This window comes from Quercus lobata, chromosome 2 (genome assembly GCF_001633185.2).
Source record: "Quercus lobata isolate SW786 chromosome 2, ValleyOak3.0 Primary Assembly, whole genome shotgun sequence".
In the NCBI taxonomy this organism is placed as follows: Eukaryota; Viridiplantae; Streptophyta; class Magnoliopsida; order Fagales; family Fagaceae; genus Quercus; species Quercus lobata.
Window position 1 is genome coordinate 80,457,493 of NC_044905.1, and position 144,179 is coordinate 80,601,671.

Genomic DNA, 144,179 nt, shown 5'->3' on the forward strand with positions numbered 1-144,179 from the left:
GAAGAAAATCAATAGAAACACTATATTGCAAGTCAGTAGCAAAATCAACATTATTGAAAACTCAACAACTATACAATACATCTATCATTTCTTACAGCTCAATAATTGGGCTCACCTATGGAAATAACAAGATTTGGAGGAGATACAGAGACCACTGGAAGACACCTACAACTAGCTCTAAAGGCCAACCATGACATCACAACTATTGCCTAATTCTCTCAATGTATCACTAGTACGTGAAAGAGGGATTGAATAGGAAGCCCACAAAAGTCACTGCCAATCTTAGTCATTTCATCCAGCACAAAGTAAACTTTGTGGAAAATATACTTTATGATGAATCGGCTCCAGCTGAAGAATATCTCATTGTTAGGATCCCGGTGAGCTCTCATATTTGGGATCCCGGGGGTTCCTATCGCAGAAGAAGAAGAAACCTGGAGGGAAAGCAGAATATTGCTTATGAAGGCACACGGGACCTAAATGTAGCCTACAAGAGGATCTCAGACCACCATCTTACATGATAGCCCAGGAAGAGATCCTGGAGGAACCTGGGGATACGATGAGTCAGAATTTCCCATCTCCAGGATCCCGAGGGGTTCCCATCCTAGAAGAAGGAAGCAATGCCCATGGTTTGAGGGATCCCTTGGACAGAAAAAGAAAGAAGGAGGAAGGCTAATATACTGTTTACGAAGATCCTAGAGAAACTTACAGATATGGAAAGGAAGACATAAATCCTACCAAAGGAAAAACTAGAAGAGGTGAACTTGGGGGCTAACGCAAGGAACTCAGGGCCCATCCTAATCAGCAGTCAATACAGAGAAAAAGAGCAACTGGTGGAGCTATTGAAAAAAATATGAAGATTTATTGGCGTGAACTCCTTCAAATTAAATAAGGCACGTCCAAAGGATAAATTTCCTTAGCCTAACATTGATCTCCTCATAGATCTAACTAAGGCAACAACAATATCAACCATGAAGAGGCATACCACGATCAGGGAACTCAAGAGCTTCTTAGAAAGAGTTTCTTACATTAGGAAGTTCACACCAAGACCGACCTTGGTCATTAGTGGACTATCCAAACTGTTGAAAAAGGGGAATATTTTCATATGGGGAGTTGAGCAACCAAATGTCTTTCATAAAACTTCAACAGATCATGAGTCATTTGCCTACCATATGGGTACTATCCATGGCAAAATCACTATTGTTATACCTGGGATCTTGATCCCAAGCATACAAAGCATTGAAGGACACTGAAATGAGGTATCCCAACATAGAAAGGGCGTATATGGCAGTTATGCATCTCAACAACTGAATCATTACTTTTCATCCCACCAAATCCTGTTGGTGACAAGCTCTCATCCAATAAAAACCCTCTTCAATCAGCCCTTGCAATCTTGAAGAGTAGCCAGGTGGTTAATATTAATTTCTCAATACAACATAGGTCTGAAGGATCCCCAGAGCTATCAAGAGCTAAGCTGTAACAAACTCACTGACCCAGTTCCCCGAAGAAGAGAAATACCTATTAAGTGAGAAGATCTCTAAAAAAGTAGTAGTGGTAGAGATCCTTGTAAAGAAACAGACTATGAGGTTTGTGAAGACAACCTTCAACGAGCATGCCTAGAGGAAGTCATCCTCTTCCAGGATCCCCGTACGAAGATTCCCGTACGAAGATCCCCCACTTGAAGAAAACACCATGACAGAATCATCTTGGTGGAGCTCCTGGCTATCAGTCTACCATTGAGAGCAACCTTAGATGACTCATAAAAGAAGATTCTTTACATAAAGAATTTGTTCGCAACCAAGAAAGGATATTTTAGAAGATCCTCAGAGAAGAAAACAAATCCTCATCCCTTTAAAGAAAAGAAAAGAAATCAGTTTAGTAAGCCCACTTGAAAATGAGGGGCTACGAAGGAACTTTTTTTCTGAAGATTGAAAAATTCAATGGTCATGAACAAATTTTCCAAGTGGCATGGCCTAGGACTTGGGAGAAGGCAAATTTTCCATGTACCTAGCCTAGGACTTGAGCAAAATAGAAATTTTCCAAGTAGCATGGCCTAGGACTTGGGAAAAGGAAAATTTTCCATGTACCTAGCCCAGGACTTGAGCAAAACACAAATTTTCCAAGTGGCATGGCCTAGGACTTGGGAAAAGGCAAATTTTCCATGTACCTAGCCCAGGACTTGAGCAAAATAGAAATTTTCCAAGTGGCATGGCCTAGGACTTGGGAAAAGGCAAATTTTCCATGTACCTAGCCCAGGACTTGAGCAAAACACAAATTTTCCAAGTGGCATGGCCTAGGACTTGGGAAAAGGCAAATTTTCCATGTGCCTAGCCCAGAACTTGAGCAGAACAGAATTTTTCCAAGTGGCATGGCCTAGGACTTGGTAAGAGCAAACTTTCCATGTACCTAGCCCAAGACTTAACCAAAATAGACTTTCCCAAGTGACATGGCCTAGGACTTGGGAAAGGGCAAATTTTCCATGTACCTAGCCCAGGACTTAATCAAAATAGAATTTTTTCCAAGTGGCATGGCCTAGAACTTGGTAAGAGCAAACTTTTCATGTACCTAGCCCAGGACTTGAACAAAACAGAATTTTTCAAGCAACATGGCCTAGGACTTGGTAATAGCAAATTTTTCCATGTACCTGGCCCAAGACTTGGCCTAGAACAATTTTTCTAAATACATGGCCCAGAAATTGGCCGAGAACAAAAGTTTCCAAGTACGACCAAGAAAATGGTCAAAAGCAAAAGTTTATGGGTACAAGCTGTAGCACATACCAGTGCAGATTGTAAGCATATCCTAGAATTGCTAGCAAAAAACGTTAGTGCTAGAAATATACTTTTAGTATCAAATGCGATACCAATATAATTTGGTTATACATATATATCTGCATATATTATTGATAGTTTGACAAAGTTGAATTATTGAATACCAATCTACAGCCTAATTCTAATATGAAGGTGAATTCTAATCTTTCACAACATGTTAGTACATCCCATGAAAGAAGTGTAGCAATTCCTTTGGAGTTTCCCTCAAAGAATTATTTGATCTACACATTGATTCTACAAACCAGAAAAGTGTCCAAAAACAATTTATTTTCTCGCGCGTGGGCTACAGGTAACCCACGAGCTCGGGGGGCTAATGTTGAAGGCCAAAATTTCACAAGAATGCCCATTCCATGAAAAAGTAAAGAAGGCCCAATTCAAGCAGCAAGAAGAATCAACATTAAGGCCCAATTTATATTCAGATTTCCAGCAAAAAGGTCATCAAAAAGTCCAGCAAAATTCAGTGAAAGAACTGGGCCGGGATACCCAGAGGCTGCCAGAGGCCCGAGATCCTCAGAGGCCCGGGATCCTCAGGTAATGCAGGACAGCTACTGTAGAATTGAGACAACTCAAGAAAGGTACCACGAAATACAAGAAATGAAGAACAGAGATGTCCTTCTCAAGTACCCACTGGTGCAGCAAAGAATCAGAAAGTATAAAGCAAACATTCATGAACAAATGAGCTGTATCACAAGGAACCAAGAATGAGAAAATCATACGAAGAAGCAACTGGAAGAGAACTTTCAACCCAGCAGTAAAAGATTCCAACTATTTGGGAATAACGACAAAAAGGAAATAACACCGACAGCTAATTCTGAAAAATGAGAAAACTTGAAAGAAGAGAGATTGAAGGCTAATTGCTGAGGACGTCCCGGAATGGAAAGTCAGCAAATGACTTTTAGAGAAACAGCAATGAAAGATGAAAACCATGAGAAAAAAGGGAAGAGACCAGCCCATAAGAAAATGACACAGCACGAGCTCTGAGGGGCAAAAGAGAGAAATCACTAGTACCTCAGAGCCCTAGAAAGCACGCTATAAAAGGAAGAGAAAACCCATGTTGAAAGGGGAGGATTTTCAGTAGGAAGAATATCATAACAGAGTCATTAGAACTCTGTAAAATTTAAGAAAAACAGAGGAATGTCTCCCGGTATCCCAGAAACAGCCACTATAGCACATACTTGGATTCAAAAGGATTCAAACTTTGCAAGTCTTAGAGGCTTGAATAGCCATCAAAGTCTGTAATTTTTGAACTTATTTGAACCTTGTATCACGTCTTAGTGAGCACATTTGTAATCCACAATCAAGAAAAATAATGAAATATCTCATATTGATTTGAGAATTTCTAACAATTACTTTGCATATTTCTTTACTGCTTCTTGCTGCTCAATACATATATATTCTTGCTTGTAAAGCTGAGTCCCTGCCCAAGCAAAGCCACTCAGACTTGAGTTCCAAATCCCACAAGTCTTGTGCAAAAGCATAAGTCTGTGAGAATTGGGGCCAGGATCCTCGTGGCTGAATCATTCTCATGAAATTCATTTACATATATGTATATGTATTAATATATATATATATATCCTAATCTAAGAAACTAACAATTATTTGAAGATATGTGCATTGTATAGTTGTTCTTGTGTAGGACCTATAGAGGTAAAAGGAAAGGACAAAACTCCATTGCATAACAAGCATGGAGAAAGATTGTATAGTGCAGAGAACCAGAGATTCTGGGTTCTTACAGGCCTAATACGCCCCGGGATCCCACGACAGTACGTCCCGGGATCCCACGACAGTACGCCCGGGGTACCAAGTGAAGGAATTCTTTAAAATGTTTATACGATAAAAGATAAGCTTTAAATATTATATTTCAATCTCTTTCTCATTGTGAATATTATGAACATCTATTTTACTTATTTTGTAAGAGTAAAGGGTCATTTTATGATACTAAAACACTTATAATGGTATTTTATTACTTAGGAGGAATCGCATTTTCGCCTTGAGGAGATTTATGTGACTTGCGCACAACTTGGTTCGTAATCAGCCCCCATTTAGCTACGGTGAACCAAGCCCAGTCCACCAAAACACAACTATTTGGCCCAGGATCCTTGGGCCTGTGTGCTAAAGAAAAAAGCACTCTCACACACTACAATTATCTCTCTTTTATCACACATCATCTCTGTTTGTGCAAGTACCTTTTTAATTGCCCAACGCACGCTCTTGACGCTTTGACACCCGAGACACACCTTTATTAAATTTCTGCGGCTCCATGTTCTCCACGTTCTATGGTGCGATGTGGATCCAACGGTTGGGGATTTTATTGGAACTCGAGCGAGAATTTTCCCGCTTGTCCCTCTCTCTCTGATACAAATACTGTTGATCGCTTCATTCACTTCACTTGTGCACTCATTCACTTCACTTGTGCCCTCACAAATATCAAGAGCCAGTCCGAAGAGAGTTTTCTTCTTTGCGTAAGTCTTTTTAAACCTTTCTATTTACTTTTCCTTCTACTTTTCTTTTCTCTGTGTCCTATTCTCCTCGGCCTTCTTAGTTTCCCCTTTACCATCTTAATACCCCCAACCCTCCTTTAAATATAGGTAGATTCGCTTACTTGGTAGACTTCGCAAAGAGTATAGAGAACTTTAAAGCTTAATATAGAATCCCGCCAAGAGTCTCCATTAGGTACTGTAAGGAAGGGGACTGGCATACTGATAGGCAGGAGGGAGAAGTGGTCATCCCTATGATTGCCTTTTTAGAGGGAGGGATGAGGATCCCTATGGGCACAGTCACTGGGGATTACCTAAGGGCTCACAGATTAGCTCCCACCCAATGTGCCTCGAATATGTTTAAGATTTTAGGAAGCGTAGACACCCTTAATGAGAAAATGGGCTTAAACATTACCCACCATGATGTCAAATGGGTCTATAACCTCCAGCACCTAAAAAGGCAGGGTTACTACCTAAAAACTAGGTACCCTGAGGTTAGGCTCATTTCATGCCTCCTTGACTCCAATAAAGGCATAAACAAAGATTTCCTGATCGTTTCAAGAGAGTGGCACGATGGCCTCCCCTGCTCAACGAGAGAGGGGAAACCCGGTAGGGTTTTAGGTCTAGGTTTATTACTTGAAAATCACCTCTTTTTCCCTTGACATGTTCTGTTCCCATTTGTTGAGATTGTTTATAAGGTTAAGGTTATACTTTGTTGAGATTGTGGACTTAATGGGTTTAACCTATCTTATTGTTGATCATGTGAGATGTGGTAACTATGCTACCACTCATGCAAATAACTAAATGGAGCTATATCTCATTGTCATGTTGGCTAAGTGTTAAATGAAACATAAGCTATATTGGGATCCATATAAACATCACAAGTATGAAAGAAAAGCTTACAATTATCATTAAGCCAAGCCTCTGAAAAAGGCAAATACATTATAAAAGGGTGAATGGATTACAAAGCTTGGAAACAAAAACAACAGTTAAAAAAAAAAAAAAAGAAAGACAACCTATGGCTTCATTTTTATTACAAGTTTGTCCTTTGGAATCTTGGAAGGTTGGGTAGAGGCCGCCTTGGAGGATGCTGGACCTTTACCTTTAAGGTCTTCCTTGGTTGGTATAGGGAGAGTTGCTAGCATAATCTCCATATTGTGGGAAGCCTCTTTCTCCTTGGATGGGTCCTTAGGGGTAGCTCGGGGCTAGATGGCATCATGGGCCACTTCCTTGGTCATCTCGGCTGGCTTCTCAGCAACCTCAGGCAGCTCTGCCTCCTTGGATGGGCTTTGGACTGAAGGAAGAGTTTTGGCTAGGTTCTCCTTGCTAGCATCTGCCTCCTTAGAGGTAGTGTCAGCCTTGGAGCTCGAGGAGCCTGAAGCGCGAATGGCTGGAGGATAGTACACACTTTCTGCTCTCTTAAGGGTAGAGGAGGCCTTAACCCAACTTGGTTGAGGGCCTCGTTCCACACTTAAAGGCAGTAGTACCTACACACCTCCGAGACCTCAGCCCTAAGGGCTTCTTCAGTCTCTGCCATTTCCACTTCATACCCATCTTGCTCTGCTTGATCCTTGGCCTTCTCGACCTCCTCCAGTTTCTTTGACAGAGTTTTTATTTAATCTCTGGCGGCAGCGAGATCAGCCTCGGCTTGGCGAAGTTGCTTGTGCTGGGCTTCAGCCTGCTTCTCTGCCCCATATAAGGCTGCCTCAGCACTTTTCCTGTCCCTTTCAGCCTTGGTCAACTTAGTGGTTAGCTCTTGGGACTTTTTATCATCCACCCTAAAAGCCTCCACGGCGGCAATGCATTTGGCCTCCTCGCCCTTCGTCATTCAATGGGAGTTGTTCACTATCTCCTCAACCCTGTGCACGGATTGGACAACCTTTCAAGGAAGGAGAAGTACGAAGGTTAGGGAAAACAAATATAAATGAGTATAAAAATAAAAAAGCATAAGTATGAGTATATAAATAAAAATAAATAATAATAAAATGAAAGAGGGGAAAGGGAGCAATTAGTGAGCTTACCAGGGTGAGGTCTCTCTTTAAATTGAGGAAGACCTCGTGCTTTCTCATTGACCTTATGTCAGCCATGTCTTCGGGTAGCAGTAAGGCCTGCTTCACTGCATCGGCCATGTATTTGGCCCTTCCTTGCTGAAAATTTTTGATTGAGGCATCAACAGGCAAGGGAGCTCCATCTAGCACCAGGATAGGCGTGTAGGTGGGGGCCCCAACTTGAGAGTCACCTCTCTTATCTGCTAAGGTTTGTGCTACCCTGGCTTGCTTAGCTCCCTTCTGGAGCTCGACCTCCTTAGGGAAGGGGTCTTTCCCTCCTTCCACCACTTCATGACTCTTTTGATCCATTTTCCTTTTGTGATTGGCAGGGTCAGATCGGAAAGGTCGAGTGGGGGGGGGGGGGGGGGGGGGGGGAAGTTTGGCCTTAGTAGTCTTCTTTAGCACCTTGCTCCCAGATTGAGACTCCATAACCTCTAGAAGACCAGTCCTGGGCTTGTGTTGTATCCCCATGGCTTTAGGAATGGAGGAATCTCCTTGTATCTAGCTTACTTCAGCAGAAGGTAGGTGACTGAAGTCACTAGTGGAAGCCTCTGGAGATTGAGGTTGATTGAACACCTCAAAATCGTCCTCGGAATAAAAAATTTCAACTACTTTTTCTTCTTCTTCTTCCCCTTTGGTGGTTGGTTGTGAGGGGGTCGCTTCGTCCTCGGCCTTGCACTGAAAGAATGGTTGGTTGGATGAGAGCGGAGCGTAGCCTAGGATTAGGTGTGCTGCTCTTAGTTGGCCGTCACTGTGAACGAACACTTCAGCCTTCAGTATCTTGTCTAAGCTCGACTGGTTGACAAGATTGAAGTTGGGAACCGCGGCATGCTTATCTGCAAAACCATTAGGAAAAAAAAAAACACACCATCAGCAAAAAAGGGGCACAAATCAAAGGAAAAAAATTTTCAATTGCAAGCATAAACATAAACAAATGGGAATAGAACATGTCAAGGGAAAAAGAGATGATTTTCAAGTAAAAAACATAGACCTAAAACCCCACCTGGTTTCCCCACCTGGTTTACACCTTGGGCTTTGTGGTTTGGGTTATCCTCCACCACACTTAAATTAGGCAATTGATTTCCCAAAAAGCCCTTAGTTCCGTCCTGGTCAGTTCCAAACTTAATGGGAGTCTTGTTTCATCCATTTTTTGCCGGACCTCGTCTCCTAATAACTAACATCCATGGACCGAAGCCACCATCTGTTTGTTCTTCCTGAGCCCTCTCTTCATGATGCAATGATTCACCTTCTTCCCTAGGTGTCGAAGTTTGCTTGACCTTATAACAACACTGCTCTTGCTTATGGCCTAACCTTCCACAACAAAAGCAAAGCATCAATATACCCTCATACAAAACCTGTTGCTTAATACAGCCAACTCTTATCCATTTTATCAAGGGTTTCTCAAGGTTTATTTGAACACACAACCTTGCATGGCTACCTCTAGATTCTGTAGCTGTGTAAGCATCAATGCGGAGCACCGGCCCAATTGCCTCGCCTATTTCTTTGAGCACTTCCCGATCATAAAACTCAATGGGCAACTCAGGTAATCTAACCCACACTGCCACTGAGGAAAACTTTGCCTCTGAAGCTTTAAAATATGGCTCCCAAGGCCTAATTGTAAGGAAGTGTTCCCCCACAAACCAAGGTCCACCTCGAAGAACTTTGTCATAGTCCTCCATGCTGCTGAATTTTATCAAGAAAAAATCTTTTCCCAAGTTCACACAGTCCATACAGGCAGATGGTCTCCATAAAGCATTGATCTTGAAAGTAAGGTAGTTGAAACCCACTGTCCTACCAAAAACTTTCACTATCAAAGCCTTCAACCAAGGCTCCCTAATCCGTGACTTTGTTTCCTTGGATAATCTCACTTCAGCCATACCTTCAGTAAGTGGTTCAACATCCTCATCCAATTCATACTCCTCTTCACTGTTTCTCTCAAACTTAAATGCTTGTTCATATGCACCAGGAATTTCTCCTACAAGGCTATCTCTGTAACTGATCTGTACACGGGGTTGGGAGAACTGCCTAGCTCCAAGATTTTCCTTGAATTTCTTAACACTCCGGCCAAGCTCATCTTCTTCTTCACTGGATCGTGGTGGGTCTGAACAGTACTCTACTTCCATCACAACTTTTTCTTTGCGTGAACAGTAAACTTTTTGACTATGGAGTTAACTCAACATATTCTAACATTAAGAAAGAACTTGTTTTCTGTAAAAATAGGTAAGTGTGAGTTGTAAAGCCTATGAGGGTTAGGTGACATGAGAATTTAGTAAGAATCTGTATGCATACGTGAATGCCTTTTATATTTTGTAGATACACTACAAGAAAACTATCTTTTTTTTTCTTTTTCTTTTTTGATAAGACAAGAAAACTATCTTAGAATAAAGTAAATGTCAACTCATGCTTTTCACTAACAAACATGAACTGCACAGCTGCTGCACTAGTATTGGAACAACATAGTAGTATAGTGCATTCATAAGGAAACAACATTATCGCAGTATAATCATCCTATTCATATATAATATTTAGATACTTTAGAAATATCTATCTTACGATGATAATAGCATAAATGTTCGTTATATGATATCTTTGCTTAACCTTTTTGATAAGCAATAGCATGTAAGCTTAGTGAGAGCTCCAATCAAACATCCAACAATCTCCAGAGTGTCAAAGATTCTCAGTATTTCATCGCAACCTATAAGTTATGACTCATCAACCATGAGGGTGATTAGCTTTACCTTAAGTTAGTCTTGTGCCAAACAATAGCGAGTACAACTTTTTTTCTGAGGCTTTAGTGGCCAAAACACTATTTCCATGGAAACCAAACCAGTATATATTGTTAATTTCCTCTTCCTATCAAATCTATACTTATTTTTTTCAAATATTTTAGATGTAACATAGCATATCGACAACATTCTTAATTTATCGTTTTCTTAAAATTTTTAATTATTTTATATAATTGAAATGCGCACAATTTAGGTACGGATGTACAGTCTCACTGTTCTCGTCATCTAAGCCAAAGATTACAACTTAATAATAACAATTTCGATCTCATCAATCTTGCAGCCTGAACTCTCACAGGATCAAAGAAATCCTAACCCACCTTAAAGAGATTCCCAAAACACAATTACACATCTGATCTAATAACATAATGCACCAATCCAAAGAAAAAACATTCAAAAACAAAGCAACTACAGTATTTTTTTTCTTTTTTCTTTTTCTTTTTTTGAGAAGAAGAGAAGAACATGCATGGCACTGGCAGTTACTGCAATACTTTAAGAAACAAGAAATTGTACAAAAACATGGCAGTTAGACTAACGTCTATAAAAACATAGAATAAGGCCATATCAAAATTTTCTATAATAGATAATAGATATCATACTAGATATTATTCATGTCAAATTTCAGCACAACCCAGCCTCCTAGTCTCAAAATAAACTTCCACAGTATTCTATAAGCATAATATTCCCCTGCAGCTCAGCCCTATTACAAAAATTATTTGAACCTTTTAACTTAAATAACTTGCAATTTTACGAACATACTTCACAGCATATATAATATTTCCCAGTGAATTCTCAATACCATATTATTTTTTAAATTTCCCATTAGGTGGCAGACTATAATACGCCCTTGAAATATTTAGGCCCTAAAAGAAAAATTATTCTCCATTATGTAGCAGTCCATTTGCTGTAAAACTTGATTCACCTTATTGAAACATGAGATATGACACCCGCCAACTAGGTGTATGATATGTTTTTTCCAAGCCAATCCATTTATAATTGTGCATGCAAACAAATACAAAAAAATTATTGGGTATACACGTGTGAGTGAATTTCTACATTAACTAATGATGAAAATAATGAGTGGTTAATATAATAATAGAATTGAACACATACACATTAGGCTTAAGCCTTTTGGGTTAAATTGTATCTCTATATGTTATAATAATTATTCAAGTAATCTCCCCAAAGTGTTTATCTCTCCAACAAAAATTACACAACTAAATTTTTTTTTAATTGATAATAATTACACAATTCATTCTAGCAACCTAATCATAGAATAGACAATAATTCAAGAATTTTAATCATAAAATGGACATATTGTCAAAATAACAGCTGGTATACAATTTGTCTTTCACTATAAGAAAAATCATGTATTGCAATCCATTAACCAAGAAAGCATATAATTCATTACTACAATATGTTATAAAATTCATACCACATTCAAGCCTCCTCAGCCGCTGTGCTAACATCCTCAACCTTTCCAGATTCTTTTAAAACACTTCACGTCCCCAAATGCACGTCCCCAAATGTCAAACATAACCACCACTCTAGCATCCAAAACCCTCCTAAGCCAAGAGCCTTATAGCTTTATTGGTTGGTATTTTCTACTATTTTCAAATGAGACATCCAAAATTCAAGTCTCTCATTCTCCTAGACATTGAATTATATTTTGATATCTATTTGTTCATAATCGGCCCACCAGACTGAGAGCACATTCTTCCAATATTTCAGCTCTGCCTTACCTCGCAACTGCAATCTAAACTTCTTCATCCTTGGTTAGGCGCATGTGCTTTATCCCTTCTATTAGATCTTGTTCCATCCTAGCTTGAGCATATCAGTTGACCATCAGAATAGGATAACAAGCAACCTAATCTGGGCCAAAGAAAAAGGACTCCTATGCTTTGAGAGAGAGAAGATCTCCTACGTTTCTAGAGAGAGGAAGACTCGAGAGACTCAAGAGAGGAAACCTCAAAGAGAAGACCCAAATATGCAACACGTAACATAATTGATTCAAATTCTTGTATGTATCATTAGGGTCCTATTAACACCTTAACAGGTTCCCTAAGGGCATTTGTTAATGGATTATTTTTTTTAAAAAAAATTTAATATTATTTTTATGGAAAATATAAAAAGCAATTAAATAAAAAGTTTCTAAAAATAGTTCATAAACCAATGCCATTAAGGCATTTGTTAATTTTTTCCATTAACGTGATAAATTGATAATTCATTATACAATTTATATAAATTTATATGATATAAATGATTTTATTGCATATTCTTGGGAAACTAACATTTACATAAGATCTATTTGGTAAGTAAGAAGTGTAACAACCGCAATCCATAATCCAGAGATTTGTGAGTATACCTGACCTATTATACCAAGTTCAACTAAATACTAACATTAACCAAAACAAATTTGTAGACAAGTACTCTATTCTTTCCTAATAAAAACAAAACATCTAAAATGTTACATCCCTAAGTAGATATACCAAGTTCAACTAAATATTAACCAAAACAAATTTGTAGACAAGTACTCTATTCTTTCCTAATAAAAACAAAACATCTAAAATGTTACATCCCTAAGTAGATAGGAAATCATCAAGGACTGAATCTTCTCCATGAATATCTCCATGTAACGTACAAATATTTTCTTTCTAAATTTCAGCAATATGCAACAAAATTCTAACTCATCAAAAAAAAAAAAAAAAAAAAAAAAAACCACCACCGACAACAACAACAAAATATCAAGGGTTTAACATGTTCCAACAAACTAGAGACGCAAAAAATACATCTGTGCTAAATAGGAATCAAGTGCATCTTGGTTTTATACAAAATGCCTCACAAATCTAAAAAATAAAGATAAAGGGAATTACAGATCCTCTTGTCATCTCTATCGCCGTCATTGCTTTCAAGAAAAGAACACTAGTTCCTTAAAAATAGACAAGGGTGAGTGCTAAGCCTGTTAGGGTTAGGTGACAGGAGAATTTTTAGTAAGATTGTATTTATACATTAAAGCTTTTTATATTCTGTGGATACACTACAAGAAAACTTTCTTAGAATAAAGAAAATCTCAATTCATGCTTTTTCACAAACAAACATGTACTGCAATACTTGGAACAACAAAGTTCAGTCATAAGAAAATAAAACTAATACACTATAGCAGTATAATCATTTAATCCATACTTCTAGATACTTTAGAATATTTCTCTCATTATTATAATAACATAAATGTTCGTCACATAATATCTTTGGTTAACCTTTTTGATAAGCATGTAAGCTTAGCGAGAGTTCTAACTCTCTAGATCAAGAATCCAACATTCTCCACAGTTCCGGTATTCTTGGTATTTCATCATAACTCATCACAATCCGTAGGTAACTCATCAACAATGGGAGTGATTGGCTTTAACTTAAGCTGGCCTTGTGCCAAACAAGCATGAGTATAACTTTCCTTCTCACGCTCAGTGGCCAAAACATTATTTCCATGGAAGACCATTATTGTTAGCCCTTACCGGCTAAATTCACAGCATGCCACCACAAATGCTCATTTATACTCTCAAATCCATAAAATTTCAAATATTTTAGATGTAATTTAGCACCTCCACAACATTCTTAATATGGCATTCTCTTAAAACATGTAATTATTCTTACATAATTAAAATGTATAAAACATTAGTACGGTTCCTTAGGTGTTGTATTTTAAGTTCTCCAATTAAATTCAACCATGTTGTTGCATTGACTAATACAACAAGATAGTGTTATCTTTTCCCATGGAAAAATAAATTCAACCATATAACTTATTGACCAATGCAACTACATGATTGATTTAATTGGACCTAAGGTACTGTACTTAAGGAACTGTAACTAAGTCTCAACCAATTGAAATAATATAATCATATTTCAAAAGCTTAGGGAAATGCTTCAGTTGAGAAATTTGAGAAATATAATTGTAGATAACAATTCAATATATAATTAATTTGTAATAAAATCTCATGATCTAACAAATGACTCATATCACAAGTCCCTTACATGAAAACCAGCAGGATTAAGATCTTAGCCCTGAAGGAGCTCAAGTCTCAATGTTCTCGTCATTTAAGACAAGGATTACAACTTAATACTAGCAATTTTAATCTCATAAATCTCGCAACCTAAACTCTCATAGGAACAAAGAAATCCTAACACCACCTTTAAGAGATTCCCAAAACACAGTTACACACATCAAATGACATAATGCACCAATCCAAAAATAAATAAATAATAAAACACTCACAAATAAAGTAACTACAATATGTATTCTAAAAAACAAGAAATTGTAGGAAAAACATGGCAATTAGTCAATTAGACTAATGTCTTTCTTTCAAGTATAAAAACTTTGAACAAGGCCACAACAAAGTTTTCTCTAATAGATATCATAGTTCATACTGATATTACTCATATCAAATTTCAGCCCAGCCCATTAACCCCAATCTCAAAATAAATTCCACAATATTCTATAAGCATATTATTCCCCTGCAGCTCAGCACTATTACAAAAGTTATTTGAACCTCTTAACTTAAATCACCTGCAATACTAACGTACTTCACAGTATTCATACTATTTAACAGTGAATTTTCAATACCATATTATTTTTCAGATTTTATTAGAGTCCCGTAAGGTAGCAGACTAAAATATGCCCATGACATAAAACTTGATTCACATTATTTCAACATGAGATATGACACCCACAAGCTATAATGTGTGTTTGGGATTAGTTTTTATATACAACTTTTTAAAACTTCACTTTTTCTTACTTTTTCTCACTTTGTTAAAGTACCGAAAAAAAAAGGCTTTTGCAAAAAACTAAATAAGCTATTTTAGAAAATTAATTGTGGATATGAATTTATACCAGAAAATTACACAATTCAATCTAGTAACATAACATTAGACTAGACAAAAATTAATCAAGCTTTTTAAATCACAGAAAGGACATGTCAACATAAGAACTGGTATGCGATTTGTCTTTCACTATAAAAAAATCATGTAATGCAACCCATTAATCAAAAAAGCAAATAACTACACTCTGTTATAAACTTTATATCACATTCAAGCTTCCTCAGTTTGGGAAAAACTGTTTGCTTCAACCACTTGCTTTTTGTCTTACCTTTTACCAAATAAGCACCAGAACTAGCTTTTCTGAGTGTGTTTGGAAAGTGAGGAAAGTTGAAACTTGTTAGAGTTTTTTGTTTATTTTTATTATTATTTGTAGGTCTTATTATTTTATACAATTTATGGATTCTATTGTATTATTCAATAAGTTTTTTAACTTTTAGCTTTATTTTTTACAGTATTTTCAATAAAAAAAATTTCAGTATCAACTAAATAAGATATTTTCAAATGACAAATTTTATAATAATTAAACATAAAACAAAAAAAAAAACAAAAAATTTCTATGTTGTTGATGTGTAAGAAGCAGTTATTACATTCATGACTACGTCACCTTAAACAAACATTTAACACTAAAGAAGTCGTGAAAAAAAAAAAAAAAAAAAACTAAACACAAAGACAAACATCAGATGAATTTACTAATACATGTGTTAAGCAACTACCATTAGAACCGTGCAAAAGATTTCAGATTTTTTATCTTACCTCTTCAAAATTTGATGATAAAGTTCGTGGGTCTTGGTGTACGGCCACGTGGTTTGTTCTATCTAAATTTTGTTCTTATTGAGATTGATTGTTGACAGGTGAGTTGTAAAGTCCAGAACGGTGGACGGATATGGTGGCGGAGGGTGGAGAAGTGGAGTCGTTTGCATTGTCCTCTCAGTGTTCGACGAAATGACTGTTTGGGATTTGAGAAGATGAAGAGGAAAAGAAACGTGCTATGGTATGGAAAGCTAACAAGTCGAATGCGGTGGTAGTAGAGAATCGACTACAAGAAGCTAAAGCGACACTTCGAGTATTGCCTGCGTAAACATTCATAAGCGTGAAATCAAACAGCAAGATGGGGATGTAGCTCAGATGGTAGAGCGCTCGCTTAGCATGCGAGAGGTACGGGGATCGATACCCCGCATCTCCACTTTTTATTCTTCCTAAATTGCATTTGTCCTGTAGGTGTTCGATGAAAGAACTGTTCGGGCTTTGGGACGATGAAGAAGAGGAAAAGAAACGAGGTGAATGTGATGGTGCGGAGTAGCGGTAAGCATTGGAGAGTCGACGACAAGAAGTGGGAGCTTGGAGCAGTAGACGTCTCAACATTTTTGTGATTTGTGATCTCTGTGTGTCTCCTGTATGAGCTTCAGAGGGACTGGTATAAACTGTGACTTCAAATGAATTGAAAATTGTAATAAAATTGATTACAAGGGTTCAATGAAACTATGTGATGGGGATGTAGCTCAGATGGTAGAGCGCTCGCTTAGCATGCGAGAGGTACGGGGATCGATACCCCGCATCTCCATTTCTTCTTCCCTTGTTTTTATTTCCGCGTTAATTGATCCGAATAAACTGAAGCCATCAAAAGCAACCAGCTCTCTTCACGCGTGCCATAAAGCCTTTTTTTTATTTATTTATTTTTTATCGTGTCCTCATTTTCATTCATTTTAATTTTAGGTTTATACGTTTTCTCATTAATATTAAGTATTTAAAAATATTAATACAATTAGGAGTATCACAAGACTAGCTTCAAAAAAAAAAAACAAATATTACACGTTTATTAAAAAAAAGAAAACTTGTTTTTTATTTTATATATATAATTTTTATTTTAAGATTCTAATTTATAAATAGGTAAATTAATTTGAAAATCAATAGGAGATAGATCATATTTTTTAGATAATGTTTTAGTAGGAGTTAGAGTTGTACTTTTACCGGATTATCCTTTAACTTTGTCTCTACATAAACATAGAGGTATATAAATATTTTTGAACCAAAAAAAATAAGAACCCTAAAGATGAGAAACCTTTAAATAGCAGTATAAATACTAAGCTTCTCAACCTATGGTTGAAACTGGGCCTACGTATTAGCTATTTCCTATTCCTCTCCTAGTCTTTCTATGTTAAATGGCCCAAGGCCATAATAGACCAAATCAATCATGAGCCCAGGAAGTATTCCCTTCTGCTTTGTTGTTTACTCGTCTTGCTTCTAATATTTAACATTGACAGGTGCACCTGTTCATCAGCTTTGGACCTAGGCAAATTGGGCCTAGCCGAACTTGTTGATCATCTTTGGACCTCTTCATCGTATAACACAAAGCTGGCCCTGTTTTATTTCTCAAAAAAAAAAAAAAAAAAAAAAAACTGGCCCTGTTTCATTTACATAAGCTTTTTTTGGTAAGAAGTGTCACAACATCCAGAGATTTGTGAGTATACCTGACCTATTATACCAAGTTCAATTGAAAGAATTTAGTTATTCACTTCATTGCTATATCCATTCAGTTAACTTTCTCATACATCGCACAAAACCCACAAATTACACACCCGATTCTAAGATTACCACAATTTAGCACCATTTATAACTCTAAAAACCAAATTAAAAACATACTGTAAATGTTAGAATAATGATACAAATATTGACTTTCAAAATTTATGGACAATAATAAATCAACCAAAAATACGGAAGAATCATATTATATATAATCTGATTCTATAATATGATTGCTTCTAAACTAGAGACCCAAAAAATGCATCTATGCTTAATAGGAATAAAGTGCATGCATCTTGGTTTTTATACAAAATACCTCAAAAATCTAAAAGACAAAGATAAAGGAAATTACAGATCCTCTTGTCATCTCTATAACTGTCATTGCTTTCAAGAGAAGAACACTATCCCAGTATTACTATAAAAATAGACAAGGGTGAGTGTAACCTTGTTAGGGTTAGGTGACAGGAGAATTTTTAGTAAGATTGTATTTATACATTAAATCCTTTCATATTCTGTGGATACACTACAAGAAAACTTTCTTAGAATAAAGTAAATCTCAACTCATGCTTTTCACAGATCGACAAACATGTACTGCAATACTTGGAACAACATCGTAGTCATAAGAAAATAACACTATAGCAGTATAATCATTTAATTCATACTTCTAGATATTTTAGAATATTTCTCTCATGATTATAATAACATAAATCTTCGTCACATCTTTGGTGAACCTTTTTGATAAGCATGTAAGCTTAATGAGAGTTCTAACTCTAGATCAAGCATCCAACATTCTCCACAGTGCCGGTATTCTTGGTATTTCATCATATTCATAACTCATCACAATCCATAGGTTATAACTCATCGACCTTGGGAGTGATTGGCTTTACGGCTTTACCTTAAAGCTGGCCTTGTGCCAAACAAGCATAAGTTTCCATCTCTCACGCTCAGTGGCCAAAACATTATTTCCATGGAAGAACATTATCGTCAGTCACATTAATAGGAGATTTAACTGTTAGCTACGTAAATATGAGATTTATGCTAATTGACAAAATCCATTAAGATAAAAGTCCAACTTGGTAGGAGCTGAGCTAGGATTAGTAGGTTCTATTGTAAATAGATATTTGGGATAGGTTAAGATCTTTGTACTTGCAACCTCAATTGATTAGTGGAGATTTTTTAGGAGTGGTGACTTACATAATCACCTGTTAAGGTTTTTCCTATGAAGGTTTTTCCATTTGTAGCCATACTATCATGTTAAATTTATTTTCCACTATACTTAACTTACTCTAGATTGGTGATGTGATTGTGCCTTTAACCTGACTTTGAATGTAATTAAATTAATTAGGCAACTAGAGTAATTGGTTAATTGAATTGGGACCAAATTATAACTGACTAATATTTTCATGCATATTAAACCTTCATGTAATTGTATGGCAATATTTTATTTGAGATGAGGGTTCAAATGCTGGGATTAGATTTACTGCTTGAAGAATCTCGGTTGAGCGATATTAGGCTGTCAGGCAACATGTCAGACGAAGTGCAGATTTTGAAAATCAATTGGCAGCGAGTCTCACCCTACCCTTGGTAGACATTTCGGTCTAGCAAAATCTTCAAAACTTGAAAGAATTAAGTTGATGAATCCTATGATATCAGTGGGCTGAAAATCTCGGGCCTTGATGAGTTTGTGACTGCATCCTGAGAAAACAAACAGAAAAATCAGAGAAGACCGGTGGAAGCCGGCCAAGAACCCTCAGATGGTAAAGTTAGCCTTTTTTGTGATTCCCAGTAAATTGGAAGTCTCAGAATCAGAATCCCTTACTCTTTCGTTGGCGAGCATTTATATAGCGTGCGGGGAGCGGTTACTTGTTTGGTAACCGTTCCTATTGTTGAGGAATCCAAAAGGCTCGGAGGTAACTTCCATAACTGCTGTGGAAGTTAGATTATTCAAGTCTGCATTTCACAACGGTTGGACTTGACTAGCGACGGTACGTTTTCTCTCACACCTGGTGGAGACATGTTCGTAGTGTAGTAACCTCGTATGTCCTTTAAGGACGGACGGACGAGGTTGAACTTAGGCGAGGATTTCCCTTCTTCCTGTCTTTTCCTTGGACGACGCCTATGGACGAGAAAAGACTTGGAACGAATTTTCGTTGCACATCAGTTGCCCCCTCGTCCATATGGGTCGTCTAAGCAGGGAGGGATAACTTGGCGTCACTTCGCTAAATGCGTGTGCGTCGAGGTGCCACGTGTCACCTTTTTATTGGCGATGAGTCTAGTCGATTCATTTTTTTTGAGGTGAACGCCACGTGTCATCTCCTAATTGGTTGTGTCGTTTTATATGCCCAGGTCAATCTCCTATAAATAAAGGAATTCCTCCGTTGCCCTCTACATTTCTGAGATTTTCCTTCTTTGACATTCCTCGTCTAGAGCCTCGTCTAGGAATTTCCTCGCGTCCATAGCCTTCATTCGTCTTAGAGCCAGGTATTCCTTCTTCTCTCGTCTTTTAGGTTTCTCTTTGGTCTTTTCAAAAAATGTCGTCTAGTGATAGTCTAGAGAAGGTCATAGACGAGTATCAATATGAAAGTAGTACAAGTTCTAGTGGCTCTAGTAGTAGTGATGGGGGGAACTCCACGGATGAGGAATACGTTTCTGGCGTCCCTGGATTTCCCTTAGAGGCCATACAACAAGAGCTTAGGAAGGCCTTGGGGTCCCAAGCAGGCACCTCATCCAACGTCCCTCCGTCCGTCCCTTTGGATGAGGAGGAGGTAACCGTGTTCAGTTGTGCGATAGATATCCATTCCAAAACAGACGAGCAAAGACTAAGTAATCTAAGGACATGGTACCAGATCCCAAACGAGCTTAACCCTAGGTTGCCCGTCCGTGGAGAATGGTGCTGTGATCCTCATTTTGGGATAGGTGTCTATGAAGCTTATCTTCTGGGGGGTTTGAGATTTCCTTTAAATGCTTTCATTAGGGAATTATTAGTTAGGCTAGGTTTAGGAGTATGTCAATTCAATCCAAATGCATGGAGATTAGTTATCTCTATGCAAGTTCTATGGAGGGAGGTGTTTGGGGGGGACTGTCCTCTTACGGTGGACGAGTTCCTCTATTGCTATAAACCCTCAAAAATTCACCAATCCCTTGGCTTTTACCAGTTCATTGCCAGGGGCAAAGATTGTAGAATGATTAAGTCCTTACCCTCGTCTGACAGAAAATGGAAGACGGAGTTTTTCTTCGTCTCCGGCTCCCGGGCTGGGAATCCTTCAGATGTTGGTCGGGACACATTTGGCCATTATACTGGGGACCTAAGGAACCTTCGTCTTGAGGGTAAGTCCCTCTTTTTATTATTCTTTTTATTATTATTATTATTATTATTATTATTATTATATTCTAACTCGTTCTTTTACAGCTGTTGGATGACCTTCTCTTAGCAAGTTTTACCGTGACCACGTCCACAGAGCTCGTCTACATGCAAATAGGAATTTTCATTCTCTAGTGACGCTTAGACGACTTGCTAAGTGGGGATTAGGCCCTAGTCCTTCTGAAGAGGCACTTGCACACGAGATAACAGTGAGGAGAAGTAAGTTTTAAACTTAGAACGTCTCTTACACACCTTTCCTCTTTGCTTTAGTTCTAAAAACTTCTTCTTCTTCTTTTTTTTTTTTTTTTAGGAATGGCAACAATGAAAGGAAACAAAGGAAAAGAGGTTACAGGTGAGGGGGATCGTCCTAAGGCTGGGGACGCTCGTCCTGAGATTATATCCCAGACTCGTCCGTCTGTTGGGGACAAGAGGAAGTCCCTACCAAAAAATTTGGACTTGGGGAGTCTCTCCAGTCGTCGTGACAAAAGGGTTAAGCATGCATCGTCCAAGGTAACCAAGCCTAACCTTCCTTAGTCCAATCCTACCATCCAAATAATTGATGTGGATGTGTCTCCACCTGTTGAGACTACCTCGTCCAAGACCCCTCCTAGGACGATCACATCTGTCTCGTCTCAGCCTCCTTCGAAGGTATCCTCGAACATTATTGAAAACGAGGATTTGGCTTGGGAACGCTTCAGGGAAGCTGTGAAGGACGAAGACATAAATGCCTGTTATGACGTGTCCTTGAAAGATTTTGAACATTCAGGTGTTCATGATCTCTTTAAGGTAACTTTACTCTTCTCGTCTTTATTATTTAATAATTTTTTGGCCGTCTAACCAAGCATTTTTCTCTTGCAGGCCATGTCTAAATTCATCGCAGCGTCTAGGCAGGCCACTGAGTTGGACAAGACGAGGATCTTACTAGAGACGACTATAAAAAATGTGAGGGATGAGAGTAAGAAATGGGCTGGGATAGCTGTTGAGGCTAAGGAGAAGGCAACAGAGCATCAAAACTTAATCATGGAGTTGAGAGCTGATATAGTGGAGAAAGATACTCGTCTTGATCATATTCAAAAGAAGAACGACGAGTTGAATACTCTTCTCTCCAAGGCTAAAGAAGATGCCATTGCGGAGTTCAAGGCGTCCAAAGAATTTACGGACTTATTGGATCGCAACTACACAGCAGGTTTTGAGGATTTCAGGTTGGACGCTGTTGAAAACTTCCCTGAAGTAGACTTCAACTCCATCAAGCTTAATTTAAATGTTGCTACCAGTTCTCTTCTCCAAACCAGCTCCGAGAACGTTAACATTGAGGACGATGCCTCTACTCAGCCGTCCAATGCCCCCCTGCTTAAGAACAAGTTTTTACAAAACTTTATATTTTTCCTTTTTTGTTTGATCCTTTGTTTTGGGATCTTTTGATGTAACTCAAATACATTAAACTCGTCCATGGTTTTAGGACGAGTTATTAAACTTGTTCTTCATAAGGGTGTTTGGACGTTGGTTGTCCGCCCTTAAAACAATTGAATGGATGCAATTATTTTTCTTTCATATATGTATGGACGAAACTTTTCATTTTCATATGCAAGATTTCATGCTTGACTCGTCCATATTTCATATATGTACTTAACCATTTTTATTGGAATTTCACCAAATGTAATTTGTTTATAAAATGGTAATTACTCGTCCTTGGACTAAGCTGATTTTTGTTTGATGACATGCACCCTGCTCGTCCACGGACTGGGTTTTGGCTTAAAACACTCGTCTATGGACTTTATCGTCCATGGTCTGGACGTGCATTATGACACTCGTCTATGTATTTTATCGTCCATAGTCTGGATGTGCATTATGCTTTACTTCACCCATTATGTAGACGAGTATGCCTTGGGCTCGGCTTGCTCAAGTTATAGGCTTTACCTCGTCCTTTGATCTGGACGAGGGTGCCTTGATCTTGCTTTACCCTTATGGACGAATACGCCTTAGGCTCGCTCAAGGTATTGGCTTTACATCATCCTTTGTTTTGGACGAGGGTGCCTTAATTTTGCTTCACCCTTAGGAAAGCTTAGGCGTTACATCTCTGCGTCCAAAGAATTCATTCGTCTTACTAAAAATTAAAAAATTTTGTTCTTAGCTACCTTGTAGGTTAGCTTTGAACGAGAATAGCATGGAGATTTGAAATTCACACAACATTTTGTACATAACATAAATATCGTTTACAGATAAGGCACATACATGCTAATGCCTTTTTATTTAATAAGTACAAACTCCATAACTTCGTCCACAATCACAACAAATAACCACAACACAAATAACAAAGCAGTAGTATTAAACACAAACAGCATTAAACATAAGTAGAATGGCAAACTCCAAGCTCGTCCATAGTGATACTCATTGTCACGCCCCAAACCCGATACTCAGATTTGTGACCATGACCGGCATGCTAATATCAAGCCTAAACCTGATATTAACAAGAACCAACTTAACTTTTACAAATCTTTTTCAAAAGCTTTCTTCTTTCTTTTCAATCCTTGTTTCTTTACTTGAATTATAATTTTTCACTTGATAGTCAGAGCATCTACACTGCACTCGAAATATAACATAATCCACCAATCATTTAATTTCCACACTTTCACATAATACATCTCTTAATACTTTAAGGCACATAACTTTCATTAGATCCTAAAATACACAATGCTACAAATCTGATCATCATATTGCTAAATTTAGGATCTATACATATAAAACTAAAACCAACTCCTTCCAAAACTCGACTAAGGCTCCCTCTGCTCCAAAATAAAACCTGCTAACTTAAAGAGTGGAAGGGGTGAGCTACACAGTTTAGTAAAGGTAAGATATATGAGAATTCAATAAGGATGCATGTAAATCAAATCATTTCATTCTATGAATATTTGAACAAGAGAACATCTTTTCATACATAGTATTTTATACTATTCATAATAATAGCTTATACGCTCTTCATAGAAAAATAACTGTTCTCCTTTTTCTTATCAGATTAATATTACCAAAACCTTTCAGATTAAACTTCTTTCATTTTCTACAAAGTCACCATATATATATATATATATTCTCATTACAAAATAATCATTTTAACTTAAATCAGATAATCGGTAACTTTGTATTAAACTAGAAACATCTTGACCAATAAGAAAACCTTTCTTTATAAACCACTTTCTGAAAAATATTATAACTTTCATCGTCATAAAACTTAACATTTCATAAAGAACAGGTATCTAATAACTTTTAAACATAACTTGTACTTTCATCAGAAACTTTACCTTTATAGCATAACAGAACTTCAGAAACTTTTATCTTTAATGAACACCTTTTCTTTTCATTAGAAACTTTTTCTTGCCATGAGAGTTTTCACTTTTCACAATGCATTTAAACAAAATAATTCTCTCATGATTAATAACATAACATAGCTGTTCATAACATATTGGTTAGTCCATGTCTGATAAGCTGTACAGAGAAGGCCTCATCACATTTGGGTGACCTCGTGTGCATGATATTGTCCTCTTTGAGAGGCCAGATGGCACATCTCCTCAAGGTTTTATTCCTCCCCGCCATCCGTACACATTGGGGAGAAGGCCTTATTCAGATTAGAGTTACGGGCAACCCCATTTCCTCTACTTTAAATGGCCTAGAGTTACGGGCAGCCCCATTTCCTCTACTTTAAATGGCCAAACATATAACATTTTTCCATGGAAAGCCAGTAATTAACCCCTACTAGTTGAGTTCAGATTACCAGAGGACATAACCCGAAAACATTTCATACTTTACATCATACTGAAATTTCTTATCTTGCATAACATTTCATAATAATAGCATTTCCATTCTTTTCTTTAAACATCATGTTCGTGGAACCAATAATAGCATCAATATGTTTAAATCCTATACATAAGTTTTCGAAAGCTCACGAACATATCTTTGTCAAAATAATGAATATATGCCATATCTCTAATCAAAAATATTTTAATGCATAATATACTTTAAAATAACCTCATGACTTACCAAATACCCATATAACTTATCCCTTACCTGAAAGCAGCGGAACCGAGAGCCTAAAGTCGAAGGAGCTTAAACCTGGGGAACTGGTAACACCTAAACCAAATATCAAAACTTATTACTATCCATAATTCCTTATCATAAACTTCACATTTATCTCAAAGCCTATCTCTTAGAATCAAGGAAGTCCTAATCCCACCTCAAAGAGGTTCCCACAAATACAAAATACATTCATCAGACAACATGATGTACTAAATCATAGAGAAACCAATTCATAAAATTTATATATGATTCTAACATACCAAAGGATGAGCATATTAAATTATAGCTCAAAACGTTCACCCTAACTTTGGAATTAAATCCTCAAAGTTAGGCATGTCCCTTACTGTTTACTGTTTTATTCCAGCAGCGCATGCCTCATTTGTAAAATACAAATGGGCTGTTCATGCATATCCAATTGTCATGGAAATTTACAGAACTACTCCCCTGTATGTCCAATATATACCATAAAAATTTCGGAGCCAAAGCTAAACCCATGATTTACAAAAAAATCACGCAAGACAGCATACTCAAATCTGTCCTGACAGAATTTCATGTAACTTATAAATTAAACCATTATTTTTATATTAATCCAAATGCTGTGAGACCAATTCAATGACAACCACAAGTGTCTTAGGTTTCATAGGAATTATCCCTAGCATCCAAATTCACTATATACAATTTAATACATAATTTAACATGCATGAACACAGAATCTGTCACAGTGACAGCTTTGCAATGTTTTATCGTAAATACACAAGCAATTATCAAACGATGGTATTTTCATATGGGAGTTTTTATACACTCATAAGACATGTTATAAAACACTTACATATAGTCATTTAACCATTTAGAGCAAAAATACACACAACAAAAATCCCAGCAGCAGCATCAACAATACTCATCCTAACTTTTTCTTACTTCCTTAATCATACAAAATCATTAATTAATAAAAACCCTAATCTACCTTCAACAAATCACCAACACAATTTCAAGGCTTCTTAAAACAGCATATATATATATATATATATATATGTAGACTTACATGAAAGGATTTCCCTTTCCTAGTGGCTAGACCAAAAAGTATGAGAGGTAGAGAGCTTGAGAGAGTTGAAAGAAGCTTCCTTCTTGCTGCTGGACTTGTAGGTGTGGAAGGGAGAAAATAATTGAGAGCTTTTCCTTCTTTTGGTGTTGGATCTGTAGGAATGAAAGAAGGAGAGAGCTCTTAACTATTCTAGTTGCTTTTAACAGATTAGAAAGAAGAAAAAATGATGAAGCCTTATCTCTCTTTTAATTTGTTGACCTATGGACTTGACAAAGTGATGGAGATCAAGGCACCGCTTCGAAGGATCTCGTTCAAGTACCAATTGGGCCGGTTACAAGAGCACGAGCAAAGAAGTTCAAGGATGTACTCAACGGACTCATCCAAGAGTTATGGGCTCAAGCAAATTCGTGGAGGCCCATTGAGCATGATCCACGTGGGCAACAAAAAATCGTCACCTTGATTCAAGTTCTAGAAGGATCCGATCAAGGCTAAGAATTGGCATGAAATATTTCGGGTCTATGTAAAAAACGTTGTTCTAGGTTTAGGTGATTTATTTCCTTGTTTTTAGGTGCATTTAATGCTTTTTAGGTCAAACTTTATTCCTAATATGGTTAGGTATCAATTAGGAGTTATTTTAGAATATATTTTCTTGTCTGTCAAGTTTTAAGGAGCCCTTAAATAGTCATCTAAGTCTATAAACGTTTTTCAGATATTATTGATAAAACTTGTGAGGTTTATTCTCTTTGGTTCTTTGAAGAACTACTCAAACTTATCAGGAATTCCCGTAGCGTTCATCTCGACTTATCAAACAGAGTTTCCACCACCGTTTGTGGCGTCTTCCTTATACCGAGATTCTTGTTTGTCATAAACAATGGGTCGAGGTCTCCCATTTGAATCTGTCCATAGAACGATCTTGAGTTCCCTTTCGTTGTTGGGTCTCGTTATTCTTGACGGGGTTCACATCATTTGGTATCAGAGCAAGGTTTCTAGTTCAGGTTTGCCTATCCTTTAACATATTTATCTCTTCTTAGCTGAATTTCCTTTACCCTATCTATTCAATTTTTGTTTGTCTTGTTGATGTCTAAACTATTGGTCTGGTCTCACATCTCTTAGTTATTTCGAAATCTTATTTCATTATTCTCAAAAGCTAGTTGCTAATTATAAAAAATAAATAAATAAATAAAAATACTCGAAGAAGAAGACAGAAAGGAGTCCCAAAAAAAAAAAAATTTCACTATTCTGTGCTTCCAAAATTCCAAAACTGCCATATTCCTTCTAATTCTAATCTGAAAATTTCCATATTCCTTACGTTCAAATCTAAGATTCCTTGATTAGTTCTTGGTGAATTGTTGCTGGAAATTTTGAGTTGTTTGTTTAGTTTCAAAAGAACTGAAAGAGAATTATCGAGTGGAAAAAGGCAAGAGTGGTGAGAACATTAGAGGGTAAAAGCCATATTATTTTGAGTGAAACACGAGTGGAGAGTGATCCACATTCTTGAGTGTAAACACGTAAGGAAGTGATTCGTGAGGTTCCTTTTTTTTTTCTTTTTTTTTCTTTATTCTAACCTTTGTTTTGCAGCAATCATGTCTCACGATAGTGGTAAGAGCATTGCTGAAGATGATACAAAATTGGCTGATCCGAAAATGTTTTTGGAGGCCATGATGAGTGAGATGAGGCGTGTGATGAAGATGGAGATGGCACAGGTTCACGAACGGATAGATCAAATGGAGAATAGACGTGAGGAGCAACCACAAAACGGTCGTAATTTGTGTAGAAGGGAAAGAGTTCCACTGAGGGAGGAGGATGAAGAGCGTTATGGGTCTGGTTTTGATGAAGAAGAAGATCGGGATTCCATTGTTAGCAATAGGAGACCTGGAGGAAGATTTAGAGAAGCTAGGAATCGCGAAGATAACAACTTGGGTGGTATTAAGATGAAGATTCCGTCCTTTCAAGGTAGGTTTGATCCTAAGGCATATCTTGAGTGGGAAAAGAAGATGGAGTTCATGTTTGATTGCCACAATTACTCCGAGACAAAGAAGGTAAAATTAGCCGTGATTGAATTTTCTGAATATGCTATTACTTGGTGGGATCAGCTTGTGATAAACAGGAGGCGGAATAGAGAACACCCAATAGACACATGGGAGGAGATGAAAGTAGTGATGAGAAAGCGATTCGTTCCAAGTTACTACTACTGAGAGTTGTACAAAAAGCTACAAGGTCTTAGACAAGCGAGTCGAAGCGTAGAGGATTACTACAAGGAGATGGAGATTGCTATGATCCGCACTAATGTAGAGGAGGATCGGGAGGCTACAATGGCTAGATTTTTGTTTGGCTTAAACCGGGAGATCCATGATAAGGTAGAGATGCAGCATTATGTGGAATTGGAAGATATGGTGCATATGGCTATCAAAGTGGAACAACAACTCAAGAGAGGGAATGGGACACGTGCAGGCCATAACTCTAGTTCTACCTCTTGGAAATCGAGTCATGCTAAGCCACTGGACAAGTCACAAACGCCCAAACTCGAGCCCAAGTCCTCGACCACCAGCCACGTTCCTCAAGGTAAAACCGAAGCCTCTACCTCTAGGAATCGTGATATTAAACGTTTTAGATGTCAAGGCGGGGGCCACATAGCAAGTCAATGTCCAAACAAGCAAGTCATGGTGTTGCAAGCCAATGGTGAAATTGTGACCGATGATGAAGATTTCGACACCGACGACATGCCGCCATTAGAGGATATTTCCGAGGAGGAGTATTTAGCCCCTGGCGCATTGACATTGGTAGCGAGGAGAGCATTGAGCTTGCAAGCAAAAGGAGTTGATGAAATACAGCGGGAGAACATCTTTCACACTAGGTGCTACGTTAAAGACAAGGTATGTAGTGTGATTATTGATGGTGGTAGTTGTACTAATGTTGCAAGCACAATTATGGTGGAGAAATTGGGATTGCCCATGGTAAAGCACCCTAGACCGTACAAGTTGCAATGGCTAAATGATAGTGGTGAGATCAGGGTGAACAAGCAAGTGTTAGTTGCATTTCGAATCGGTAAATACGAAGATGAAGTGTTGTGTGATGTAGTACCGATGCAAGCGGGACACTTATTGCTAGGGCGTCCATGGCAATTCGATAGGCAAGTGAAGCATGATGGCTTTACGAACAAGTACTCTTTTGTACTTAATCAACAAGTACTCTTTTGTACTTAATCAACGATCAATCACTCTTGTACCATTGACACCGCAGCAAGTATACAAGGATCAAGTAAGATTACAAAAGGAGAGTGATCAAAAGAAAGAGAGTGAGCAAAAGAAAAAGAGAGAAAATCAGAGAGAGGTCGAGAAAAATGAGGGAGAAAAAGAAAATCAAAATTCGGCCCTTGAGAGAAAATCAGAGAGAAAACAAAAGAATTTCTATGCAAAAGTGAGTGAGATCAAGCGAGCAATATTTTCAAATAAGCTGATGATTGTACTTTTGTACAAAGAGGCACTTTTAAACACTAACGAACTTGACCTTGCTTTGCCTAGTTCTATTGTTTCTCTTTTGCAGGAGTACGAGGATGTCTTCCCCGAGAAAACACCACATGGGTTACCTCCAATCCGAGGGATTGAACATCAAATTGATTTTGTTCCCGATACAACCATTCCAAACCGACCAGCTTATAGGAGCAATCCTGAGGAGACAAAGGAGCTTCAACAGCAGGTAAGTGAATTGTTGGAGAAAGGGCACGTGAGGGAGAGCATGAGCCCATGTGCAGTTCCGGTCTTACTTGTACCTAAGAAGGATGGGATGTGGAGAATATGCGTTGATTGCCGAGCCATCAACAACATAACAGTAAAGTATCGTCATCCTATCCCACGCTTAGATGATATGTTAGATGAGTTGTATGGTTCTTGCATATTTTCTAAGATTGATTTAAAAAGTGGTTATCATCAAATTAGGATAAAAGAAGGAGATGAATGGAAAACCGCCTTTAAAACAAAATATGGTTTGTATGAATGGTAAGTTATGCCTTTTGGTTTGACTAATGATCCGAGCACTTTTATGAGACTTATGAACCATGTTTTGCGTGCATTTATAGGCAGATTTGTTGTTGTCTATTTTGATAATATACTCATTTATAGCAAAAACATAGATGATCATGTATTACATTTGAAATCCGTTTTAGATGTGTTAAGGAAAGAAAGGTTGTTTGCTAATTTAAAGAAGTGCACTTTTTTCACCGATAAGCTTGTATTTTTGGGATTTGTTATTAATGCGCAAGGTATACAGGTTGATGAAGAGAAGGTACGTACAATCCAAGATTGGCCGAGTCCCACAAGTGTAGGTAATGTTCGTAGTTTTCATGGACTTGCTAGTTTCTACCGGCAATTCGTGAAGGACTTCAGTAGCTTAGCCGCACCACTTACCGAACTGATCAAGAAGAACGTTGGATTTCGATGGAGAGGAGAACAAGAGAAGGCATTTCAATTAATCAAAGAGAAGCTGACTAACGCACCTTTGTTGTCTTTGCCCAACTTTTCTAAAACGTTTGAAATTAAATGTGATGCTTAAGGTATTGGTATAGGAGCCGTTCTTATGCAAGAAGGATGACCAATTGCTTACTTCAGCGAGAAACTCAGCGGGGCAGCCTTAAACTACCCAACTTATGACAAGGAGTTGTATGCATTGGTTCGGGCTTTAGAGACGTGGCAGCACTACCTATGGCCTAAGGAGTTCGTGATTCACACCGATCATGAGTCCTTGAAACACTTGAAGGGCCAACACAAGCTAAACAAAAGGCATGCGCGATGGGTGGACTTCATAGAGACGTTTCCATACGTCATTCAGTACAAGCAAGGTAAGGAGAATGTAGTTGCCGATGCACTTTCTCGCAAGTATGCCTTACTCTCCACACTTGATGCAAAATTGCTTGGTTTTGAACACATTAAAAAATTATATGCTGAAGACCACGAATTTTGTGAGGAATATCGAGCTTGTGAGAAAATCGCCTCTAGTAAGTTCTTTAAGTTTGATGGATTCCTATTTCAAGAAAATAAACTATGCGTGCCTAATTGTTCTATGAGGAAGTTATTAGTGCAGGAATCACATGGTGGGGGATTAATGGGATATTTTAGAGTTGCAAAGACTTTAGCTATTTTGCAGGAACACTTCTATTGGCCTCACATGAAACGAGATGTCGAACGGATTTGTAGTAGATGTGTCATATGTAGGCAAGCTAAATCCAAAATGCAACCCAACGGTTTGTATACTCCTTTACCAATTCCTAGTGAGCCTTGGATTGATATTTCAATGGATTTTGTGTTAGGATTGCCTAGGACTAAACGTGGAAGAGATTCAATTTTTGTGGTCGTGGATAGATTTTCTAAAATGGCACATTTTATTCCATGTCACAAAACGGATGACGCTTCACATGTTGCTGATTTGTTCTTTAGAGAGATTGTGAGATTACATGGCATGCCTAGGACAATTGTTTCGGATAGAGATGCTAAGTTCTTAAGCTATTTTTGGAAGACTTTGTGGTGTAAGCTAGGTACTAAGCTATTGTTTTCCACTACTTGTCATCCACAAACTGATGGTTAAACTGAAATAGTAAATAGGACTTTGTCTACTCTATTGAGGGCAATCATTAGAAAGAACATCAAAACATGGGAAGAATGTTTACCACATGTTGAGTTTGCATATAATAGAGATGTTCATTCTGCTACCAAATTTTCGCCATTTGAAATTGTGTATGGGTTTAATCCATTAACTCCATTGGATTTATCTCCTTTACCTTTGACGGAGCACGTTAATTTAGATGGCAAAAAGAAAGCTGACTTTGTGAAGCAGATTCATGAGAAAGCAAGACTCAACATTGAGCGAAGAACAGAGCAATATGCCACACAAGCCAACGAGGGATGTCGCAAACTGGTTTTTGAACCCGGAGATTGGGTTTGGCTGCATATGAGAAAAGAAAGATTCCCGGCAAAAAGATGTTCTAAATTGCTCCCAAGAGGAGATGGTCCCTTCCAAGTCCTCGAGCGTATCAATGACAACGCTTACAAGCTAGATTTACCTGGTGAGTACGATGTAAGTGCCACTTTTAATGTTACTGATTTAAGTCCTTTTGATGTAGGTGATGATTTGAGGGCAAATCCTTTTCAAGAGGAGGGGAATGATGGAGATCAAGGCACCGCTTTGAAGGATCTTGTTCAAGTACCAATTGGGCCGGTTACGAGAGCACGAGCAAAGAAGTTCAAGGATGTACTCAACGGACTCATCCAAGAGTTATGGGCTCAAGCAAATTCGTGGAGGCCCATTGAGCATGATCTACGTAGGCAACAAAAAATCGTCACCTTGATTCATGTTCTAGAAGGATTCAGTCAAGGCTAAGAATTGATATGAAATATTTTGGGTCTATGTAAAAAACGTTATTCTAGGTTTAAGTGATTTATTTCCTTGTTTTTAGGTGCATTTAATGCTTTTTAGGTCAAACTTTATTCCTAATATGATTAGGTATCAATTAGGAGTTATTTTAGAATATATTTTCTTGTCTGTCAAGTTTTAAGGAGCCTTTAAATAGTCATCTAAGTCTGTAAACGTTTTTCAGATATTATTGATAAAACTTGTGAGGTTTATTCTCTTTAGTTCTTTGAAGAACTACTCTAACTTATCGGGAATTCCCGTGACGTTCATCTCTACTTATCATACGGAGTTTCCACCACCGTTTGTGGCGTCTTCCTTATACCGAGGTTCTTGTTTGTCATAAACAACGGGTCGAGGTCTCCCATTTGAATCTGTCCATAGAACGATCTTGGGTTCCCTTTCGTTGTTGGGTCTCGTTATTCTTGATGGGGTTCACATCACAAAGTGGACCTAAGAGAGCTTCCTAGCTCTTTCCTTGAGAGAAAAAGAGAGCAAAGTGAGCTTAAATTTTTGATTTGTGTGTGTACCTGTGGAAAATGAGAGCAAGAGAGCTTATGGGGTGTCCTAGAGCTTGAGAAAGTCAAAGAAGAGATAAAGGTGCAACCAATAAGAACAAAGAAGGAAGAAAACAAAGAAGTAAAGCAAGAATGACCAAGGGAATTTCTGGTGCAGCCAAGAAGTCCAGCAAAATAACTTGGGTGATTCACGTGTATTGCTAGGAAAGAAAGGATAACTTACCTTTTCAACTTTCTTGCATTCACACTCACTTTTCTACAAAATAATATCACTTTGCATACACACACACACACACACACACACACACATATATATATATATAATATATATCCTTACCTTTATATACTTAAATAAACACCAACAATTATATATCTAATAACTTAAACCACTTAATATAATTTTGTACATACTTAGTATATATTTAAAATACCGATAGCAATTCAGTTATGTATAATCTTTACAATGCTAATCTAGGCTCACTTTTACTGATAGTACCTCTTCAGGTGCTCCACGTTCCAAGGATGTTCCAATTTTCTCCTGTCCAGGGCCTCCAAGTAGTAGGATCCTTGCCTTTTAAAGTTGATGACTCTATAGGGTCCTTCCCAATTGGGGCCCAATTTCCCATGAGCTGGGTTTTTGGTTGCCAAAGAGACCTTTCTCAGGACGAGATCTCCTATGTTAAAACGTCTTGGCTTCACCATTGCATCATATTGCCTAGCCATGAGGTTCTTGTACTTCGCTGCCCTGTGCTCTGCATCTGCCCTCACCTCGTCTATAAGATCGAGGTTCAAACGGAGTTGCTCCTCGTTATCCTTATCCTGATATGACATCACCCTATGGTTAGCCATATGCACTTCCGCAGGTATGACTGCTTCACTTCCATAGGCTAGCTTAAAAGGTGTCTCCCCTGCAGGGGTCCTCACCGTCGTCTTGTACGCCCATAGGACACCAGGTAGCTCATCTGGCCATACTCCCTTTGCCCTCTCAAGACGAGTTTTGATGATTTTCAGCAAGGATCGGTTTGCAACCTCGACCTGACCGTTAGCTTGTGGGTGGGCGGGGGAGGAATAATGATTTTGGATTCCAAAGTGTTGACAGAAGTCCCTGAAAAGGGAGTTGTCGAACTGCCGCCCGTTGTCAGATACTAGTACTTTGGGTACCCCAAACCTACATACTATGTTCTTCCAGACGAAGTTCTTTACATTCTGTTGTGTGATGCTTGCCAAGGGTTCTGCTTCCACCCACTTAGTGAAATAGTCAATCCCTACCACTAAGAATTTCATCTGTCTAGTTCCGAGTGGAAAATGACCCAGGATATCTAGGCCCCATTGAGCAAAGGGCCACGAGGCCATCATTGGGGTGAGATACTCTGATGGTTGTCTAGAGACATTACTAAATCGTTGGCATTTGTCACATACCTTGACATAAGCTTTTACATCCACTTAGACAGTTGGCCAATAGTACCCTGCACGAACGACTTTGTGAATGAGCGATCTGGTTCCCGAATGATTTCCACAAGCTCTTTCATGAACTTCCCTCAGCACATAGTTCACCTCATCTGGAGCCAAACACCTGAGATAAGGTTGAGAAAAGCCTCTCTTGTATAGAACTTCGTCCATAAGGACATACCTGGCTACTCTTATCCTGAGTTTTCTAGCCTCATCCTTTCCTTCTAGAAGTCTTCCGTCCTTCAGGTACGACACGATTGGGGTCATCCAATTTTCTTCATTCCCTATTTGCTGCACTTCCGGGAGATCTATACTTGGGACGTACTGAATTTCATCAAACTCGTCCATTGCTCCGGTTGCTGAGGCTTTTTTCGCTAAGGTATCTGCTTCTGCATTCTCCTCCCTCGGGATTTGAATGAAGTTAGCTTCCTTGAATTTCTTCACAAGCCATAACACCTTTTCCAAGTTTTTTTTTTCATTCGTCCTTCCTTCGCCTCATATGTCCCATTTATTTGGCCCATGACCAACAGAGAATCTCCCAGGACGAGTATTGACTTCGCTTCCACAGACTTAGCCAGTTCTAAACCTTTGAGCAGGGCTTCATACTCAACTTCATTGTTGGTTGGTCAGTATTGCAGACGGACACTATGCTTCAGCTTATCTCCTTCAGGGGATTGCAAAACCACCCCTATTCCTCCTGCATGTTGCGTGGACGAGCCATCCACATGGACGACCCATTTTTTATTCTCCATTGCCTCTACATCATCGCATCTTGGTGTGAACTCCGCAATAAAGTCTGCCAGGGCTTGAGCCTTTATAGTATGTCTTAGTTGGTATCGGATGTCAAACTCACTAAGTTCGACAGCCCACTAGATCAAACGTCCTGCGGCTTCCAACTTGTTCATGGCTTTCTTAAGCGGGTGATCTGTCATAACATTGATTACATAGGCTTAGAAGTAGTGTCTCAGCTTCCTGGAAGCTGTGATAAGTGCGAAGTTAGCGGATATCGTCCTTCCGCCCCCCTCAATGCCCTACTAGTGTAGTATACTGGCTTCTGCATTTTTGCTTCCTCTCTTATCAATGCTGAGCTCACTGCATGTGGGGTCACCGCCAAGTATAAAAAAAATTCTTCTCCCATCACGGACAGACTCAGCAGTGGAGGCGTAACGAGCTACATCTTCAAGTCTTGGAAGGCTCTTTGGCACTCGTCCGTCCACTCAAATGCTTTCTTTAGAACCTTGAAAAATGGTAAACACTTGTCAGTAGCTTTAGAAACAAACCTGTTGAGAGCGGCAACTCGCCCTGTAAGAGACTGGACTTCTTTGATACTCTGCGGAGGCTTCATATCTAGAATTGCTTTAATCTTTTCCGGGTTTGCCTCGATCTCTCTGTGTGAAACCATGAATCTAAGAAATTTCCCTGACGCTACTCCGAAAGCACACTTGCTGGGGTTCAACTTCATACTGTACCGCTTGAGTGTATTAAAGGTTTCTTGTAGGTCGTCCAGATGTTTACACTCGTCCAAGCTTTTTACCAACATGTCATCCACATACACTTCTACATTTCGCCTAATCTGAGGACGGAACATGTGATTGACCAGTCGTTGGTATGTTGCTCCAGCGTTTTTCAAGCCAAAGGGCATTACTTCATAACAGAATAAGCCTTGACTAGTAACGAAGGATGTCTTCTCCTGGCCGGCCTCGTCCATCCGTATTTGGTTGTATCCTGAGAAAGCATCCATAAAACTAAGTAATTTGTCGCCTGCGGTAGAGTCCACCAGTTGATCAATGCATGGTAATGGATAGCTGTCCTTGGGGTAAGCCTTGTTTAGATTAGTAAAATCTACACACATCCTCCACTTGCCATTCGCCTTTTTTACCATTACTACGTTGGCCAACCAATCTGGATAGTACACTTCTCGTATAAACTTCACCTCCATCAACTTCTGAACTTCGTCTTTAATAGCATTGTCTCTCTCAGGGGCAAACACCCTTTTCTTTTGTCGCACTGGCTTTAAGGAAGGACATACGTTCAAACGGTGAGAGATGACATTAGGATCTATACCCGGCATATCCTCATGACTCCAAGCAAATACATCTATGTTTTTCCCCAAAAACTGGACGAGGTCCTCCTTAATCCTTCCTTCTAGATCTGCCCCAACCCTGGTACACCTCTCAGGGTTATTTTCATCTAAGGAAATATCTTCTAACAATTCAATGGGTTCTACCACAACCCTCTTTTCTTCAATATTCATGGTCTGAACTTGCTCGTCCATGGCCAACATGGCCAGCTAACATTCTTTTGCTGCTAGTTGGTCTTCTTGTACTTGTCCTACTCCATAGTCTGTTGGAAACTTGACCGACAGGTGGTAGGTGGATGTAACTGCCTTCCAACTGTTTAAAGTTGGCCTTCCAAGTATGGCGTTATAAGAAGACGAACAGTCTACCACAAGAAAGTTCACGTTCTTGGTGATTTGCTGTGGATATGCCCCCACTACCACTGGCAATGTAATAGTACCCACGGGCTGCACCTTCATTCCACCAAAACCTACCAGGGGGGAATTCACTGGACAAAGACGGTCTCGTCCTAGCCTCATCTGCTGAAAAGCTGGAAAATACAAAATATCTGCTGAGCTTCCATTATCCACTAGCACCCTTCTGGTTGTGTAGTCAACAATGAGCAAGGTAATGATGATAGCATCGTCGTGAGGATGGTGAATTCTTTCAGCTTCATCTTCAGTGAACGTGATTGCTTGTTCATCCGTGGTCCTTTCTCTGGGTGACCGTCCAGAGAGTTGGACGCTCTGCACCACCTTCAGGTATGTTTTCTTGGACTTGGACTACTGGCCTGTAGAGCTTCCTCCTATAATAACTCTGATTTCTCTGAAAGGTGGTCGTGACAACTCTTCGACTTTTCCCTTGAATTTCTCGTCCTTGTGGTCTCGTCCAAGGAAACTCCTCAATTTTCCCTGCCTTATAAGATTCTCAATCTGCTGCTTTAGGTCAAAACACTCGTCTGTATCATGCCCATGGTCTCTATGGAAGCGACAATACTTATTCCTATTGTGCTTATTAGGATCTCCCTTCATTTTCTCTGGCCACTTCAAGGAAGGATCATCCTTGATTTGCATTAGGACTTGCTCGAGTGGCACGTTCAATGGTGTATACTGTTGACTTCGTACTGAGGAGCCCGCCTTCTTATCTCGATCCTTCTTGTCTTTCGTTCGCCCCTTTTTAGGACGAGGACCTTGTTCTGAATGGCGAGTGGGGTTAGCTTCCATTTTCTCAACTCTTTTCCTCTTCTTGGCTATGATAGCATCTTCTACATTCATAAAGTTCTTGGCTGAATGAACGAGTTTAGCCATGGTTTGAGGCTCCTACTCATATAACTTGTGGATGAACAAGTCAGAATGAACCCTATTGTGGAAAGCCGCCAAAAGGAGCTTGTCATCCATCTCGTCCACTGCTAAGGCTTCCCTGTTGAACCGCATGATGAAGGACCGCAAACCTTCATTCTCTCCTTGTTCTATGGTTAGCAAACTAGACGAGGAACGCTTGTGCCTCTGTCCTCCGATGAAATTGTTGACAAATAACTTGCTTAACTCCTCGAAGGACGTTACTGTGCTTGGAGGTATTTTGCTAAACCACACTCGTGCGGGTCCTTTAAGGGTAGTAGGGAAAGCTCTGCACATTATTTCATCCGAAACCCCTTGAAGGTGCATGGTAGTTTTGAAGGTGGCAATGTGGTCAAACGGATCCCGTGTCCCATCATATGAATCTAAGGAAGGCATCTTGAACTTGGGTGGCAAAGGGTGAGCATTGATGGAAGCCACAAAAGGGGAATCAGTTATGTGAACCAAGTCTTTTACAGGGTTCGTCCTCTTCATACTCTCCTTCATCTCATCCATAGTTTTTCTCATTTGGTCCATTTCCCTTTCCAAGTGAGGCACCCTCCTTGAAGTGGTACCCCTTAACTGGCTTTCAAATTCAACATTCCTCCCATCTTAACTCTGGGCCTGTCCTTCAGTGTTCCCATCGCAACGCTGCCTCCTTATATTAAGTTCTTTAACCAACTCCTGGTTTTGGTGGGTTAACTCTGCCATAGTGGCGGCCATGGATTGCACGTGTTGGATAGAAGGTGGTTGCACGGTAGGCACTGATTGACGGTCGCCCCTTCTTTCTTGAGGGCCTGGGCTAGTAGCCCTTGACCTTGTCCGAACCATTTCAGCCCTTTGTCGAAGAAAGAAATCGCAGAATCCAACGATGAAGTTCAAATGTTAGAAATTCTTCCCCACAGATGGTGCCAACTGATGAATCCTATGATATCAGTGGGCTGAAAGTCTCGGGCATTGATGAGTTTGTGACTAAATCCTGAGAAAACAAACAGAAAAATCAAAGGAGACCAGTGGAAGCCGGCCAAGAACCCTCAGATGGTAAAGTTAGCCTTTTTTGTGATTCCCAGTAAATTGGAAGTCTCAAAATCAGAATCCCTTACTCTTTCGTTGGCGAGAGTTTATATAGAGTGCGGGGAGCGGTTACTTGTTTGGTAACCGTTCCTATTGTTGAGGAATCCAAAAGCCTCAAAGGTAACTTCCATAACTGCTGTGGAAGTTAGATTATTCAAGTCTACATTTCACAACGGTTGGACTTGATTAGCGACGGTACGTTTTCTCTCACACCTAGTGGAGACATGTTCGAAGTGTAGTAACCTCATCCGTCCTTTAAGGACGGACGGACGAGGTTGAACTTAGGCGAGGATTTCCCTTCTTCCTGTCTTTTCCTTGGACGACGCCTATGGATGAGAAAAGACTTAGAACGAATTTTTGTTGCACATCATAAGTTATTCACTTCATTGCCATATCCATCCAGTTAACTTTCTCATACATCTCACAAAACCCACAAATTACACACCCGATTCTAAGATTACCATAATTTAGCACTATTTATAACTCTAATAACCAAATTAAAAACATACTGTAAATATTAGAATAATGATACAAATGTTGACATTCAAAATTTATGGACAGTAATAAATCAACCAAAAATACGGAAGAATCATATATATATATATATATATATATATATAATCTGATTCTATAATATGATTGCTTCTAAACCTTTCGTTCTATTCCTATTAGATACAGCGGTTAACAACACAATTATCAGATCAGCACTATTATTTATTTATTTTTTATTATTTTTATTAAGAGAATCGCCATTCCCACAAACTATCAGATCAGCACAGCTATAAGTAATTTTGCTTTCAACTGTAAGTCAAGCTATTAAGATTATCGTGCCTATCTTACGTGGAGTTGGAAAGCGGACGCAAAAACAAAAGAGAATGGGGAAGAAGAAGAAGAAGAAGAAGAAGAAATTTAATTCGAATGTTGTAAAGTGACAGCAATTATTCTATTATTATTTATTGCTTAATTACCAGCTCCCTTGAAGGTTATTTTCGTTTGAAACTTGAAATATCGTCTTTGGCTGAGACGGAAGGACACAACTCAACGTAGTTATGTCTTATGTAGGAGTTTGGGTGAGTTTGGTTCAGCTTTTTGAAAAAGTGCATAATGAAAAAGTGGAGTTTTGTAAAGTGCATAATGAAAAAGTGGAGTTTCAAAAAGCTGAGTGTTTGGTAAAAACTGTTAAAAAGTGCATAATGAAAAAGCTGAGTGTTTGGTAAAAACTGTTAAAAGTGGCTTTTTGAGGGGTAAATGACCAAAAAGGACAATGTATATATAAGGGAATTTATTTCATACTTTTTTTTTTTATGTGAGTTTGTTTCATACTTAAATCAATTATTTCATCATACTTAAATTAATTTTTCTCTTTCTAAAAAAAATATTTTTTTCTCACCAATATTAGCTAATAATAACCTACCACTTAAGATTTATTATGAAAGTATTGTAAAAATATTGTGATAAAAATTGATACTAATTTTAATTTTAACATACTATTAAAATTATTTTTTTCTCTTTCTAAAAAAATTATTTTTTTCTCACCAATATTAGCTAATAATAACCTACCTTAAAATTTATTGTAAAAATATTGTGATATAATTTTTTTTCTCTCCCCCACACACACACACACGGGCTCTCCTTCCCTTCTTCTTTTTTTTTTTTTTTTCCCCTCTTTTTTTCTCCTCCACCCACGTACCCACACTCTTTTCTTTTGTTTTTTCCTTCTTTTGTTTTTTCCTTCATTCCTCTTTTATTCCTACCACACCAGCACTATCCAGAACATTCATTCCACAGCTCTTTCATCTTTTTTTTTCCTCTTAAGCACTTCAGTCCAGAACAGTCGCTCTCTTTCTTCTTTTTTTTTTTTTTTTTTCCTCTTAGCACTTCAGGCCAGAACAGTCGCTCTCCTTCTTCTTCTTCTTCTTTTTTTTTTTTTTTTTGTTCTCTTAGCACTTCAAAACGAATGAAGGAACCAGCTCTCCTTCTTCTTTTTCTATTTTTTTTTCTTGTTCTTGGATCATCGGGAAGATTGGATGATCGGGAAGATTGGATGGTCGGTAAATCTCTCCCTCCCCTTTTTTTTTCGTCAGTCTTTTTGATCCGCCAGAGGGTCTTGATCTGCTGTTGTTCTAATTTTCTTGTTGTTGTTGTTGATCTGCTGTTGATCCGAAAGAGTTGTTGCTCTAATTTTTTTTTTTTTTTCTGTTCTTGATCTGCTGCTTCCGAAAGAGCTGTTCTATTTTTTTCTTTTTTTCTGTTCTTGATCTACTGTTTCCGAAAGAGTTGATGTTCTAATTGTATGGGTATTTCCGTAATTCTACCGTAGCAACGGTAACCATCCAAAACGCGCACTGCGCGTTTTCATTTATGGACCCTCAGAGGTCCATAAAATTTTTCGCGTTTGTCTGCGTTTTTGCTCTATGCCCAAAACGCAACTTTTTGATAAAAGTTGCATTTTGGGCTTAACCAAACGCAAATTTAGGACTGGCTTTTTTCAAAAAGCGCTTTTTGAGCTGAAAATGTGGAACCAAACGGGCACTTTGTATGGGATCCCAATCCGTTGTAAAGAAAGGTCTGAGACGGACTTGCAGTCGTCCTTCCCTTTTTTTTTTTTTTTTTTTTTTTTTTTTTTTTTTTTTTTTTAAGAATATTCACATCAGTTCAATCTATTTTTTTCTATTTTATGTAATTACTTTTCAAAAATATTCACATTAAACTATCTATTATAAACTCTATTTTATTATAATATTAATTTTTTTTTTCACACACAATAATAATTATCCATTCTTTTTCTTCATTCTTAAAGTAATTAAAGAAAGAATAAAAAATTAAATGCAAAATGAATAGTTCCAATGCAAATTTACATAGTTACTATAACTATGAATGAAATTTACATAATTATACATGTGTGTGTGTGTGTCTTAGATCCAAATTTGCATGCATATTTTGGAGATGGATTTTTGTGTCTTAAATCCTAACTTGATATCACTAAGATCTTAAAAGTATATCATTTAGTATGAATATTTATGTACATATTTATGTGTATATTTGTGTGAGTCTTAGTGCTAGACCCAAAGAAAATGTATGTAGGAATTTCCATCTTGGGTGGAGGATCAATTGAAGTTTTTGATTTGGATGATGAGCAATCAAAGAGGAAAGTGAACGGTTCAAATAGAAGCACCAAAACATCAAGGGAGAATCCAGAGGGAAGTTATCTTAGCAGGTTGCAATATACTACGCACGAGGATTAAGATGTGAGAAAGTTTCAAGTTATCTATTCAGCAAAGGATTATTTGTTTTCTAATTATCTGTTTTGTGTTATTTTACAAGGTGAACATGTATTATCAACTTATGTTCAAAATGTAATACCGGCTTTCTAATTATTTGTTCATGAGTAAGCTACAAACACAAATGTTCTAACTTTGTATTAGCTTGAACCACATAACATGTTTAAGCATTTCAACTAGCAACTTTATGGACGCTATCCTACCCAAAAAAAAAAGCCCTTAATGGACACTAAAACATGTTCTATAAGTCAAATAAATCATAAACCCATGCATCACACGAGTTAGTGATTAGTCTATATATATTTAAAAGCTTAAACGTAACATTTATTATTACTATACTCCAGTTGAGCCACATTAGCAACCACATCATTATCATTTTCTTGTTTCCAATATTTCTTATATATTTTTTTTAAATATTTTCTCATTTAAGATGACTTAAAAACTCCATTATTTAAAAATTAAAATATCTTTTAACCATTATTTTTATTATTAATTTTCCAAAACTCTCCCTCCCTTTTACCTCTTCATCTCCCCACTACTTTCTACCTTAAAATCATTATTTCTCTATCCTTTTATCTTCCTTTGTTTTGACTCTTCTTATTCTCAACATCTTACTATAAATTTGACATTTTCTTTTTCATTCTATGCATAGTTTTCTCACACAAAAAATGTTACTTCTCTCTCTCTCTCTCAATTTGTTTTTCATTTTGTGTTTGATTTTTTTTTTATTGCATCCATACTTTAGGTTGATGAATTTTTGTGTTAATTAGAATTCTACTTTGGGTCGATACAATTTAGTTTTGTGTTTTAAGTTGTTATCCTTTTTATACTCTTTGATTAAATATTATCCTACTGCATTATACATATAGTTTATAATAATATAATGTTATTATATTACGTAGAATGACTTGGATAATTTGATATTTATTGTTATATATTTTATTTTTACTCTATATCTTCTCATCTTATTTTATTCAACATTTAAATTCAGTCACATCCTACATACTATTAAATTATGCAGCACAAATCAAGAAAATGGCTAGACACAAACTTGCCTTCATTTACCATACATTGGGGGAATCAAAATATTTGTGTGATAAAAGGTCATATAAATTATAATTTAGATAGCACTCTTTGAATGTGTCTAGGCCTATAGATTGAGCAATTTGTAGACTTAGAAGGCTATTAAGAATGGACTTTTTGAATTAGACTAAAAAAATATGGACTATTATACATCATTTAGATAAAAAAATTTATCATAGATACATTAATTTTTTTTTGCCACAAATTTAAATCACGCAAACTTAATAATTTTATATTATGTGTTAACAACATCTCTGCTTCTTCTTCTTCTTCTCAAAAATATTATGTATCATCTTTAAAGTATGCCAACAATATTGATCTTATAGGAAAAGTTACATAAAATATAGAGAAAAAAATATTTTATATTACAATCTACTAAAAATGCTTTTTAAATATTTGAATCTTTCTATTTTTCATATCACTAACATGTTTTACAATTACCACATGTGGTAACTTAAGTCTTAATATTCTTAAGTTTTTTCCACAAAAAGAAAAAAAAATTAAAAAAAAAAAAGTTTTCACAAAAGAGGAGTTCATGTAAAGTTTTTTGCAAAATGAAATATTTGTTTTGTAGGCCACCAAACTTGATAATTTACAAATGAGGGAACCACTACTCGCAACAATATTTGCATAGTTATATAGTTCCAGCTAAAGCAATCGAGCATACTTTTAGTCTCCAAAAAACACATATCTACCAGTGGTTAAACGTTTATTTTGGATAGTTTTAACTTTTCATATAATTTTACCTTTACATATTCATCTATTTTAATTTAGATTTTTTTCAAAAAAAAAAAAAAACTTTAATTTAGATATTTATAAGTAAACAATGAATTAATGATTCATGAATAATCAAAATATATATATATATATATATATTATTGTGGGGCCCAATAATTTATGGGCCAGGCCCACTTGCTCATGGGGAGTCCAAAGGCCCAAGCCGAAAAAGGTTGTGGCCCGAGCTCAAAAATATAAGGCAAAAAAAATGACCCGGAGATGCAGCCGAGGACAGTTTAGTCCTCGGCAGACCCAAACCTCCATTGAGAAAAGGGGTATGGGAACAAATTTGTAAAGGAGATCTAAAATATCTTGGGAAAGTTATCCTTACTACCCTTCCCAGATAAGACTCTGCACCTAACAGAGCCGTATTCTTCAGCTTTATCAACCATCCCCAACAATTCTGGGATTAGACTGATGGGACAAATATCAGTCTTGTAAAGGTTGACCCTACACGTGGACGAAGGACAGCGAACGCAGGCTAGTATAAAAGAAAAGGTAAGTGAACCTGGAAAGGGGGCTCCGTCCCATCTCCAAAAAAAAGACTCCATGGGTAAAGATACCTGAAGAACACATGCACTGCAGCTAAAAAACCCACCGTTGGGTAACCGGGGTAAGACCTTAATGGTCCTCGGATCAAGTCCGAGGAGTCCAACCCCCTAGGATGCGACGTTGTAGAGCTTAAATGTTCAAACCCAACTCCTTTTTCTACATGAATTCCTCTAAAATCAAGACCGGAACATTGCCCCATGACCAAAGGCAAGCTTTTCAAGCCCACTCTCTACAAATCATATTGTGAGGGATCTTTCATGTGCGAGCCCAACATCCTTATTGGGCCCCAAAAGAATCGTGTCCCTACAATTGGCACCGTCTGTGGGAAGGCTTGTGCGTTGGCGCGAGTGGCGGTGGAGTCGACTCTCTAGCAGGCAGAGGTTCGTGAGGTTTCCTACGTCTCCGGCAACACACAGCTGTTGCTCCGACATAAACTTCTGCTAGGGGCTACGCCTTGCGGTGCCAACGGCGCGGGCAGCTCTAGGGGCTTTTAGCCACAAACCAGCTCTCCCCGCCCTGGTCTAGGGGCTTACATTCGAAATATAAACGAATGTAAAAAGAAAAAATCACAAGTTTTGGACAGAACCAAGGCCTTGCATAGTCCTTGGACTCAAGCCTATGGGGAAACCAAGTACAGAAAAGAAATCTCACAAGTTTTGGATAGAACCAAGGCCTTGCATGGTCCTCGGACTCAAGCCTATGGGGAAACCAAGTACAAAAAAGAAAAATTACAAGTTTTGGACAGAACCAAGGCCTTGCATGGTCCTCGGACTCAAGCCTATGGGGAAACCAAGTACAGAAAAGAAATCTCACAAGTTTTGGACAGAACCAAGGCCTTGCATGGTCCTCGGACTCAAGCCTATGGGGAAATCAAAGTACAAAAAAGAAAATTAACAAGTTTTGGACAGAACCAAGGCCTTGCATGGTCCTCGGACTCAAGCCTATGGGGAAACCAAGTACAAAAAAGAAAAATTACAAGTTTTGGACAGAACCAAGGCCTTGCATGGTCCTCGGACTCAAGCCTATGGGGAAACCAAGTACAAAAAGAAATCTCACAAGTTTTGGACAGAACCAAGGCCTTGCATGGTCCTCGGACTCAAGCCTATGGGGAAACCAAGTACAAAAAAGAAAAATTACAAGTTTTGGACAGAACCAAGGCCTTGCATGGTCCTCGGACTCAAGCCTATGGGGAAACCAAGTACAAAAAAGAAATCTTACAAGTTTTGGACAGAACCAAGGCCTTGCATGGTCCTCGGACTCAAGCCTATGGGGAAACCAAGTACAAAAAAGAAATATTACAAGTTTTGGAACAGAACCAAGGCCTTGCATGGTCCTCGGACTCAAGCCTATGGGGAAACCAAGTACCTCAACCAAAAGTTTACAAGTTTTGGACAGAACCAAGGCCTTGTATGGTCCTCGGACTCAAGCCTATGGGGAAACCAAGTACAAAAAAGAAATATTACAAGTTTTGGAAGAACCAAGGCCTTGCATGGTCCTCGAACTCAAGCCTATGGGGAAACCAGTACAAAAAAGAAAATTACAAGCAGAACCAAGGCCCTCGGACTCAAGCCTATGGAAAACCAAGTACAAAAAAGAAAAATTACAAGTTTTGGACAGAACCAAGGCCTTGTATGGTCCTCAGACTCAAGCCTATGGGGAAACCAAGTACAAAAAAGAAATATTACAAGTTTTGGACAGAACCAAGGCCTTGCATGGTCCTCGGACTCAAGCCTATGGGGAAACCAAGTACAAAAAAGAAATCTTACAAGTTTTGGACAGAACCAAGGCCTTGCATGGTCTTCAGACTCAAGCCTATGGGGAAACCAAGTACAAAAAAGAAATCTCACAAGTTTTGGACAGATCAAGGCATTGCATGGTCCTCGGGCTCAAGCCTATGGGGAAACCAAGTACTTGTAAAGAAAAACTACATTACATGGACTTTAGGATTTAGCCGAGGAAAACTCTCCACTAACAATTGGGTTAGTTCCTAAATTGCGAGGATTCTCAAGTTTGCTTTCGGATCTGCAGCACCAAAGGGATCGATGCAATACAGTGCAATATGTCGCCTGAAAAACAATCTGAGTTCTCTACTGCTCAGTCAACTCCTCGGATGGATTATTTAGAGATTATCATTCTCGGACGGTATTCTCGCACTTATCACAGAATATTCAATTGTTACCTCGGTTAGTTTCCTAAGTTTAACTTACTATGAATTGTCGTCGTAATGCCTGGTAGTGTTGGTAAATTAGAATTAGTTGGATTATGTTTCAAGGTTTCCCACTCTAAGTATCACTGAAGAAACACACACATGGAGCATACCCTTTCACAAAGTAGTGTTGCAAAAAGAGTAGTATTCAAAACAAGTAAATAAATTTCCCTTTTTACTAAAACAAAGAAATAGTACAGCGTACAATGAAAAGCTGGAATCAGCTTATGTCAAAGCTCACTACATAATTGAAAAGGAAGATACAAGAGAATAAGACAAAGCCGAGGAGGCGGTACAGACGAGAGGTTGACTTCTAAAGCTAACCACATAATCGAAAGGAAAGATACAAGAGAATAAGATAAAACAGAGGAGGTAGCACAGAGGAGAGGTTGGCTACTGCTTCAAGACCTTGTTCTTCCTCAATGCTTTTGCATGCCCATAACTCAGGCAGCAAAAGAACCCAACTTGAGCCTCACACCGCTGAAGGAAAGGTGCAGGGAGCCGGAAGTTGAGGAGCCTTCACCAAAAATTTGCCTGCAACAAGGCAGAGGTGCTGATGGCGGAGAATCTTTCTTCTGACACACCAAAATTATGGCATGAACAGAACCTGCTTCGGATTTTGACTAAAAGAGGGAGAAACGCCCTTTCCCCTCTGTCGAAACGGAATGTTCCCTTGAATTTATGCCTCCTTTGCCCGTACCTCACTATTTTGAGTCTCAGGAGGACACGGTGCCTTTGTGGCGGAGAGAGTTCCTTTTCCCCAACCCTCGCCTCAAACATGATGTACTAAGGGAGGAAACTGAAGGGTTTGTGTGTATGTAAAGCAAACTTTCTCTCCTATTTATTTAAAAAGATAAGGTGGTGGCATTTAATTCACGCAGCGTCCCAAGGAACGCTACAGACAAAATGTCTCCGGCTCGATTTCCAACGCCGTCTGCAACCCTGAGATTAAAGGAGTCTCGTGAAGGCGCACCTCGAATACTGGGACGCTAAAAAATACCGCGTGACCTAAGACTACGGAAACACCTCTTAATTTGTGGGCCCAGTAAATTCGCGGCCCAGGCCCGTTCTGCATGGGGGCCCAGGGACAGAACCAAGGCCTTGCATGGTCCTCGGACTCAAGCCTATGGGGAAACCAAGTAAAAAAAAAAAAAAAATCTTACAAGTTTTGGACAGAACCAAGGCCTTGCATGGTCCTCAGACTCAAGCCCATGGGGAAACCAAGTAAAAAAAAAAAAAAGAGAAAAATTACAAGTTTTGTGCAGAACCAAGGCCTTGCATGGTCCTCGGACTCAAGCCTATGGGGAAACCAACTGCTCGGATGGGGAAAGTCCCCGGCTCAAATACTGTAAAATGTTAAAGCCAATAAAAGTGTTAGGATGATGGTGGGGCACTCCACTATTCGGTAGCCTAAGGGGGCTGTTCATTTTTGCGGGTGATATGTCTTCGAATGATTACTTCCTACACCGCATAGAGCATCCAATTCTGATCTCAGCATTGTTTCGGGCAAGTATCGTTATTCACAGGTACGCATTGCTATGTCAAGCAATTCTGTTAAAGTTATGGTGACATCTTTTTATTAGCAAGTATTTTGGCCTTAGTTGTCGTCGATTCAAATGCTATATTATTGTGCCGAGCAGCGTTTGCAAATTTGTAAAAACATAGAGACAGAACATGCGAAGTAAAATAACAACAATTTTTATTAATATGAAAAATTATTACAACGTACAAAGAGGGGCTCAAACAAGCCTATACAAAAGGTGAGCTGCCGAAGCAACACTAACATCCGCAGCACAAATAAGTAAACAGTCAGGTGTCTTTTAAACTCGTCTTCAAAGTCTCTCCAATCTCTGCATCAGTATTGCTCATATTGAAAGAAGAACCTTCTTTGGAAAAAGATGAAGGAGAAGGAAGAAGAAGATGAAGGAGAAGGAAGAAGAGGATGGAGGAGATGAATGAGGAAGATGGAGGAGATGAATGAGGAAGATGGAGGACATGAGTAAAAGAAGGAGGAGAAGAAGAGGGAAGAGATGAAAAAAAAGAAAAATGAGCAAAAGAGGGAGAAGTGAAAGCACCAGGATGGATCTGGTGCTGGGAAGACTAAGAAAGGGAGGCGGAGGGGGCCACCAGTGAACAAAGAGAGGAAGAAGCAGAGGCGCTTAGTCCCTGCCTCGTTCCTGACTCCTAACACACTGGGGCCATATTAGGTATGCTCGTAAGAGAGCGGTTGGTTATGATGATGGGAATTCTCGACTCAGTCACGCCGAAAGTTTGACGTGATGAGCCCCTGCTTCGGATTTTGGCTGAAAGGAAGGGGGGACAAATCTTAAGTCTCTGCCATCCTTGCCCTGACCGAGCCATTTCGAGCTTCGTTAGGACATGGCGTTTCTGGGAGGGGAATGGCTTTTTCATTGCTTACTACTATGGTGAATGTATTTCAGGTTAAGGTATAACCGAAGAGTAAAAGTAAACTCCGGAAGGAATCTAAGGGTTTCAAATTTTGGGGGGATTAAAGGGATTCATCTGTGGGAGAAACAATTCTTGTTTCTCCTCTTTATATAGGGGACGAAGAGGAGAATACTTAATGTGTTCAGATCCCCAAGGAAATCTGCAAACAAGAATACAGTCGTTTCGTTCCCCCACGCCATCAATAACCGTTAAATCTGGGAGGTCTCGTGAAGGGAAGATATTAAAGACGCACTTTGGATAACCAAACGGCATAGGCGCATCATGAAGAAATTAAGAGGAGCATCTTGTAGACCGGTACACTTCCTGGGCAGGTGAAGAGTCGCCAGCGTCAGTCAAAGGCTGAATTAAGTGAGTCGTAATAAAGGCTTGGTATTACCAAAACACCCCACTCCAACCAAGATGTTGGACAGCAGGGTTTTGAGGGGCTATTGTGGGGCCCAATAATTTATGGGCCAGGCCCACTTGCTCATGGGGAGTCCAAAGGCCCAAGCCGAAAAAGGTTGTGGCCCGAGCTCAAAAATATAAGGCAAAAAAAATGGCCCGGAGATGCAGCCGAGGACAGTTTAGTCCTCGGCAGACCCAAACCTCCATTGAGAAAAGGGGTATGGGAACAAATTTGTAAAGGAGATCTAAAATATCTTGGGAAAGTTATCCTTACTACCCTTCCCAGATAAGACTCTGCACCTAACAGAGCCGTATTCTTCGGCTTTATCAACCATCCCCAACAATTCTGGGATTAGACTGATGGGACAAATATCAGTTTTGTAAAGGTTGACCCTACACGTGGACGAAGGACAGTGAACGCAGGCTAGTATAAAAGAAAAAGTAAGTGAACCTGGAAAGAAGGCTCCGTTCCATCTCCAAAAAAAAGACTCAATGGGTAAAGATACCTGAAGAACACATGCACTGCAGCTAAAAAACCCACCATTGGGTAACCGGGGTAAGACCTTAATGGTCCTCGGATCAAGTCCGAGGAGTCCAACCCCCTAGGATGCGACGCTGTAGAGCTTAAATGTTCAAACCCAACTCCTTTTTCTACATGAATTCCTCTAAAATCAAGACCGGAACATTGCCCCATGACCAAAGGCAAGCTTTTCAAGCCCACTCTCTACAAATCATATTGTGAGGGATCTTTCATGTGCGAGCCCAACATCCTTATTGGGCCCCAAAAGAATCGTGTCCCTACAATTATCTATACATATTTATCTTGTGCAATTGTAACTTTATATATAATTTTGCATTTATATATTCATCTACTTTAATTTAGATGTTTATAACTTAATAATGAAATCTTTAAAAACGGTAATTAAAATAATCATATTTCTACAATTCAAAAAGTCACAATTTCTTTTTTTCAAAAAAATGCCTTTCACATTTCCTTGGAATTATTTTAAATTTTTTTTAAAAAAAAAAAAAAACTTTGACATACCACTAATGTAACCACTTCATACATTAAAAAAATCCAAGGCTCATTATTACTTTTGTTAATATATTATGGATATATTAATTGATTGAGACCAAACTAGAGAAATATCTATCATATTTCCTTTAAAAACCAAAACAAAAAAAAAAAAAAACAAAAAAACAAAAAAAAACCTTTGACATACCACTAACATTAACGTAACTTCATCTATAACTATCTAAGACATCTATGATAACCATAAAATTTACAACTAGCAAGGGAACATACAAAGTAATAAAGAATAAATGAAAGAAGAAAAAAGAAATAAAATCAAACATCAATTAATAACCGTTATTTGGAAAATAAAAAGGTGGTCAAGAGGAGTAAGAAATAAAATAGAAATGACTATACAAAGGACATTGAAAACTTTATAGTGCAATAAAATCAACTCTTACATTCACTCAATTAAATAAATATCAACAATTAAATATAATAATACAAAATTTAAACTTAAAACTAATCAAACTCTAACTAGGAAAATTATATAATTTCAAAAAAAAAAAACTAGGAAAATTATATTTCCTATCATAACTAAAAATGAGATGTTCTTCAATAATTTAGAAATTATATTAAAAATAAAGTTGAAAAATTTTATAATCTCATTTTTTGACAATTCATTTAACCTTTCATATATATATATATATATATATAAGTACAGTACCTTAGATGCTATTCTTTAAGTTCCCCTCTTAAGATTTAGTCATATGGCTATTTAACTAAAAAACACACTTCCATCTCATGAGAAAAAAATCCACATGGCAAAATTTTAGAAAGGAAACCTCAAGAACAATATCTAAGTACTATACCTAAGTCTTACTCTATATATATATACATAATTTTCATACATCTTGACTTAAAAAAAAAAAAAAAAAAAATCTAATGAACAATTCTATCTCTTATTTAATGTCTATGTTATGCAAATCATCAATCAATAAATATATGATAATGGTAAAAAAATGTTATAGATAAGACAAGATTATGAAAAATATGATAAAACTATTATTTAAAAATAATTAAAAAAAAATTTTGTAAACTCTAGAGACTAAAATAGTATTTTATCTAAAAAATTATCGCGCATAACGCGCGGATCTGCGACTAATTAAAATAATAAAGAAGAGGCCCCACATGCTTGTTGAGATTCTTTTGTAGTTTTTTCTAACAAAAAAAAAAAAAAAATCATTTGTAGTTTAGGTGGAGGAGATGGTTATCCACCAATAAGAAGAGAAAATACAAAATATTTTTTCCACTCACATGAAAGTGGGTCCCGAACACCTTATACGACCTCCAATAGGAGGGGGATTAGACTTTAGAGAGGCAGGAATTCTCTCAAAAAAGGGGCCACTGTTGATACTGAATGGGGGATTAGACTTTAGAGTTATCTGATTGATACTGAATAGGGGCCACTGTTGCAATATGCCTATTACGATTTTCTCGGTTGTCCATTAAGATTGTATACTTTTTTGGATAATCAGTCCAATAAGGTTACTGTCCACGAAAGTCACATGGAATTGGTTTTCTCCTCTTAACAGTGGCCTTGCCGCTAAAGGAACAGTTTATTTAATTTTTTCTCTAGTGTACTTATAAGTTCATAATAAATTAACACTAAGGTTGACACCGACAATCCGAGAAACCATGAATTCGGCTATAAATAAGCACTAGCGAAATTAGTTATTTTAATTTTAAAGCACCAAAACATGAATCTGAGAAATATTTCTGAGGCATTTATCCATTTTACTGTCACGTATTTGGTCCCAGTTTTATCGTTATTTGATCCAAGACCTCGACGGCCAACCCCACCTTCCGATGAAGTTGTGGACCTAGAAGCACCTGCATTTGCACGTGCTCATCCAGATAGGGTTGACGGACAAGCCCTTGGCGAACCAGCTTTGGACCCAGAAGCACAAGCCCAGCCACCTGTATTGGTAGCTGAGCACCGCAAAAAGGACTGGAACAATGCTATGGTTGCCTTTTGCTTGGCTTCGTCCATGGCTATTGCACTACAACCAGTTCAAGATCACTCTCAACTCCAATCATCGCTCCCCTTGCTCGCTCTACCACTTCTACTCGGCTTTACTTCTTTCTTCCTTAGCGTATTCATCGATCCCAAGTTTGTGGTAACAGTCCGAGTGCTCCAGAAATTTGGCCAACTCTTCACCGTCACAGTGTTTTTTATGGCAGTTACCTTTCGATTTCCATTTTACTTCAAATGTACTAGCTGGGCTCTCTATTTCATTTCCTTCCTCGCCGTTTTCATCAGCAGTTGCTTTTAGCCTTCAAATGCAATTTACTTCAAATTGCATATTACATCTTAAAGTTTGAGGTTGTTTGAATCTTATATCTAAAGTTTGAAAATCTAAATTTTAAGCTATAAAGTTTACATTTGTTAGCAAAACTAGCGTCTCTATTAGTGGACTCGCTTAAGTGGCAAAAAAAATTACACATCAGACTCCATCGTGTTACTTGACGGCCACATAGGTGAATTTATTACCACTCCATCGTGTTACTTGACGGCCACATAGGTAAATTTATTACCAAAATGACTATTTTTGCTAATGGATGTAAACTTTAAGGTATAAATTTAAATTTTAAGTATAAAATCTAAATAATTTCAAACATTAAGGATTTACCTTTGTAATTTACCCATACCTTATTGTTGAAAGAAAAGTGAAATACTAAAAGCTACAGGTTAGTGAAAGTACTAATATATTGTGCTCTAAAAATACAGGTTAGTGAATATACTAATATATTGTGCTCTAAAAATAGAAATGTAAAAAATTTGGTAATGGCAGCTGGCAGCTATCTTCCAAGTGCAAACAATTCCTGTTACCACCCTCAGTCGAAGAAGTAGAAGCTTTGGCAGCTTGTCTTGATGCCCAGTTTGGTTTGGAAATCAGGTTAGACACTATTTTTTTTTTTTTTTTTTTTTTGAGAGGTAAGTTAGTTAAGTTAGAACATGGAAAATCTAGTGTACTAACAGGTCTAATATCACTAACGGTATACTAACAAAACGGCCTAAGTCTTGTTAGTCTAGCGGAAGCTTAATCAGGTTAGACTCAGGATTTAAGTTGAGGGAGCAAAATTTATATATAAGCCTGTGACACAGATATCCAGGTTATGGTTTTTAAAAATTGGACTGTACAAAGAACAAAAAAAAAAAAAAAAAAATGGTTCCTAGCTCTTTGAAAGACTAAATGAAGTGTGTGTTTGTTTACATCTAATAATGTGCAATTATTATATCACTGCGTTATTCATGTTTAAATTTACCATACAATAATACTTATTTTATAATTATGTCCACATTTATATTTATATATATATATATATATATATAAAAGATGGATTCAAGTTACACCATTTGTAGACCGTAGATTTATAATTGACATAATGGTTAAAAAAAATAGCATTAAATGCTAATTAACTTACACCTCATTCACTTAATTAATAGCAATTTTGTTTCTCTCTTCTTAGTATTTAAAACCTTTTACATATATTCCTTTTTTTGCCAATGACTTTACAAATATATTTGCAATACTTTTTTTTTTTTTGGTTTAGTTTGTACTACTCTTCTTTTTTTCTTTTTTTTTTCTTTTCTTCTTCTTTTAAGCCAATCATACTCTTATAGTCTTATCACACAAATGGTATACAAACAAGTGAGAACAAATATGATGACCATTAATTGCCATTTGTGGGCCTTCAATGATTTTAATTTTTTCTTCCAAACTTGTTTCTTAATTTTGTCATCCTCAAGAAAAATCCTATAAAAATATTCTAATGGGTTTACTTTTATGAGGTTAGATAAATCCTATAAAAACTTATTATTATTATTATTATTATTATTATTATAAAAGTTGGACATGTTAGAATGTCTTATAGGATTAAGAAAGTTGAATAATATAAAAATCATGCAAACACACATATCATGTGATGGCGTGTTGCCAATTTTTAAAAGTTGTGCATGGTAGACACGGCCAATATATCCTCCGTTTGAGCTTTGAAAAGCCAAAATTAATTAAAAAGAAGAAAAAAAAAGTATTGCAAATATATTTGTAAAGTCATTGGCAAAAAAAGGAATATATGAAAAAGGTTTTAAATAATAAATAAGAAGAGAGAAACAAAATTGCTATTAATTAAGTGAATGAGGTGTAAGTCAATTAACATTTAATGCTATTTTTTTAATCATTAGATCAATTACAAATTTACGGTCTACAAATGATGCAACTTGAACCTCTCTCTCTCTCTTTATATATATATATATATATATATATATATATATATTTTTTTTTTTTTTTTTTTTTATTGTACATTGAGATGATTACAATGAACCATCAGCTCCAGAATTTTTGTTCAGGGAAGTCAATAAGAAACATAAATTATACAAAATTTATTTAAAAAAACACTATAAGTTCATTTGACATATTTTTTTTCTAATACAATAACATATTAATTATTGTTATAAGTGAACTTTAATTTATTAGTTTTTTTTTTTTACTCTTTACCAATTTTTTATGAATTTGCAATTCATTTTGATAAATTATTTTATATTTTCTTTACAACTCTTCATTTAAGGTACTGACCCAACCACGTAGCAACAATCACGCCCATGCACTTCGGTCAAAGACTCAAAAAAGCAAAAGACAAAACTCATAACTCAATACTTTACATCAAACACTACAAAAACTTAATGGTACAGATGCATAGAAGGAGACGGTCACAGCACTATAACCTCCACACCCCCCCCCCCAACACACACACACACACACCGTGATTTAGTGAAAGAAGTCTATCAAAACACAATAAACACACTCTTACAGTGATTGAAAGAGAGATGAAAATACCAGATCAAGCAGTAGTGGCAGCAGATCAGGGATAGTCCAAGTGTTGGCGATGCGGCGGCAGATCTGAGTAAGATGGCGGCAGATTGTTTGTGGGTGAAGTGGCTACCTTTTTTCTTTGGTTTTGGAGAGTGAAGAGGGATAGTGGGAGAAGACTACATTTTTCCCTCTTAGGTTTGGTTTAGCCCTTTTTTTATGAATTTTTTTAATTTGATTTATGGGCTTTTTTTTTTCCTGAGATTAAAGACCAAAAATTTTTTGTTGGACTCGTTTATTTTATTTTTATTTTTTGGAGTTTAAAGCTGAATTCAACTGGGCTTTCAAGGTGTGCAAATGTTTATAGTAAGGGGTTCAAAACATTTTTTTTTTTTTGGGTCAGGGGGTTCATTTGAACCCCCTGACTACAACATAGCGCCGCCCCTATGAACCATGCATATATTATTTGAGTAGTTCTACATACACAAACTTTTTATAATATTTTTACAAATTATTAATGTGGCAAATTTTACTAATTTTCATTTAGACTCATCATTGACATCACTGTTTTTGTTACCAATAATTACTTATCATATCAACAGTTTGTAAACTATTTTGTAAAAAAAGTTGTAGCTCTAACATTTTTCTATTCTAATATCATATCCCTCTCCTACAACGTGGTTACGTACATGCGGATGCAACACTCCACTAGTGTCTTTACCTATTTATGAGACACACTTTATAGTCTATGGCACTCAAACATAAATAAACCTAGTAGAAATAATTTTTGGTAGCTCTCTTGCTAGACGGAAGAGATGCACTGAAGTTTTTGTGCAAGGCATGCTAGTGAAGGACTTGAGGTTGCTCCTTGAATAGCTTAGAGACCAAGAAACAAGGTGGCATTTAAGTTAGCTAAATTTCATGAAGTATGACTTAGTGAGTGTTTAGATTGCGCTGAAACAGAGAGCACGTCTACGTTTGTGTGTTTTGTTGAAAAAATGTGGGTCTCACAGCACTGTTCACAGACCCATAAAAGTCATCCAAATATAGATTTCAATATAAATTTGGGTCCCACAGCACTATTCACACATTTAAAAATTATTTTGCTACAGTGTTTTTAGTTTTCAGCAATAAGCGGTATCCAAACAGACCCTTAGGAGGGCTTTTCGATAAATGCAATTCCTCAGCGGTTAAGGGAGTTAGTCTCGATTTATTAGTTCAATCATCTAATTGGATTAAGATTGCTATTTTATCCCAAAAAATACGTTGGTAGGAGTTGTAATAACTAGCAGGGATAGCCAAATCCATTGAGTAATGGATACCCAATCCTAAACAACCCAAAAGTTCTGGGTAATACTCACAATGGCGGAGCCAAGAATTTATCTTTGGGGGGGCTATATATAATTTTTTTTTTTGATGTGTGTATGAAATGTAAAATAGTAATGCACAATACTTCATAACTCAATATGTGCTATAAACAAAAGTGTATTTAATTAAAATTAAACCATCATGAGAAAAGATTGATAACACGATTTAATATCTTTAAGCAACTATGAAACGTTAATATAGTAATATATACTGTATATTTTAATCAACTAATCAAGTACATTTATAATTTATAATGCCATTCGGTATAAAATATATTGATTATTATAATAATAAATAATATATTATAAGGAATATAAAAAAGAAATCAAATGAAAAGTAAAGTTAAAAAAAAAAATCAAAAGAAAGCAAATACAAAGTACCTAGGAAAGAGTTAAAAACAAAGAGTCAGCCGTTTAGCTAGGGGGCACAAAGCACTGTGTAATTAGGGGATGAGGGGTCCACGGAAGTTTCAATCTTTCACTCTTTCTTGTCAAGTTTAGTCACACAGTACAAAACTTTTACTTTTTATATTGTAAACAAACTACAGCAATAGTGGGAGGGAAGAGGAAAGAATTGAAAAGAAAAAAAGAAGAAGAAGAAGGCAAACGCCAAGTCGCCAACAGAGACAAAGAGAGAGAGAGAGAGAGAGAGAGAGAGAGAGAGAGAGAGAGAGAGAGAGAGAGAGAGAGTCACTTGTGTGAGGCAAAATGTTTCTGCAACTGTATGTGGGGACTTGGTGGTGCAGCACATCAACAAAGCTTTTGACTTTTCAATTTTTTTTACTGTTGTGGTACAAGTAAGCTCTAGATGTGTTGGGATGAAAATTAGAATTTTTTTCCCTTTTATTTATCGAGGTAATTGTTAAAATACTTATGTGTTCATTTTAAAGATGCTAAATGTTTAATTATTGTAATTTATTGACATATATATTTATGGATTGTATTTTATTTAAATGAAAATTATGTTTTTTTAAGACTTTCTTAAATATGTATATTATAAGTATGGGGGGCCAAAATGATATGGTTATTTAAAAATTTTCAAGTGGCTCCGCCATTGAATACTCGGTTTATCATGGATAAATGATAATTGGGTTGAGTTTGGATATTACCCAAAATTATCAGGTAGGGTATTAATATTACCCGAACCCGACCCATAATAAAAAAATAGAAAATAAAAATAAAAACCCTTAAATCAAGCATTTCAAGAATTTTAGCCCCCTTCAGCAACTTCACAACTTCATCTCTCTCCACAGAGCTCTCCTTCACCCAAAAATATTTCACTATTTTTTTGATATTATCAAGGATTTCAGAATTTTGAATGCGGGTGGCATGTGAATTGTGATTGTAGAATTTTGATTTTTGCATAGTTTCCTCTACTCATTACTTAGTCTCAGTAGATCGATGTAACTGTTTTAATTCGGTTAGGTATTTTTCACCATATTGTCATGCATGATGAATTGGCTTCTAGTTTTATGGAACAGAGAATCTGGGTTTATGGGTAATGGATGCAACTTTGAAAGCATTTTTTTAAAAATCATTTTTAAAAAAATGTGGTGTTGAATCTACTAATGTTCAGATTTTTCATTATTCTAAATTATTCTATTTTGAATAAATACCTGCTTTTATCTGAATAAATGAGAACAAATTATCCTTTTCTATATAAATAAAAAATAAAATGATAGCTTGTGGACTATGGAAAACTTGGAATAAAGTGCAAATCAAAGTGACAAAACATTTGTATCATACATGGCTTGAATACTCAAATGGCATTCTTTTGTGCATAAAGGGGGAGGGGGAAGGGGGAGAGACAAAACCAAGAATTTTGTCCTAGAATGAAGAGTGGTGCAGCAAGCACACTCTAAGCAAAAGTAGTGGCCGGGCAACCAACGGGTTAGTGGGTAATCCTGGAGAGATGCCCACAAGAAACCAAAAACAGTTGGTGGAGTCTTAGGGACTAAAGGGAGAAATCCCATGGAATTAAGCAATATAAAAGGATGGGAGGTAGCAATGAATAGGGGGAACCTATGGAGAGGAGAGTAAGAAGAAAAATAAGAATCAGAGAACAAAAGAAAAGAAAGCGAAGTGGTAAAAAGAAAAAGGGAAGAGGGAAAATACGGCAGCAATAGAGGCATGCATTAATAGACCATCTTTTCTCTCCCTCTTGACATTCTCATCCTCTGAAACTCTGTAAATTGGAACCCAAAACCATTTAGGCCCTTTCTCCAACACAAGTAACTTCAATGGTAGAAATATGTAACGAGGTTACCTGTGTTGGCGTTTGGTTCCCTTCTTGGACCTGTTCCTGCTGAATGACTCGACTTAGGAGTGGGAGAGCAAGCTAACACTATCACACTTAGTATTGTAGTCATTCCCTCACTGTGGAATATTTTAGCTTATTTGATATTCCCGCCGTTATTCATTCTACTGCAGTATTTTCGAATTATTAATTATTCTGCTGTAACATCCTTACTCTATTTGATGTATCAATTGTTCTTTTATATTATTTTTTATTTGATTGGTGGTTATAGTTGTCCTGTGGTAGTTTCTTTTATTATACTTTATTATAAAAGTCGTTTTGCTGTTGTATCTTCTGTTGTGTTCGCTATAACAGTTATTTTGCTATGACTACATCTACCGCGTCCAACTTGCCGTACCATTTCCGTGTTGTCTAAGTATTGGGCATGCTTAGGTTGCACACAAGTTGTCCTGCAGGGTAACCGCATGAGGCCAGTCCCAACTCACCCATTAACTCATAAGCCTTGGTGTAGTAGACGGGCTTTGGCCCATTAACGTGAAAATGCCCCCACAAGTATTAACAAACTATGAACAAACAAAAATACACAAAATAATTGTTTCTTAATATATTACAACACATTTATTGTTACTCAAATTAATTATGGCTGCTAGGTAAAAAAGAATACAAGAAAATAAAAAATCCAAAGTCAATTGTTGCTAAGATTAAGATTGTTGTTAAGAATTATTATTACTAAATTAATTATTTATGTCTAAAAAAGCTCTCTGTCTCTTTAATATAAAGATGCTAAACTAAAGACAAACGCTCATCTAATTTTATCGAATATTCAACAAGTTAACAGCCATTAAATAAGGCAATGAAATTCGAATGCTAAACCAACCATTAGCAAACAATAACAACTACGTTTATTTAACTATTCTAGTCTCGTGAGTTCCAGTTAGCTCAACTGATAAAGTCTATGATGGTTGTATAAGAGATCTGGGGTTCAATTCCCGCCTACACCAAAAACTGATTGGTGTCTTAGTCTGATAATAAAAAGCTATCATCAGGAGTGGATGCCATAAGTTAAAACTCTCTCAAAAAAAAAAAAAAAACTATTCTAGTCTCTAGTCTAGTTACTTTATTTACTCTCTAAAGTGACCTAACCAACTATAATTGAAGGCTTTTTTAAAAAAAAAAAAAGGGGGGGGGGGGGGGTTTGGGGGAGGGGGTGGGGGATGTGGGAGAACGATTTTAACTAAATGAATCAAATGAGTTTGGTAAATCTTTTGTAAATGTTTGAGCTTACATATGCTAATTGTTTAATTTATGTTGTTAGGTTGTTGGGGTTAAAGGGGCATGACCCACTTGGGCACCCCCTAATTCCATCCCTACATAACTCTCAACTCTCCTAATTATTACAAATTCTACTATATATTTTTATAAACAAAAAAAAAAATTAGAAATTCATTTAGGGAAAATTATTCTTTATCACCCTAAATTATATCATAAATTACACTTTGCACTCTAAATTTTTAGATTGCACAGTTAGCACCCTAAACTATAATCTATGTTGCAATTGCACCCTACAATCAATTGGGCTATTAACTTGCATGGAAAAGCATCACACCACATGAAAATGCGCAATTGTCCATTTTCTTAATCCCTTAAAAATAAAGGAGATATTACACATTACCACTCTAAACTATACTTTTAATTATACTTCGCACCCTAAACTTTGGTTTTTCGTCCAAAATAATGACAAAATTAATGACGATGTGCAAAGTGTAACACAAGTTATAGTTTATGATATTAATTGTAAATTTTAAAAATTTATGGTGCAAACTGTAATTTGAAGAATAATTTAGGGTAATATAATTTGAGGTATAGTTGAGGTAAGTAACACTAACATCCATCACAAAATTCCTCCTTAAACAAACATCAAACATTTTTCGAAATAAAGATAGAACAAGAAACATTAAACATGTCGGGAAACTAATTCATGTGTTGAGCAACAACCACTGGAACCCATGCAAAAGATTTCAGATTTTCATCTTACCTCTTCAAAAATTTGATGCTAAAAGCCTAAAACTCGTGGGTCTTAGTACGGTCAAAGAGAGGAATTACTTTCGTGGTTTATTCTTTCTAAAGGTTCTTCTTATTGAGACTAATTGTTGACAGCTACGTTGTAGAGGCCGGAGCGATGGATGGAGTTGGTGGCTGAGGGGGAAGAAGTGGAGTGGTTTGGGATTTGAGATGATGAAAAGGAAAAGAAACGTGTTATAGAAAGCGAACGAGCTGAATGCTGTGGTACCAGTGCGGAGAGTTGAGGAGCAGAGAAGTAGAGAGTCGACGGAAGGAAGGGTGAGCGAGACTTCCAGTATTATTATATCAAATATTTTACAAGCATAAATTTAAACAGTTAAAAAGGGGATGTAGCTCAGATGGTAGAGCGCTCGCTTAGCATGCGAGAGGTACGGGGATCGATACCCCGCATCTCCATTTCTTGCTTTGTTTTTATTTCTGCGTTAATTGATCCGAATATAAACCAAATATATTTTTTTTCCCTTTGAGGGAGCCATCTTCCAATGGGGCTACCTTCATCAAGAACTGCAAAGGCCAACGGCTCTTTGAAGCATACTCATCAACCAAATCCCGCACCCTCGACCTCAGATACTGAACATACATTTGATTGGACCACGAGAATCAAAGCTGAGAATGAAGCAAATAAAGCAGAAAGTAACAGTAACAATAACAACCAGAAGAACCTGAAGCCATCAAAAGCAATACTACTAGGCTTCTCAACCTATGGTCGAAACTGGGCCTACGTATTATTTGGTTCCTCTCCTAGTCTTTCTATGCTAAATGGCCCAAGGCCACAATAGACCAAAATCAAACATGAGCCCAGGAAGTATTCCCTTTTCCTGTATCGTTTACACGTCTTGCTTCTAGTATTTAAAATTGACAGGTGCACTTGTTCATCAGCTTTGGACCTAGGCAAACTTGGGCCTAGCTGAACATGTTCATCATCTTTGGACCTCTGCACCAGCTGGCCTTTTTCTTGCAATGTTGGTCCCCCTATTTTTTGGATGTCATTGATACATCCATGTGACTTACGGGCTTAAAGGCCAATCAATATGCTTCCTCGTATACAATTGTTTTTTTTCTTTTTAGGAACACACGCCCATATAAAAGAGAGGGAAAGATGTTATAATACAAAAGCATATCATAAATTTCACTCAAAAGGCATACTTGTATACGATTGTAACTTCTAAAGCCACATGCATGAATTTCATTGAGAATTTGAAATACAACATGTAAAAAATTGTAATTTTTACTCGTTTATCAATAAGTTTTAAGCAGACTAGAAAAGTTAAAGGGGGAAAAAATAAAAATAAAATCCCTGTGAAGCTTAGGTTGTCCATGCTTAATCATGGATGAGACTCACATAAATCATAAATGGTCATTCATGTATATCTTGTTGATGGCTATATTAACAATAAGTTATTGAAAGTAAATAGTCTAAGCAGATGCTATGAATATATCATCCACACATATTTTAAAAAAATATAAACAACAATGATATTACCAAACAAGCTATTAACCCTCAATTACTTTTTCCCAATAAAAGCGTGTAACTTTGGCTCTTCGGGTCTTCGTTCTTCGAGGACTGATAATCTACTTTGACTTCAACTCTTCGAGAAATTACTATTTTTTTTATAAGATTCATGAATTTAAACAATTAGTATTTGCTTCTAGATGACCCTCAGACTCTCAGAGTCTCAGGAGTCACGACAAGTGTGGCCCATCATAGAAAAAAGAAGACTAAAGTGAGTCCTACTCTACTCGCTCAAGATTTTCCAAAAAAATAGGCCTCTACTAGCTCAAACCATGGAGAATCTGACAAGTGATTCCAAGGCATTTCTTTTCTTATAGAAATTTGCCCCAATTGAATATTAAATGGGCTATGAGCATATTACACCAATTATTTTTATTAATTTTATTTTGTCATCTCTAGGCAGATTTTCCTAAAGGTATGTTGTAATAAACAAAAACAAATATGTATTTTATATTTGCCATTAAAAAGAAAATTTAAAAAAAAAAAAAAAAAAAAAAAAAAAAAAAAAGGCTGGAATGAAATCTAGAGTATATAAAGAGCAAGACCATGACTAGATAAAGATGGGAAATATGTTATCGTAAGGATATAGGTTTATTTCCCAATAGGGGCTGAAAAGATGCCCTCTGTAAAGTGCTTCCATGCTTCTATACTTCCATTACAGTTCGCATAACTCCATTATTTGTGAGAAGCAATCTAATCAAGTCCAAGTGAAGAATGGACTGTAATTCATATTCTTAGGTAAAACCAACTTTGCTGCCCACAATATTACTAGATGGGTCCTTTTGAGTAGTAATGGACTGTAATTCATATTCTTATTAGGTACTGCTTTTCCTTAAATGATGAGAGAAATGTTTTGTCTACCATTGCTATTGTGGTTCATGATCGATACCATGCATCATCCATCTTGTCTTTTTACCAGATTGCGATTTAATTTTTTTTTTTTATATCCTTTATATATATATTGCAAGGATTTTCATGTCAATGTTAATGGATCTGAATTTAATTTTGAAGTGAGGTCGTCCGTGGAGGTGCCTATTTTTATGTTTATCCAATATTACTTTAATTTTTTTAAAGGATATTTACGTGTTTATTCTTAATTTTAAGTCACTTTTGGATCAAATTAACTCTAGTAATGTTTAGAAGGTTTCCCAATCAGCAATTAATATTAAGTTTAGGGAGTAATTAATTTAATAATGGAGATACCTAATCTGATTCAAACCTCTATGACGTTATGTGATTTGATTTATCATCAGCTGAAATATCTATTGAGCTTATTGCATGTTATAACCTCAGTGAGTTTTCAAAAGAACAAAATTTAGCTAAAAAGTCCCACCAAAATATTAACATAATTATATATTTTAAAATTTTAATGTTCTTTTTATGTAAAATGATAAGGACCAACTGCCTTAAACAAGGCGGAGCCATTTGAAGCGTAGTCAAAGAAAGGGATTTGAACGCATCGTGACCTTTTGATTGTGATTGTAATGGCATATTTGAGAAATACAAAAAGAAGAAAGAGAACACAAAGTGTCATCATATCCACACAAAAAGTGAGACATCTATAAAATGCTCTTTGACAAAAACGTTAGATATATATGTAAGGACGCGATTCGTGACGGACCGTAACAGTGTCGGGTTCGCACGTGAAAAGGCCCCTAACAATATCATTTGTAGAGCGTGGGTTTGGAAGGCTAAGCCTTGTTCGATAGGCGGTGGGTTTTTCGCGGTGTTCGTGTGAACTTAAGCTTTCCTACACCCCTGGAGTCTTTCTCCTGGAGGTGGGCTGGGAGGCCCTGGTTTCTGGCCATTTTTCCCAACCCCCTCTATAGATTACTTACTCTTCCTTTTATACTAGCTCGCGTCCACTGTCCTTCGTCCACGCGTAGGGTTAAACTTTCCAAGATTGATACTTGTCCCATCAGTCCATACTCAAAGTCGTTGGGGATGGTTGTAAAAGCCAAAAAATGCGGCTCTGTCGGGTTCAGAACATTAAATGGCAATAACAGCAGCTTTCCCTGGATATTTTAAATCTTTCTTCCATGTTCCAGTCCTATACCGTTTTTACCCTTCCCTTTGGAGGTACTGTGGGTCTGCCGAGGACTGAACTACCCTCGGCGGTACCCAAAGGCTATTTCGTTGAACTTGGGCCATAATCCTCCTCGGCCTGGGCCTTTGGACTCTCCCTGGGTAGAGGGGCCTGGCCCATAAATCATTTGCGCCCCACAATATATATATCTATACTATTTATAAGGAGATTTTCATTTTTTGACTGAATTTTTTATGATTCAGAAATACCCATAAACCTTATGTTTAATAAATAAAAAATAAAAAATAAAAAAAATTAGAAGACAATTCAGTAAAAATATGTTTCTAACTCTACTTAAAATGCCTACACAATAGAACACTCTCTTACTAATCTATGTCTTTAAAACAAACTTATCAATTTTTTTTTAAAGGAAAAATCTGACACTAGACTATAAAATTTATAAAAAAAAAAAAAAAAGCATCACAATACGACACACGAAGCGCATGTAATAAGCCTAGTATATATATATTGGAATAATTAATATTACTTTTTACTATAATAGATAAATTATATAGATTAATGAATATAATGTTTTAATTATATATAAAATAAATAGTGTTTTAAAATGTTCAAAACAAGTGGTCAGATTTATTTTTTTTAAAAGAACAAATTTGGTTATTTGGCAAATAAAACTAGCGTCCTAGAACCTTCCTTTCAAATGATTTTTCCCATTCCCAAGCTCCCACCCACATGGCCACCTTTGCTCCTCAACTTTCCCATTACATTTATTTTCTCATATATTTATTTATTACTTCTTTACAATTTAGTAAGTTTACAATACTTCTTTCTTCTCAGTTTTTCAAATTCTCATCTTTGTCTGTCTTCTTTCTTCTCAATTCTTCTTTCTTTAGAGGTTAAGGATGATATTTTTGGGATAATTGATTTTGTTTAGACCAAAGTATTTTTTGGGGTACCAATACTTATAAGAATGTTCCAGATTTTTTGTTCCTTGGTCACAAAGATATATAAGATTTTTTGAAATTTCATCTAAAACTTTTTTTTTTTTTTCTATTACCCTTCTTTTTCAAAATTTTGGGGCCCCATCCACATGGGGGCTTTGGGCAATGAGCTATTCGGCCTAATGGAAAGGCCAGCCTGATTGTGATACTTCAAATTTCATTAGGTTAATTTTGATTTAGTGTGTTGGGTAGGTGTGTGGTGAATTTCAGACAAATACTAAGTTGATTTGGGGTTTATTAATCATGTCCTTCTAAGCTAATCCTTCACAGATATATGTTATTGTATTACTAAAAAATAGAGTACTCTCACAAAACTCCAATTTCGTACCAAATTGTGTTATGAAAATGACCTATTTTGACCCGAATGAAAAATATTGTTTGTTTCTAGCATGGCTTTTCCCCCCTACTTGCACAATAGAGCTACAGTGGGTGCATTTTCTCTTTGAAAGATAATTGGCCTATAAATATAGCCACAAGAGATTGGCCTATTAATGAACAAGAATCATTCTTTGTTTTTTTTTTTTTTTTTAATAACAAAATTTTAAAGCAATACTCTCTCAAACATGAATCTCACAAATGTTTCCAAGGAATTTCTCAATTTGATTCTCACGTTCTTGTTCCAACTTTTATCAAAATTTGACCCACGGCTTCGTCGACCAACACCACCTTCTAATGAAGATGCCGACCCAGAAGCAGCTGCTCAACCAGATGGGAGTGATACGGTTGACCAACGACAAGCACCTAATGAGCCAGCTGACCCAGATGCACCTGAATTGGTAGTTGAGCACCGCAACAACAACTTGAACAATGCTATGGTTGCTTTTTGCTTTGCCTCCTCTATGGCTATAGCACTACTACCGATTCAAGTTCACTCCCAACTCCATTCATCCCTCCTCTGCCTCGCCCTAGCAGTTCTACTCGGCTTTACATCTTTCCTCCTTAGCGAATTCATAGATTCCAGGTTTGTCGTCACAGTCCGAGTGCTCCAAAAATTTGGCCAATTCTTCACTGTCACGGCTTTCTATATGGCCATTAGCCTTCGATTTCCTTTTTATTTTAAGTGTACTAGCTGGGCCGTCTATTTCATTTCCTTTCTCACCATTTTCATCAGCAGTTTCTTTTAGCTTGGGGTTTCAAGAAAAAGAAGAAGAAGAAAAGAAAGAAAGAAAGAAAAAAGAAGAAGAAGAATGAATGAATGAATGAATGAAGTAAGTGCATGTAAGATAGATGTAAAGCAGTTTAATTTTTTCTTTTTTAATCAATGTCCATATTATGTATGCTCTTGCTATTGAGCACTCCTAGAGAATGCCCTCAAACGGCAACTTTTGAGTAAGCTTTGCTTTATAAATAAATAATGGCTCTTTTATTTTTTATTTTTTTTAAATCAAAACAATATTATGGATGTTAGGAAAATTATAAAATTTTCAATAAAAACAATATTATTATTATTCTTTTCTTGGTAATAAATAAAACCAATATTATTTATACATTGTTCTATAGTCTCTTCACCCATCAGGTCACGATGCTAGGGAATTGCCCCCAGTATCTATTATATTTATATGTTCACTTTTTCTTATTATTAATACACCAAAAAGATTTCCTTTTAAAATTACAGGGCACCAAAAAAAAAAGTTTAACTAAAAGAGAGAGAGAGAGAGAGAGAGAGATCAGGCAGGAGAAACATTGCATGCACAACGTTGCTGGTTCACTGCATACTTTTACTGCATATGCACTAATAACCAGTGAATTATCAATACCATATTAGTTATTTTTTAAAGATTGTATTAAAGTTTCATAAGGTGGCAGACTATAATATACTATACCCATGACATATTTAGGTCCATTAGCTGTAAAACTTTTTTTTTTTGTTTTTTGGAGAAACCTTGGCTGTAAAACTTGATTCACATTATTTCAACTTATCACACCCACAAGCTGGGCATATTATATGTTAAACCTAAGCCAATCAATTTATAATTGTGCATATGAACAAATAGCAGAAAATTAAACAACTCAAAATTTTTTTTTGATAATAATTACACAATTTAATCTAGCAACATAACCATAGACTAGACAGTAATTCAAGATTTTTAATCACAAAATGGACATGTTGTCAAAATAACCGCTGCTATACAATTTGTCTTTCTCCATAGTTAAATTTTTTTTTTTTTTTTTTTTTTTTTTTTTTTTTTTATATATATTTAGCTGATCTTTGCGGAAAAATTTTCTAACTCCACCACAGTACATTAATTAATGTAAGTATCATCATTTCCATTCATTACCATACTATTTTATAAGCCTTTTGTAATTTTTTTTTTTTTAGGAAGAACGTAACTCCCTTTTGTAATAAATTGATAATAGCTTTAACATTTTCCATAACAATAATATGAAAATTGAAATAATAGAAGTTATAAATTTAGCATTTAATAAAGTAGATGGACATGTGGCATATTTTTATTTATGGAGTATATAGTGAAACAGGGAGAGTGGAATAGAAGATTTGGACTCCCTTTAACAAACATCAAACATTAAACATTAAGCATATTGTAAACCTAATACATGCACGTGTTGTGCAACTACCACTAGAAACCATGCAAAAGTTTTTAGATTGTTAAAACTGGAAATTGAAAGAAGATTCTAGAGAAAACTGAAGGAATTCAAAATGGAAGAAAAACTTTCTTCACTGAAAATTGAGAAAATGAGAATACAATCAGATCTAATACACACTCTGCGTTTATATACAACTGAAACAGAGTAACTAACACCTAAAGAAAAGGGCGGGAACCCAACTAACTACCCATTGATCACACATCCAATAAGCTTATGACAAGTGTCCTAATCCTAAATGAATACAATTACTCTCACGTGATACTCACATGCCTCACCTAACCTCTCAATACAACAAGCAGTTTATTTAATTGTTCAATCCAAAACTCTGCCGTTGCATTACAAGACTTCACTCTTCCTTCAAAGCCTTTTGTGTCGTTTAGACCTTGCTTGAGCTTTAGCTTCATTGATTTCATGCCGTTTTGTCCCTTCTTCAAATTCTTGCACTTGCTCAATCTTACCTTGCTTGAACCTAAACCATTCTTGACAAGCTTCTTCTCATCCTTTTTCTTAACAGTCCCCCTCAAGACCAGAGTTGTTTCTAAAGTAGGCATAGCTAATGAGTCTTGGAATGGTTTAGGATAATTTATGCTTGTATTGAAAACATTTATCAAACCCAATCTGCTCACTAAATTCATAAAAGCAGGTAACCCAAGTGCCTTGGTAAAGATATTTGCTAGCTAAAGATTGTCAGTCCTTACATGGAAGGTCTTAATCATTCCTACTTGTATCTTCTCTCTAATCAAATGACAATCCACTTCAATATGCTTCGTCCTTTCATGAAACACAGGATTTGCAACAATGTGCAATGCTGCCTTGTTATCACAATACATGAGTGCTGCCTTAGTATGTTGAATTCTAAAATCTTCAAGCAAGTAAAATAACCAAGTGATCTCACAACAGGTTGATGCCATAGCTTTATATTCAGCTTCTGCTGAAGACCTAGAAACAATTGTTTGCTTCTTTGATCTCCAAGATATTAAGCTATTTCCAAGGAAGACATAATAACCAGTCAAGGATTTTCTAGTATCTGGGCAACCTACCCATTCTGCATCACAGAAAGCCTTTAACTGAAAGTCTGAATATGCTAGAAAGTAAATCCCTTGACCTGAAGTTCCTTTAATGTATTGTAACACCCTTTATGCAGCCAACATGTGAGGTTGCCTAGGTGCACTTAGGAATTGGCTCAACCTATTAACTGCATAGCATATGTCAGGCCTAGTCAATGTTAGATACATTAGTCTTCCTATCAACCTTCTATACAAGGAAGGCTCTTCAATCAAGGCACCTTCATCCCTGGACAACTTGAGATTCTGCTCTATAGGAATTTTCATTGGTTTGCACCTTAGCATGCCAGAATCTTGTAAAACTTCCAAAGCATACTTCCTTTGATTAAGACTAATGCCCTTTGCACTTTTGGTTACCTCAAGCCCCAAGAAGTACTTTAGAGCACCCAAATCTTTTATACCATATTTTGTATCAAGAAGCTTCTTCAAATCTGCAACACACTTAGAATCATTCCCTATAATTAGAATATCATCAACAGGGCTGTAAAACAAGAGCCTTTGGAATGAACAAAAAGTGCATAATCTGATTTGGACTAGACAAAACCAAGTCCTGGGATGGTGGCAAATAACTTAGCATGCCACTGTCTACTAGCTGCTTCAAGTCATAAATGGATTTTCTTAATCTACAAACAAGTGGCCTACCATTACTAGATGCAAGACAATCCCCCTTGCTGTGAAACCCCTGTGGCAAAGTCATGTACACTTCCTCATGTGAACCCCCATGTAAGAAAGCGTTATTTACATCTAATTGATGTAAACCCCTACCTTTCACAGCAGCAATACATAAAAACACCCTAATTGAGACACATTTGGCAACTGGGGAAAAAGTTTCTAGGTAATCTAACCCCTCCTGCTGAGTATACCCTTTAGCCACAAATATTGCTTTATATCTTTCAATTGAACCATCTGGATTATATTTTATTCTGTAAACCCATTTGCACCCTATAGGCGTCTTGCCACTAGGCAAAGGTATAACATCCCAAGTGTGGTTAAGCTCTAAGGCAAAAATTTCCTTATCCATAGCTTGTTGCCAATCCTTAGAAACAACTGCTTGAAGGAAAAATTATGGCTCAATCTCAGCACTTGCAACAAAAACAAAGGCTTTGTGGGAAGCATTGATGTTTGCATTACAAATGCACTGGTTAATATCATAAGGAGCACCTAGGGAAGGCTTACTAACAAGCAAATTACAAGCATAATCTTGTAAGTAAGAAAAGGCCTTATGGATTCTAGTGAACTTTCTCAAGGGAAGAGAAGAGGAATCAAAAGAAACAGGTAGTTCAGGAGTGGAATCAGTAGGTGGAATAAGGGAAGGTTCTGCAGAATTAGTACAATTTGCAATAGATGTGGCAGGAATGCTATTAGGAACCACATGAGGTATAAGAAGAGGGCTAGTATGATCATCAGCTAAAGGAGTAGGCAAAACAAGAAAGGAAGCATCAGAATAGGTAGATGGTGAAGGAAATGTGGAATTTGGAGATTGAAAAGGGAATATTGACTCATGAAACTGAATATATCTAGAAACAAAAATTGAATGTGTGTCAAGATCCATAATTTTGTAACCTTTGACTCCAAAAGGATATCCCAAGAAAACACATTTAGTGGCTCTTGGTGAAAACTTGTTTCTATTATGAGGTAAAGTGGAAATATAGCAAAGACAACCAAAAACCCTTAGATGTGAAAAAGAAGGAAGATGTCCAAAAAGAACCTCATAGGGAGTTTTGTTGAAAAGGATTGAAGATGGGGTTCTGTTGATAAGATATACTGCTGTAAGAACACAATGTCCCCAATACTCCAAAGGAATATTGGATTGAAATCTAAGTGCTCTTGCAACATTCAATATATGCTGGTGTTTTCTTTCTACAATAAAGTTTTGTTGAGGTGTCTCAACACAACTTAAATGATGAATAATGCCCTTGGATTTAAAGAAATCTTTCATCAAGAATTTAGTTCCATTATCTGTTCTAATACATTTAATTTTCTTGTTGAATTATGTTTCAACTAGTGCATAGAACTGAGATAACAACAACTGAGTTTCTAACTTAGCTTTTAACAAATAAACCCAAATGCATCTAGAAAAATCATCAACTATTGTGAGAAAATATCTATAACCATACACTGTAGGAATGGAAAAGGGACCCCATAAATCACAATGAATAAGAGCAAAAGGAAGTTCAGAAACATGAGTACTAGAAGTAAAAGGCAATCTTTTTTAGGGATGGTAATTGTTGCCCAACCCATGGGTACTCGGCCCGACCCGACCCTAATGGGTCGGGTTTTACCCAATCCGATAAACAATATGGTCAGGTCTGGGTTTTTAAAATAAAACCTGAAACGGGTCCAGGTCAGGTCCAGATTTTTGCAAAACTTGGCCCGAACTTGGATCCGAATCCAGACCTGACCCGCTTAATACTAAAAATAACCAAAAAACCTTACTATATATATATATATATATATATATATATACTTATAAACCCTAACATTTCATTTCATCTCATCCAACCCAACCGCCCACTTTCCTCTCCCTCTCTATCACTCTCCTCTGCCACTCTCACTCTCACTCTCACTCACTCTCCTCTTCTCTGACCACCACAGCCACAACCAAGCCTCACTCACTCTCCTCTCTTCTCACCATCATAGCCCCAACCAAGCCCAAAAAACAAGATCCAAGAAAAAATATTCTGCACCGACAAATCATCTCAAGTCCTCGCCGCCAACAAGTCAAAACTCTCACTATCGCCGATCCCACACCGCTCTGCCAACAGAAATCGCCAATCTGACAATTTGTTAGTTTTTTTTTTTTCTTTTTTTTTTGTGTTTTGTTGGTGGGTTTTTTAGATTTGCTACTTTTCCTTCTGGGTTTACAAAATTTCTAGGATTTGTTGGATTTTGGGTATGGATTGGTTTGTTAGATGATTTAGATCTTGGCATCCATTTGGATGGCAAGAAAATAGCCAAGAAAATGTTGTAATTATTTTTATTTAATTTTTGGGTTCATTACATGTATATTCAATGATTTCTATGATTTGTGTTTGGGATTTTGGGATTTTTGTGTTTGTGAGTTTGGGTTTGTGAATCGTGATGAGGCTGTGTTTGTGATTCTTAGTGTTTATGAATTGTGATTCTAGGCCGAGCATTACAGGATAGGGCCCGTGAGGCCCATGGGACCAGGCGGGGCGAGTCTGGATGCAAATAAAAAAACCCATTTATTAAACGGGCCAAGTTCGAGCAATAGGTATAGACCTGCGAGTTGGGTTTGGGCATAAAGAAACCTGGCCCGAACCCGACCCATTGCCATTTCTAATCTTTTTTGCTTAGCAATTGGACAAATGTCACAATGAGCAATCTTATTACGCTGTACAGAAAGGACAACTTTATTCAAAAGGTCAAGTTTACCACTTGAAGGATGCCCTAAATGAAAATGCCATATATTTGGCTGAGTACAAACTGACTAACAGAAAGAAGAAGTAGCTAGAACTGAAGATAACATCTTGAATTTTTTGTCCAGCAAATAAAGTCCATTTGCTCTCTACCCATACCAATCGTGCTCCAAAGAGCAAGATCTTGAATAAAGCAAAATGAACCAAGAAAGATAAGACAACACGTCAAGGATTTATTAAGATGACTAACAGAAATGAGGTTAAAAGTAAAAGATGGAACACACAACACATTAGTGAGTATCAATTTTTCTGTAAGATAAACAATCACTACATGAGTCACTAAAGCCCTTTCACCATTAGGTAAGTAAACATAGGTATTGGATACACAAGTAATAGAGCTAAACACAGAAATAAAATGAACCATGTGATCAGTGGCTCTTGTGTCAATGATCCAATCTGTGTTTGCAAAAGCATACCTATTTACCACTCTAGTAGTGAAAATAGTGGAATTTGGAAGCAAGAAAGAAGATGAACAAAAGGCTTTACCTGAAATATTGTTCAGGTAATCAGATGAAGAAGCACTCAAGGCCAGGGGTTGAGATGTGCTTGGTCCTGCAGTGGTCACAGTAGCTGCTTATGGAGATACTATGTGTGAAGAAGGATGCTCATTCACTATCTGAGAGTTGAGGAAAGCAAGGAGCTGCTCACACTGTGACTTGATAATTGGACATTATGGAAATGTAGGAACTGAATCTTCAGTGGTCTGAATGTTGAATTGATTCCCTAAAGATGGTATCTGGTTGCAAGAAACCTGATTTGCCAAGGACTTGTTCTTGAACTTGAATCCTAGAGGAAAACCACGGAGTCTATAGCACTTGTCTGCTATATGCCCAATTTTACCACAGTAGGTACAAATTGGTCCTTCTTTCTTGGAATTTCCCTTTCCACCATGATTATTGTTCTTAGATCCAGAGTTGGCATTAGAGTACAATGTCGTGGCTTCAATGGGATGAGCCATGGCAGAACTAGTGAAATCTCCATTCTTAAAGCTTCTTTGCTTTTCTTCTTGCAAGATCAAGGAAAGAACCTTGTTGATATCAGGTAGAGGCTCATATAGCAGAATCTAACCTCTAATTGCAGAATATGAATCATTTAATCCCATCAATAATCTCATTACTTGATCATAATCACCAAGATCTGAAGTGATCCTTTGAGCTCCACAAGTGCAAGGACACTTACAGTGAGGAATTGATTGGTAGTTGGCCAATTCATCAACCAAAGCCTTAAACTTGGTATAGTATTCCTCCACAAAAAATTGGCCTTGTACAAGATAGGTAGATTCCTTTTGAAGCTCAAAATTTCTAGGTCCACTTTTCTGAGAGAACTTGTGACGCAGATCAAGCCAAATCGCTCTAGCATCATCTATATACAAAATGCTAGAACCAATTCCAGGTGAAACAGAATTGATGATCCAACTTAGAACTGTCATGTTGCATCGTGTCCACAAGTTGAATTGTGGATAATCTAAATCTGGTACTAGAATTGTACCATCGATAAATCCAATCTTGTGTTTAGCAGTGAGTGAAATGATCATTGATCTGGCCTATGGAAAATAGTTCTTTCCTCCAATCAACTTCTCAGACACTAGTTGAACTGTGTTGTTATCACTGCTATCAAGAAAGAATGGATTGACAAAATCTTCATTCATAGTAGAAGAAGATTGATTATCCAAGGCTTCTTCAATGGATTCCATTGATGGAGCTTCGAAGCTTTGAAGGAAAACAAGAAGAATTTCAGAGAATTCAGGCAAAAAGAAAAGAAAAACAATCTGAGTTGATCTTGCTAATGCTCTGATACCATGTTAAAACTGGAAATTGAAAGAAGATTCTAGAGAAAACTGAAGGAATTCAAGATGAGAGAAAAACTTTCTTCAATGAAAATTGAGAAAATGAGAATACAATCCTATCTAATACACACTCTGCGTCTATATACAACTGAAACAGAGTAACTAACTTCTAAAGAAAAGGGCAGGAACCCAACTAACTACCCGTTGATCACACATCCAATAAGCTTCACTGATTTCATGCCATTTTGTCCCTTCTTCAAATTCTTGCACTTGCTCAGTCTTACCTTGCCTGAACCTGAACCATTCTTGACAAGCTTCTTCTCATCCTTTTTCTTAACATAGATTTTTTAACTTGCCTCTTTAGTCTTTAAAAATTTGATGCTAAAATTCGTGGGTCTTGGTGTACGGTCAAAGAGGGGAATTACGTGGCATTTGTAGTTTGTTCTTATTGAGATTAATCGTTGACAGGTAGGTTGTAGAGGCCTGAGCGATGGAGAAGTGGAGTGGTTCCCGCTGTCCTCTAAGTGTTCGACGAAAGAACTGTTTGGGATTTGAGAAGATGAAGAGGAAAAGAAACGTGCCATAGAAAGTGAACGAGCTGAATGCGGTGGTACCAGTGCGGAGAGTTGGGAGGAGCAGAGAAGTGGAAGTGGGAGAGCGAGATTTCCAGAATTATTATTTATGTCTAAGCTATATTACAAGCTTAGACTTAACGAAGAAAATGGGGATGTAGCTCAGATGGTAGAGCGCTCGCTTAGCATGCGAGAGGTACGGGGATCGATACCCCGCATCTCCATTTCTTGCTTTGTTTTTATTTCTGCGTTAATTGATCCGAATATAAACCAAATATGTATTTTTTTTCCCTTTGAGGGAATCATCTTCCAATGGGGCTACCTTCATTAAGAACTGCAAAGGCCAACGGCTCTTTGGAGCATACCCATCAACCAAATCCCGCACCCTCGACCCCAGATACTGAACATACATTTGATTGAACCACGAGAATCAAAGCTGACAATGAAGTAAATAAAATAACAAGAAGAAGAACTTGAAGCCATCAAAGGCAATACTTTCTCAACCTATGGTCGAAACTGGGCCTACGTATTAGTTGATTCCTTTCCTAGACTTTCTATGTTGAAATGCCCCAACGCCACAATAGACCAAAGTCAAACATGGGCCCAGGAAGAATTCCCTTCTCCTGTATCGTTTACAGGTTTTGCTTCTAATATTTTACATTGGCAGGGGCACTCGTTCATCAGCTTTGGACCTAGGCAAATTTGGGCCTAGCTGAACTTGTTCATCATCTTTGGACCTCTGCACCAGCTGGCCCTTTTCTTGCAAAGTTGGTCCCCCTATTTTTTGGGTGTCATTGATACATCCATGCGACTTGGATAATCAATATGCTTCCTTGTATGGGCGTCCACTAAACTACAAAAATTGCATTAAAATTACTTGCAAAATGATATAATTATACCGCACCACAAGTAATAGTGTATTGTACTGCATGGTACAGTGTAGTTTACGGTTTTATGCACTGCATGATATAATGTGGTTTGCGGTTTTATAATGAAAACATCGCACAAATTGCACTGCACTCTATCTATATATTAATATATTTATATATTTTAAATATTAAATATATTATTAATAGTGTAATAACCCTAGTTTTCCAAAAAAAAAAAAATAGTTTGATAATCCTAAGTGTTGACTAGGAAAGTCAGTCCAAAATAAAGAAAAATTAGCCCAATAGTTTAAAACTTGGCCCAAAACAATGGAAAATTTTAGTTTTGGACTGGGTAGGAAAAGCTCAAAATTTGAAAAATATACCGATCTCAAACCATTTAAATTGCATCTTATATATAGCATCGCACGTGTGACTACAAAAATGAGGTGCAGTGCGTTTATGGTTTTAGTTAAACTTTAAACCGCACCGCACGTGTGACCTCAAAAATAAGGTGCAGTGCAATTATAGTTTTAACTAAACCGCATCGCACAGTGCAGTGCTAAAGATGGTCCAAAACCGCACCGCACCACTAACACCCCTACTTCTTTGTATACAATTTTTTTTTTTTTGAGAGAAACACACACATATGGGAGAGGGAAAAATTCCTATCAAAAATAAAATAAATAAATAAAAATGAGAAGGAAAAATGTTCTAACACAAAGACACACCACAAACTCTACTCAAAAATCATGCTTGTATACAATTGTAACTTCTAAAGTCACATGAATGAATTTAATTGAGAATTTTGAAATACAACATGTAAAAAATTGTAATTTTTACTCGTTTTTCAATAATTTTTAAGCAAGCCAAAAGAGTAAAAGGAAAAAATAAAAATAAAATCCCTGTGAGGCTTAGGTTGTCCACGCATAATCATGGATATAAATGGTAATTCATGTATATCTCATTGTTGGCTATATTAACAATGAGTTATTGAAGGTAGGTAGCCTAAGCAAGTGCTGAAAGGGCTCATTGCAGACGATGATATCAAAAACAACTATAAAATAAGCTGGCTTAATTTAAAAGATGGAAGTGTTAAAAATAATACTAATTTTATTATAAAATTAAAACAACATAATAAATATTTTTTTTAATTACATTATTTTCATATTTGAAAAATTAAAACAAACAAACAAAACTTATTATTGTTCAAGGTAACACTACTAGTAGGCTATAAGATGGAGAGGAACATTCGTGCACACAGCAGGGAACTGAAATTGTCATAAGCATAGGCACACCACACCACACCTCTACACAAGATAATTTTGCAATTCCTAGGTACAGAATAAGGATTTTGGTACTATTTCCGAAAGGAGTTAGACTATTTCCGGAGAGGGTTTGGTTTTCTTGCTACTCACTTTTTCGTTTTTAGGACGAGAACTCCGAAACATTTTTGGGTCATCATAGACAAAGTACACATAGAGGAGGCAGAAGCTACTTGCAATTACAAGAAGAAAGATAGACAAGCTAGCAGCCAAGTTTAAAAACGTAGCGAATTGACACGCAAAGCCGAACAAGATGGATGTAGACAAAACACAGATAGTGAACTTCAGGAACTCTTTCTTCTGCGAGTTATCATTTGGGGGCAACTTATTGAACTCAGTGAAACAATGGTCCAACATAAAGTATGCAAAGTAGACAAAAACGATGAAAATGATCATGGGCAAGTCGTTGTGGATATAGGCACGGTAGATTGTGCTCATACTACTAATTGTGAGGTTTAGATAAGCAAAGTATGGGAGGAGGCTGAGGCTGTAATCCTTGTTTTCTGTGTTGTTGCAAGAAGAAAGAGGTGTGTGTATCCTACTAGTACTGCGACCGATTGATGACATTTTGATAGGCAAATAGTGACTGAGTGTAGTGAAACTCTGTGCTAGGTGGTTGTGAATGATGTAGCTGGTTTAAAACTAAATGGCTTCATCACTATATATAAATAAAGAGGAATGGTTTCTGAGTCTTGGATTCAGAAGATGCCTGGAAATTATTATGGAAAAAGAGCGTGGAACTGCAACGAATTCCTTGGAAACCTACTTTTTCTCATTTTTTAACTTTAAAATTGAAAGTTGAAACTTCCTTGAAGTGATTCCTTAAGAAATATGAAGCTACGTCAGAAATGGTGACTTTAATTTTGTAGGTACTGAGAAACTTTCAGGAAAAAGCTGGGAAAGTGGGAAGTGAATTTTTTACTTGACTTAATTGGGCTGGAGCTTGGAACATTAAGCCCAACAAGATAAAGAGAAATTTTTCTCCAATTTCAAAAAAGATGGACCCAATCAGAAGAGGAAAATAAGAAGTTGGGGCTCAAAGACGGTTCTTTAATTAGTGGGCTAGAGAACAATTGAGTAGAAAATTGGGTGGCGCATGAGTATTTTTTTTTACTATTTTGGGCCCTTATCCAAATCTTTTTATTTTTATTTTTTAAGAAACAAATTAATTGCTAAACACACACTTTAATTACATTCTTTCACCAAACTCAAACACATTACTTAATTCAAAGTATCACTATAAAAGGGACTAACTTTTATAATAGTCCCTTTTCAAAATCTCAATATTCTCCATCTTACTTATCCTTATAAAACGAAGACCGTTACAATATTACCAGACAACCATCTCACAAGTCACAACATGAAGATAAAAAATATATATGAAAAGAGGAAAATCACAGGTTTGTAATTGTGCTTTTTATCCCATTTTCCACCCAATTTTTTCTCCCATTTTAAACACATGATTATATTAAATTTAATTGTTTCAAAAAATATGCTAAGTTGACTCTAGATAGTAGAACACACAATCCTAACAAGCCAAATTCACCATATTTTCAATCGTGTTAATGTCCCAGCCACTTGGTTATAAGGTCACGTTATTAAGCTAAAAAAATAATAATGTATTTTTTTTATTAAACAGTAGACAAAAAACAAAAACAAAAAAAAAAAAAGATAGTACTATTAATTAATGTAATAATGTGTTTAAATTTAATTTTAAAAAAAGGTAGATAATTCAATGATTATTGATTACACCAAGAAAAGTAATTTAAATATGGATGTCATGAAAGCTACAAGCTCCTCATAATGAGAAACTATATAGTGTTTCAGAAACTCCAACTTAGCACACATGTGATGTTTCTAAGGCCAATATGAAATTAACACCTAGCCTAAAAAAAAGACACATAGTGTATTGAGGCATTTAAAATAGAATGACTAAATTGGCCTTGAAAAAATTTCAAACATCCGCCATTTACTCTCTCTGCAAAACCAAAAACCAATTACTTTTCCTCTTTTCAAAATCAAATCTCTCTCTCTCTCTCTCTCTCTCTCTCTCTTTCTTCCCAGTCCCCACGCCACCATAGCCCCTGCTCTCTCTCTCAACCCCAAACCCTAATAGCCACTTCCCAGCTGCAATGTCTCCGACAGCACAACACTGCCAAACACTGCAAGTTCCAATGAGACTAGCCTTTATCTCGACAGGAAACCTCCAAATCTTCTTTTTCTAGCAAAACCATCTTATACTAGAAGCTTTCTTGTTCCCCTCACATATAATATTTTGTTCCTCTCCTTCTCTTGCTTACTCTATCCTAGATTAGTTTCTAGCCTTAGTCCCAGAGCTAGTCCCAAAAAACCCTAAGACTAAAATTACCCCAAATTGAAAACATTGAATTCGATCTCTCCCTCAATTCTAGATCATGTGGAGAAAGGATTTTGTGTTTTCTCAGGTAATTTTCTTCCTAAATTTTTTCTCAGGTTTCTCTCTTCACATCCCTCAGTCTTCACTGATAAGCCGCCACATGAGCTCCAACCTCTCCGTCTCTCTTTATTTTTCTTATCTTATTTTCTTCTCTCTTATTTTCTGCTCAAAGGTCCCTTCTTTTTCTTTTTTTTATCTGTGGGTTTGGAGATTGAAAAATGGGATTTTATATTTGGGTCCAAGTGTGGAGATTTGAAAATAAGGGATTTTTGGGATTGGTATTTTGGCCATGGGTTTGGTGTTTGGTTTTTTCTGTAGGGATTTTCTGATGTGGGTTTGGTGCTTGTTATGGTTGTGTGTTGTGTATTGTGCTGATGTTGGTGTATGCATGTGAATCTCTGTTCATGTGATGGTTTTGTTATGGATGTGTGTGCTTGTTTAATGTAATTCTTGTGAACTCACAAAAAAAATGGTAGCTTGTGTGCTGTCTTGTGAACATGTACAGAGAGATATGAAAATGCACTAGGTATGTAAAGCTTAAGCAGAACTAGCAACACTTTTTTTTTTTTTTTGATACCAAAAAGGGAGAAAGCAACCCAACAGATTACACAACAGCTGGATTAAACCAGCTACAGTTCAGAGGCATTTGACATGCCAAGTTAGCAACTGACCAAACAGAATTAACAACAAGCTTAGGCACTAAGTACACATCACAACAAAGTCCATTTTGGTTCAAAAAATCTAAATCAGCTAGTCTGATCTGTTGCAGCTAGTTTGTGGTCTTCTTGTGCTGAAATAGATGGACTAAATGCCTGCTTGTACCTAGAAAAAAAATATACTAGAAACCATGATTTTTAGCTTTAAGAGCAACTTCTACCATAGCATCCAACAATGCCCCACATGTCTATCTGCTACACTACTATTTACACCATAAAACAAGCTATCTCCCTACCCAGTAATAGCTTCATAAGCAGAAGCCCATCGGTTTGGCTTCCTGCTCCTAGCTCCAGCAAGTTTAACAATCAGCTGCCACTGCCCTGAGGATGAGTGGTGGTCTAGTTGAGGTCTACTTGGCTGACTGGTGTGGCTTGGTTGATCAAGGAAAGCCTCTTTGCAAAACTAGCAACACTTGAGAAAAGAATGGATATTACCCTTTTAATGCAAATTAAAATTTTCTACTTGATTTTCTTCACTAAATTAAATTCCAAATCTATAAATGCATAATCTTCTTACCCAACTATTTTTTTGTTCTTCATGTTAACATACATGTGCATATGGCAATCTGAACTGAGGTAGTAAGCACAAAGAGTGACCTGACCATACTTCAAATATTTTTGCTTTTAATTCCTTACCAGATTTGTTAGATAATTATACTTTCTTACATATTATTTGCTATTTTTATGGTTCTTAGCACATTGCCTGTTTTGTCTTTTTTTGGGTACTTTTTTATCATAATTGCAGTAGAGTTTTATTTACCTACCCCCCCCCCCCCAAAAAAAAAAAAAAATTCCGGTATTGTTGTTGGCTATTCTAATTATTAAATTTTTGTTTCTTGTTGGATTATTGTAGGGGGTCGTCAACTATGTAAGATTTTTTATTAAAATGATGAAGATGTCAAATATGAAGCAATGGGATAAATTAAAGCTCTAAAGTATCAATCAATGATGGATAAATACAAAATAGTTGTGAAGAAGTTGAAGTAGGCATCAATAGGGTCATAGCTATTTTTTGTTGTTTGTTTTGGTGTGTTTATGTATGCTGGCAAAACAAAAGCAGCTTATATGTTACCTTGATGTAACTTTTTGAATAATGATGCCAATAATAGTGATGTATCAAAAAAATTTATCTTTATGTTAGCTTTTGGTTTAGTAGACAATTGTAGATTAACGTTACCTTTTGTTGAGCTATGAAGTTCAATGAAATTTAGCTTTATGTTAACTTTGATAATCATTGGGTGCCAAAGACAAACAACACCACTTATTACAGCAGGTAAACAACACTATTGTATTTTATATAATCTAAATTATAGGTATTACAGCAAACAACAACAACACAATATATATAATCTAAATTCCAAAACTGTGTCCAAAGAAAAAAAAAATCATACTAGCAGAATAGGTATTTCATGTTGCAATGACATATTTTCAAGTTTGACAGAATAGGTATTCCCTTAACACTATGTTTGGTTGGGGTGATTTTAGGGGGGATGGCAAACATAGAGTGGAAAACAATGTTTTCCACTGTTTGGGAAAGAGAGGAAAATAGGGAGAGTGGAAAACCTGGGAGAAAATTTTCTCTCCTAGGCCCACAAATTTCGTCTCCCCAAATCAGTAGGAAAAGCTTGAGTGGAAAACTGATGAAAAAGACTTTGTCCATAATTCCCTCTGGAATCAAGTTTTAAATAAATAAATAAATAAAAAAGAAACAGAGAGAGAGCACTGGAGAATGAGCTGCGCTAGCTAGTGTTGGAAGCCTGGAACATTCTTGAATGAGGGAGACAAAGCAAATAAAAGAAGGGGGATAGAGATATAAGGACAATGTGTGGAGGAGGAAAAAAAAAAAAAAAAAAACCCCACAGAGAGCGAACTGGAGAAAAAAAGAAAGAGTGCTGGAGACTTTTTTTTACTGAAGAAGGTAGGAGTGCTGGAGACTTGAATGAGGGAGAAAAAGAAAAAGAAGGGGGTGGGGATAGAGATACAACATGTGTGGAGGAGATAGCGTAGAAAAAAAAAATGTATGGATGAAATGAAAAGAGAGAAAAGAGAAATAATATAAAGAATAAAAAATCCTATTTGAGAAATGTTAGTACAATATTTTCACAATAAATTTTAAGTAACAGATTGTTATTAGTTAACATTGGTGAGTAAAAAAATATTTTCAATAGTGGGTTCAAATTAGAACTAGTAACAACTGTCCACATAAATTTTGTTGTGAAAGTATTGTGAAAAATGTTGTGGACGTAACACTTCTCATTGAAAAATATAATTGTTGGTAAATTTTATATTATTTAATGAGTACAAATAAATCTATTTCTTACTTATTATGTAACAAGGGTATAATACTCAATTTATATAAACTACATTTTCTATCATCTCATTTTTCTTTTCAACCAAACAAAAGAATTTTCCACCCTCCCACTTTTTCATCCCTCCAACCAAACACACACGAGGGAAAACTAAATATTTTCTATCCTCCCACTAATTTTCCATCCTCCCAATTTTCCACTCCTCCATACAAACGGACCCTAAGAGTTTCCATGCTATTGATGTAACAACATAGTCATGTATATCACCTAAATATGCAATCCGTAAAAAAACAACTTTTTTCAGGATAAATAGATGAGAATTATCACCTAAAGTTGCAGAATTATATTAAGGACAAAATAGAATTCCAGAATTATTTGTGGGTACATAATTTATATCACCTAAAACTCCAAAATCATCACCACCAATTGTATGTGGATTACATAAAATAGATTATTGTTAATGCCTAGTTATATGTTCTCAAATCCTCCAAGGTTTGTTATTCTTCTTGGCCTACATCATTTGAATTTGAATCTTCAGCACTTGCAATAGCAACTATTGAATCTCTAGCACTTGTAGCAGCAACCCTCGCTTCTCCAGCCCTTGTAGTAGTTTCAGTTACAAAAACAGCACTTGTAGTAGTAGCAATTCCATCTCCAACACTTGCTGTACTTGTAGATGTCTTCTAACCATTGGTAGACAATGTATCCTACATTATAAGTTTATAACATACAAAAAAATATATACATAACCATCAAAATATTAATCCCCCTAAAAATAACATAGAGCACAAAGCTAACTTAGCCTCATTAAGATTCCTGAACCTTCCCCTATGGTGAATTTCAAAATTTAAATCAGTAAACTCAACAAAAGCAATACAAAGTATGACACAATTCACATATTTAAAGTAACATGAGATTGGTAAAAACTCAATACAATAATTGAAAAGTTTTTAATTCCATTATTTAATTTGAAATAAAACCTATCACATAGGTTTGGGAATATATTAGAAAATAAAACAAGTCAAAATTCTATTTAAAGGTCTCTAATTCAAAATACATTTATTTGAAATAAAACCTATCATGATATATTGTACAAAAAGAGGATCGTAGGATTGGAAATACATTTAAGTAAAACCTATCACAATTCTTTCTAAAAGTTTCTAATTTACAATACATTCATATGAAAGTTTCTGAAAGTTTTGATGATTCAATTGTTCCTCCAAAATACAGGATTTTTAGGCTTCATATCCACACTATGATATATTGTTCACCAACTCTTGCCATACACTCCAAGAATTCAGTCAAGCCAGTAGGGAAGTTTTCTTTTTAGTATTCAAAACCATCTATTTGCAATTCTGCATCACAGCTGGGAAAAAAGAAAAATAATCACAACTGGGAAAAAAAAATTGAGAATAAGCTGCAGCCAACATTAGCAAAAAAATCCAGACAATAAAAACACTTGAATCTTATGAAGTCAATATAAAGCGAAGGGTACAACTACACAATAAAGCAATAGAAATATCAAACTTCATGGTGAACATTAAGTCATAATGCTTGCTGTCATCTATCTAGTCTGATTTTTTTTTTCTTTCAATCATCAATCCTAGTTTGAAATTCTCACCAACAAATCTGGAACATTAAGAATGATTACCGGTTTATTTTTTAAAGTAAACTATGTCCAAGTGGTATCAAGTATGTCATTAGCATTTGCCAATGTACTTCACTTTAGCTTGTTAAATTTGTAATTTTTTTATTAGCATATCTTTTGATTGATCTGAAATTTCAGCACAATGGGATTGACCGTAAGTTTATTGCTTTGAAATTAAACAAGAATCAGCAATTGGTTAATTTCTTTAATTTTTTTCCACCTCATAGGGAAAATTAGTAACATTAGTAACATCATTTTAATCCTTATGCACTTCTATTATATCCCTCACTCTAATTGCCTCTTAAAAATACTACTCCAAACAAAAGTCTATAAGTTCTCTTTGAATTTTCTAAATCATATACTATATAATAAAAGTTGGGCTTAAAAGTCATGATTGTGCCAAGTGGCTTCACCAAATTGCAGATTATTTTTAGATTTTTCAATAAATTCATTCACTTAAGTTTTTAGATAAAAAAAAAAGTTTTTGATATTTATCAACTTCTTTGGATAAAGTAACAATGAGTGTTCTAATGAATTTCTTCATCTTCTTTTTTTTTTTTTTTTTGGATAAACATTTATCCTACATCATCTATTTCCTAATAATAAAGTAACAAATTTAAAAGTAACAAATTTAAAAGTATTATTTTTTCTTCTCAATTTTTTTTTCTTTTGGAATAAATAACAAAAAAATAGCTAATATTAATTAACTTTAACGTAAACTAAAAAACAATTCTAATAACAATCTAATAACATTAACTATTTTTTTGGGATAAAGTAAAAAAAAAAAAAAACTAATATGTAATTAACGTAAACTTCTTAATTACGTAAACTTCTTTTTCTTTTTGTTCATATCAAACTATCAACTTCTTCACAACTTTCTAATATAAAAATGGGGGTATATATACGATTTGATATATTTTTCCCTTTTCCTACCATACGGTTTCTTGATATATTCTTTCCTTCTCATACTTACCTTACCTATGAAACTTGCATGTATGTATTTGCCTTCTTCTTTTTGTTTTTCCATAAAATTCCCTTCTTTATTTTTTTTTTCATCAAATTGAATATGTTTTGTGTGCGGGTTGCCTTTTGGTTAAGTTTTTTGTTAACTTTGATCTAATTTATATACTTATTATGGTCTTCAAAATCAATTGCATATCTTCCATGAAAACTAACAAATTAATTTTAACAAAAGTCTTATTCACTTTTTGAAAGATCTGTTTTCCAATATGTGTAGATCCCACATGAGACCAAGATTTGAGCATCCAAAACCATGATAATGAACATCCCTCCACAAAGAATGGAGGCAAAAATTTGATTAAATATATATATTAAAAAAAAAAAAGGTGATGTAAAAACAATGGATATTTCAGGTGATGTGAAATCTCCATAACTTCACTACCTCCCCCTTGATGTCAAACTTAATTCAATTTTCATGTGAGTATTTTACTTTAACTCCAATTCCAGTTTTTTTTTAATGTTTAGAAATTAATATTGTTTGTAATTATTGAATTCAGAGTTTCTTTGTGTCTATATATTTATGTGTGTGTTATTGTGAATTTTGCTTTCAATTTTTTTTTTTTTAATATTATAAATTTGGGTAGTTTTAATTTGTAAATTCGGGATGATTGCTTGGGGTTAAAGTAAAAATATTATGTCAATTTTAATCATAATTCATGCAATAGTATGGTGTTAGATGTTGATATTAATTTTATGCTTATTTACATTAATTAACATAAACATCTCAGTATGTTTAGTATTGATATTAATTTTACACTTTGAGATGCAAGTGCTTCATTATAATTAAATATAAATGTTATTATGCCGGTATGTTATAATTATTATTTGTTGTTCCTCACCCTTCTTCACCTTAATTATTATTTGAATAAGTAAAAGTTATGTCTTAGTTCGACCGGCTACAACATTTCTCTTCAATCATTAATTAGTGTTTCTCAATAAAATTATTCATGTTATAAGTTTATGATCAAAACTGTGCAAAGCCTGACTCGTTTACTACTAAAAGCTTTTAGAAATTTAAAACTTGCCATAATCTTTAAAATATTTTTACTATTTCATTTGTTATTAAATTTAATTATATTATCAAAATATATATATTAAAATTTATATATAATTCTTTTATATTTTTTCATGTATTTTTTCTTTCCTACCATTTCTAAGTTGAAAAATATCTTAATTTAATTACAATTCAAATTCTTCATCTGACCTATCTAATCCTTTTTTTTTTACTACACTACACGTAAAAGAAAACATTTATATATATATATATATATATATATAAAGGTAGCAACGTGTATTATAAAAAATATATATAATTTTTCTTCTCCTATAATTTCTAAGTTGATAAATACCTTAATTTAATTACAATTCAAATTCTTTATCTAATTTATCTAATCCTTATTTAATTACTATACTATACGTAAAAGAAAACATTTATAATTTTTAAAAAGTATATATATAATTTTTCTTTTCCTATAATTTCTAAGTAGATAAATATCTTAATTTAATTACAATTCAAATTCTTCATCTGATCCATCTTATTATTATTTAACTAGTATGTAGCCCCGTGCTACCGCACGGGAATGGATATATTATTAATCATGAGTTTATTCATATTTAAAAGGCTCAGTTAAGTCTAAATTCATATTATTAATCAGAAAATTTCATTAATAAAACTTAGCAGTATATATATTTTACACAGAAAGATGAACCTTGGTGACAATGTTTATCCAAAAAATCCATTCACGCTATTGAATCTTCAATCTCTATTGGTGATTGAAATTTTTGCAGCTTAAAAAATTTAAAATTAAAAAAAAAAAAAAAAAAAAACCCTCAAAGTTGTATTCATTTTGTAGTTTTACGATGGGTCATTTTGTAACATGATGGGCATTTGTGTGAAGAAAAAACCTCTGAAGTTCCATGGCTGGTAAAAGAAATTCTCTCCAATCTCTTTTTATAGAGAGAGGGGTCTGTGCGTGTTTTTATACATCCTTTATAGTTGTATTATCACGAAACAGGTCCAATGGATTTAGATTGGTACTACCGATTCCCAAAGTATGAGTGTTTAATGTGTTATTAATTTCATTTCATTGGCTTCTACACATGATAACAAAATTAAAAATAATTAGATTGTACACGTGTATAGTAAAATTGAACTCTAATTTCAGATTCTAAATGAACAATTGGAATGATAATATATGATAGTAACAACAATAGGAAAATTCAAATAAAATTTCGAATTAAATTATAACAATCTGAATAAAAAATTCCAGTAGAAAGACAGGGTGGAGTGATCCACTCCAAGAAGGCGACCAAACTTGTGTAAATATAAAATAATAAATCTCTCTTCGGAAAATTTACATTGTTCATAACCTTTACCTTCACTGAATATTTTAAAAACATAGTGACTCACATCTACCATCCAGACATCTATAGCCAAGTCCTCTCCAATTTGCGTGAGATTCCATTGATCACTAAGTTCCTTTGCAGCTTGCAAAAAGTATCATCCATCGGTCCACAGCAGTGCTTTCTTCATTGTTATAAGTGTCAAATCTGAACAAAAAGCCAAATATAAGGATAGTGAATTTTAGGCATAATGTGCATCTAATCACATATTAGCAATTTATAACAAATGTAAAGATGCAAATTTTGTAAGTGAATAGTAAACAAAACTCAGTGTCAGAACCAAGAAGAAAGCACTTTAATTCGAAACTCAGTGCAAATGTAAAGATGCAAACTTTGTAAGCAATTTATAACAAAGATGCAAACTCTGGCTTTGCTATCTTTTTGGAAATTATGCAATGTACCCAAACCAAGTTCTTATCACTGATATTAATCTCTTTGATTTTCACGTTTGACTACAAAATCAAGAGAAAACTTAATTAGCACAGTAACTCACTTGACCCAATACATAGAAGTGGTTTTAATGAGAATGAGTCCACATACATTTAGCCACATGATACAAAATTCAACTTTAGTTTCAGATTCTAGACACATGGCACAAAATTAGAGTTCTAATTTGGAATTCAATTTCACACTCTCTCTGCTTCACCTATTATTTTATATATAGATTATTATACTACATGTAAGATAAAACATTTATATACATTAAAAAAAAAGTAGCAACATGTATTCAAAAAAAAAGAAAAAAGAAAAAAAGCAACATGTATTATTAAAAAACAAAATGCAGCAACATAGTGTAATCTAATCCTTTTCAAATTCTTCATCTAATCCATCTAATCATGATATAAAAAAAATATCAAAAGAAAATTAGAAACATGTATTATTAAAAAAAACATCTAGCTATTTTTTTTTTAATAAACTTATGTCTTCTCTCATGCTTTCAAGGACAAAAATTAAATTTTCATGTTAATCTCTCTACTTCAAAAATTTAATTATTTAGTAATTTAGATTGTTCTTAATTATTGAATTGAGGTTTCCACTTAAATATAATTTCAATTGTTGCTTTCGATAGTTTCTAATTATTAAATTCAAGGTTTATCCATTTAAATACATGTGATTAATTAAGCCTTAAAGTTCAATGTATTATTGAAAATCATTTTATATTTTTTTTAAGGTATTTCTACCATCTTCTATTCAATTATACATATATATATATATATATATATATATAAATATATTATGATACTTTAAGTCTCACACAATATACATTCATTATATAACTTAAAAGTAAAATATTCATTGATTTTTATTATCTACTTTTAAGTAAATTAATAAAAAATTTATTTACATATGAATTTTGATTAAACCATGCATTACATGGGCATAATGCTAGTTAGTAGTATAAATAAGGAAGTTGTGGGTGCTTGAGGACTGAGGATAAAGTTGAAGGGTTGCAGCTTTGGTGGGTGAATGCCACGGGCCCAAGGAAGAAAGCCGTTCGAGGAAGGGAAGAAATGAATCAAGGTATTGTGTTGTATTCTAAGTGGGAGCTGGAATTTGAAGAGAGAGAGAGAGTCAGGGGACATCAAGGAAGCTTCTGGTCTGGTGTATCCTGTTGTATCCGCATTAAATGGTATACAACAACTTTATCAGCCACATTGATGAGGAAGTGACCTGAACAGTATAAATCATAACTAAGTAGATTCCTTCCACCATCTTTTCCAATTATTAAAAGCAACAAGTGTCATAAAAAGAGGGAAATTAGGTGAAAATGGATGGTGGAGATATGATAGAAGTAGAAGTATATAAGGAAAAGAAGGAGCACTAGAAGAGGGGATCAAAGGAGAGACATCAAAAAGAGATAATCACAAAAGAAGAAAGAGAGAGAAAGGAGAGTAAACAGTGTAACTACCTGAACAAACTTATCCTCCTCAGGCGAGCTTGTGGAGGGATCGATACTCCTTTATTTTTATAATATTGACATTTTCTTCTCTATTTAGATGCTTGGGCAGAGCTCCCTTTTATTGTTACCATCTTCTTTAGATGTTAAAAGCAACAAGTGTCATAAAAAGAGGGAGATTAGGTGAAAATGGATGGTGGAGATATGATAGAAGTAGAAGTATATAAGGAAAAGAAGGAGCACTGGAAGAGAGGATCAAAGGAGAGACATCAAAAAGAGATAAGCACAAAAGAAGAAAGAGAGAGAAAGGAGAGTGAATAATGTAACTACCTGAACAAACTTATCCTCCGCAGGCGAGCTTGTGGAGGGATCGATACTCCTTTATTTTATAAGATTGACCTTTTCTTCTCTATTTAGATGCTCGGGCAAAGTCCCATTTTATTGTTCGTTTCCCTCTCTTACAAATTCTATTGATTTGGGCCTAGATTTAACTATGCCACTCATTGTTCTAAATGGGCTTGGGCGCCAAGATTTTTTGGTCCTTACAATTGGCGACGTATGTGGGAATAACAAGTTGTGGAGGGATCGATACTCCTTTATTTTTATAAGATTGACCTTTTCTTCTCCATTTAGATGCTCGAGTATAGTGCCCTCTTGTTGTTCGTTTCCCTCTCTTACAAATTCTATTGATTTGGGCCAAGATTTAATTGTGCCACTCATTGTTCTAAGTGGGCTTAGGCACCAAGATTTTTTGGTCCTTACAGAAGTTAATTTTTTTATAAAAAGTAGAGAGAAGTCTTATATCTGAATCTTATTCTCATCGTTCTAGTTCTTGTTCTTTTACTCCGAAAAGTCCTATTCTCCTCTATATCACTGAAGAACCACAATCAGATGGGTTTGAACCTACCCCTTAAGATTTAAGAATCCAATCAAAACCTACTTAAGATTTACAATTTTTCTGAAAAAATGAAGAAAAATTCACCACGGTCATATTCAATCCATCTCCCTCCCATTGAACCTACCACTTAAGATTTAAGAATCCAACAAGAAAAACAACAAAACTCATACCAAGTCAACAAAACCCATACAAAATCAAGTGATTGATGTCCAAAAAAACTCAAACCCATTGATATTTCAAAATTAAAAATAGGAGAAAACCACCAAATCATGAGAAAACAAACCTTGAGATTGTGACACTAGACTAACGGTAGATTCAGCATCTTTTTTAGGCTCCAAAAATAACTCAAGTGATGATTGTGACGGAATGAAGCTCTATTGTGAGGAGGAGGAGGAGAGTCTGCCTTTGATTTGCTGTTTGGAGAAGGTTTGAGGAATATTTGGGGTTTTAATTAGGTTATAATTGCATGTAATAAGGTGTATTGAGTTCATATTTGTTGGCTGATGTGTCTTCTTATAATTGGATGATGTAAAAGGTGTCTTTTACGCTAACTTCGGACCTAACTTATTATTTAATGGGATAATTACACTTTACCCATCTGTGGTTTGTCTCTAATTTGACTTGCCTACCTATGGTTTCAATTTTTACACTTTACTCACCTGTGATTCCCTCCGTTACTAATCTGTAACCCACCTCTGTTAAAATTAAGGGTAAATAGGTATTTTTGCTCAAGTTTTATGTCTCTCTCCTCCCAAAACAAAAAATAGCACAAAAATGCAAGAGAAAGAAAATCAAAAAGTGGTATTTATCTTTCTCTCCATTAACACAAGTCTTGAACATAAAGAACATACCCAAAAAAAAAAAACCCAAATCAACCTACACAAGGGTTGCAAACAGCTGAAATCGCTCTAATATCTTTGAAATTAGGTAATCGATCTATGATTTCACAAATCATATCAGCAGGAAGATTAGACCAATTTGGAGGATGGTGTTGATTGGATTGTAACAAACTGTTCGAGGTAACTAGTGGAGATCGATCATCTAGAAAAATTCTATCTATTTGAAGTTGAATAATAAAAATGAGTAATCAATCAGCTACGATACCAAACAAAATTGAATGAAATTCTTTAACGGCAAATCATGAAATGGTGGTTATAACCTTTAGAGTAAAATCAAACAAGGACACTTCTTTTTCAGCTTGAACTGGGGACAAAGTTGAAAGGACCAATAAAATTACAGACAAAGCTACTCGAAAGCTCGAAGTGGAAATAAAATAACCGCGGATGAGAGTGAGAAAAATGGCAACTTGGAAATGGACACCGAATTTTAAAAAGTGGAAAGCTTGAAGTTTGTCATGCACCCCTTTGTTTGGAAAAGGAAGGGTTCACATACATCTTTAAAATCAAGATAAGTTTTCAATTGAAGAACTAGATGATAACATTAATAGAATTTAGATGGAAAGTGCATTATTCTTGCTTAGAAATTGGACAATTTGAGTCATTAAGTCAATAATCTTGTGTAGGTTGATCTGATTTTTTTTTTTTTTTTTGGGTATGTTCTTCATATTCAAGATTTGTGTGAATGGAGAGAGAGACAAATACCACTTTTTGATCTTCTTTCTCTTGCATTTTTGTGCTATTTTTTTTGTTTTGGGAGGAGAGAGACATAAAATTTGAGTAAAAATACCTATTTACTCTTAATTTTAACAGAGGTGGGTTACAGATTAGTAACAGAGGGAATCACAGGTGGGTAAAGTTTCAAAATTGAAACCATGGATAAACAAGTCAAATTAGAGACAAATCACATATGGGTAAAGTATAATTATCCATTTATTAATTAAAAAGATATTTGTATAAGAGTGTGACTCTTGGAATTAGTATGTCCAGGAGTGGAGGGGAGGGGGACCTATGGCTGATTGCCCCCTTGACTTTTTAAAAAAATTTCTTCCTTTTATTTTTAGTAATATCACGAGTAAATTTAAATAATGCCTCCTTAGATTTGACCAATAATTATTATTTTTTTGGTTAATTTGAAAAGTGACCAATAATTATTTTTGTTTCTTAAAATTATTCTTATTCAGTTATTCCAAACATAACTCATTAAATCAAAGTGTATTTAATGTATTTTATAAAAAATAGAAAATAATTACTCTTATATACCATAATAGCTCATAGAAATAAACTCATAACATAATTAAAGAAAGATTAACTGTGATTCTTAAAAAAAAAAAAAAAAAGATTAACTGTTAGAAAATTTAAGCCAGTACGTATTCTCTGCTACGGTTTCTGTGGCTCTCGGCCATGTCTCCCTCCCAGGAGAACAGGTTATCCTTCATTTGGAGTGATATCCGAAAACTTTCTTAACAGTGAGTATTTAGCAAGATTGTAATGAACAGAGATTGAGATCTTGATAAAGAAACAAGCAGAGAGAGAGAGAGATGAAGAGAGAGAAAATCTTTGATTGATGAAACTGAAATCTTGCTTAATTATTTTCTGAGCATCAGCTCTGTATTTATAGTACATTGATCCTATTAACTGAATAATTATAGTTACCACTAATCACGAAAAGGCTCCGTGATTTAAGGAAGAGAAAGTCAACAAGAAGATAACAGATTTTCGTGCTAATTCAAACTGATTATTGAAACACAAAATGGTGCGTTTGTGTATAAATGAAACGGTGCGTTTTGTTCATGAAGCTGAGGGTAACTGTTTTAGTCTAACGACGTCGTTTGGGAGCTTCTTCTTCTTCTCCTCTGTTTCAAAAATCTTCTTCCAGGACGTAGGTAGCTTTCGACTGGGGGTATTAAAAAATATATATATGTGTGTACTAATTTTAGCAATTTTATTTTATAAAATTACATTTTTTTCTCTTAAATAATATCATTGATTCTTTTGAGAGTAATGCTATACTCATAAACTTTTTAACAATATTTTTACAAACTGTTTTAGTAGAAAATTCTTATTGGCTCACACATAAACCCGCCACTCACATCATTTTTTAGTTATTAATAACCACTTATTACCTCAATAATTTATAAAAAAGTTTGTAGTGCTAGTATTTTTGCTCATTTTAGTGACTATAAAAAAATTTATAGATCTAAAATCTAAAACAAAATATATAAGTCCCAAAAAAAATAGCTCAAACAATAAAAATTACCAATAATAAAACTAAAAAAAAAAAAAAAAAAGCTCAATTAAACAATTTTATTTAAACAAAAATAGTTTTGTTCTTACAAAAAAATAAAAAAACAAAAAACAAAAAACTCAATAGCTAAATATTAGCAAAATCAAAAGTTTAACAAAGTCAAAAGCTAAAAAACTACTTCACACAACTACTAATAAATCTTCCCCTTAACTCAAAACTGTCACCGTCCCTGTTTTCTTCCCTCATCTAACACTGAGAGTGGCAGGTAGGGTTTGTCGGGTTTTCTTTTGGTTTTTTCAGGGAAACAAACTTGATATAGGATTTTGCTAGGTACAGAATAAGGATTTTACTATTAATTTCCGAAGGAGTTAGACAATTTCCAAAAAGGGTTTGGTTTGCTTGGTTTTCTTGCTATTCACTTTTTCGTTTTTAGGACGAGAGCTCCGAAACATTTTGGGGTCATCATAGACAAAGTACACATAGAAGAGGCAGAAGCTACTTGCAATTACAACAAGAAAGATAGACAAGCTAGCAGCCAAGCTTAAAAACGTAGCGAATTGACACGCAAAGCCGAACAAGATGGAGGTAGACAAAACACAGATAGTGAACTTCAGGAACTCTTTCTTCTGCGAGTCATCATTTGGGGGCAACTTATTGAACACAGTGAAACAATGGTCCAACATAAAGTATGCGAAGTAGACAAAAACTATGAAAATGATCATGGCCAAGTCGTTGTGGATATAGGCACGGTAGATTGTGCTCATACTGCTAATTGTGAGGTTTAGATAAGCAAAGTAAGGGAGGAGGCTGAGGCTGTAATCTTTGTTCTCAGTGTTGTTGCAGTTGTTGCAAGAAGAAAGAGGAAGTGTGTGTCTCCTACTATTACTGCGACGGGTTGATGACATTTTTGTGGGCGAAAAGAAAGTGAGCAATAGATTGCAGTGAACTATATATGTGTCTGAAAGTTGTGGTTTTGATACTGATTATAAGGTAGTCACTATATATATAATGTTACATTGATGATAGATGGAGTTTTTTATTTTTTGAGTTTCAAAGAAAAGACCCAGAAGCTGCCTAGAAAGGAGAATATAAAGAAAATAAAAGGTAGAAGTTAGAATGACTACTCATTTTCAGCTTAAAAAAAGAAAAATGAAAGAAAGAAGAAGATGACTTCGACGTTTGAAATTTCCTTGCAGCTGCACAGAAAGTAGAAGTTAGAATGACTACTCATTTTATGTCTTTTTCTGAAAGTTAGTAGGCGATGAGAAACTTCAGGGAAACAGATGGGAAAGTAGGTAGGAAAAATGAATTTTATATTTGACTTTGACTCTTAATTGAGTGGGGACTAGGAACATTCGGCCCAACAAGATAAAGAGAAATTTTGCTGCAATTTTAAAGAAAATGGATCCAAGAGAAGAAGAAAATAAGAAGTTGGGCTAAAAAAAGGGTTCTTTAAGAGAACAATTGAGAAGAAAATTGGGTGGCGCATTAGGTTCTTTTTACTTTTTGGGCCCTACTCAAAATCTCAACATCCTGCATGTTGCCTTTGAAAAACGATGAACTGACTTCTAATATTATGACTTAAGAGAATACCCTCTTACAACACCATGTAAAGAAGAAGAAGAAGAAATATGAGAAAATAGAGACTGTATAATGTTGGAGAGAAAATACGGAGGAAAGGGGGTTGGATGGAAGTTACTTAGTTAATTTAACCCTTTACCCATGCCTAGGGGTGGCAATTTTTATCTATATCCATGAACCCACCCATTACCCACCTTATTTGGATAAGTTTTAACCCAATCCATTTGAATATTTGGGTTAAATGGGTAAAGACCCATTTGGTTATTTAATTAGATGGGTCTAAATGGATAATCCCACTAATACCCACTAAACCCATCTAAAATTTAAATAAACAACATAAAATCTAAATTTCTAGAAAATGACTAAAATACCCTTGAAACTTAAAAAATGACCAAAATACTACCAAAACCCAAAAAATGACCAAAATACCCCTAAAACCCAAAAAATGACCAAAATACCCTCGAAACCTAGAAAATGACCAAAATACCCCCCAAAACCTAAAAATTACCAAAATACCTCCAAAACCAAAAAAAATGACCAAAATATCCCCGAAACCCAAAAAATGACCAAAATACCCCCAAAACCCAGCAAATGACCAAAATACCCCTCGAAACCTAAAAATTACCAAAATACCCCCAAAATCCAAAAATGACCAAAATACCCCTAAAACCCAAAAAATGACCAAAATACCCCTAAAATCTAAAAATTACTAAAATACCACCAAAACCCAAAAAATGACCAAAATACCCCCGAAACCTAAAAATGACCAAAAGACCCTCAAAACCCAAAAAATGACCAAAATACCTTTGAAACCCAAAAAATGACTAAAATACCCTCGAAACCCAAAAAATGACCAAAATTCCTCCAAAACCCAAAAAATGACCAAAATACCCCCAAAACCCACAAAATGACCAAAATACCTCCAAAATCTCTAAAATGAGCAAAATACCCCCCAAAACCTCTCAAAACCTAAAAACTGACCAAAATACCCTCAAAACCGAAAAAATGACCAAAATACCTCCAAAACCCACAAAATGAGAAAAATACCTCCAAAACCTCTAACATGAGTAAAATACCCCCCCCCCCCCAAAACCTCTAAAATGTCCAAAATATCCCCAAAATCCAAAAATTACCAAAATACCCTAAAAACCCAAAAAAATGACCAAAATGCTTCCTAAACCTAAAAAATGACCAAAATACCCCCTAAACCTTAAAAATGACCGAAATACCTTTGAAACCTTAAAATTACCAAAAATACCCCCGAAACCTAAAAAATGACCAAAATACCTCTGAAACCTGTAAAATGATTAAAATACCCCAAGACCTAAAAAATGACTAAAATAACCCCAAAACCTAAAACAATGACCAAAATACCCCAAAAACCAAAAAAAATTACCAAAATACCCCGAAAACCTAAAAAATTACCAAAATACTCCCTAAACATAAAAATTTACCAAAATACTCCATAAACCTAAAAAATGACCGAAATACCTCTAAAACCTAAAAAATAACTGAAATACCCTAGAAACCTAAAAAAATAACCAAAATACCCTGAAACCTAAAAAATGATTGAAATACCCCCAAAAACCTAAAAAAATGACCAAAATAACCCCAAAACCTAAAAAAATGATCGATAAAAACCCCTGAAACCCAAACTATGAGCAAAATGCCCCTAAACATGTAAGATGACCAAAATACACCTGAAACATCTAAAATTACCAAAATAAATAGAGGTTTCAGGGTATTTTGGATGTTTCAAGGATATTTTTGACAAATTAAAGGTTCTAAGAGTCCTTCATTCATTTTATATGTTTCGAGGGAATTTCGGTAATTTTTTAGGTTTTAGGGTTATTTTGATAATCTTTTAGATTCTAAGGGTATTTTAGCCATTTTTTAGGTTACGAGGGCATTTCTGTCATCTTTTAGTTTTAGGGTTATTTCGGTAAATTTCTAGGGTTCAGAAGTATTTTGGTAATTTTTAGGTTTTGGGGTATTTCGGTAATTTTTTAGGTTTCAGTGGTATTTTGGTCATTTTTAGGTTTCGAGGGTATTTCGGTCATTTTTTGGGTTTCAAGGGTATTTGGTATTTTTTGAGTTTCGGGGGTATTTTGGTTTTTTTTTTTTTGAGGTTTTGGGGGTATTTTGGTAATTTTGGGGGTATTTTGGGGTTTCGAGGGTATTTTGGTAATTTTTAGGTTTTGGGGTATTTTGGTCAGTTTTTGGGTTTCGGGGTATTTTGGTAATTTTTTAGGTTTCGGGGTATTTTGGTCATTTTTTGGGTTTCGGGGGTATTTTGGCCAGTTTTTGGGTTTCGGGGGTATTTTGGCCATTTTTAGGTTTCGGGGGTATTTTGGTAATTTTTTAGGTTTCAGGGGTATTTTGGTAATTTTAAGGTTTTTGGGGTATTTTGGTCATTTTTTGGGTTTCGGAGGTATTTTGGTCATTTTTTTGGGTTTTAAGGGTATTTTGGTCTTTTTTTGGATTTTGGGGGTATTTTGGTCATTTTTAGGTTTTGGAGGTATTTTGGTCATTTTTTAGGTTTTGGGGGGTATTTTGGTAATTTTTAGGTTTCAGGGATGTTTTAGAGGGTATTTTGGTCATTTTAGTGGTTTTTAAGCATATTTGGTGATTTTAGAGATATCAGGGCTATTTTGGTCATTTTATAAGTTTCATGGGTATTTTGCTAATTTTAGAGATTTTGGGGATAATTTTGGATGTCCAAGGGTATATTGGTAATTTTGGAAGATTAGGGGTATTTGCATCATTTTAGGTATTTATGGGTATTTTGGAGGTCAAGAGGGTGTTCAAGTAGTTTTAGAAGTATTTGGGTCATATTGGGTTAAATGGATGGGTTACTAATTAAATGGGTTGGGTTGGTAATGGATAATTAATTTATATATAAACGGGTCATAAATGGATAAATGGGTAATTATACACCCAACCCATCTATAACCTAACCCATTTATAACCCAACCCGTCCATTTGCCACCCCTACCCATGCTTAATAAAACTAGAGAAATGTTAACTGATACCAACGGAACTAAGATTTCAAGCTAGAGGGAGGCCAGAGTATAAGCAAAAAAAAAAAAAAAAAATAGTGGACAAGTCAAAATTTTATAAGTCAGCAATGTGGGCAAGTCCAAATTTTATTTTATTTTTTAAAATTTGTGTGACATTTTTTTTTAAGAATATTAAGTATTTTTAACACATACATGGAGAGAGAGAAGAAGGTTTTAAAGAAACTTACAATGGTGTATATCCAAAATGGCTTAACTTTTGGATACACAGCACATGTTTTAAATCTCTTTAACTCACACTCATTTTTCAATGTGATATTAACCCACTAATTTTTTTTTTAGAATACTAAGTATTTTTAACACATACACACACGAAGAGAGGGAATAAGGTTTTAAAAAAACTTACAATGGTATATATCCAAAAGGGCCTAGCTTTAATTATGAGGGAAATTACAATAAACTTATGGTTTTAAAAATCGATACAACCAAAGAACTGCAAAAAGGACCAGTTATCAGTTTTATGACCCAACCAAAATCAAACCAATGATGTCATAAATAATTTAATTAATATTTTTTAAAATTGTATAAATAAATAATAAGTTTTTTCATATACTAATAAACTCATAGTAATAAATATGTATGTTTGAAAAATATATAACATCTTTTTAAAGAATTTATGTAAATTTTTAGCATTTTACATCTTATATTTGCAAAATAAAAATAGCAAAATGTTACAAAGAGGATCTTATATCTAGAAAAATAAAATAACAAATCCTTTAAGTTTATAACTGAAATTAACAATAATTTAATAATAAATTTGTACTGAAATGAATTATTATTTAATATTTTAAAATTACATATTAAATATTATTGTACATTTCTTATATATTATATTAGATTATATATGTTACTATATATTCTGTATAATTATCAATATTATGTAAGTCCTAACAAAAAATACCTTATGTAAGACTACATTGTGACTCTTTACAACTACAAAATGAATAATTAAATATAATAATATTAAAAAACTCTATTAACTACCCACCTACCCCACTGCCAACCTATCCGCTCGACCACACTTTATCTTCTTGTTATTTTCACTAAATATGTGGGTTGTTTAAAGTTTTAGTTTTTTTTTTTTTTTTTAGTTTAAAGTTTTAGTTGCTTTCTCTTTTAGCTCCTCTTTCAAAAGTTATGGATATGCATCTGCTTTTTCTCACTTTTGTTAAAATATTGCACTGTGTAGCAAATACGAGATCAAATAAAGTTGAAGTTGTTGAATTCTTACCACTCTCTCTACAAACATATTTATCTCTCCATCTCTCTCTCTCTCTCTCCATCTCTTTTTCCCCCTGAATTTGGTTTGTATAAGACTATAAGCTGTTACTGTGGGTGAGTTTTTAATTTTCTTTTGGATTAAGCTATTTGGGCTGTTAAGGGCGAGGGCCTAGGTTTTGGAAGAGAGAGGCCCAATCTTAAAATAGACAAATTATATTTAATAAAAAAAAATGGACTAGGGGCTCAGGCCCCACTTGGATCTGTCCTTGCTCTGAGGGCATTTATTAGTGAAAAATTCTAGAAATAATTTAATTGAAAAAAATTAATATTTTGATAATTTATTTATTTATTTATTTTCTATAAAAGTCATATTAACGGGTGTATTATTAATAAACCATTTTATTTTGACACAATTTTTATAGAAAATAGAAAAAGTTATCAAAATATTAATTATTTTTTTTCTTCCATAAATATAAGTGCTTGTGAGGTGTGGGAGGTAAGAGTCAATCGAGATTCAAGTTTCCAGAATGGAACATCATACATATATACTTAAATTAAACTAGAATAGAATTTCTATCTTGTATCAAAAAAATCTTTTTTTTTTCATTTTTCCATAAAAACTTTTCTAAAATGCACTAACAAATATCCTTAGGGTATCTGTTAACATTTTTTTTTCTATAAAAGTAGTTTATTTTTCTCCTTTATTTTAAAAGTTTGGGTTATTTTATTTATTTATTTATTTATTCCAACAATACTTTATTTCCTTAATGTAATATTTTTTTTTTTTAAAAAAGGCTATATAATTCCTCCCCGACCCTACATTTTCTCTCTTTCAAAATCTCTCCAACAAAACACTCCTTCCACCCAAAATATTTCATTTTTTCTCATTTATTTTTCATCGTGACAAAAGCGCGTGGTAGGAAGAAAGATTTGAATTTGAATGTCTGGAAAATGCTAGATGTAACTAATAAATTGTATCACATTCTCTTGAAGCGTCGTTATAAAAACCGTGAACTCATCCCGCTATTCCAATTCCCAATCAGTTATAAAACACACTTTAATTGCTCCCGAGTGTTTCGTCTTCTTCACTTTATCCAAAAAAAGGGAAAAACCCCTAAAAACCTCAATATAGAACCCCACAAAACCTCAACTCATTTTCGCGCTTTCCCTTCCCAACCAAAAATAAATAAAAATAAAAAATTCAAACACAGTAGCAGTATTTAGAAGTAGAAGAAGAAGAAAGCAGAAGTTATGGCGTACAGTGGCGGAGCCATGGGTGCGCCAATGGCGGCGGGTCCGGCATCGTCGTCGACGGTGAGGCAATTCAAATTGGACAAAGAGTGCGAACTGAGAATCGAAGTCAGTGACGCCTCGCCTCTCCGTCTCCGCCTCCTCAACGGCACCGCCGAGATTTTCGGCTCCGAGCTCCCACCGGAAATCTGGCTCACCTTCCCTCCCAGACTCAAATTCGGCGTGAGCTTCCTTCATTCAATTTCTACTTTGCACTCTTCTCACTCAAAAACCATTGCTTTTTATTGCTAATTGGTCATTGTTAGGGTTTTCTTGTAAATTCTCTGTTAAAGTCTCTATAAGCTATCAACTTCGTTCTAAGTTAGTAGAAATTACTCAAATTAGGCTCTTGATTGTAAACCTTAGAATCTAATGCAATGTAAGGAGTCATTGATTAGTATACATTAAGAATAGGAGCACAAACTTTTTCAAATTTTTTTATTTGAACTATTGCTTGTGGCTAATTAAAAAAAAAAAAAAAAAAAAGTGATACCAGTGGTGGGCCCATCAGGTGAATGCGGTTAGATTACTTGATAATTGGTTCTAGCGGGTGGGGTCAGTTGTCTGTAGAGTTTACTGGCTTTAGTAGAGTCTAAAGGGCTCTTCTTTAGTATATAGCAAGTTTTCATTTTAATGTTAATGTACACGCACCTAGTGGGTTTTGAATTTGCTACTTCACCCTCCAGCGGTCTTACCAAGGGAGGAGGTGCGATTTGAGTTTGAGTTCGTTGGCTTTAAGAATGATTGGAAAAAGATTTAGTGGTTTGGGGTTTTTCCAATTATAAATTTGATTTGAGAAGTCATTGATTGTTGGAACCTACATTGTAATCTAGCTTTTTTACGTGGCACAGTATGCTTATGAGTTTGTATATTGCGCGAAATCTTGGCTTTTGAATACATTTTTCTTTTATTGGTGATTGTGCGTCTGTGTATTTTTGTTAATTAGTAGTATATGTGATGGAGATAACCCTCCCTTTACTTGAATCTTTTCCCCTTTCAAAGTTGGAGAAATACCAGATGGCTTACAAAGGCTGTCATTTCTTTTGTAGTGAATATGATTCACTCAAATGCAATGGAGTGCATGCTTGACCTAAGTTATAGAGTTGCTGTTGGTTCCCATAGAATGAATTTCATAAAATGAAGGATTCTTTCATTTGTTAGTTAACATGCATGCTTTCTTTCTTGTATGTTGTTGAGCCAAACTTGAGTTTATGTGTCAGGTTTTTACTTGGTACGGAGCCACGATTGAAATGGATGGTACTACAGAACTTGTTTATACTGCAGATGAGGTGTGTGCTTGTGCTCTGCTTGTTTTGTTTTATTTTGATATTCTGATTGTAATTTGGTTTATGTTATTTTCTTTTCAAATAAAGTTAATATTGGTAAAGTTTTTTTTTTTTTTTTTTAAATAAGTAATATTGATAAAATTTCTTGAACTTGAATTACTGATGATAGTGTTGCCATCAATGATTTCTAGACGCCCATGGTTAGTTATGTAAATGTTCATGCTATTCTGGAAGGGCGAAGAAATCGTGCAAAAGCATCGCCATCTAATGACTCTGATTCATCTCAGGTATATTTTCTTTGTCATTACTGGCACACCAAAGGCTTATTTAACAAAGAATGAAGAACATGAAAAACGAGATATTACAGATAACTAGTCAACCCTATAGAACAAATTGTGAGGGGGTCCTTTGACCACCTGATATTAGTTCAGTTGTTAGGAATTGTTTCTCCTTTTCTAGTACATTTCAATCCACCACTACTTCACACACGGAATATGTTAATATGTTAATGTTATCCTTTTTTGTGATCTAGGGTCCTAGGGTGATTGTTGTGGGACCTACAGATTCTGGCAAGAGTTCCTTATCAAAGATGCTTCTTAGTTGGGCAGCTAAACAGGGTTGGAAACCTACTTATGTGGACTTGGATATTGGACAAGGATCTATTACAATTCCTGGATGCATAGGAGCCACCCCAATTGAAATGCCAATTGATCCAGTGGAAGGAATTCCTCTTGATATGCCCCTTGTCTACTTCTTTGGGCAGACAACTCCTAGGTAATGAATTCGTTGTTTTTTTCTTTATTTCATGGTTATGGCTTCACTTGTTGATTTGTCCTTTATTGATTTCCACATAATAAGAAATCTTGCATGGCTAACCTTTGAAGGGACTGTCTAAATTTGATGCTCGCCAGTTTTGTGAGATCTATGAAATTTGTTTCTTTACAGTAACAATGTAGATTTGTACAAAGTTCTTGTTAAGGAGCTTGCTAAAATACTGGAGAGACAGTTTGCTGGCAATGCTGAATCTCGAGCTGCAGGAATGGTGATCAATACCATGGGATGGATAGAAGGATTAGGCTATGAGGTATGCTAGTTCAAAAGCTTCTATAGTAAGGAGTTTAGAACGCTTAAATTTTGTGAAGCTTTTGGTATTATCAAATATACTTGGAACCTGTTGTTTAATCATCTTTCATGGTTTTTATTTTGATGCAGTTGCTTCTACATGCAATTGATACATTCAATGCCAATGTTGTCTTGGTCTTGGGTCAGGTAGGTGCCTATCTTTTAAGTTTTTGATGTGTTTGCTCTAATGGTCTAAGTGTAAATTGCTAGCATCTTGCTAAAGAAGATACACATTCTCTTAGTTTGTCAAAGTATTTCTCTATGTGAACCTGCAAATTTGTAATTGTTTGTGATAGTTCATGACTCCTTGAGTTAAACACCTTGCCTCTTGAGTTTGTTCCACAAGTCCAATAGAGATATCCCAACATTAAAACTAATCCATAGACCATGAATCTTTTTCCTTTCTTTTTTATCTTTTGCCAATTTTTTTTTTTGGTTAGTTTTGCCTAAATGTAATTTTGCCTTCAATTTTTTCTTCTATAAACAATAGTCCCGGTGATTGGCAATCCACTTTTTAGTTCCTTTTCAAAATATTTAAGAACATGTAAATGAAAAAAAAAATGAAAAGAATCAATACATAAAATAGGACTCATGGGCCTCTTGTACAGAATATTTCAGTCATTTGAAAAAGGTTATTAAAAAAAAAAGCCATTTGAAAAAAATGGAAATTATCATGCTAATCTTATTCTAGTCAAAATTAAATAAAACTAATCCAGAAACTTTCTAACCCAAAGAAACTTAATAGTTAATACTAATAGTTACAAAAGTAGCCTATGAAAGGTTTCATAAATATTCTTATATATGTAAATTAAAAAGTCTCATAGAGGCCCCACACAAAAACTAGATCACATTTTTTGAATTCTTGGTATTTAATTTTGTTTTCCCTCAAGCTCTCTTCTAGCTGCATCACTAAGTATGTTAATATAATTGAATAGAGAGCATATTTCACAAACAATTCCCATGTACTTGTTGATGATATATGCTCTTCTTGTCTACTTTAGTGTCAATACTTCTCAAAGCCAGAAACTTGTTCTTTACAAACATCACTTAGTTTAACCTAATTTTAACTGCTTAACTGAGTCCTTAAGTACAAAATTTGTTTATTTTTGTTTCCTATAATTGACCAGACCCCATAGGTTTGGCTGAGGCTTTATTGTTGTTGCTGTTGTTGTTATTGTTATCTTTGCTCCAAAGCCATTTATTGAAATAAGTAAATGGTGGTCCCTCCCCCCACCCAAAAAAAGAAAAAGAAAAAAAAGAAATGGAGTTTTTTATTTTTTTATAGTTGACCTCAGACATTGTCTCATGCAGGAAAAACTTTGGAGCATGCTTAGAGACGTCATGAAGAACAACAAGCCTAATGTTGATGTTGTGAAACTTCAAAAGTCAGGTGGTGTTGTTAACAGGAATGCCAAGTTTCGTCAGAAGGCCAGGAGTTATAGGATAAGGGTAAGCAGAAACTTTTATGGTTATTTAGTGTGTGTGCGCGCGCGCGCGCGCGTGCGTGTGTTTATATGTATGTATGTATGTATGTATGTATTCTCTTACCCTTATTTTGCCTAACTGAAGGAGGTCTGAATGTGATTTGAACTTAATGTAACTGCATTTATTTTCCCAGTCTATTCCATTTATTTTTGGATACAGTACATCTTTTAAGGAAATCCCTCGTTTATTCAACTGATTTTATAGGGAAGCAAATATGAGTAAAAAGTTATATGTAAACTGAGGAAAATAAAATAAATGAAGGTAGATAAAAAGGATGAATAAAAGAAGCATGGTTCTTTATAATTACTTGGAAATCTAACAAGAGTGGTGTTATGCAAGTTTGTTTCCTTAGCCAAAAAAAGGGCTTTTGTTAAACTGCAATTTAAATGTTGATTTCTTCTTTTGTGTAAAAAAAAGAGAGTAGAAAACAAAGAAAGCTTTGGCCCTGGTGTATGTGCTTGTTAACCCTTTCTCCTCCATTAAGTTAGTCTATTCATTTTCTGCCGTTTGAAAATACATCTTATTGTCTATAAAGGCACATGATCAGTGCCTAGTTGCAGTAATATGCTGTCATTTAAACATTGTGTTAATTTTTTCCTCATAATGACAAAGCTAGTCTATTTTTGTACCAGGAATACTTTTACGGCCTTACCAATGATCTCTCTCCACATTCTAATACTGCAAGTTTTAGTGACTTTTTTATCTATCGAATTGGAGGTGGGCCACAGGCCCCACGTTCAGCACTGCCAATTGGGGCTGAGCCAGCTGCAGACCCGACAAGATTAGTACCTGTCAGTATCAACCCAGATTTGCTCCATGTAGTTCTTGCTGTCTCGTTTGCCAAAGAACCTGATGAAATAATTTCAAGGTAACTGAGTAAACTTAGGATTGTCAAATACCTCAAACTCTTAGAATCCACTAAATAGAATACCAGGGAAAGATGCTCAAGTAAGATTTAATCTAGCTGTTACACATTGAAGTTGCAATCCACCTGGTATTACTATTACCTCAGGCATTCTGCATTTGTAGCAGAAGGCTAGCCCTAGGACCTTGCTTTCCAACAATTTACCATAGATTCCCAAGTATTGATAATGAATTTAAGCTAATACTCTTAGCTTTCTGATTGGGGTATTGTTATATATTTGAAACTGCATGAGTAAGGACCTGCCAAATGTGTGGTATATACATTATTTGGTGTCTGATCTGGGGACATAATTACCTTTGACAATTCAGGTCTTAGGATAATTACTCTCCCTCAGACACACTGCTGACTGCTTTTTTTGTTGTTGCAGTAATGTTGCTGGCTTTATCTATATCACAGACATTGACATGCAAAGGTTTGAAATTTCGGTTGTGATGGTTGATTTAAAAGTATGTTTGTGGAGGTGATGGTTTTGAATGGTCCTAACTCTTATCTATACATTGCAGGAAGAAAATTATATACCTTGCACCGTCTGCAGGAGATCTTCCAAGCAAATATTTGATAGTGGGAAACCTGACATGGCTTGAAACCTGACTGATTTACAACTAGTAGCCGTAGGTTTTTTTTTTTCAGGGGGGGGGGGGGGGGTGTTGGGGGGGTATTAATAGCGTGTTTCTTTTGCTTTACTGATCAATTGCAAGGAAAACAAAGGGTCCAAATACCTTCCTACTTCACATTTAGTATTATCTCCTGAGAGCTTCTTCTAGTCTAGTGATGTACTCTCTTATTGTAACAACTCTCTTTTTTGGTAACAAACGCATAGATTAATAGAAACTCTTTATCCATTAAGTTTGATATAAAGCGTATACCATGTGCTTCATACATTTTTCTTTCCTCTCTCACTCTCTCTGGGTATAGCAACTCTTTATTCATGAATTTTGATTCAAATATAATGTTTTCTAGTGTTTTGGTATTCCAATGTTCTCGGGTAGGATTCACTTACACCTTGGCTGTGTTGTATAAACTGTTATAGTTGTTGTGGTTATTTCTCTGGAACCTGATAATTTGATTCAAATGTGTAGTGCTAAGTAGAAAAGCCTTCAGAAAAGTTAAGAGTCACAAGTGCTAATTATTATTGCTTTAAACTCAATTGGCAGCTTGAGGATAATAGTTTTATCCAGTTTGAATCTTTTCACAAAATTTCTGTTCCTTCACACTAATGTAGGATTATTTCAATGTCATGTTTGGATTTGAGGGGATTTAAAGAATAATTATTAGTATAGGACAAAATATAGGTACAGTACCTTAATTAGGTGCTGTTCCCTAGGTTTCTCTTTTAAGATTCAGTTATGTGGCTATTACACTTTCATCCTATGAGAAAAAATTCACATGACAAAATTTTAAAAATGAAACTTGAAAAACAGTACTAAAGTACTGTATTTAAGTTTTACTCGTTAGTATAAATTGCTTGATACTGATTTAAAACAAAATATAATTTGAGTTTTGGAATTAAAAAAAAAAAATGTTTATGATATTAAGAATTTGAGATGATATATTTAGTTATTTTCACCTAAAGTTCAAATCATTCTTTAAATTTCATCCATAGGAGAGATAAAAAAATAATAATAAAAAAAAAAAATTAAAAAAAAATTTTTTGGGGTCCTTACACTTTTCAAGTCACGAAAAACCAAGTTCCAAACCATTCTCTTTAAATTCATCTATTCAAATCAATCACAAGATTCACAACTGAATTCATAGTTCCTACTTTCTACCAATGATGGTTTGTTCTTTTCCCTTTTGTGTTTTTTTATAAAATTGTAGGCACAAACAATAGGGTAGAGATGGCTCTTCCCTACCCTAAAAGGCCTCCAAGCCTTCAACTTTCAGTGACAATCATTCAATCAAATGTTTAAAACGTCCCCACTAATTAGCTGGCCTTAGATGCTCTCTATAACTTTCTTTATCCTTTCAACTTGAAACTTAAAAGCACAGTCAATTGCCAAACTCAAAAGAAAAAAAAAGCAGAGTCAAATGATTGTTTAATTGGACTAAAACAGATGGGATGGATATTCCTTCCCAGTTCCCACGCAAGCCTATCTAACTCTACTTGACCTCTCTATTTCTCTTTTGTATAATGTAACAATAATAATTAGATTCCTTAACGAAATATATTCTAGAAGTTGGATAGAGTTACAAAAGTGAAGGTAGGACAGTCCACAAAGACTAGTGAATATGATTGGAGACTCTAGCCTCAGGCTGTTGCAAACTAAGAACTATTTTTCATCTCACAACAATGTAATGGTAAAATATACTGTAAGAGCTTTGTATTATTAGGACTTATTCTGTCGGTCACATTATTGTGTTAACATTTTAATTGTTAGAGTTCTAATTCGATCAATAGTGTAATAGTAAAATAGAAGAGTTTTGTATATTTAAGACTTCTTGGGTCACATTATCATATTAATATTTTAATTGTTACAGTCATTTGAAACTAATTAGAACTGTTGTTGTCAATAAAAAATAAAAAATAGAAATGTTCTTTTATTGGAATAAAGCAATCAAATATTATAATTAACCTTTTTTTTTTTTTTTTTTGAGAACATACTAAACAAATTCAATAATTTTTTTTTTTTTTTTTACAAATGCTCTTATTAATATATTCTTAAATATGTGTTATATATATAATTTTCTTTTTCAAAAAAAAAAAAAAAATCTCTGCATTATATAGCATAGTGCTATTTTGTCATTTAAACATAAATATATATATATATATATTACCTTAATAACTTGTATTATTCTATAAAAAAAAAAATGTAATTAACAATTTAGATAGTAGTGTTTATATTCCATTGACCCTTAGATTACCTATCAGGAAAAAAAACGTAAAGATAAAGAAAAATAGAGCTGCATTTAGTACTACGTACAAAACAACCGCTTCACCTCTTTATCTTTTAGCGAATCCAAAAAGAAATGTAATCATTTTCAAATACAAGTTATGCCATTTAAATTACGTGAAAATAAGCTGAGTTTAGTATAGCCCGTTTCAAATACAAATTCCCCTGTCAGAGACATAGTAGTAATAATACTACAAACACTTTAAATATTTAAAGTACGTACTTTCAATTCCCACGTATTTTATTAACCAAACCCTTCACTTTTTTTTAACGTTATTTTTCCTCTAGCTACTAGCATAACCATGGCCAAGTTTCTACTATGGGTCCGTTTGGATACAGCTGAAAACTGAAAACTGAAACTGAAAACTGAAAAACACTGTAGCGAAATAATTTTTAAATGTGTGAATAGTATCGTGGGACCCATTTTTAATGAAAAAGTTGCTAAAAAGTGAAATTTGTGGGTCCGTGAACAGTACACGATGTGCTGTGATTGGTCCAAAAAAATTTGAAAAGTCAAAGTTTGCGGCTACTGTTCATTGAACAGTGCATGAACAGTAGCCGCAAACCCAAAACGCGTGAAAAAAAAAAAAAAAAAAAAAAAAAAAAAGAAAAACGTAGACGCAGGATTGGGCGAAAACGCCCAATCCAAACGCACTCTATGTGTTCTTGTTTTTGCTTTATGTTTTGTATCGACACAATCCCGTCCCATCTTCATTGATTCAAGAAAGGTTTATAACGTGGTTGATTATGGAGCTGTAGGAGATGGACTTGCTGATGATACCAAGGTTAGACTAATGGACTTTGCTTATGAGGTTTATGATTGGTTAATTATGTTGCATTGTATTGTATTGTATTTTTGTGACATTCTCATGTGCTTAATTATTCATGTTCTTTTTTGCTTCTTGAAGGCCTTTATGGATGCTTGGAAAGCTACATGCAAATCTTCAATGTCTTCTCCCAAGTCCCACCATGCATGTTCCTCAAGGGATGACCTTTTGGCTTCAACCCTTGACCTTCAATGGCAATTGCCAGTCCAATAATATCACAGTCCAGGTACATATACAAGTACATGTACGACCCTTCTTTTTTAGCTGCATGTTTCTTTATGCATAACTTTTAAAGTCTCACTTTTTCTAAACATAATGGTACTTTTCTCAACTTTAAACATATAATTAAATAAGTCTTTCAGCAAAACTAATCTAAAGTCAGACTTAAATTGTTCTAGTTTTCTATTGTTTACCTAATAGTTCTCAAACTAGTTTTTTTTTTGGTTTGTGGGAGTGCTTTCTTAAATTTGACAATTGGAAGATGAATAGTAATAAAGAATAGGGGGAGAATTTTCAGATTTTAACCGGGTAGGCAAACCCAGGCAAAAAAAAAAAAAAAATTTGAAAAGGTCTTTCGAATCTCTTACAAATTTCAACTAAACCCCAAAAAACGTGGCAAGGAAATCAAGAAGGCATGGAATGTCTTCTATAACGTGTAAAATATTTTACATTATTCATAAATAAATAAATATATACATATATTTATATATTTATTTTACAATGTTGTTGAAATCTGGGAGGGAAATCGGTATAGAGTCTAGACGAATACATTCTACAATTAAACATTGATATCATATAGAATCACAAAGTTCATATTTTATAACACAAGTATTAAGTATATATATATATATAATATTTTGATGAATAAGTAAAGTCAAACTGATTATTATAATTTTTTTTTAAACGATGAAAACAGATTATTATAATTTTTTTACTATATAATAAGTGTTGACAATTATTCTTTTCATTGATAAAATGGCCATTATTCAACGATTTTAAAAAATTACTTATTGAGATTTTTTTTTAACCTTAATTTATGCAGATTGATGGCACTATAATTGCACCAGGTGATCCTTCTGCATGGAAATGCCCTGATGACAAATGCCTTATCTGGATCGAATTCAGTGACTTCAAGGGTCTTCTTATCCGTGGATCTGGTACTATCAATGGACAGGGAAAAAAGTGGTGGGATCTGAAATGCAAAGAAAATAAAAGAGTAAGGATATTGAGAATATGGAATATTTGGAAATATGAAGAAAAATAAAATCGTACCTTTTCAAGATAATCATAAATTGAACCTCTAAATAAATAAATAAATAAATATATATGGAGTTTTACGTCTTTCCCAACTTCAATTAAACTCATTCTCAAAAAAAAAAAACTTTTCTCATTGCAGGTTTGTGGCAGGAAACCAACTGTAAGTATCCTCTAATAATAATATACTAGTGTTATATATATATATTTATATATATATATATATATATATATATATTTTGTAAGGACACAATTTAGTTCCTAAGTCCAAAAGGTAAAAAGGATTTAGGCCAAAGAGCCTAATACAATGAATTTGTAGAAATTGCGTTAGAAAACTAGGCTCTAATGAATTGAGTAACAATTATAATGGATTCAGATGACAATAAAGTAAAGATAGACTGGTTTTATCTAAAAAAAATCATCATTGACACAATTCGAGGATATCATTTTTTTTATATATTTCTTGAATTTGATTACAAGCACAGTTTTTGTTGCTACAGTATTTTTCTCTTAATTCTCCGATCCCTTTCCCCTTGTTCCATTAGTACCTTCCTGAAATCTTTGGGAGTAGCTGTAAGGCTGAAAATTACTGTTCAAGTATCACTTCCTTATTAATGTGGCCAGAGAATTAGCTATAGAGCATTTAGTATGGTGGTAGCAGCTTTCTCTTAGATATTTCATAGTTTTCATTTGTTCTGTGCTTTCATGATGTATATCCTTATCAACAGAATATCTTGAAATGTTGCTTATGGATGGCAGACCGCACCTTCTAACTTTTATTTCACTTAGCTGAGGAAGTATCCCTCCTTGGACCACTTTCTTGGACCATCATGACGAGACCCTTTTCTTTATTCATTAATGCCGACCTCCATAACAACGTTTGCCTGTCCTCGGATTACTAGGCATTCTCAGACCGAGCCCTCGGCCCCATATATACTATTGGGCTTAACATCCCTACATACATACATATATATATATATATATAAATTTAATCGAAATTATATATAAACAAACAAAAACTATATTAATAATTAGTGGGATGCTTGAAACTTTAATAAAGTTTTAATTATATAGCGTACATTAACAATTTTGATGACTCACATGAAAAAAAAAAAAATTAACGATGTATAATAATACAATACATACATATATTGAGTCTTTAGTATAAGTACGGTGTAGTGCATAAATTTTATTATATATAATGTATATTAAATTTTATTTTAAATTATTTTAATTTTTTATGATTGAATTTTAGTTTTTTTTTTTTGTATTTTTTTTAGAAAGGGGATTGAAAGTTTTAGTTGATTTAGAATTTTAAATTTCATTAAACTTAAATAATAGAGTTTTAACTTTTATGTAAAGTTTTACTACCGGTACTTTTGGTGATAAAATTTAAAATTTCTTAAATTTTTATTTTTATAATTCATCAATAGATTCAATAATTCTGGAAAATCACTACTTTTAGTATTCAATATTTCTTATATAATATGTGATATGCTAGAATAATAGTTAAATGATTTAATTAATTAATTTCTTTATTTTCAAAATATTCTTAGTAAGTTTTTGATATTAAGTGTGCGTTTGGGTTAGGATTAAGCGTGTGTTTGCCCAGCGTTGAAATTATATTTCAGTTGCGTTTTGTGTTTTTTGAGAGTCCCACAATACTATTCATGGGACCACCAAACTTAGAAAAACACAAATTTTTAGGTAAATTTGGGTCCCACAGCATTATTCATACATTTAAAAATTATTTTGTTACAATGTTTTCAGCAATAAGTTTTCATTTTTCGGTAAATAAGCAGTATCCAAACAGACCCTAAAAATGAAAATTATTTCACTATTCAGCTTATTTTTGCTACTATTCATGGGCTCTACTACACTTTTTGACACTAATTATGGGTTCTACTATATTATTTCAACTAACTTTTACATTTTTTTACAGTATTTTCAGTAATAATTTTTCAGATTCAATAAAATAAGTGATATATAAACACACTCTAAGTGTTAATTTATTAGTTTATATTGCGATTACCCGATGGAAGACCTGTCTTTCCCACATAATTTCTTTTGCTAATTATGTTTGATCTTTCTTTCAATTGCTGTAGGGTTCATTTTTATTGTTTTATTGTTTTTTTTTTTTAAATATCTTTATGTAGTTTTTAAAATTATAGGATTTAGGAATTCATTTCTCTGATTTTAAGTTTATTTTCAAGATTTTTTCGTTAATTAGGGTCCTATTAGGTGGGCAATCTGTAAAAAATATATATATATTTTTCACTATAAATTGTTTGAAAATGGTACCTAAAAATTAGTACGATTTGAAACTGTTAAAACTTGAAACAAATGGGTTCTTTTTTTATTTATTGAATTTCAGAATTTCATATTTTACAGCCCTTAGGAAGATGTAAAAACATGGACATCTTTCTTTCTTTCTTTCTTTCTTTCTTTCTTTTAAATAAAAAATTATTTAATTTTCCTTCTTAATTAACTCCAACCCATTTTCATGCATGGTACACTTAATTTGCAGGTTTATATAATAGGAGGCTCCAACAATGTGCACATTGATAGCCTAACCTTTGAGGACAGTCCACAAATGCACGTTGCTTTTGAAAGGTCCGAATGGGTGAATGCTACTTCTCTCACTATCCAAGCCCCTAAGCATAGCCCTAACACCGATGGAATTCATATCCAACATTCCAAAAACATCATCATATACAACACTAGCATTGGGACCGGTATGAAACTTCTTGGAATCTTTCTTTTTCACATGTACCATCATTGTCCTTTTTTAATTTAAATGCATGAATACTGATCTTCATTTTTACATTTTATATCTGTCTTTTGTTAGATAATAATTATATCTACGTTTATATTGGGGGCAGGTTAGGAGTACTTTTTGTATAGGGGGCCGAGTCTCTCTCTCTCTCTCTCTCTCTCACACACACACATACATATATATAATATATATATATATATATATTCTCCAATATGCTAAAAGTATGTCATAATTATAAATATATTATAACTTTGATGTGTGTATATATATGCTAAATTTTTAGAACTTATTATTTTTTATATTCTTACAAGTTTCATTATCAATATAAATTGTCAAATTATCTACCAAAATGAATAAAAAAAATTACAATAAATCCAATGAAATTTACACAACTGAACCAAATTTTAGAGCAATTGTTACAAAAAAAAAAGAAGTAATCTGTCTCTATAACCTCTAATTCAATTACTTTTTTGATAACCCTCTAATTCAATTACTTAATTATACTTTTAAGATGATCATTGGACTTTTTATTTGGGGTATCCTATTTTTTAGGCCTAACCTTCAATAATTATTGTAAGGACACGATTCGTGGCGAACCGTAACAGTGTTAGGTTCGTACGTAAAAAGGCTCAAACAATATCATTTGTAGAGCGTGGGTTTGAAAGGCTAGGCCTTGGTCGCCAAACGGTGGGTTTACGTGATATGCACACATGGTTAAGTCGTCTTCGCCTTAGGAGTCTTTCTCCTGGAGGCGGGCTGGGAGGCTCTGGTTTTTGGCCATTTTTCCCAGCCAGCTCTTTGCACACTCACTTTTACATTATATAGTCCTTCTTGGTTGATCCTAGTCATCCACTTGTAGGTCAGGCAGGTACTTAGTCCTGTACCTGTCCCATCAACTGTCCCCTCTTACTTTTCTGTTTAGTCGTGAGGATCAAGGTTACACCGTCCAAGCGTCTTTTAATATGATCAGAACATTGGCCAGTGCATTTAATGTGGAGGGGACGTATTTTCCTCGAACCTATTTTGCACCGCCCCTCCATGTGGGTCCTATTCCACTCACATCCCCTTCAGGGGATTATTCGGGGGCGGCCTTCACTAAGACGTTGCTCTTCTCATCAGAGCCCAGGAGTGCCGAGGAAAGGGTCGTCCTCAGCTGTTCCCCTTAACCCCTCGGCCTTTGATCACTCGTCCTCGGCACGGGCCCTGAGCCTGGATAGTGCGTGGGCCGGATCATAAGTTTCCCGGCCCTACAATAGCCCCTCAAAATCCTGCTATCCGACTCCTCGGACGGATAGGGGGGTTTTGATGACATCACATATCTGCTAATGCCTGTTCATTCTTGTCACCTATCGGTTCCCGAGACTTTTTATCTGCCCTAGATACGTTCCTAGAGCCCTTGGAAGGCGAAACGTGGCCTCATTAAATGCGGGCGGTTTTGTGTTTTTCACGTTCAACGGTATGATGAAGATCAAACGGTCGTGATCCCTTGGTCTTTATGGGCGGGAAAACTTGTGCAGTTACCCTATAAAGTATAAGAGATTTTTTGGAAAGGATCTGTCTCTCCAGTTTTGCACTTAAGAGCTTTAGTGCGTATATTCTGGGTTCATCTGGATTTTCGTCCAAATTCAAGTCTATCTCCAGCACAAAAAGCCTATCCGAAGCGTCTTTCTTCTTTTGTGTAAGTTCCCTACCTCTATTAACTCGTGCTTTTTCTTTTCTGGGTTTATTTCTCTTTGGCTCCATTTTCTTTCCCGTCGGGGGTTGGGTTTGTTTAGTAAATCACAAAGATGACTAAATTGAGATTGAGGAAATTAGTCGACACTGAAGAGGCGATGTATAAGTTCATCGTTGATTATAGGATTCCCCCCAACGTAAGTCTGAACCACTGTAAGATAGGGGAATGGCACTACAAGAGGGAAACGGGCGCGGTAGTAATTCCCGTCCTCGCCTTTGTAGAGGGAGGTATGAGAATCCCTATAGGGCCAGTGACGAGGGGTTACCTCAGGCACTTCCGTTTAGCCCCCACCCAGTGCGCCGGCAACGTTTTTAGGATTCTGGGTTGCGTGGACGCCTTAAATGAGAAGATGGGGTTAAGACTGACCCATCATGACGTGAACTGGTGCTATAACCTCCAAAAATTGAAGGGGAAAACCTACTACATGAAGTCGAGGGACGAAAGGGTTCGGTTAATTCAGTGCCTCCCTGACTCCAACAAGGGACTGAATAAGGATTTCCTTATCGTCTCTGGGGAATGGCACGATGGCGACCCGTGCCCCATAGTAGAAGGAGAACCAGGTGGGGTACTGGGAATGGGAGGGGAATGACCCTTTACGCCATTCTAATCTAATGTTTGTTTGGTAACTAACCATGCATACGTGTTTGTCTTTTTGTAGATCTACACGCCTACACACGACATTTTCACTTAGTCAACCGAGCGGACTTGGAGACCGTTTTGCAAGCAGCAGTTTTTGTAAATGATAGAGATGGTCAAGTCCGAGCTGCTCACAAGATATTAGGGTACCCCTTTGTTCAAAAGTCATTTGCAGACGCAAGGCACGTGATCAGCGCCAGCCGCCCTTGGCTTCCAAAGATTACCGTGGTTGAGACGGGATTTTCAATCTCCCAGGAACCAGCTGTCCCTGAGAACACCCCACAGGTGGGCCCCTTCTCGTCTTATCAAGTAGCAAAGGACGAAGGCGAGCCAGATCGGCCCGAGGAAGGTTTTGGGGTATTTGACCTAGCCCTCCAATCCAAGGATCCTTCTGGTGACCTAGGTGACCCAGCCTTATCCGAGGCGGAATTGTCATCAGTAGACATCTCTTCTCAAGCCGAGATGGGAGTTAAGAGAATACCTCTGACCCCCCTTCTCGAACTCCTCGAGGACCAACCTAGGAAGGATATGCAGGGAACGCCACAACCCAATGCTCCTTCCCCACCACCTCGGCCTCTAACTATCCAGACCAGGTCATCTTCCACCAAGTCACAGCCACAATCCCCCCACCCTGCACTTCCTGCTTCCTCCCAACTAGCTCGGCCTCCTCGACCTGAAGGCACTTACCCAAAGAGAAAAAGGAGTTCCAAGGGTAAGGGAGTCATGGACGGGGGAAAATCCTAACCTTCCAAGGAGAAGGAGGAGGCCCCGTGTACTAAACAACTGAAGATTGGTCACCAGAGCAAGGGCAAAGAAGCTGAAGCCCAATCCACCCAAGGCAAGGGAAAGGGGATAGAGGCCCAGTTCCTGCCGAGTGCCTGGCTTCCTGTCCCAATGCTTCACGGGGGTCCACTATTGGAAACGGTATCCCTGAGGGACCTTGGAGATGGCGAGGGTGGCTACGTGGCAGACGCGTTAGGGAGAACCATGCTACTCCCTAATGACATGGATGAACTGAGGAAAATGAGGATGCAGGAGGTCTTCCTCAGTACTAAGAGGTACTTGGGCATGGTAAGATTTTTTCGAAACCTAAAACCTTATTAACTCTTGCCACCGGTTTGTCACTAACTACACGCTCATCTCCCCTGCCAGGCTCTCCAGGCAACCTATAGAATGGAGGAAGAGGTGAATAACAGGAGTAAGGTGGCCGAGAACGAACGCAAGAAGCGCATAACGGCCTCGAAGACTCTCGAAGCCTCTGAGGATGAACTTGCCAAAGTCAAGGTTGACTTAACAATAACTATCCGTGAGAGGGATAACGTGTCGGCGGGCTTAGCTAGTGCCTAAAAACAGGCCGAGGACCAAACAAAGCGCGTACTTGAAGCCGAGGATCAGTTGCGAATACGCCCGGGATAAAGCCCAAAGGGCCAAGAAGGAGGCCGAGTTTGCCAGAAACGTGGCAGAGATTTCCAAGGAAACGGCCGAGGATGATGGTTATAATGCGGGGGTGACCGAAACCCAAGCCATCCTTAAAGCCCAGATTCCTGGAGTGTGCAGGTTCTATTGCTCCCAGGTTTGGGAAGAGGCGTTGAAGCGAGCTAAGGTAGATGTTTCATCTGATTTATGGAAGGCGGAGAATATATTCTACCCTACTGCCATCCGCGAGGCCACTTCTACCAGTTCCGTGACTATGGATGTCCAACTTGAGGAAGGGGTCACCCCGTCGGAAGACTTACAGGTCAGCGGTTCTTCTGGCCAGATGCTCAAAGAGGGAGAATTTCAGGATGTTATAGAAATATCTCGGCATATGGATCCTGAGGCACCTAGAGAGGTTACTGAGCCCGTGGTTGGCATTCAGGTGTCTAGTACTGAGGAGCCAGCCACACTTGCCCAGCCGCTACAGGCAGTTCCCCTTACTGTGGTTCCCCAGAGTACCAATGCTGACCCTGTTCAGCCTTCCCCAGAAGGGACTACCCTCCAGGGCGTCGAAGCTAATCCTGTTCCTTCTTCCCAGGACGTGGTCGACGCAAAACTAAAAAAGTAGAAATCTTGGCTAGGCTTTTGTATTTATTTTGAGTTTAACGATCAACTTACTTCTTTTTATTTTGAAAACTTTCTAATCTGTTGATAATTTGAAACCGTTTGAACATGTATATATGAAATCCTTTCATTCCTTTTTCCTTCTGGTTACCTGATAATTGTCCTCGCTGATACTTAATATTGTTTATGAATCCTGCATTAATTCATCTTAACATGTACGAATATTTGTGCATGCGATACATTTAACATCATGCTTCAAAACCCTAGCTTATTTGCACCCGGAGAGCCCTTAGACTCATTTCTAACCCTCATTCAACTAAGATATAGGTATCATTTTAGATATCACGTGTAGCTACTAAGTCCTGCTTAGTGCCCAGGTTCCCTAAAAGTGGTTGTTTTCCCCATGTATGAATATTGCATGATCCGAGGACCATACAATACCTTGACCCTGTCCAAAACTCAGTTTTCTCATCCAAGTAGTTGGTTTCCCCATAGGCTTGAGTCCGAGGACCATGCAATGCCTTGGTTCTGTCCAAAACTCAGTTTTCTCATCCAAGTAGTTGGTTTCCCCAAAGGCTTGAGTCCGAGGACCATGCAATGCCTTGGTTCTGTCCAAAACTCAGTTTTCTCATCCAAGTAGTTGGTTTCCCCATGGGCTTGAGTCCGAGGACCATGCAATGCCTTGGTTCTGTCCAAAACTCAGTTTTCTCATCCAAGTAGTTGGTTTCCCCATGGGCTTGAGTCCGAGGACCATGCAATGCCTTGGTTCTGTCCAAAACTCAATTTTCTCATCCAAGTAGTTGGTTTCCCCATAGGCTTGAGTCCGAGGACCATGCAATGCCTTGGTTATGTCCAAAACTCAGTTTTCTCATCCAAGTAGTTGGTTTCCCCATGGGCTTGAGTCCGAGGACCATACAATGCCTTGGTTCTGTCCAAAACTCAGTTTTCTCATCCAAGTAGTTGGTTTCCCCATGGGCTTGAGTCCGAGGACCATGCAATGCCTTGGTTCTGTCCAAAACTCAGTTTTCTCATCCAAGTAGTTGGTTTCCCCATGGGCTTGAGTCCGAGGACCATGCAATGCCTTGGTTCTGTCCAAAACTCAGTTTTCTCATCCAAGTAGTTGGTTTCCCCATGGGCTTGAGTCCGAGGACCATGCAATGCTTTGGTTCTGTCCAAAACTCAGTTTCGATAAGTAGTTGGGGGAATTATCCCCTCGGCTATGGCGTAGGATCTTGGTTTAAAGGGACCAGCCCCTCGGCCAAGCCCCTGGAACCATCCGTGCTATTGACGCTACAAAACGCAGCCCCTAGTGAAGAAACGTAGCCCCTAGTGGGACTTTACTCTAAAACACTATATCCAACTACTGAAAATGATGTGAAGGATGGTATCAACCCACCATCAGTGCCAAGACACAAGCCTTTCCCACAGACGGCGCCAATTGTAAGGACACGATTCGTGGCGAACCGTAACAGTGTTGGGTTCGCACGTAAAAAGGCCCAAACAATATCATTTGTAGAGCGTGGGTTTGAAAGGCTAGGCCTTGGTCGCCAAACGGTGGGTTTACGTGATATGCACACATGGTTAAGTCGTCTTCACCTTAGGAGTCTTTCTCCTGGAGGCAGGCTGGGAGGCTCTGGTTTTTGGCCATTTTTCCCAGCCAGCTCTTTGCACACTCACTTTTACATTATATAGTCCTTCTTGGTTGATCTAGCCATCCACTTGTAGGTCAGGCAGGTACTTAGTCCTGTACCTGTCCTATCAGCTGTCCCCTCTTACTTTTTTGTTTAGTCGTGAGGATCAAGGTTACACCATCCAAGCGTCTTTTAATATGATCAGAACATTGGCCAGTGCATTTAATGTGGAGGGGACGTATTTTCCTCGAACCTATTTTGCACCGCCCCTCCATGTGGGCCCTATTCCACTCACATCCCCTTCAGGGGATTATTCGGGGGCGGCCTTCACTAAGACGTTGCTCTTCTCATCAGAGCCCAGGAGTGCCGAGGAAAGGGTCGTCCTCAGCTGTTCCCCTTAATCCCTCGGCCTTTGATCACTCGTCCTCGGCACACTAACTCCTCGGAATCATGAAGAAATTAAGAGGACATCTTGGTAGACCGATGCACTTCTTGGGCAGGTGAAGAGTCGCCAGCGTCAGTCAAAGGCTGAATTAAGTGAGTCACAATAAAGGCTTGGTATTACCAAAACCCCCCATTCCAACCAGGATGTTGGACAGCAGGGTTTTGAGGGGCTATTGTGGGGCCCAATAATTTATGGGTCAGGCCCACTTGCTCATGGGGAGTCCAAATCGGCACACTAACTCCTCGGCACGGGCCCTGAGCCCGGATAGTGCATGGGCCGGATCATAAGTTTCCCGGCCCTACAATTATATATATACACATACATATATATATATATATATATATATATATATATATATCATTTTTAAAGAAAAAATAGTTAACAGGTAGTTCCGTCCATCTTTATATACATTTATAATTTAGTTTATATATGTGTGTATAATTTAGTTTGTATCTTTTTTGGTGATAAGGGTTCATGACTAGTACAACTAATAAGGTCAAAATGGGCTTTTACCCATTTCTTACAATTTTTCTAGTAAAATACCCCATGTTTGAAATTAATTAGAAAAATGTCCCTGTTTTAAAACTTGATTTTCTAAAAATCATGTTCCAAATGTAAAACTCAATTTTTGGAACATCGAGTTATAGTGAATGTGGACTTAAGAATTTTTTTTTTTTTTTTTTTAGAACTTGAGTTCCAAAATTTTTTTTTTAAAATTTTTTTCAGTTCCCTATAACTGGATTGTTCAAAAATCAAGTTTTAAATTAATACTCGATTTTTAGAAAATCTAGTTTAAAAACAGAGACATTTTTCTAATTAGTTTCAAATATGGGGTATTTTACTTAAAAGTTTTAGCGAAAGAGGCAATTGTCCATTTTATCCTAATTAATAATCAATGCAAGTGATGACTGTATTTCGATCGGTGATGGTTCGTCACACATCAACACCAACAATATTGACTGTGGACTAGGTCATGGAATAAGGTTAAAAAATTCTTGTGCTTTTATTTAAAATTTTTTTTTTCAGTATATGTTCTCATTGTTATATACTTACTTAATTTATATATATATATATATATATATATATTTTTTTTTTTTCCTTATTCCTTTCTTCAGCATTGTAAGTCTGGGTAAGGATGGAAAGCATGAAACAGTAGGGTATGTTCATGTCAAGGATGTCTCTTTCACGGGAACCACAAACGGAGCGAGAATAAAGACATGGCAGGTAATATATGATCATTACATATAGAAGTATTATTTAAGTCATAATAAAAATATTAATGTTAAAAATATTTTTTACTATTATTTGATGTGGTAAATTATAATTAAAGTAAATAATCATTTTTATAATACCTTACAATGAACTCAACTTTTTATTACCATTAATCATGCCATATTAATAATTATGAACAAACTGTAAAAAAATAATATAAAATTTGGACTTATGATTATTTAAGTTATAATAAAATGATTAATGTTAAAAACATTTAAAATTTTTCATAATTTTGTACTATTGTTTGATGTGGTATAATATAAGTTATAATTAGAGTAAATTATTTTTTTATATGAGTCTACAAATTAACACAACTTTTTATTAGCATCAATCATAATATGTTATATTAATAATTGTGAACAAATTGTAAAAAATAAATAAATATACATTTTTGGATTTATTGTAACAAAAATAATGTTTATTTATTTGTTATAATAATCAATATTATAGTTTTCATATTTGTTGCGCTTTTATGCCCAGGGAGGGAAAGGATATGCAAGAAATATAACCTTTGAGCATATCACATCTATTGGTTCAGCTCGTCCTATCATCATTGATCAATATTACTGTGACCACAAGGTTCACAAGCACTGTGGAAATCAAGTAACCCTCTTACTTTTCTTTAGTATACAATATTGGCGATACTTAGAATTAGTCTTTTACAAAGGATTGAATGAGAAATTAAAGTTCAAATCAAAATGTAAATCTCATAGTGAGAAAATTAACACATGTTTTTTTTTTTATTTTTTTATTTTTATTTTTTTTTATAAATTTTCAGACATTGGCGGTTCGTGTTAGTAATATCGTGTACGATCAAATATATGGGACATCAGATAAAGAAATTGCATTGGAATTTTCATATAGCAAGTCAGTTCCATGCTACAGCATTATAATGAGGAACATTAGTTTACACTCGACTGAAGATGGAACCCAGACTTCATCTATATGCCAGAATGTTAGAGGACTTAGAAATGGTGATATAATTCCAGATTTACCTTGCCTTAATGAAGCTGAGAATTTACCAATAATGAATTAAAAATAGGTCAAATTAACACACATGTACACTATAATGAATTTGCCCATGAAAGTGTATTGGGCATTGCATATACTTTTTTCTAGACTTAGTCATTTATATATAAACTTGAGGAATCATTTTTCTTTATTCATTATTGGATTGACTTGTTAATGTTATTATTTGATGCAGTTATGTATATATGAGGTCAATGTTATTTATTTTTTATTTTCAAGTTTCAATAATCATATTATAAATTTGATTCCATCCCTTATGGCATACAGATGCAATGTATATGAATTCATATGTGACTAAAAAAAAGAGTTGGAAATTAAATTAATAGTTTTTTTTTTAATTGCTGAGAAAATTAATGGTTATTTAAAGGTACATATCTGGGGTGGCTTTCATCTGTTGAAACGTTATCTCAGCCGCAAAAAAGGGCAGCCTTTTGAAAGGTATATATGTCAAATACACATCAATTTGGGCGGCTATTATCTAACTATGAATTTGATACCTTGAAAGAAGTCCACGTCATGTTTTATTTGATATTGACTTACTATCACTTCTACCCTTATTTACACCTTTTTTTTGGTTGAGAAATACCCTTATTCATGAATCATAATTGAGCCAAAATCCAGGTGGAATTTTAATTGTAATTTTAACAATTTAATTATTTATTTTTGAGAATCAAGTGGCATTTTAATTTGGTAACTAGTTTGGCATAATGTTCTCTACTGGGTTCTTGACTTCTTTGTTGTACCATGCTTAGGAGTCTCATTTTTGTTTAGTATTGGGTTAGAGAATAAAGGGTACTTTCTATAGAGCATTTTTCTTTTCTATCAGATTTTCTTTTGAATTTTTTTTATAACATGAGTATTATATCAAAGTAATTGATCTGACTCTAGTGGTAAGGATTTTATATGAGATGAGAATCTAGGACATTGCCAAAATGAAAATGACCAAAAAGTTCGAAATTAAACTATAGTCAAATGACTTTCATACAAGTATAGGATATATTTCTTAATATAAAAGTATGTTTATTTTTTTTTTTTTGGTATATGGTTTGGAAAAATAATCATTTAGGAAGGGAAGGATAATCTTGAAACGATAAAGGATCACCTTAGTGTCTAGTAGTACCACAGCACCCCAAAAAAAAAGTGTTTTAATCTTTACTTTTAAAGACAATTTCTATTCATGCTTTTGAGGCTAAATTTGAAATTTGGAGTTTTTAAGAAAAAAATTCTACAATTTATTGTTCATTTAAAAAAAATCTATGGGGTCGTTTAGTATGGTAGTTTAAGCGACATTTTTTAGTTTTTAAATAATATTACATGTATTTTCACACACTTTTTCACCTCACACGTATTTTAAAAAAATACAAACAATATTACTAGAACAACGTTACCAAGCGACACCTAAGATTCTAAAATACCATTCTCTATAATTTTCAATCAATTAAAATGCTAAAGAGATATGTAGTGCAAAAATTCTACTTCTAAAGGCGCAATACTAGAAAAGTGCTTTAAGAGCCTTCTTAAAGTTTTTTTAAAGTAGAAATTGCCAAACATTTAGCAGTTCCACTATGGCTAAAGCTAACATTTGAAGTTTTTTAAAAAAGGCTTTACAATTCACTAATAATGTGTTATAAATTCAAAACTTTAAAACACCGTTTATTGTAATTTGCCAAACATTTAAAATGTTGAAATTTTTTTCTCAGAGTTCTATATCGCAAAAGCTCTAGTGCTCTACTATGTACTAAAGCTCAATTGTAAAAGTTTTACTTCCTTCAACAATTCCAAATAGGCACTAAAAGTATACTTATATAATTACTTACAAATTATATTTAAAAAAAAAAAAAAAAAACATAGATAAGACTAGAAAAGAAGAATCCCCTTAAAGAGAGGGGGTGGACCGTGGACCTAGTGAGGAAAGATGAGAGAGAATTTTTTTAAATGGTTTGGTTATGTGTATAGGAGAGCCATTAATACACAATAGGTAAGAAATAATGAGTTTATTCAAGTCAATGGAACAAAAATAGATATAAGAAGATATAACATAAGGACAAAACTTCGGTACAGTACGTTCTATGCTATTCCTTAGGCTCCCTTTTTAAGATTTAGTCATGTGATTATTTAATTAAAAAATACACTTCCATCTCATAACATAATAGCAAAAAAATAATAGTGCACCTCAAGTAGGTGTACATATGGAAAGTTGTGATTTATAGAGAATAAAATGGTATATAGCCTATAGAGGGCAAGACAAAAGATTTGAACTCAAAAGAAAATATGATTCTGGATATAATAGAATGGTGTTAAAGAATTCACATGATTCACCTTATTAATTTGTTAGCCTCAAAAGAAAATATGATTCTGGATATAATAGAATGGTGTTAAAGAATTCACATGATTCACCTTATTAATTTGTTAGACTCAAAAGAAAATACATACATTTTTTTAGAAGATAAAAAAGAATACAAACTCGATTGTTATTATTAATGTAAATATATATATATATATTAATATCTATATATATATATATGAGACGGGTTCAAGTTACACCTGGTGTAATTTCATAAAAGTTACACATTTTTTAGACCATTGATTTGTATTAGATCTGAGGGTGAAAAAAAAACACTCATAATCATGTGTTTATTGTTTCCTAGAAATTAGTAACTAAGTCATTCATTCTTCTTATTAAAAATAGAAAAATAAAAAACAACATTAACTCTCAGCTCTCCATCATCATCTTCATCTTCTCTCCCTCTCTCACATGGTCTTGTGTTATATTTTTTATCTGTAGAGGCAGTATTTGAAGTTTGCACAATATGTTTTGGTGTTTTTCACTTAAGTCATTGGAATGACAAAGAAATTCCAGTAAAAAGAAATCTAAGGGTGAAAAAATAAATCACTGTGTCAACCATAAAGCTAGAGCATATATGCTACCTTTAAGAACTTATTTCTAATTTTCATAAGATAAACAGAGAGGATAAAGCTACCACAAAATCGAACATCTTACCGAACCCCCGCAGGGAATGCTCAAAATACCTACCCGCTTGATTGGACCATAAGACTCAAACTCCCTTTTGATTATGCTTTTAGTTGTCTCATAACTAAGTCTAGCCACGAACAAAGGGACTTCACAAATTTCATATACAAGCTACAATTATATAGGAAAGAATGGATATAATATAATAAATAAATGAATGAAGCAATCAAACACTCTGTCACTGGTGGTGCAACACGAAAAGCATGGCCCATGAAAGAACAGCTTCACAGGTGGTAGCAAATGAATGAAGAAATCAAACACTCCCAGACATAAAATAATAATAAAAATTTCACTTGTTTCTTGATCTGGCCCTTAATTTCCATTGATGAGGGTGAAAGTACATAGAAGATAGAACACAAGACCATGTGAGAAAGGGAGAGAAGATGAAGATGATGATGGAGAGCAAAGAGTTAATGTTGTTTTTTATTTTTCCATTTTTAATAAGAAGAATTAATGACTTAATTACTAATTTCTAAGAAACAATAAATACATTACTATGAATGTTTTTTTCACTCTTAAATCTAATGCAAATTAATGGTCCAAAAAAGGTATAACTCTTATGAAGTTATACCAGATGTAACTTGAACTCATCTATATATATATATATATAAATTAAATAAAGATCTTGTTGCTCTTAGCGTATTTATTAATGGATCATTTTATGAAATTTTTGTTACTACTTTGGCGAAAAATATATAAAACTAAAAAAAAAAAAATAGTTAATTACTTTTTTTCTTTCTTCATAAAAAGTTTTGAAATATATTTTCTAAACTAATATTTTTAGAGTATTGTTAACTTTAATAAAATTAGTTTTATTTTTCTCTCTTGTGATACGTGAACATGTCCCCTTATCCCTCATTTTTGTACCGAGAAGTTACACGCTTTTCCTCTTCCACGAGGAAGAAATTTGAAATTTTTTGGAGGTTTAATATTTTAGAATAGGAACGACATAATCAAAATCTATGACTTAAACTAATCAATCTTTTCTCGAGTATGACTTTAGTGCAAAGACCATGTCTAACAAATAACAATATGGTACTTTCCACAGTCTTAGGAAATTCCCAAAGAAAATACTTAGAACCTTCATGTTTTTTTTTTTTTTTAAATATTTTTTTATAAGTTGATAATTACAACAGTAGAAAAGGCGGAGTTGCTATTAGATTCTTAACAAAATTACATATTCCAACATATTAAAGATTTTTCAAAAATGACTAATGTATTTGTCAAATGCATCCTAATCCTAAACCAGTGCTATTTCTAAACGGTTTCTCATATTATTGCAGTTGTCATGGTTTCTTCGCAATTCACATTAATTATTAGAATTAGCACATAAAAAGTTAGGGCTTAAAAAAAACACCATAAGAGCATAAAATTAAATGTTAAAACTAGTTGTGTTTTTGAGATTTTTATATATTAGTCAAATAAACCAAATAATAAACTAAGTGAAACAGGCAAATACTCTTAACTTCGAAAGTGTTTAGTCATCTACATTAAAAAAAAAAAGAAATAAAATAAGAAATAAAAGCAATGCTTTAATTTTATTTTTAATATATTTGAAAAAGAAATGCTTTTATTTATTTTTAAAATACCTTTGAAAGTGACGTTTGAAATAAGTTTCAAAGACCACTAAAAACATTATTTCTTGAAAGGATTAATTAGTTTTTTATTTTATTTTATAGTTTTAGTATAGTTTTATTATGATCATCTTCAAATAAGATTGTCATGACCAATTATCATAATATCTCTTTGTATAAAAAAAAAAAAAAAAACCCATTAATTCCAAGTTACCTCTAATCTAATCAATAAAAAATAAAAAAAATAAAAAAATAAAAAAAAAACCTTTTCACCTCCTCTAAATACTAATTACTTCATATAGCACTTCACAATACTTAATTGAAGTATCAATTGAATTATTTAGATGTAAGGACCAAAGGTTTTAGAAAAAAAAGAAAAAGAAAAAAAAAGTGCCTGCAAAAAACAAAAACATTTCACTTTCATTTCTTTTACTTAACACTTTATTTAGGATCATCTACCCCTCTTGTTAATTAGTTAATTGAAAATATAAGAACAAACACGGAGCACGGTTCATGCAGCAAAGTTAAAACTTAAAACTTGGCTTTTGTCCTCTTACTATTGGAGCTTCCTAAAAATATAAATAATACAACTCTATCTCTATCTAATAATTATCTTCTTTTTTTTTTAATAAAAAAAATGAAGTTTAAGTACGTTAAAGTAATAAAGTGGCATATAATCACTGGTTTTATAGGAATCCAAATCTGTACAAGGTGACCTTCAAAAAAAAAAAATCTGTACAAGTTGTAAAATATCATACCCTATACTAAAAGAAACAATTTATTGAAGTACTACTTTGGATTTGATGACTTGGGAATATGCCAAAGGTTACTGTTGTCAGAGACAGTGACATCTCTCATTCTCTCTCTATCTCTCTCTTGCCCAAACTGCCCGTTTTCCATGTTCCAAACTGCCCAAACTGACCGGTGTTGGAACTCTTTCCCTCTATCTCAAGCACCCTCCTTTACCTGTTTCCATGCCTTCTTTTCTCTTTCTTCTGTGAAGACCCTTTTTATGAGTTTTGACTAAATTTTGCAACTGGGTCTTGGTTGGTTATTTCAGTTATAACCTGTATCTGATATTTGTCACATTGTTTTGTGAGTGTTCCATTGGTTTATGTAGGCATTTTTGGTGGGGTTGAGTGATTTGAAATGAAGTTGTTTGAAATGGGTTTTGCATGTGGATTTGATATTTGAAATCTATTTTTGGTGTTGGGGTATGAGAGTTTGATTATATAAGTATTTTTTTGAAGATGGCTTTGCAGCCTAGTGAAATTAAAGAGGAGGTGGCTTTGGATGTGGGCAAGTCAAAGAGAAAGAATAAGAAAGATGGGGGAGAGGTAGCTGAGTCTGGGTGTTGGAGTAGCACTTTCAAGTTCTTTGGCAGCTTATTGTCTTCAAAATCAAAAGTTGATAGCTCCTTGAGTGGCCCTACTGCTCATTCTGGTAATCCCATGTTTCCTTAATTTGTTTTAGTTGGTATATATATACACACAAAATTTCTCTTTGATGAATATTGCTTCAGGGTTGAAAATAAATAAATATTTTTTTATTTGCTTTGCTTATTTTGATAGATCAAGTTAAGATGCATGATAAGTTCTTCTGGATGTTGTGGAAATATTGGCTCTTCAGATCTCTTTGGATCTAAAGATTTATTAATAAAAAACTAAAGCTCCTAAAAACATGTATTTTTCAACTTGTCCATGATTTGCATATTTCTGTTTTTTTATTCATCAATATTTGGGTGTGGGGGGATTCGAACCTGGATGTTTCCAAAGGAAACGCCGGGAGGTGCCAGTTGAGCTACAAGGTCTTGGCAAGATTTGCTTATTTCTATGTGATTGAAAACTATACAATTTTAATAAAAGTTTATTGTTTCATCGGAAATGGTATTTGAAACAATTAGGCCATATCATGTAAAAATTATTCATTTTTATGTTTTTCTTTTTGTTTGTCCTTTTGACAATTATTTTTGTTTGGTCAAGCAACTGCATTATATTGTGATCAACAACTGGTTAGGCGCATATTTAACTTTCTCTGATTTGGTTGCTTGATTGCAATTGGTTGATCTACCAGTTCCAAATTGATGAAGCAATTAACTTGCATGATGTCAGTCCTATGCTGGTATTATATCACATAGCATACAGCATGAGTTTCCCAGAAATTGGTGCATCAAATTCTAAATCCTGATCATTCATTGAAGTGCATTTGTCCTTTTCCAAATCAGTGGGGAGCAATTTTGTGAATGAGAAAAGCAGAGACCATCCAGTTGCTTCAGTAGGGTCCTCTACAGCAACTAGCAATACAGATGGCACTTTTTCTATTTCCAAATTCAGTTCTACATCAACGTCGAAATTAAGTATTTCTTCAACATTAAAATTTAGTGAGGAACTTAAGGTTTCTTCTCAACTTCGGAAGTTCACATTCAATGAGCTAAAGTTGGCCACAAGGAACTTCAGACCTGATAGTATTCTTGGTGAAGGTGGGTTTGGTTGCGTCTTCAAAGGTTGGATTGAGGAGAATGGCACTGGTCCTGCAAAACCTGGTACTGGACTTACGGTTGCAGTCAAGACTCTCAACCATGATGGGCATCAGGGTCATAAAGAATGGCTTGTATAAACCCTCTCACATCCATTATTTGTTTCTCTCACTATTTACATATTTGTTTTGCTAAATGGTAGATGGTAGACCACATACAAGAATATTATTTCTTTCATCTCCATTATAACTTTAATTTTTTTGTGTTGCAGGCTGAAATTGATTTGCTTGGTGACCTCATCCATCCTAATTTGGTTAAATTGATCGGTTTCTCCATTGAAGATGATCAAAGGTTGCTAGTTTATGAGTTTCTGCCTCGGGGAAGTTTGGAGAACCATCTTTTCAGAAGTATGGAACAAATACTTTATTTTCTTTAAGAAGTCTTTCTGCATCTTGGATATCTTTGGTTGATCTTAAACTAATCCATTGTGAAAATAGAAAAAATCTAGTAGTAGTTGACATGAACAATGAATCGGACATACGAATTCAATTGGAAGTTTGCTTGGAGAAATACCTTGTGTTGTAGTTAAATTTAGTCTTTAGTGGCAGCACTTTGTGATGTAATTTAGTTTTAATTACAAACACAAGTGTGTGATTAAATTTTGGGTGATCATACATTAAAGTATAATACTTGTCTGAGACAAACCAAGTTAAGAACCTCCAATTGCATATTAAATACATGTATAATGTATGATCAAATGAAAGAAATGCTTAGTTTGAAGGTTTTGTGACTATCCTAGTAAAAAAGAAGTAATATTGGTAGAAATATATATCTCTTACAACAATTCTATGTAGGGAACAGTCATCCCTAGATTAAAAAGAAAAACCAGTTGAAGGTCTGACATGTCCGCTTACTGCTCTGACCCTGTTGAAAAGATCCTGTACTGAGATTTATTATAGGTTTTCTTTTGTTTTGATCTTATATTAGCTCAAAATCTTTATTATTTGCATAAACAATTACTAAAGGAGGGCAATGAATTGGCTATCTAGAATTTTCTCACTTTGTGAACATGGACACTTTCAGTTATGGCGAGAGTGACACAGGAAATTGTTATTGAATTTGTTTGTGCTGCCATTGAGATCTTGTACATGCTGATACATTGCGTTCATCTTGTAATATATATTTGCTCTTGGGCATTTTTATTTGTATTCCTGATGTTTAATGTAATCCTGCAACAACCATGTTAAATTCTGCAGGGTCCCTGCCTCTTCCTTGGTCTATCAGGATGAAAATTGCACTTGGTGCTTCAAAAGGCCTTACCTTTCTTCATGAAGAGGCTCAAAGACCAATCATATACCGTGATTTCAAAACTTCTAATATTTTATTAGATACGGTATGTGACTAAAATTATGAAATATCATTTTACTCCCTATTGCTATTTTATTCTAAAATATAAAAAATTTATATTTAGGATTACAATGCCAAGCTCTCAGATTTTGGGCTTGCCAAAGATGGTCCCGAGGGAGACAAAACTCATGTATCAACACGAGTTATGGGAACATATGGCTATGCAGCTCCAGAATATGTCTTGACTGGTGAGTGTGATTAAAATTAGTGGCATGGTAATTGTTGGTGCTATTGTTTCCTATACTGCAACTACCAGACAAACCAGTTGATGTTGTTCAGTGAGTGCAATGCATGTCTCTAATATGAAGGTCAATAGATATATATGAAATGTTTTTTTTTTCTTTTATATTTCTTTTTTTCCAGTCTTTCAGAAAAATCATAATAAGTAAATGTTTTGTCAAGCTATTCTATTTGACTATTTTTTTATAATACAAGGACTTGATCCAATTGCAAGAAAAAGGGAGGGAAGAGAAAGAAAGAGGAGGGGGGGCGTCACTAAATCAATTCAAGATGAAGGTCCTTGGTATACGCTGTTTGTTGATATAGTTTTAGTGGATGAAACTGGATGTGATGATAATGTCAAGTTAATAATTTGAAGGGATGCTTTAGAATCAAAAACCTTTTGGCTATGTAGGACTAAACAGAGACAGTGTACATGGAATGTATGTTTAGTAAAAGTAAAAAAGAAAGATGAAGGGGTTGTAAGTCTTGCTATCTTGGATAAATAATTCATAAGGATGAAGAATTGAAGAGGATGTGAATCATAGGATAAGAGTAGGGTGGATGAAGTGAAGAAGCATGTTATGAATATTGTATGATCATGGAATACCTATTCAATTTAAGGGAAAATTCCTATAAGACTATTATAAAACCAGCAATCTTCTATGGTACTGAATGTTGGACTATTAAGAAGTAACATGTTCATAAAATTAGTGTCAAAATGAGAATGTTGAGATGCATAAATGGAAATACAATAAAATATAGGATTCAAAATAAGGAAATTATTCTCTTCATGATGGGGGTGATCCCTGTTGATGGAAAGATGAAGGAGCGTCACTTGAAATAGTTTGGTCATGCATAGAGAAGATCAATTAATGCACTAGTGAAGAGAGCGAGTTGTTTCAAGTCAAGGGAACTAAACAACGTAGAGGAAGACCAAAAATAACATGAGTAGTAGTAAAAAATGATGCATCAATTAAGGAGGTGACAAAGAGAATGATTTTGGATGGATAAAATGATGGAAAGAATACATGTGGCCTATCTCAATAAGCCTGTTGAGGAGTCATAGCTAACCCTGAAGTTTTAGGACTAAGGTCTGGTTGTCATAGGTATAGGGCTGCAAACACTTAAAAAGTATTGTATATGGAAATATTGTAGTATAAGTAGCTGTGGGTTCTCAGACTTGTGTACCAGTGAGTGTTTCATTTCGGAGGGATCTTTGGCTCCAAATGATAGTCTGGAGCATGTGAGATTATGTTATATATAAAGGTAGAAAGCAGGATTAGCTTAGGAACAAAAAATGGGAAAAGGGGTTTTGTTAATGAGGATAAAAGAGGTGGGTGAAACTTCCGTGAACTTTGGTAGTTACAGTAATAACCACAAGCAAATACTAGTGGAGGAGGTGGCATGGTGGCTGGGATGGCACAAATCTTTTGAAGCAAGCAGAATATCTGTTTATGTATTCTTCTTCATTAAACTAACATATTTTTTTCTTATGTCAAGAGTTCATTATACTGGTACAACACTCGAAAGAATTGTTCTCTTTCACAAGAGGTCTGTTGATTTATAATATATGGCGAGGGGTGCAGTTTTTGAAGGAATTACCTTTAGAAGCAGTTCAATTTTTTAGGGTTGCTATACTTTTTATCTTTTGCTAAGCAAGGGTTAATTTACTTAAGTAAATCTAACTGTTATTGCCTTTCAACTTTAATACCTATCTAAAACCTTGTATGAGTCGTAGATTCTCCTTAAAAATATGACTTGATGATGCTTAAGTCTAACATAATTATTGGTTTAGGACATCTGTCATCAAAGAGCGATGTGTACAGTTTTGGAGTTGTCCTACTTGAATTATTGACTGGCAGAAGATCCATGGACAAAAAAAGACCAAATGGGGAGCAAAGCCTTGTTGGATGGGCAAGACCGCTTCTTGGAGACAAGAAGAAGTTGTATCAGCTAATAGATCCTCGCCTTGAAGGTCACTTCTCGATTAAAGGTGCAGAGAAAGCTGCCCAGCTTGCTGTCCGGTGCCTTGGCCGAGACCCTAAAGCCAGACCTAAGATGAGTGAGGTTGTTGAAGCCCTAAAGCCTCTGCCAAACCTCAAGGATATGGCCAGCTCTTCATCTTTCTTCCAGACCATGCAAGCTGATCGTGCCAGGTCAAACTCAAATGCTGTACATGGAAATGGATTGCAGGCAGCATCTAGACCAAGGAATGGACAACCAATGAGGAACTTATCAATTATAAATGGTCCTCATGCTTCTCCAAACCCTCATTCTCTCCAGTCTCCAAAACCAAATGGAAGAGAATCATAGAATTAGTCTGTCTTTTGTATGTTATATATCATTGAAAGAGTTTTTTTTTTTGGCACGTCTGTTGTATCTTGTATATGTTGGATTTGTAATTTAGTCAAGCATGGAACTGTATTCTTTCTATAAGCCTACTGCAATCAAAATGAGCAAGAGAAATGATAGAAAAATGGTTTCAAATTGGGATTGACAATGCATAATTAGTTGCCAAATAATTTTGGAAAAATTACATTTTGATCCAATAGTTTAGAGGTGTAACAAATTAAACAATGTGGTTTAAAGTGACAAACTAAATTTCATTCCATTTAAGCCGAACTGGTGTCATGAGTTTAATATTGGTAGAGAGAGTTCAGTTTGTAACCTTTTCATTCGCAACCTCAGGTTTAATATGTTACCTTTACAATTATAAGGTTTACACCCCTATATTTTTAAAAATGTAATTTTCCCAATATTTTTTTTCCTGATTGTCTGTAAAAATCTAAGGACTCTCAATTGGGCTGCTTCAATGTGGACTTCAACTTGCAATACCAAATGAAGCCCAAGATGATAAACGAATCCTTTGTCAAAACAGGCTTTGTATGTATGTTTTAAAGGGAAAACTAGTTTTGAAGAATGCTCTTTGGTTATGATACCTTCAGAGTGCAATGCAACAAATATGAAAAGCAAAATTTCCATTTTTGTGTTGTATTTTGATGTTGGGAGGTCACCTTCTAGGAAATTTCTTGGTGCGTGACTTTCAGTTATATCTAAATATCAATGCCAAAATCATTTGTGAATATTTTAGTACCATCACGACAATAAAGGAACACCAGCAGGCTACCCACTCTATCCACTTTGAGGTAGTTTGTTTTGTATCACAATCACCATGATTTAAGCACTGACCAACAAAAGACTTTTTCTTTCTGATGGGTTTATACCCACATAGTAACTCTTTTGGAAATCAACATTTCACAGTGACATAGTGGGGGATATGTCATGCCATGGCCTGCACTAGTTATTTTCCATGTCTTTCTAATCTCAATTCTAATGATGGTGTTTGAAGTGGAATTTATATGGTGTCATATAGTCTACAAACTTAGTTTGAGGTAATATTTAGGCAGCATTGGGGCTGTGAAGCATGAAAAATCTAGAACACTAGCTTAGTTTGCATAGGATTTACGGGACTTTTCTGTAGTGTGTTAGCTTGAGTTTAGTCACTATAAGTCACCATCAGTCCGTGAGTAGTCCGTTACTCACGCTGAGAAATTTATTCAATATTCCTCGAATACCTTATCTCGCATAAATGATAGGTCTTATCATGAACTTAATTATTAAAACCCGCACATGCTAGCTCTACCGTATAAGTAATTGAGGCGGTCACTTAAGACTCCAAGTAAAAAAAAAAAGCTTCCTAATTTTAATAAATAGGGTTACTTTTTTTATTGTAATAGTATTAATTAAGCTCAAATATTAGCCAATAAATAAGATATTTTTTTTAATTAAAAAAAAATGTTATGTTCACAACATTTTTCACAATTTTTTTTGCTATAAATCCTAAGTGGCAGGTTGTTACAGACTGTTACTGGTTGTCAAAAAAGTAATTTCATTGATGGGTTTAAATTAGAACTAATAACAATTTAACACCTAAGATTTGTTGTCCAAATGTTGTTAATGTAGCACTTCTAAAATAAATTAAAAAATACAACATAAAAAATTTCACAATATTTTTCACAATAGTTGAGTTGACAAATTTTTACTAGTTCTCATCTAGATCCACCGCTAATATCACTTTTTTACTTATCACTATCAATCTATCACATCAATAGATGTGAAATGTTTTGTCAAATTTTTTACCTATAGACTTTCTAAAAAAACTTCTACTGCGGTTCATGTTAATTACTAATTTTACATCTAAAACAAGGTAATATAGTTTAAGTTTAAGTAATATATATAAATATATAAATATATATATATATTATAAAAAAAGTCATATTTAAATATATAAAATGGCTTAATTCAGCTTACGCCTCTCAAATGTATCAAGCCGTCACTCACAATTACGTAACAATTATGTAAGACAGATACTGAATAATTTCTTCTCCTGCATCAAGCCAATCTTAAAAGTTAAAACTATGGCACGTATAGCTCATATTTATTGACAATTCAGCAGGATATGGGTTTTTTTAATTTTTTGATGAACAAGAGATGGGTGTTGGATGTGTATTTATCACAGCTATTTAATTTGGTTGTCTTGACCCTTGATCTTTACAAAAGATAAGAGTGCCAGATTCTCCTCTTTCATAACAAATATATTTTTCTTTAGTCACATGATATTGAGAACACAAATATTTCTGATGGAATTTTGAATCACTCTCCAGCCAATGTCACAACATGTAGTACATACTTGTTCATTGGACATATTATATGTGGTGTGGGTTCCAATTAATGGTGATTGTCCATCTTTCTACTCAAAGTGAAAAATGGTGGAAGGACTTTGCTATGAATTCTTGTCATCATCACCCTCCACTTCTAAGATATTTTTGTCTCATTTTACACATGGATCATTAATTCTATGGTTAAGAACTTAAGATGTAACTTTCTTTGATATAAAAATGTATATCTATGTCATATCATTTAAGACTTTTTTTTTCTCAAAAAAAAAAAAAAAAAAAAAAAATCATTTAAGACTTTGATCAACTAAACAAAGCATGGTAATTTTAAAAAAAAAAAAAAAAAAAATTAACAGAGAATGATAATTGATAGTATAACACCATGTACACATTTAAATAAATAAATGAAAATTTAATGTTAAAGTAAGCAAATTGTCTAAATCCAAATAAAAACTACCGGCACTTCACCATTTCCACCACCACTGTCGTCATGGCTTTATTGCCACTTCGGCTACCATTTCAATTAAGATTGAATTCCAGGTTTGAAAAACTGTAAAATGTCCTATAATATAATTTCGACAAAAGAAAATTTATTTATTGAATGAGGATGGCATTGTTAGTTAATTATAAGTTATAACTAGTAAGTTACCCGTGCGATGCACAAATAATGCTGTAATGTTTTATATAAGATGGTTTGAGAGAATATTGTAAATGTATTATAGCATAATTGTTATAAAACTTTATTAGTAATGAGTTCATCATAAAAACAACAGTTATAAATTGCACATACATATCTATTATAATTATTAAATTTAAGTAATGAGAAAGAAAAAAAAATTGGAGGAATATTATAGAATAAAAATTGATATAGAATGTGACTTCTTCTTTCTCCTTAATTCTAAAACAAAATACACATTTCAATCACCCATAGTCATTGTCAATCACATCATTTATAAAACCTACAAATCCACAATGTCCAACCTTAATATCAAAATCGTAATTGCCGTTATCACTCAATATAAAATGCAAGTCCTCCTTCCTTGGTTGTAAACAACTCATACGGGTTAGGAATAGATGAAACATCAATGTTAGAACTAGGTAGGTATCGTCGAAAAATTGAATGTAAATGACATTATTTTTGGTTTGTATGTATTTGACATGAAATGGCATGAAGGACTATGGGTAGGTATATATAAAGGAGTAGAAGTGCAAGAGGTGAAAAATAGTGAATTAAAAAGTAAAGAGTTTTGTGTGTATGTGTAAGAGGTGAAAAGTCTTGAAACATTGAACCAAAAAATATTTATTTTAAAATTAGAAAAGTCTTGAAATATTAAACCAAATAAAACAAAAATCAATATTTAATTTGTTCTTATCTCTAATATGACACTTGAGAATATTTCAATTATCTTCGCATAGAACGCACTATTTGACAGAATCTCATACATTTTTTCATGTGAGATCTTTGCTTATATATATATATATATATTGATGATTTTAGTCCAACGTTTTGTTTTGTTTTTTTGCTAAGGTTTTCCTTTTTTTCCTTGGTTGATTGGTCCGGTATAAGAATGATAGTGGGACGAGGCTAAAGAATGGGGTCTTTGCCCTTGCCCTACATGGTTTTGTTTTGCCCCATCTTCATTCCACCCCAGATGACGGGGGAAATTTTCTTGCCCATCCTTGCCCCATAAGCCCTATCCTGTAAAACTCTACTTCTTGTTAATTTGCTCCATAACTATTACAATTTTTTTAATAAAACCTATTTTATTAATAAAAATATACTTGAAATTACAGCTAATATATCCCATTAAATCAAACTAATTTTTAGTAAAAACTAAATAATATTATCCAAGTATTTAACAAGACAATCTCACAACAAAAACAAAAATCTCATAGTATACACATAATAAAATAGAGGCAGCGGGTTATGTTGGGTAGAATAAAATAAACTAATATTGATATGTTTGTTTAAATAGTAGGATTTTAAGGTATGAAAATTTTACAATTATATTTATCAACACTGGGTAGGGTGGGGGCTAAAAAGTTTATACCCATTTCTACCCTGCAGTGTAAGGCTAAAATCTGACCCCATTCCTACTCCACCACCTTTGCGGGGTGGGGAAAACCTACGCGGGGAGAAGCAGGTCAAATGGGGTAGGGCAAAATTGCCATCGATGGTCCGGCACGTGCTATATTCTTGTAACATAAAAGTTAAACAAGCTTTTCTAAAATTAAAAAATATATATATATATATTAAAGAAAAATTTAGAAAATATATTGAGATAGTCAAAGTTAGTGTAGATCAGCTGCTAAAGCAGTAGTAAGAGGGTGATTCCTCTAACCAAACGCCATTCATACGGTAAAATTAAAGAAGAAAATAAACAAAGAATTGTAAAGACTAAGAAAAAGGCGGAAGCAAGAAGAAAAAAAGTACATGCAATTACATGATTTAACTTAATAACCTAAGTTCATAGATGGATCCCCTAGAAGCTATACATCTTTACTATATGATCAAGCATGATACAAAGAACCCCAATAAATTATATTATATGGGAAAAGTTAATGGATGCCTTAAGAGTATTGGTTTAAATAATTTAAAAAAAAAAGTTTTTATGGGAAAATAAAAATGAAGTTGACCATTTTTTTCTTTTTTATTTTATAACTTTTTATACTTCTCATGAAAGCGGTATTCAAATTTTCCTATAATAGTTTATTAACAAATGCTCTAAGAACACCTCTTAACTGGACCCTACATATATAATAAACCATCCATAAATATATCTTCAATGCTCCCCTCAATAGTCAATACCCATACATAAATATATCTTTCAACAAACCATCACAACCCATAAGCAGCGATGAGCACTTGCCAGTTGCCAACAATAACATCTATCATGAACCAGAGTATTGCATCTTCTGTTAAGTTTGATTGATGTGTATAACAGTATAAGCCATAAGGATACAAATTACAAAGAAAAGTTATACAGATTATGGTATAATATTCATATATTCAATCAAAATTATTGTCATTATTTAAAGTTGAAAATGTGCACAGCTCATTCTTTAAAAAAATTATTTATGTTTCTTGGTCCACAAGCAACCCTTATTTATTACCATTATAGTTTTTACACCATCCAAGCAGTACTAAATATAGCCAAGCCTTGGGAATTAAGATAGGAGACTATACACACCAAAGATAATAATCAAATGCCCAATGAAGTTCGAACACACTTGTTAACATGGACACGCACAAACACAAACACAAACACAAATAATTGAATAAGCCTCTTTAAAAGTAATGATTATATAATGTATAAAATATATGCATCCTCCACTTATCCAAATATTTTCCCTAAAGAGGGAAAAACCCAATATCTTAATCACATAATTTTTAGAAAACTAATTTGAAAGGGGGAAAAAAAAAACCTTTTAATCCGTTATATAGTAATTCAAATTATTGTTCATATACGTGCTTTTAATGACCTTATATACGGTTGTTCATATAAATTAAAGAGAAGTACTATGTTCATAACATTTTCACAACATATTCACAAAAAATTTTAAGTGACAGATTGTTACAAGTTTTTTTTATATTTTTAATCTATCACTTAAATTACTTTCTTACCCACAAGTAATAGCCCGCAACAACTTATCATTTAGAATTTGTTGTGAAAATGTTGTGGATGTAGAATTTATTTTAATTAAAATATGAAATGGTTAAAAACTTAAAATACACCTAAAAAATGATTTGATAAAATAAGTTGAAGAATATTCCTTTAAATCAGTTCACGAAAAAAAAATCAAATTAATTTAAACAAAACTCAATACATGTACGATTAAAAAAAAAGTAATAGTACTTTATAGCATAAAATTTTTATGAAGTCCAACATCATCATAACGGTGTGTCATACCATAACTTAAAAAGTATTGTAAAGGAACCATAATTTAGAAGGCTAATATCTCACTTTAAAAACATTGTTATTTTTATTTTCACCTAAGAAAACAAAAAAAATTCATTTAGTTTTCTTTACCAAGCTATACAACCAAAAAAAAAAAAAAAAAAAAATTCCAAACTATTTTCAGGAATGTAAGAACTTTAACTAAGAATCACTAAAATTAATTTACGCGTAGACATAGCCATAAGAACCCAAAAATAAAAAGAAAACAAGCTAATTATTGTTACATACTCACTTAAGTTTACTTGAAATTATAAGTTAAAAAAAGTAGAAACACGATTTCAGTTATAATATTAATAATGTAATGGAATCGTGTTTTGTGGTGCCTTTATCCCGTACACATGGCGTGTAACTAATACCATTAGTAAAAAACCAAAAACAAAACAAAAAAACAAAGGAAATTACCACTTCAAAGTGGTGGTCCCTACCGAAACAAATATTAACCCAAAATAGGGTGACCTCCCGAGTGATTAAACGAACGAAAGCGAGAGAAAGAAAACAGAGAACCGTTTTTCAATTCTCTGTCTCTCTCTGTGTCTCTGTGTGTGAGCTCTGCTCCTATATATATATATATATATCCAGAATTGGGAATCGTAATAAATTAAGCGTGGCACATCAAAATTCACAGCTCTTGTGAATATCTTTATCTCTGTGTCATCTTCATTTTCCTTTCCTGTTTTCTCTGCAAGGTATATATATGTCTCTCTCTTCAATTCTATTTCATTTTCGTGTTTGATTGCTGAGAAAATATTTGGGAAATTTTTTTTTTTTTCAAATTTCATTGCTCTGTTACTTTTTAAATTTATTTTGGTTATCTCTCTCTGTGATTTTCCTTTTTCGTTTTCGCTGCAAGGTATGTTTGTACTTTGATACTTGACTTCTCTTCAATTTTGTTTCATTTTCGTGTTTGGGTGCTGAGAAAATTATAGGATAATCTTAGAGAAAACTCAGAATAGTCACTTCATTTTTTGCAACTGTCCTTAAATTTCGTTTCTATTATTATTATTTTACTATTATGAGTATGCGGTATTGGTTTCTGTATGGTTAGTGAGAAAAGAAGAGAAAGAGAAAACTAAACGAAATTGAGTTGGAGTTTTCTGTTTTGTATTTGTTGAATAGGAAGTTGTTATTATTATGTATGCTTGAGGTTTTGATAGGCTTGGATTTGTTCATTTATTATTATTTTCCTACACTTTCTTCTGAACCAAACAAAGTTTTAGGGTTTGAATAATGAAAATTTTGGTTTAAAATCAGAGGAAATAGTTGTATTTAACCAGAAACTAAACTGAAGTAGTTCAGAAATTTTTTTTTTTTAGTGACTCTGTTATTTGGTTGCTGAGAAAGCACTCAAGCAGAGGAAAAGAAATGACAGCTGAACCAAGGTCTTATGTGAACTTTTGCTATTAGTTTTCAGAGAATGAAAATTTTAAAAGTCTCTTTAGAGTTATGGTTGTGTTAAGATACTGAGAGTGAGTGAGGTTTTTCTTTGCTTTTCAAGAAATAAAGTTATGATTTGATTTTGTAAATGTTAGTAAACTCACTGTTTGGTTGCTGAGAAAACGGTGGAATAGAAAAGATAAGAAAAGAAAATTTTGACTTTAATAATATGCGTTGTTGTTTTGTATTCAATTATTGAGAATAGTAAACTTTGTAAAGCCAATTAGATATTGGTTGCTTATGTTTCACGTTTTGGATACTTCCTTTTCTCTTTCCTTAAATCAATCAGAGGCTAAAGCTTGAAGGGTGCTTTTTTACCAAAAAAAAAAAAAAAGGAGGTAAAGTATAAATAAAAATTTCTTTGTACCCATTGTTAAAGTTGTCATCTAGTTGTTGGAATTAGATTAGTTTCTTTGTACCCATTGTTATGATAGCCAACAGACTATGCATTCCTTATCTAATTTGAAGGAAGAGTATAACTAAAAATTTCATCTGAAGCTAAGACTTGAGTAAATTTGAGATAAGATTAGGTATTCGACATCCCAGAAAGTTAGAAAAGTTTTGTTGATTACTTCTATGGTCGAAGAGTGTGAGATTGGATTAGTGCTCTTTTGGTTTATGAATTTTAACTTTTTTCATTAATCTTACTTGCAGAATTTAAGTATGGGTCAAGCATTCGGTTGTCTTCAGGTGGACCAGTCAAATGTGATTATCAGGGAACATTTTGGAAAGTTTGATGATGTGCTGGAGCCAGGGTGTCACTGCCTGCCTTGGTGTCTTGGATACCAGGTGGCTGGTGGACTCTCATTGCGTGTGCAACAACTTGACGTTCGATGTGAAACAAAAACGAAGGTGTTCATCTTCTTTACTTTCAATTTCCTAAATGATTTGATTTGAATCTCATACATGTTGTTGTCAGTTGTATATTTTATTCTTTATAGCCTTTGATCAAATCTAAGTTTCATCTTCTATACGGGACTGTGAAATTGAAAAATACAAAATGGGAAGTAGTAGTTTTTGTCCAAATTCGGAACTATTTTGTCTCTACAATTTAGATTTGAATTTAGTTGATGTCTCTCTCTCATCTTTTTCTTCATTTTCAATAAAAGTTTGTAACTTCTAGAAAAGGGGACATATAATATGTACATTATTTTAATTTTGAGTAATTTAATCTAGTTCATTGTGATCAGTTGGCCAATAATGTTTACTTTTCAGGACAATGTCTTTGTCACTGTGGTTGCATCTGTTCAATATCGTGCTGTGGCTGACAAAGCATCTGATGCTTTCTATAGGCTCACCAATACCAGGGAGCAGATCCAATCCTATGTGTTTGATGGTCTGTAAGACTCTCTCCAGTGCTTCAGTACTTTCATTTTCACTTGCACAACTAATGTGTTTCATTTCTTCAGTTATCAGGGCAAGTGTGCCGAAATTGAACTTGGATGCTGTCTTTGAGCAGAAGAATGACATAGCAAAATCTGTGGAAGACGAGCTGGAAAAGGTAACTTAATCTTCTATTCTTAAAAAAGAGGGATTGGATTGTTGTGGCTAAGATGTTTCCAGAACTCACAACAGCTTTCTTTTATACTTTACAGGCCATGTCCACTTATGGGTATGAAATCGTCCAAACACTAATTGTGGATATTGAGCCTGATCCCCATGTGAAAAGAGCAATGAACGAGATAAATGCAGGTAACATATATTTCAATCAGTTGCACCACTATAAAGGATAAATATTATTGTATTTCTATACATGTCCTTTCTTGGACTTTTTTTGTTTTCCACGATTACAAGCATGGATATGTATGACAGGTGCATTTTCGCACTGGCATGTTTGCTTGCATTTTTTTTTTTCTTTCCATTATTACTTTATATCACCCTTGAAGCTTGTTTTTATCACTGAAAACACCCTTGACTTAAGGTAGTTTGCTTTATAATTTGATCATGTATAGTATTTTGGAAAATTGTTAAGTTGCTTTTTAATGATAGAAGGAGAAAACTTAGATAGAGTTCCTTAGGTATTGTACCTTAAATTTCCCAATTAAATACAACCATGTGAATGTATTGACTAATGCAGCCCAAAATTATCGTCTTTCTCCAAGGAAAAGTGTTAAATTGTGAAACCTAAAGTACAATACTCAAGGAATTATACATAGTGTTACCCATGATAAAATACTCTTGGATTCCAAATAATTTGGAATTCTCTTTTTTTTTTTTGGTTATAGATCCTTGTGTTTAATTATGTTAGTGGCTTAATCCTTGTGTAATGCATTTTGCTTTTGTTACAACAGCTGCTAGAATGAGGGTGGCAGCAAATGACAAGGCAGAGGCAGACAAAATCTTGCAGATCAAGAAAGCTGAGGGAGAAGCAGAATCAAAGTACTTGTCAGGGCTTGGTATTGCTCGCCAGCGCCAGGCCATTGTTGATGGGCTGAGGGACAGTGTACTTGCCTTCTCTGAGAACGTGCCTGGAACAACTGCCAAGGATGTCATGGACATGGTGCTGGTTACCCAGTACTTTGACACAATGAAGGAGATTGGGGCATCCTCAAAGTCCTCCTCTGTGTTCATCCCACATGGGCCAGGAGCAGTCAGAGACGTTGCTTCACAGATCCGAGAGGGTCTTCTTCAAGCTCAGTCTCTCAAGAGTTGAAGACAAATATAAGCTTGGCTTGGATTTTGCCTACGAACTCCATATCAACAAATTTAAGCTTGGCTCGTGATTTTTTACCTACGAAGAGTACACTAATATAAGTTTGTTGGATTAACTTGATGCGTGTTTTGCTGGATTTGTATTTTACTGCTACTTATAGCAAGACCTTTTATAATGCTTATGTTTTAAATTTGTCCTCTTTGATAACACATCATTGAGGAGGTGGTGTATAATTATGTTAATGGTTGAAGGATATTGTTGGTTTCTACTATTTAAATTGTAGCTTTCTTACTATAAGTCTCATTGCAAAATGGGTTAGTCTTATCAGTTACATACAAGGGTGACAAATGCTCATAGGTGAAGTGCCATTTGCAGTTGGCATACTAC

At 35.1% G+C, this 144,179-nt stretch overlaps 7 protein-coding genes, 1 long non-coding RNA gene and 4 other non-coding genes across 13 annotated transcripts; 8 read left to right on the forward strand and 4 right to left on the reverse strand.

Annotated features, from left to right (window-relative positions):
• Positions 1-6,327: 6,327 nt before the first annotated feature.
• Positions 6,328-7,665, reverse strand: LOC115974405. Its single transcript, XM_031094754.1, has 2 exons — positions 7,324-7,665; positions 6,328-7,181 (listed from the first exon to the last, which is right to left on the reverse strand). The coding sequence occupies exons 1-2, from the start codon at positions 7,657-7,659 to the stop codon at positions 7,131-7,133; spliced, it is 387 nt and encodes a 128-aa protein (XP_030950614.1). The 5' UTR covers positions 7,660-7,665; the 3' UTR covers positions 6,328-7,130.
• Positions 7,666-8,712: 1,047 nt separating this feature from the next.
• On the reverse strand, positions 8,713-9,473 carry LOC115971950. The gene is made up of 2 exons (XM_031092074.1): positions 8,776-9,473; positions 8,713-8,725 (listed from the first exon to the last, which is right to left on the reverse strand). The coding sequence occupies exons 1-2, from the start codon at positions 9,471-9,473 to the stop codon at positions 8,713-8,715; spliced, it is 711 nt and encodes a 236-aa protein (XP_030947934.1).
• Positions 9,474-16,112: 6,639 nt separating this feature from the next.
• TRNAA-AGC lies at positions 16,113-16,185 on the forward strand. The gene has a single exon. It is a non-coding gene; the product is annotated as a tRNA-Ala (tRNA).
• A 305-nt stretch (positions 16,186-16,490) lies between these two features.
• Positions 16,491-16,563, forward strand: TRNAA-AGC. The gene has a single exon. It is a non-coding gene; the product is annotated as a tRNA-Ala (tRNA).
• Positions 16,564-24,284: 7,721 nt separating this feature from the next.
• On the reverse strand, positions 24,285-26,147 carry LOC115978334. Its single transcript, XR_004088682.1, has 2 exons — positions 25,994-26,147; positions 24,285-25,005 (listed from the first exon to the last, which is right to left on the reverse strand). It is a non-coding gene; the product is annotated as an uncharacterized LOC115978334 (long non-coding RNA).
• A 26,188-nt stretch (positions 26,148-52,335) lies between these two features.
• LOC115971991 lies at positions 52,336-52,924 on the forward strand. The gene has a single exon (XM_031092125.1). The coding sequence runs from the start codon at positions 52,349-52,351 to the stop codon at positions 52,922-52,924; it is 576 nt and encodes a 191-aa protein (XP_030947985.1). The 5' UTR covers positions 52,336-52,348.
• An 8,567-nt stretch (positions 52,925-61,491) lies between these two features.
• On the forward strand, positions 61,492-61,564 carry TRNAA-AGC. The gene has a single exon. It is a non-coding gene; the product is annotated as a tRNA-Ala (tRNA).
• Positions 61,565-75,346: 13,782 nt separating this feature from the next.
• Positions 75,347-75,419, forward strand: TRNAA-AGC. Its single transcript has one exon. It is a non-coding gene; the product is annotated as a tRNA-Ala (tRNA).
• Positions 75,420-93,943: 18,524 nt separating this feature from the next.
• Positions 93,944-94,854, reverse strand: LOC115978335. The gene has a single exon (XM_031100356.1). It carries the CDS (start codon positions 94,740-94,742, stop codon positions 94,206-94,208), a length of 537 nt encoding a protein of 178 aa, XP_030956216.1. The 5' UTR covers positions 94,743-94,854; the 3' UTR covers positions 93,944-94,205.
• Positions 94,855-100,632: 5,778 nt separating this feature from the next.
• Positions 100,633-106,705, forward strand: LOC115976814 (protein CLP1 homolog). The gene is made up of 10 exons (XM_031098304.1): positions 100,633-101,189; positions 102,227-102,295; positions 102,484-102,579; positions 102,825-103,066; positions 103,238-103,376; positions 103,505-103,561; positions 104,726-104,863; positions 105,532-105,767; positions 106,192-106,236; positions 106,328-106,705. The coding sequence occupies exons 1-10, from the start codon at positions 100,968-100,970 to the stop codon at positions 106,413-106,415; spliced, it is 1,332 nt and encodes a 443-aa protein (XP_030954164.1). The 5' UTR covers positions 100,633-100,967; the 3' UTR covers positions 106,416-106,705.
• Positions 106,706-127,845: 21,140 nt separating this feature from the next.
• LOC115976815 (probable serine/threonine-protein kinase PIX7) lies at positions 127,846-133,507 on the forward strand. Of its 2 annotated transcripts, none has more exons than XM_031098305.1 (6): positions 127,846-128,408; positions 129,166-129,575; positions 129,713-129,848; positions 130,698-130,834; positions 130,913-131,036; positions 132,866-133,507. In XM_031098305.1, the coding sequence occupies exons 1-6, from the start codon at positions 128,216-128,218 to the stop codon at positions 133,381-133,383; spliced, it is 1,518 nt and encodes a 505-aa protein (XP_030954165.1). In that variant the 5' UTR covers positions 127,846-128,215; the 3' UTR covers positions 133,384-133,507. The 2 variants fall into 2 exon arrangements, with proteins under 2 accessions (XP_030954165.1, XP_030954166.1); XM_031098306.1 differs by having other exon boundaries at positions 127,848-128,408; positions 129,190-129,575.
• Positions 133,508-140,198: 6,691 nt separating this feature from the next.
• On the forward strand, positions 140,199-144,089 carry LOC115976816 (hypersensitive-induced response protein 1-like). The gene is made up of 6 exons (XM_031098307.1): positions 140,199-140,391; positions 141,794-141,991; positions 142,355-142,475; positions 142,549-142,640; positions 142,735-142,831; positions 143,431-144,089. Exons 2-6 carry the CDS (start codon positions 141,803-141,805, stop codon positions 143,790-143,792), a joined length of 861 nt encoding a protein of 286 aa, XP_030954167.1. The 5' UTR covers positions 140,199-140,391; positions 141,794-141,802; the 3' UTR covers positions 143,793-144,089.
• Positions 144,090-144,179: the final 90 nt, after the last annotated feature.

Coding starts and splice junctions, on each gene's coding strand:
- LOC115976816 (XM_031098307.1), top strand. CDS start 141,803: ATGGGTCAAGCATTCGGTTGTCTTCAGGTGGACCAGTCAAATGTGATT. Junction 141,992..142,354: donor GATGTGAAACAAAAACGAAG/GTGTTCATCTTC, acceptor TTTACTTTTCAG/GACAATGTCTTTGTCACTGT. Junction 142,641..142,734: donor TGGAAGACGAGCTGGAAAAG/GTAACTTAATCT, acceptor TATACTTTACAG/GCCATGTCCACTTATGGGTA.
- LOC115971950 (XM_031092074.1), bottom strand. CDS start 9,473: ATGGAAGTAGAGTACTGTTCAGACCCACCACGATCCAGTGAAGAAGAA.
- LOC115976815 (XM_031098305.1), top strand. CDS start 128,216: ATGGCTTTGCAGCCTAGTGAAATTAAAGAGGAGGTGGCTTTGGATGTG. Junction 129,849..130,697: donor GGAGAACCATCTTTTCAGAA/GTATGGAACAAA, acceptor TAAATTCTGCAG/GGTCCCTGCCTCTTCCTTGG. Junction 131,037..132,865: donor TCCAGAATATGTCTTGACTG/GTGAGTGTGATT, acceptor TTATTGGTTTAG/GACATCTGTCATCAAAGAGC.
- LOC115978335 (XM_031100356.1), bottom strand. CDS start 94,742: ATGTCATCAACCCGTCGCAGTAATAGTAGGAGACACACACTTCCTCTT.
- LOC115974405 (XM_031094754.1), bottom strand. CDS start 7,659: ATGGATCAAAAGAGTCATGAAGTGGTGGAAGGAGGGAAAGACCCCTTC. Junction 7,182..7,323: donor TAAAGAGAGACCTCACCCTG/GTAAGCTCACTA, acceptor CTTCCTTGAAAG/GTTGTCCAATCCGTGCACAG.
- LOC115976814 (XM_031098304.1), top strand. CDS start 100,968: ATGGCGTACAGTGGCGGAGCCATGGGTGCGCCAATGGCGGCGGGTCCG. Junction 102,296..102,483: donor TTGTTTATACTGCAGATGAG/GTGTGTGCTTGT, acceptor AATGATTTCTAG/ACGCCCATGGTTAGTTATGT. Junction 103,562..104,725: donor TTGTCTTGGTCTTGGGTCAG/GTAGGTGCCTAT, acceptor TGTCTCATGCAG/GAAAAACTTTGGAGCATGCT.
- LOC115971991 (XM_031092125.1), top strand. CDS start 52,349: ATGAATCTGAGAAATATTTCTGAGGCATTTATCCATTTTACTGTCACG.